Source organism: Polypterus senegalus, chromosome 17 (genome assembly GCF_016835505.1).
Source record: "Polypterus senegalus isolate Bchr_013 chromosome 17, ASM1683550v1, whole genome shotgun sequence".
In the NCBI taxonomy this organism is placed as follows: Eukaryota; Metazoa; Chordata; class Cladistia; order Polypteriformes; family Polypteridae; genus Polypterus; species Polypterus senegalus.
The window spans coordinates 50,759,725-50,903,903 of NC_053170.1; the positions used below are offsets into that span (position 1 = coordinate 50,759,725).

The window sequence follows — 144,179 nt, forward strand, 5'->3', positions numbered from 1 at the left end:
TTTTCTCGCGTCCACTTCAGATCTTCAGCTGTAGTCTGCACTAACTGTTCGTTACAATTCTAGCACAAAATTACACAAAACTAGAGCAAAAAATGTGAAAATATGCAAGCTATTACTACTCGTGATGGTCAGTTCTGCCCATTGGCCAGTCTCAGCAGCCCAGCCAGTAGTGTAGACTAGCAGGGGCAGCTCTAGGCTCATGGTGGCCCTGGGCAGAGAAAGAATCGGTGGCCCCTTCGCCCGCCAATGTCAATATGGTATCTTATGCACGGTGGATGACCACATTCGTTGCAGACACTGCATAGCTGCCTCGTGCTCATGACACGCTTCTATATGCGCGTGTCCGTAACTTGAAAACCAAGTGGCGGCCAATGATATTCTCATTACGGCAGAACGTTATAATACTACATATAGCTTACTGCTCCGACTCTAGCAACATTAGTAAATACAGCGTACTAATTAACAAGAAACACAATGTTATTCGGCAACATTGCCATCAGCTGTGTCGTTATTTTCTGTTTTATATTCAATATATATTGGCGTGGCGGCCCTGTGCAGGTGCACAGTTTGCAAATGCCTAAAGCCGCCCCTGCTGCCCGCTGCTGCAGCTTAGCACTTCAGTTGTGACGTTGCGGCTCATTAACTTTAGTCAAGGCTCGTAGCTATACTAGCAGATGACGTTTCCGGTACCGTAATGCCATGGGAAAACGCGCTTATGTCAGAAGGCAGAAGTAAAAAGAGTCAATAAGTAATGCCGAAGATGCAGAATGATTCAAGCACAAACGATAGTAATCATTTTGTGCAAGTTCGGTGCTAACAAGGATCTGTCATGCGGACCGCATGTTTGACATGCCTGCTCTTAAGTGAAGAGGAACTGGATAAACCTCTGGCACTATCAGAATTACTAGATGTTATAAACTCACTTCAGAGTGGGAAAGCAGCAGGTCCTGATGGCTGCCCTGCTGAATTTTATAAAATAATTGACCAATATGAAACTAAAGCTGTTTCCTGTCTTACCAATAAGCTCTGCCCGGTCTGTCTCCTCATAAATAGCACAACCAAAGTCTATCAGTTTCACTTGGTATGTCGTTTTCTGTATCAATATGTTTTCCAACTTGATGTCAGTGTGGAATATGCCACGAGACAGGCAGTGTATGATGGCTTCCACGATCTGCCTGAAGATAATCTTTGCAAGAGGCTCTTGAAGTTTCCCTTGACCTTCGTCATTCATAAACTCAAAGAGGGTTTTGCAGGGTTCTGGCCGCTCCATCACCAGCAGGTAATGGGAGGAAGTTTCAAAGTGGTCCAGGAGTTGGATCACATAGGGAGATGCTGGGGCTTTCTTCACCAGTTCAAGTAAGGCAATTTCTAAAGGTAAACACTCCTCCTCTTCTGGCTGAAGATAACAAAAGGTTGGCTTTGTTTAATTCCTCCATCCATGCATTACCAACCCACTCAATACATTCCAGGCTGAAAGGCCTAGCCCAGCAACAACAAACACAAGCCAATTGCCCACACACATACATATTTGGGGACCATTTAAAGTCACACATCAGCCTACATTCAACAACCCATAATGACAAAGTTTTCAGAAAGTTTTGAAAATGTGTTAAAATCAAAAACTGAAATCCCCCATTCATAAAAGCTTTCAGGCCCTTTGCTGTGCCATTCCAAATTGTGATCAGGTGCATCGCATCCTGTTTGCTTTAATTATTTTTGAGATTTATCTCGAACTTGAACGGAGTCCACCAATAGTGAACTGAGTTGATTGGACATCATTTGGAAAGGCACACACCTGCGTGTATGAGGTCCAACAATTCACACTGCATGTCAAGACAAAAACCAAGCCATGAAGTCCAAGGAACTCTCTGTAGACCTCCACAATCGCAGTGAGGCATAAATCAGGGCAAGGGGATTTCTAAATCTTTGAGTGTTTCCAGGAGTACAGTGGCTTCAAAGATTTTAGCATGCAAGGAGTATGGAACCACCAGGACTCTTTGCACAGCTGGCCATCTGGCCAAATTGAGTACCCAACCAAGAAGAGCCTTGGTCAGGAAGGTGATCAAGAACTCAATGGTCTCTGTAACAGAGCTTCACAAGTCCTTTGATGAGATGGGAGAACCTGTCAGAAGGACAACCGTCTCAGCAGCTCTCCATCAATCAGACATATTTATTAAGTGGACAGATGGATACCACTCTTGTGTAAAAGGCCTATGGTAGTTTAAAGGACTCTGAGAGCATGAGGAAAATATTCTCTGGTCGGAGGAGACAAAAATTGAACTCTTTCTGTAGAACTCCAAGCACTATGAGATTTCAGTTTTTGATTGTTTTCTATGAAGTTGTAATATAGCCTCACATGAAAAAGGGACCTACAAGTCCTTTATCTGGGAAGGAATTCTTAGGTATTTAATTTAAGAAATGGTCTGAAAATTTGACTGCTAATTTTCAAGTGACAGATACTAAAGTAATACTAAAGAATACTTAATGTAATTAAATACTTGCCAACTTGATCCTCTCCTCTATGTCAGATTTCTTAATAAATTTAATGGCTACCTAGAAGGGGAAAGATGTAAATGTCAAAAAATGAAGTGACAGATTGAACCCTGTTCATTATCTTATCACGTCCACTTGTCCAAATATACCAAAAGCATTTCTACCTATAACAGTAGCATTGGACACACCAAAGGAAAAAATACTGCATGAGATGCCTGCCTATAGAAAGACATCTAGAAAATAACTAGTAATAAATTTGTTACTGCCTTGATGATTTTGCCAGTCTGAACATAAGAAAAGTAGCTTTAAAGAGCTTAGGTAGTCTATCATCTGCAATCAGCAAAACATAATTGATAACAAATAACCAACTAAGAGGAATAAGTTCAGCCCATTGGGCCTGACTGACAAGTGACAAAATAATCATGAAAAGATGAATTCTGAAATGAACAGTGCAGACATTAAAACAGCCATTTAGAAATGTTCTGTTTAGCAAAGCTCCGTTCTCAAACCAAAATAAAATAATGACATTGTATTTCAAAATAATCAAATGATTTTTTTAAATTGTGCATTTATTTGAGAATTAAATTACTAATTTATATATATATACAGTATATATATACACTAGGGGGCTTTGCCCCCTGCTCTCTTCGCTCACCAACCCCCCTGGCCTGCACTACACGCCAGCCACTTCTCGTTTCTGCCGCTTGCATATGTGGATTTCACTTTCACCATACAACAAATCTTAATTCTCGCGGTACGCCTCTTCATTGGGAAGAAACACTACTTTTCCCTGATGGCAACACGAATTAAGACGATCTACACAAGTCCCCGACTTAAACTTTAAATCTCTTTTCGCTGTTCCGTTATTTCACCGACTAATAATTTCCATTTGTTTGCACTAATGCAATCTTTACTATCATTTTTTTGAGACTTTTGAATTTTAGTACTTTCATTATCTCCAACCTGCTCTGCATGTGTATCGTGCCAAAGTTTTTGAATTCTTTACGACGTTCTACTTTGTCATCTACTCTTTGTCTTTTATTTCCAGCCCCTTGTTGTGGTTAAATCTCTTGGCACAAAGTCCCATCCTGTGGGACATGAATGTATCACTCTGAAAAAGCCATGTCTTGTCCCAGGATTTTTTTTATAATAATAGAGATTAGAGAGAGAGAGAGAGAGAAAGATCACTGTACTTTTTCATGTAATTATTTCATTATTGTTATTTTATTTATTTCATTCTGACATAAATGACTGTATGGTCACTGGACGATAATGTGAAGTATAGTTACGAAAGTAAATCAAAAATCTGAAAATGATGGGGTAATCGCAATGGGCAGAAGCTGAGGCAGTACAACACATTTGCAATGGCTTATGGGTAGTTTGAACACGCACAGTGCAGACACTCTACTGTTAGTCTAGCTGAAGCCATAGTCAAATGAACACAGTGGCTCTGCTGTGGGATTGCACCACTGTTGAATAACGTGCCATAGTGAGATTTCTTTGGCAATTGAATTTGCTGAAATTCATCCAACTACCCATAAGCCATCACAAGTATGTTGTATTTACATCAGCTTCTGTTAATTGGGATTGTCACATTTTCAGATTGCCTTTTCTTTTTGATTTACCCTCATATGTCATCAGAAAGTGTATTCTTATTTGCTTGGTTGATTTCAGAACACAGAGACTGCTTTTATAAAATGACAACATCCAGTCAATTCTTTGTAGCCTTTAAGAATCCCCTGCAGCCCTGCCCTAGGAGAATGACTCCATCTGCCATGAAATATGGATGAACAGTCGACAAACACTACACTAAAACACTAAGACTTTAACTATAATACAGAGTGTCTAATCTGTTTAAATAAAGAAGTAAATGCTGCCTTTGAAAGCAAGTTAAAAAACTCCTTCATTTATACATTACTGTATATTTCTTTGGCTTAAAATGGATCATAACTTATTTCCAACAGCAGGGTTCATTCAAGAGCTTCAATGAAAGGAACACACTTTAGGTGTAGCATACATATTTTAATGCAAAGAATATGCTGCATGACACACACACACCAAGGACTGCTGTTGATGGGTGCATCACATTGTTTTTCATTTTAATTATTCTAACTCATTTGGATCTGAACAGGGTTGCAGGCATCTGATGGAGCCTCTCCCAGCTAGCACAGGGTGCGCAAAGCAGAAAAAAAACCCTGGACAGGGAGCCAGTCCATCACAGGGCAAATAAACACACACATCAGGGCCAATTTAGGACCACCAATTTATCTAACCTGGGAGGAAACTGGAGCGCCCAGAGAACATCTATGCAGACACAGGAGAAGCCGGGACATGAACCCTGGTCTCCTTCCTACAGTGCCACCATGCTGCTTTTATACAAAATATTTTTTTATTAATTACTTTTTACATATCCAAAAAACTGTAATTACAGTAAACAATAGGTGATGCTGACATTTGTCATATTTGAAGTACTAGGGTGTTGTACCGTGTTAGCCATTATACACCTCATTGCAAAATTTTCATCTTGTGATAATGGACCTGAACTGCAAAGAGCAATAAGGATCTGCTCAATTCTTGGAACTGAGGAAGGAGGCTGGAACGACTGGACCAGATATGTGTCTGACATTTTCATGGTGCTCTTGTAAACCTGACACGATGACGTAACGAGAGTGTGATTCGTCCTGGTAATCCTGCCTACCAACAGTCTGACAACCCTGCATCGCAAACTACAAAAAATGGAGACGTCCATAAAAAACAAAATGGTGTCGTGGCACGATGTACTTCAGAAAGAAACATTTTCAATAGCATTCTAAATCAGAAACCCCATCTGACCATTCATTTCTGTGACTTCTTAACCTCCTAAAATTAAATATACAGTACTGTACACCTTTTGTAGAGGTTTAGATTTTAAGAGGCCAAGAAAAAGCAGAAAAATATAAAATAAAGCCAAAATCATGACTGTTAGAAGTGCAGGCCAGGCTTATTCATTGGGTAATATTGCACTTCAAGTGATATCAACTAAAAGCTTACACAGAGAAACATATTAAATTTAATGCATAGTTAAAATTATTAAAACTAGGGATCGCTTCGCTCACCAAAAACCCGGGCCTGCACTACATGTTAGCCTCTTTGCAGTTCTGCCATCGCATATGGGGAATGTACAATTAAAACAGATTTTTATTTTCATGGGAATTGTTACATATGCATAATAGAACTAACTCTCCTGTTATGTTAAGAGTGATTCATTGAGTAATACGATTTCATTCTGTTTGGCTTTGAAATTAACACACAAATGCTTTTTAAACTTACACTTTTACTGTAAAACCTCAGTAAAAATAATTTCTGGAAATAAATTTTCATGAATATTCTGTGTTTGGACTTTCATCGTGACAACGCAACGTATAACTGCCCGTGACTGAATTTCGTTTCTTTATCTCTATTAAATAAAGCAACTTTTTTGAATGTTTGGCTCTGAGATTTGTTAATTGCCTTTGCAAAAGCTATCCTAACAAGAAACTGTTAACATTTTAATACGAATGGCATATCAAGATCTCCTTTTTGTCTTGTTTTTTGCGATGTTTTCCACAGAATATTTACTACATTACCTTTCTTGGATACATTCCTCTTTCTACAGTAATTTGTGCGGTGGAAGACTGGACAGTGTTAACGGTTGTAGATATTCTTTGGGATATTGTAAGTTGATGTTTTCATGTTCCGCATGAGCACCACCAATAATTTCAGCATAGTCTATTGATACACATTCAACCAACTTGCAGAGACTTCATCGTTTCTCTGTGCTAGGATTGCCCATGTAATCATTTTTTCTGTTGATAACCCTTCATGATTTTTTTTATATAATAGTGAGACTTAAATCTTTAAAAGAAAACTGTGTGAAACATTATCTTGTACTTGTGTAGTTCGAGATGCTTCAACAAGCAACAAGGTCAGTTCATCTGTGCAGTTCCACAGACCGGTGCAGAACAATCTAGAGATTCATGCTCGTATTTGTAAGAGCACATTCCACTTTTGTTCACAAGAACGTTTTCTGGAGGTAGTGTATTTAACAATATTTTAGTAAAAATACACACATTTGGAATGTTACAAGTATACGAATGGGAGACAAAACTGGATGATTTGGCATGTGGATTATGTAACACGAGTAACGTGAGATTTTTTCAGGCACGTTTTTGATATTGTTTGCTGTTGTGCAGCATTGCTCATCATAGGTGTCTGTTTTATCACAAACGTTGCTGTGTTCTTCATGAAAACATGAGATTAAAGAGTTTTTTTAACCATCATTCTATTCTACATTGGGTAAGTAAAAATGTAATTTTTGGTGGAGTATTCCTTTAAATTAATAAAAAATATACTAGCCAACCCGCGGCGTACCATACGCCGCATAATCAGACCGGTTTTTTAATGATTTTTAAGCACAGGGAGAAAATTAACATTTGAAAAATTGGTAATGGTAAATGGCCTGTATTTGATATAGCAACTAGGTTCAAGAACCCCCTAGCAAACACAACAGTCATTCACCCATTCACACGCTGGTGATGATAAGCTACTATGTAGCCACAGCTGCCCTGGGGCACACTGACAGAAGTGAGGCTGCCAACACGGCGCCACCAATCCTTCCCACCACCAGCAGGCAAGGTAGGTTAAGTGTCTTGCCCAAGGACACAACAGCTGCATTCTCATGCCGGGAGCCAGGATCGAACCTGCGACACTCCGATTGCTGGACCACCCGCTCTACCGACTGAGCTACTGCTGCCCTAATGTAATGTAATAAATCAGCAGGAAAAGCAACATTATAACAATGCACGGAACGAACCAACACAGTAAAACAGTTTGCTATGATGCACGCGGTCGTGCGTCGTAACCGAAAACTGTTTTTTTAAAGACTGCTTACTTAATTGTGTTTTAACTTCAGTTGTAAAGGATTGTTTTGAGGAGCCCATGGGATACCCCTCGCAAACCGTTTAACACGCTACATATGGCGATTCACCTCCACGAGAAACATGCCTCTATGAACAGTCAACGTGGTTTTAAGGTGCCAGGAGTTGGTGGGCGTGGCTCCTTCTGCGTGCGCCATAGGTGTCTTACTTGTCGGCAGCTCAGTGAGTCCACGCCCCTTCTGGCGTGCTTTTCATTGTTGTCTTGCCTTAGTGAATTATATATATAGATACTACTGTAGGCAAGGTCTTAGCATATTATCTTATAAACAGGCATGCACGTTCAAATATTTTAATGCAATTTATGACATTGTATAATAAATCTGCACTAGGCTATTGATGCTGTCAGATTTTCAGCCATGTCTACAGTCATGCCCCACAATTTGTGTAAGATTCTGATTGTTACATCACTTCATCATTTAGTAGGCTTGAATTCCCATACTTACTGGTAGATTGTCTCTTTTTCTGTAGCCTGCATAAACTTGCCCATATGATCCTTGGCCAATGAATGAATCGATAGAGTAATACCGAAGGGCATAATCATGATCTAAAAGAAAATTAAAAAAATAATGCTATAAAACTTTTTTCTTCATGGTCATTCATGGTCAGGATAATTAACATTGACACATAACAGTCTCAGTAGGTGACAAGGCTATTTTGGAGTTACTTTGGAGTACCAAAGTGTTTTATTCAGTTTGTTTTTGACCCAATACTTTTGTCTTATTATAACATGCACTCAGGGCCCTGGGAATATGGTTGTATATATTTACATATCATCTATTTTTTTCTGAAGACATAACACTTTCCTGTGTGGCTCGAATGGAGACTAGTGCACTTATTCTCAAGGCCTGCCAGTTTTAAAATGTTTTTTAAACAGCAAATAAACATTAAGATTTGTTTGGGAGAAACCTCAAGCTACTCTCAGACCAACATACATTTTTGTCAAATTCTCTTACAGTTGGTTCACAAGCATCAACAGCAGCTTTTATTGTTGTGACATTTTGTATGCTTGACATGGTGACTTTACATCTTTGTTTATTCACAAGTAACTGTAGTAAGGCTTAACCCTTGGGTATTGCTAGGTTGATTTTTCCCAGTAGGTCATCTGTGACACTCATTCAGACATGATTGTCACTGTGTCATTCAATGACAAATATGCAAAATAGTGTGTATGGATGAAAGGGACTAATGTTTATATCAAACGAAGCTGCTATTTTGTGATGTGTAATAAAGTGGGGGCCGACTTTAGGCAGACCATTTCCTGTTGGTTCATCAGTGATCAATATGTTAGTTTTCATCATTACTTGCCGACTTCCAGACTGCTCATAAAACACACCACCATTACCTGGATTGGCCTGAATCCTCCTGAGCTTCCACCAGGCTACAAACAAGCCAAATTGTTTTGCCAAAATTTCACACAACCTAGTCAGCTGCAGAATCCCTTTCTCTATCATGCAATGACAAAGAGTCTTCTCTTTCATTGTCTTGCACAAGTGCAGCACAGTGTTTGGTTCTTCAGGTTTGAGCTCACTTACTTTTTCTACAATAGAAAATAAGATGCTTATAAGCTGGGCCTTCTACATCACTACTAAAGATCAAGTGGATGCATGATGGGTAACAGTACAAACACAAGTATGAGACTCCTCAAGCTTTGCCAAAGCACGTCATCCAACCTACCTGCTGTTACAATTTTTTCTTTAATTTTGCTCTCTTCTTGGAGGCACGACTTCTTCGCTGCATGGAAAATACCTGCATCTAAGTCATCCTCCATTTTCCTTTTCCTTCCTGTTGGTGTTCTCTTAATTTCTCCTAAGGACAGGGATTTAAAATAACTTTTCAGGAAATGCAGTAGTTAGAACAGAGTATTTCATGGTGATTAATGTTCTAACACCCAGTATAATCGGCGAATTCCATTAATAAAACAGTTATTGTACACAGTACAGCACTGACTGTAAATAAAATGAATTGGAAGGTCATTTCCTGAATCAGATTAGGTCACTCTCCTCCATGTCATCAAAAGTCGATCACCTTTTGATATAGTGGTCTCATGTTGAGATGACAGGGCTAGTATTCTCTGCTGCTTTATAAATCTGGCAGAGAGCAATGATTATACAGTAAGAAGTCTGGAAAGTGGCTTCTAGTATGTGAGAATAACATTTTACCTTTGTGTAATATATAATGAGATAGGACTTTTACAAACAAATACATCAGAAAGACCAGAAAAGAGCAAATAGTAGCACAAGGGGGAAAGAGAAAATGACTACAGCCACAAAAGGAAGAAAACCCAGTGCAAGTACTTAGGCAGTATGGTGTAGTGCTTAAGGCTTAGGACTTCAAACCCTAAGGTTATGGGTTCAAAATCTGCTGTGAACATTGTGTTACCATGAGCAAGTCACTTGACCTGCCTGTGCTCCATTTGGAAAGCCAATAGAAACATAGCCATCTGTATCATAAATGTTATAAGTTGTCTGTATCATAAATGCAAAAAATCTCTAAACCCTGCTTTGTCCCTGGGTCTGTATAACCTCTCTGTCATGTTTGGTGGCTTGTCCACTTACCCAGCACCAAAACATGCCCCCTTTCTCACCTCCCAATTTCTAGCTCTACTGTCCTCCATCATTGCTCTCATAAGATTCTTTGAGCTTCTTAAAAGCGTCCATTGATGCATCCGTTGATATAAGAAGTGGTTTGAGATACCCACAGAATCTATCTAGCTCTATATATTGAATTGCTATCAATCCATCTAAAACAGATGTCACTTATCAGCCATCAGATAGAAGCATCAAGCCGATTAATTTTGAAATAAAATTCCAACTTGTTGACCCTATGAAAAATTAGATAAATGTCCATGTCTTTGAGCTCATTTTGTGTCTCTACCTAAATCATCGGTAGAAGTGCAAATTGGTTGTAGTCTAATTGTGTGACTGCCCCTAACATACTCTTAAAAAGACAGGCAGTTAGTGTTATGAGACACGTGTGTGTGTGTGTCTAACGATTGCTGGAAGACCAGGAGTTGATAAAAGCATATGTAACTGTAGTCAGGACTAGAAGGTAGTCATAGATAGGAGATCGAAAAATGTAAAGCAACTGTAGTACTAGTGTTGCGCAAAAATGATGGTGGCTGAGAGAAAAGGAGCCTAGCTGATGTCACCAGGGAGCACTCCACTCACAGTGCTCAGTCGCAATCTCTGTCATTAATGCATGGAGTTCTCCTACTAGGAGACCGTTTCTGAATTAGACATTGTAGATTTGTGACTGAACACCGACAGTTCATCACAGTGCAAATCCTGGACCTGAAATATTCCATGGTGTGAGACCCAAGCAATACACTTGGAAACAAGGGTGGGATTTGCACTGTAGACAATAGTCCTGTATTGGTGGTGTGGAAGGAGTTCTCTGAGGAAGACAGGAATAGTTCAATCAATCAGTCTTTATTCAGTCACAGATGAGTACATGGATTCTGTGTTGCAAGGCAGAAGAGCAAAGTTCCGCTTTTCAGTCGGCTTTTAATATTTTCTCCCTTCCCCTCCATTATAAAAAAGCATAATATCATTTACCTATGCGTTTCATTTTATATTTAACCATTTCAGTTTTGTGTACATGTCAGAGGGGCCCCAAAGAAGGACAGGTCATCTTTCCTGTGTCTAACAGATGCATTCCTAGAAAAGGAAGTTACCCATGGTCAGCTGGCCACCAAAGTCTGAGCAAATTGTTTTAATCTCGTTTTTAAATGATTATTTATTGACTTGCTTTAACCTCCACTTTTGCCCCATTTTGAAGGATTATTTATTAAAGTTTCTGCCTGCACTTTTGAGCACCTGTTTGTTTGACTTTTTACACTATTACACCTATCCCTTGCTATAGCTGTATGTGTCCTCACTTGCCAGGCTCATCTCAATTATAGTATCGAAGGAGACAGGTTCATGTGGCTCCCAAATGGAAATGGGAGCATGGAGCCGAACTGCACCACCACAGAGCCTCCTTGGTAAATAAGCTAATTACACTAGAGATTTCAAGACATTGCTCATCCACTGTGGGATGATGTACTCTGAAAAATATTTTCTTTACATCTTTGCTTTGTTCACAACTGAAGTCATGTGACGCATCCAGAAATCATTGTGCCAACAAAGACAAATGGGAATAAAAACTTTGTCAAAACAAACCTAAAAATAAATCTCAGAAATACAATCCTGATATTAAAAAAAAAATTAAACATAAGCCAAAATACTCATATAGAATGTATTACTTGTCACAGTTAGCAGTTCAGTAAAGACACCCATCTGGGTGCAACATGAATGCTATATCCAGTTTGGGAATAGCATCTGTGTAGCCTATTGGACACAGCATTGGACCTGAAATTTCAAGGATGCTTTGGGATTATTTGATGTGAACCTGCATACTTGTAAGAACTCCTTAGGATGATGTTAACTATAGTAGATCCAAGGCACATGGCTACCAGTTCCCATCCCCTTTGAACTTTTCCGGCCCTTACTCTAGCTGCACAACGTGCGGAAGCAGCAGAGCTGTAATTGTGTTCTTTTAAAGCCCTTGGAATGTCATTCACTACAGAAGCTGCCATCCACAAGTTTTTCCTCCAGCAGAGCTTACTTTACACAAAGTTATGGAAGCCAACACTAGTGTTCAGTCTCATTCTTATGTTGGGAATGTTTGATTTCTTTGTTTAATGTTAAAGGTTACTGCTGTGGGTGAAAACAAGTCAACAGGTGTGCAACTGAAAAATGTATGCTATCAGTCGGCGTCCTTGTGTGTGTGATGTTAGCAGCCATTTTATTCAAGCCCACGTCAGCTTTTTTGTGCCTTAATCCCTACTGTGAAGCCCCAGCACATACTGTACCTTCTTGATCTTTCTGGAGCTCTTTCTCCTCCTTCTCTATTAACAAGTCCTCCATCTGGGAGCTTGACGCACTCAGGGTGCTCTCTGAATCCCTTTTTCTTTTCTGACCTGACTGGGCTGTGTCTTAGGAAACAAAGTGAACACCATAAAATAATTCATACTTTGAATTTTAAAATCAGTTATTCAAAACCTATTAGTCTCTAAAACGTCTGTTAATTTCTCACTCTTCAGTTAATTCACCCTTTATGAATGATTAATATTAACAAAATCCCACAACACTCTAAAGGATAAGGACAGAACGTGTTTTCTCACATGGAGTCGCATGCTCCTCCAAACATATCTTCTTGTCTCCCATCATATCTGTGTTGTGGGTTGACTCTTCAGGCTCCTTCTGCCTCCTCAGACCTGGGGAACATCAAAAAAACTATAGTTGACAACTTTGGAAGATCCCTATAACACAAAATATATGTGTTGTTACATTTTCGAGTATCATATCAATTTATTAAGCTTTGTCTGATGGATTTGTAGGCCGAGGACCGATATCTACATGCTTGCTGAGTGTTTGACAAGAACAACAACAGCTTACATACACAATACCACCACAAAACCTCTGAATCTACAAACTAGTAATTGATGACATATCCTCTTATGTAAAGTCTTTCTGATTTTCCATATCCATGTTCACTTCCCTTTGGATGCTCCAGTTTCCTCCTACATCACTAAAAGGCATCCCTAAATTAGTGACCATGCACTAAAATTAAGTGAGTTAAGATGACGGCGGATAATCAAAAAGAACTTGATTGGAATTAATTGGATTAGAAAGTTACTCAAGAAAATATTGAAATAAAGCAATCATGATTCATAATCTTTTAAGTGCTCTTTTAAAAAGTGTGGTCACATAGTTAAACCCTTCATTTGGTTTAACTTCCAATAAAACACATTATCTATCTATCCATCCATCCATTTTTTATCCTATTTATCCAAGTCAGGTTTGTAAGTGGCCTGAACTTGCCCTAGAAGCATTGGCAATAACCTAAACTGAAACGGTTCCATTGTTATTCAGAAGCATTACAGAGAGACAGACTGACTGACAGACAAATCTATGGAAGAAGATCCTACTGTACGTTACAAGGTGCAGTGTAGCTGCAAGGGGTGTCCGAATATTGCAAAGAACAAGCAATACGCAAAGCAGACTTTATTGTTTAGGGAACAACTCCATGTTGAAATCCACAACAGTAATGTAATATCCAGTCTGTCCATTTTTCTAGCTTTCCTTTGTATCTCTTCATTTGTGATTAAACCTGCATTCAGATATCTTTTGGCAAATAGCAGCAATCCACAATGTGTCTTGTGGGGTACATTCATTCACTCTCCATGAGCACCGAATCTAAAGTCCATAAAAAGAAAATATTCATTCCCTTGAACATTTTCCCATTTTATTGTTATAGCACAGTGGATTTAATTTGCCTTTTTTAACAATGGTCAACAGAAGAAGACTCCTTATTGTCAAACTGAAAACAGAACAGTACAAAGTCATCCAAGTTAATTACAAATATCAAATACAAAATAATGAATCGCATGCACTAAGTATATTTTACCCCTTCATGTCAGTATTTAGTAGATGCACCTTTGGTAGCTATGACAGTCACGAGTCCAGCACCAAATTCACAATTGGATTGATATCTGGATGCTGGCGCAGTCACTCCACGAAATTATGCCTGAAGCTTTTCAGCCATCTATCTATCTATAGCTTTGACTTTATGCTTGGGGTTGCTTGTCTTGCTGGAAAACAAAACTTTTCCTAAGGTGTGGATTTCTTGTAGACTGCATCAAAATTTCACCCAGAATTTTCCTGTATTTTCTGCATGAACTTTCCCCTCTACCTTCATAAGCCTTCCAGGGCCTGCTGCAGGGAAGCATTCTCATAGAAGCCACCATCATCATGCTTCATGGTGTGGATGGTGTGTTTTTGATGATGTTGGCTTATGCCAGCGGTTCTCAAACTTTCGTATTTCGTGACCCGCCCCCCCACCCTCCCTTTTCTACCTGGAATAATTCTGCGCCCCCTGCATAATATAAGACAGATGAGAATAACCCATGATACAACTAACAAAGGTATGATACTCATGCGGTGTCGCGGTATCCTATCATTTTTACTTCCATAAGATCTGCATGTGTTCGGCTAACTTCGATGAAATATTTGCAATTTATGTTTTTAAAGTGCTTTAATAACTGTTAAAATGCCTTGTGTGGTTTTTGGTAGTAATTCTAATCCCAAAAACAAAGAATAGATTATTTATTCTTATTTAATTATTTTTTTATGTAAAGAAATGATTAAGTATGTTTTAATTTTTAAAAATCTCGTAAACGAGGACACCGATGTAATCAATCTACGCGAGACGAACGTATTTTCGTCCGACAAATATTGTACCGTTGTTAGTTGTATCATGAAAATAACCCAATACGCAGTAAATTATTTAACTCAATTTGGCACTATTGGCTACACTGCCAATGTGGTGCAGGCAGATACCGATATGTCTCGAATTTTCTGGATTGAAAATACGCAACTATAAAAGCAGCAGCTGCGGTGCCGCTCGTCAGTTAGTCATTAGATCTATGCCTTAGAAATGTTTTATTTTAGTTATGATGCATTCATTGTGATTATATGCTTGCAAATTTAAATTTGAAATAAAAATGTAAAAAATTAATTTTGATGTCTTGTACAGCTTCAGCGCCCCTACAGTTTGAGAACCGCTGGCTTACGCCAAATATGACAATTATTATGATGGCCCAAAAGTTTGATGTTGGTCTCATCAGACCAAAAAACCTTCTTTCAGCTGAGTTCAGTCTGCCATGTGCTTTTTGGCAAATTCAAGCTGAGATGCCAGTGTGTGTTTTTTTAACAGTGCAGTTCTCTTTTCAACAGTTGAATAGTAGTTGTATTCATAGTCTCTTCTAATTAATTCCATTGTAGTTTGTCACTCAATCTTCTCTAGGTGGCCTCCCTCACTAGTCTTCTGGCACAATCACGCAGTTTTTGTGGATATCCTGCTCTTGGCAGATTTACATCCATTACTTAATGACTGATTTAACTGGACTCCATGGGATACTCAGATACCACTATCACTATAATCCACTGAAAGCCCTCAATAGCACACAGATGATCTCCATCAAACTAATGACGTGACGTCTGAAAACAACTGCTCCCAACGCTGATTATTAAGGTGTGTCATATTAAAGGGGGTGAATTCTTAGGTGAACAATTACGTTGTATCTTATATTTGTGAATTATTTAGACTAGTTTGCAGTGATCTGTTTTCACTTTGATACTAAAGAGTCTTTTTCCGTTATCAGTGTCAAAAGAGCCTAACTGAATCCATTGTGACTCAATGACGTATAATAATAAAAAGTGAAAACTCCCAAGGAGTGAATACTTTTTATAGGCAATATACAACATACTTGGGAGATGTAGGAAGAAAACTAAAGGATCAATAAGAAAACCCAGTCGCAAACACAAAGAGAATATGCAGACCCCACACAGGAATTCACCAAGGTTGGGATGCAAGCAAAATGTTTCTAAGATGCGAAGCAGACATTCCAACTAGTGCACCATCATGCCAGCTCAATGTCAATATAACTGTGTGAAATTTTATCTCAACCGTGATGCACATCTGCCTCATGGCTCATTACCTGTTTTTAATTAGGCTTTATTACTACCAGAAAAGGTTAGTGGTGAGTTGGTAAATAACCTCAGATTTGCTGCTGGATCAGCTACAAGAACTCACAAGTGGACGCAACAAGCAGGAAATATGGATTGCTGATCAACAAATTGAAAACACAGACAATGATAACAAGCAAGTCCAAAAAGCAACAGCAGCTAAAAAATAAAGCTGAGAGTAGAAGATTTAGAACAGGTAAAGGAATTTGTCTTATCTGGGTGGCTTGCTAACACAGGACGGAAGCAGCACGGCAGATGAATGCTGGGGCCTGAGAAAAGAAGACAAATGCAGGATAGAAGTCTCAGAAATGAATTAGGCTACGAAAAATCCTGAAAGTAACCAGGCCTAGCAGAATACAGAATGACGATATACAAAACAGACGATATACTATAGCAGAAGGGAGGATTAAACGATCAAATTCGAAACCGACGACTCCTGTGGTTTGGACATGAAAAACGATCAAATTCGAAACCGACGACTCCTGTGGTTTGGACATGTTATCAGGATGAACAGAAGTAGGCCGCCACAAAGAGTTATATACTGTCACATTACAGGGAATAGAACAAGAGGAAGGCAACGGAAATGCTGGAAGGGTAACATTAGGGAAGACCTCGAACACAACCTTAGTGTTAGACAGGCAGTGGATCTGGTCACAGAAAAAACGGAGGTGAGACATTTTGTGGCCTCATCATCAGCAATAAACTGACAGAAAAGACAGAAAAGAAACAACAAAAACCCCCTGTGGGTATCACCAGGGCATAGGCAGGAATTAATTTCAGGGAGGGATGATCAGTAAGTCAGTATTTTAGGGGGTCTTCAAACTTGGAATCTCCCCCGGCTACAGTTATGAGTATCATCCAATACCATTTGGTTTCCAAATAATTTTTATATCCACAGCCAGGACTGAATGGGTCATCACACTGAAAATGCATGACAAACATACAAGCAGACAAGCATGCAACTTTTTACGTCAGAAACACTACAATGTGAAGCCATACAAGGATGACACTCTTACCATCTTTGCCCGTTAGCACAGGGTACTGGCACAAGAATCGGGTGGAGGCTGTGCTCCTTTTGAGGACGCTGAGTGCAGAATCTGAATGGAATCAAGAACACACAAAAAGAAGATTAATAGAAGAGACCGATTCTGCAGCTGGGACGTACAGTATCACTTCACATGCCTCCACACAATACACACCTTACCAGTGTGAATGTGCAGCAGCAATAAGACCACATACCTCCCAAGAAAGGCTGCTCTGTGCCATTGTTGTGCTGATTCGTTAATTGCTCCATAGTGACTTTGTGAGAGCCAGGTCAGGTACAAGCTCAGTGGCAAAGTGTCTGAACTACAGTGGCCCTCACACTAATGACCTCTGGCTTTAAGTGACAACTAAACGCCACATCTGAGGGACTTCATTACTGTCATGTTCTGCGGGGGGGGACTGGAGATCTCATGGAGAAGTGGGCTTGCACACCCTAATTGGGTGATGTCCCCAGTTGATTTGTGTCTTCAAATAAAACAGTTACTTTCTGTCAAAATACCAGTTATTGAAATAACAACATTATAAATGTATATTTTTTTCCCTTTTTTATTTTAGTATTGTCAGACAGGAAACAAATCAATGGAATGAGACACTTAACTCTTTCAAGACCTCAGTTTTTAGTAAAGCTGCTACTAACAATTACATTGTAGATTCTGTGCCGTGTCCTCTGCTATCACCCAGTAATCTTACAGACTCAAATCATGACAATTGACTGATGTGTTAGACAATCCTTTATAATAACAATCAAAATAATAATAATAAATACAATGAATAGATTCTGACAAATGTAAAAATATTCAAATCACTTTGTGATATTGACAAATATCTCATTAAAAAGATAAGAATAAGTTCAAAGTTAAGATTTTAAGGTGGCTCAAGATATTTTTCATTTTAACTTCACAGCTTCTGAACACGGCCTGTGTGGAGTTTGCATGTTCTCTTGATGTCTCAAAATGGTTTTTGACATTTTCAGTATGATACAGTGCTCAATTTATTTTGGTATTTATGGTACCGTTTATTTTCTTTTTTACTTTTGTCCTAGTATATCATTAAGTCACGGTTAATCTTTGTTTTTCTCAGTTAAAATTATGGATCCCATCGATTTGTGCCCGTGAGTGCAGTGCATTGCTGGACAACTTGATGCACATTTGTGTGGCATGTGATGTCAGCCTATAAAAGATAGAGGTGAGCATCTGCAATGCATCTGCTTGAGCAAACAAAGCGTTTCTAGTGCTTAAACGACAAAAAGAAAAACAAAAAAAAAACAAACAGAATTAGGGAAATAATTACTCGTATTGAACAGTGCTTCATTTTGTGTTAAAAGAGCTTGGTTTTGTCCTCATAACATGATAAAAGATAAAGGAAGATTTTTAGTGTCATGACGCTGAAAACTCGTAAGCCCAAAAACAAAGACAGTTGACATCTCCCATGTGTTCAGCCTTCAGATGGAGTGTTGGTAGACCACACGGGTAAGTAAAAGGGATCAGAAGATGAACTTCAGTCGTATAACTAGCAAGTGACAAAAACAGGAGATCAACTGAATAAACGTGAAGATCAAATTGTTAAACAAATTATAGCCTAGGAAAGCCTTTTCCAGATGTCAAAATACAAAACCTGCAGTGCTGGCACATGAGAGATCCCATGTGGGTGTTAATGTCTTAAATCTAGAATGTTGCATTGTGACGACAAAGCTGCAAAATGGCAGCAGGTAAGAAAAACAAGACACGGCAACAACAAAAAATAATGTTATTGAAAATCAGCTTTGCTCTGGCAGGACTATAAAGTAAAATAAACCAGAAAACTGGACCCTTTGTAGTCTAACACCCCCAATCAATTAGAAAAAATGTGTAAGTGTGTGAATAAATCATCAAAGTTACCTAGAATGTAACACAACACTTGATTAGATCTTTCTTTACTAGGACTGTTCATGTATCCTGCTGGACAGATCAGCTTTACAGGACCAAAAGGATCGTACTACACTAGCCGGAAATCTAAGTAACCAACATAGACCTCAGCATCAGCTCAATGCATATGTCTCGGTTATATGCCATTTGGTATGGGATTTATAAAAGCTGTGTTAATGTCTGTGATGCGCCATCTATTGGAATGACACAGACATAGCAACTGGACAGACCCACAGACACTTATCCTTTTATTATTCTTTTATTAAAGTGTATTTTCACAAATTGAATACTCCTGTGATTCATTTGTTTAGTTTTAGCATTACATTTATTGCAATCTATTAATTTTATTCTTGATTTTAAGGAATAACGTGTGCTTAGGGTGACTGAGCATCCCATTTTTTTCATCACAGTCCCATCTTTTAGGCAAAACTCCAACTCAATTTATTTCTTGTCTTCACAGTTCCGACCATTGGCTTGCTATTTTAATAACCCTGGATGATGCAGTGGCAGCCATTATTGTGCCAGTGTGCTCACCACACATTAGATATTAGGTGGTTAAGGGGTGAGAGAGATAACCAGTTAGAGACAGGATGGTTAAGTGATGAGAATGGACAAGTCCATGACGGGAAGTTTTTACTGGGCATTGGGAAAAACCTGCCTTTTTATTGAAAGATGCCCATGGAGTCAGGACCACAGAGACAACAAGGACGCAGTGTCCTTGTCACTGAACTTGAGCATTGGGATCCACACACAGACCATAAGGTACGCACCCCATGCTGGTTTCACCACTTCCAGCAGCAACCCATGCTTTTTCCTAGATGGTCTCCCAACAAAGTACTGGCCGGGCCCAAACATGCTTAGCTTCTGGTGGATGACCTGTTCTGAAGCACAGGTGGCATGGCTGCTGACTTTTTCTGTCACACAGTGCAGTCAGTACATGGGTAGGGTGACTTGCCCAATGGCCCGTCTCCACAAACTTCCTCTTTTTCACCTCCTATCTCTCTCTCTCTCTTTCTCTCTCTCTGATTCTGTCTTCCTCTCCTCAAATGAGAGAAGTTGAGAGCCCTCACTTCACATTTCCACAAACAGATACATCAATGTTTATATGTTGGTATCGATGACATGACATTTAATGCAACCCTGGAGAATTCTGGAACTCATTGACATGGCAACCATCTACAGCATTGTCAGAATATGGTGACTTCCACAAGAAAAACAAAATGTACAAATAAGTAACTTTCTCGGTTAAACTTGGATCACAAAATCAATGTGAAAAATGAATTTCTTGGGAATTAAAACTTCATCATCAATGGATAAACTGACCCAAACATTTCAAGCAGGCATTAGAAAAAAATAAACCAATTAAAAGCCATCAGTGTCTTTACAGTTTTGCCAGGGACATGAGGTCAGAACTCTCTGGTGGTTCCATCATAACCCATTCAGGTCTTTCAGAAGGCCTCTTAGGTGTCTGTTTTCAAAGGACAGCATGGTTCCTGTCCTTCTGCTCTGCTGCCACAAAGCGGACCTGTCTCCTGCCAGTCTGTTTCTCATATTCCTCTGTACATCCTCCAAGAACTTTTCTCACTTTCACAGGCTCACATGTCTCTAGTAGTTGCTGGGTTGCCTGCCCTCTGTTGTTTGAGGAGTGTTTGGCTCAATATGGATTTGCTCTTCTATCACTAGGCCTTGGTGAGATTTGGGTTCTGTCTCATGCTATATTTTCTCCCCAGTTTGTGTTCAATAAGTCAAGACACACACTTCTGTAGAAGTCAGTTTTGTAATTCAAAGGGATTAAGTAACATACCTGAACCAAATATATGAAAAGTGAATACACTTGTATTCTTCAACTGAAGCCAGTTGTGCTTTACCAACCATTAAGCGTTATACATGATTGAAAATGAAGACCAGAATGATTCACATATACATACTGATAATGTTAACTGTTTAAAATTTGCATAATAAGTAAAAGCACCTTTGTAAAATATTCAATCAAATGTGTTTCCAGTGGTTAGCATCAACATCCAGGTCTTTATTAAATTTATTGCATTCTAGCAGCCAGACTCTTAGTGTTGTGAGCCATTTTTGATCACAACAATGAAATGGTTCAGTCTGAGCAAAAGGTGCTTTTAGGTTCAAATGATTCACAAATAAATGTGAAATAGCTGATAATCTGGTTTTGTAAACTCTGGTTTTGATTCTGTTTGTCATATTTTTATAAATTTGGACTTGGGACAAAAATTTTGTAATCTTTTTTGTTCTTGACAAAGAAAGTGATTTCCCAATAAAAGATGCAGCCCACCCCTGCCAAAGTACAGCAATGAACGAGTCCTAAATGGCTGTCACCTGACAAGCTCTGAGTGGAAAGGCACATTTAAATGTGGCCCTCTATTGCTCGGATCACTTTGACTTGATGACTTCGACTGAGCTGCTGGCTGTCAGTGCCACATGTCTTTCAGGCTTTCACTGGCCGTCAGAGTCCAGCGATGGACCAGTTTATGAGTCCACTCGTCAGCCCTGCAGAGCACGTCATCTCTGGAGGTACGGCAGATAGTAGTGTCAGCTTCTATACAAGGAGCGCAAGCCGGTTCAATTTGGAATGAATCTTTCCACAGAATCGGAAGCACAAAATGTTCTTTTGCTGAGTGACTGAATTTTGTATTTTTATTTTTGTGGTGAGATGCATTTTCTTTTTAATCTTCTCCCATGCTCATTGTACTTTAGTTACACTAGCCGTGAACACAGCACAAAACCAAACAGGTTGTGTTGTGTTCCTTATTAATATCGGTGAACACGCCATCAGTTAAATCAATTATTGCATTGAGAAGTCTTTTACTTTTGAACACTTGCATTACAGCTCATTTTGCAGGTGTCATGTGTCGGGCTGCCAACTGTCTCTCTCTCTGGAAATGAGGACATTTGGGTCAAAAAATGAGGACTTTTGAGGTGCCTTTCCCTATGATGCCATAATATGGCCTTTATACTGGCTTAAGGTTTTTTAAAATGATATAAACCTTTAGTAGCAGATTATCACTATAATTATGAGATGATGGCTACAATCACAGTCACTGGGAAATTAATAACCCATTAAATATTTCGAATATGTCAAGCCTCTTAAATTAGCAGGCTTCATTCCTTTTATTCTTAATTGGATAGCTTAACTGTCGTAAGAATCGGAAATCCAAGAATGGCAATCACTTTCTGTTCTGTCCGATCTTTGGAGGGATGACAAATCATGGAGGGTGGGAGCATCCTGGGAAAGTTTTCTTTTAATTAAATAAATATATTTGTACTAAAATTAACCAATTTATTAAAACTAAAATTAAAATTTAATTGTTAACATCATTTAAGTCCAAAATGTCTTTGAGTTGCTGCACTCATAAGTAAAAAAAATATCGGAGTGCAAAGGTTTAAATGAAGTAAATTGGAAATAAAAAATTCATAAAACGGTAAATTCAAAAAAGTTAATCAAAAGTTTCCTTATAAACAACATTTTTGGTAAAGATGGTTTCCTGTCCTTGAATCAGCTCTGCCTTTTATGGAGTAGTTAAAACCTTAATTTTAGCGTCACACGAATGCCGAACTCTTGAAAAGGCAACATAAAGTTGTCCATGTCCAAATACAGGCTCAGATAGGTAAATCCCTACAGGTTGTGTTGTTTGGGAAGCTGCTGGGTTTGACTCTGGGGCACTCAGGTGCTGTGCGCTTTTAGCGCCACCTAGTTCCCTGATGGTGACAGTGGCAGATTCGCGTGCTGAACTGACCATGGAGGTGGATCCCGGCTTGGAAATCTGCATTACTAAACGAAGGTTGTATATGCGGTGGTGTGCGCGTTTGCTTTAGGGCGGTGGTTGCATTGTGCACGGCTTGCTTCTGGCGTCTGGCATCTGTGCATATATACAACCTTCATTTAGTAATATAGATAAGAATAATTTTACTCTTTTCATTTTAGTTTATTTGCATTTATCTACGTTCTTTTATATTTTTCCACTAAAGCTATTTTTCTCTGCAAATCTGGGTTCTTGGTTAATTATGTATAGAAATCTTTATATAGCATGCAACCTCAATTGAATCAGGATATTTGCTGTTCATGTAGTCTGTGAACTTGCACTTTCTTTTCGGCATAATGGGTATTGCTGAATTTATATAAATGAAAGAATTATGAAAATATTCTTAGATTACTTGAAGAGTAATTAGATAGTGATAATTAAAAAGATATTGCATTTATATGGAAGAATAAATGTTATTTTTTTAATTAACAAAAACTTTAATAGCTGACTCATTCATTTACAATTATAAATCCATTTTGGAACAACGGTGGTAATAACAATATTTTCCATTGAAATATTACAAAGCACTTCACACTTAAATACAGTTTGACGGCCTGTACCTGGATGTATGAAATTACTTGTGTAACCAAGCTGCTGAAAGAAAAATCAAAAATAAGATCTCACTTAGAAAATGTGAAATTGTATTTCAATTTTGAATAAATTCACTTAGTTATGGCGAATTAGGATTACAAATAATTAAGGAAAGGAATAACATTTATAATGAACTGTCTACTCGCCAAGAAGATAAAGCTGAATTTAAAAGATGAAGCGAAAAAGCCAAGTTGGACAGACAACTATTGGCTATTCTCGTCGATATCTGCGTTGTTTACTACTGGAACAGAAGTGGAGTTTCTGGGAAAAAAGTGAGCGCAATACTTCCTCAAATGCTGATTGATGTACGGCTTTCGATTTTTACCAATGATAAGGATATGGAGATTTTCAAATTTTAGGAGCCAAAATTTTATAAATTCCTCCCAGATAGGCCATGGTGCTTTAAAAATGAGGACATGTCCGGGAGAATGAGGACGGTTGGCAGTTCTAGTCATGTGTGTAAGCAAGATCCATAAACTTATTATTTCTTATTCGGCTAACTCCTTTATCCAAGGCAACATACACTATTTGAAGTGCACTTGATTACATTTCTTTTGTTTTTTTCTAGTTGCAACACAGGCTCATGCTTTGCACATGGTCACACAGTGTCAATAGTAGGATTTGAAGCCATAAAATAAGGTTTTAAAGCTTAACAAGTATGCCGAGCCACCTGCTTATTGACAGGGTACCCTAATTTGAGGTTTTTCAACTTAGAGGACCACAAAATAGTAGTGATGGATTAATACCACACCATTTTGTAAGCCTGCTTAGTCCTGCACAGTGTTGCTGCAGCCTACCCCAACAAGCATTGGGTGAAAGGCAGGAACAATCGCCAGAACAGGGCACCAGTCCATCACAGGGGATCACACTGGTGTGCTTATTAATAACAAACATGTCACCAGACCCACTAGGGCCAATTCAGCACCACCAATCCACCTAATCCATATGTCTTTGGAGGAAATCAGAACATCCAAAGGAAACCCACACAGACACGGGGAGAACATCTTGTAATTTCTGTTCCACCTCTGCTTTGGCTTCCCTTGCTTTCTCTTACCCTGTACTTCCATTTTGCCCACATATTCATTATATCTTCCCATCACATATCCATACCTCTTTGACCTACTTTCCTGTATTTTAACTTTGTTCATTCTGTTACAATGGTATTCCTCCTGTTAATGAATGTAAATTGCATAAGTGCCAAGAAAACCTCTGTCCATGGCCCACTATCAAAACGGCATACTATGCTCATGTGACAATACTGCTACAAGTGTTAATAACCTTCTTTAAAATCTCCTGGAGGTCGTCCTCACCTCACTTAATGTTAGTTACTGCTAATTCATTCTCTTTCCTGTCTGTCCTGTTATGGGGTCATCTTCAAACAAAGTGTTAGCTGCTTTTCTTCAGTCATTTATCAAGCATCATTTATCTCCATGACAGATATTGACCCTAACTTGTTCATATCAGAAGTGTTTTATTGCAATTGCTTACTTATTTGATGGTACGTTAACACACCAGTTAACTTCTGTTAACTCACAGCTCCCAGATTTGAATCCATGCTTGATCACTGTCTGTGTGGGGTTGGCATATTCGTCCTATGTCTGGGCAAAGTTTTCTTCCCACCGTGTGCAGTAATACTCCACATTTTCCCAGAGCAAGTCTGTCTTCTCGCCTTAAAATGTAATGAGGCCTGATCTACTGCTTGTTTCACTTTGTGCTCAGTGCTGCCAGGACTGGCTTTGGCTCCCTATGACCCTGAAGTGGATAAACAGGTTAAAATGGATGTACAGGTGGATGGATGATTCTCATTTTGATTACTGTAATTATATTTTTTAATGAACCATTCATACAACGGTAGCACTGCTGCCTCGCAGTTAGGAGACCCAGGTTTGCTTCCCGGGTCCTCCCTGCGTGGAGTTTGCATGTTCTCCCCTGTATCTGCGTGGGTTTCCTCCCACAGTCCAAAGACATGCAGTTTAGGTGCATTGGCAATTCTAAAATTGTCTCTAGTGTGTGCTTGTTGTGTGGGTGTGTGTGTGCACGCCCTGCGGTGTGCTGGCACCCTGCCTGGGGTTTGTTTCCTGCCTTGCGCCCTGTGTTGGCTGGGATTAACTCCAGCAGACCCCCGTGACCCTGAAGGTAGGATAAAACGGGTTGGATAATGGATGGACATTCATACAAAGTGTTCTTTAGAAGCTCAAAATGCTGCTCCAGTTCTTGTCCTAAAGATATTAAAAGCAGATTTAGAAGCATCATTGGCCTAATGGTCACCTGCCTGTGTTGACCTTTCAATTATGGCCATGTTTCCTTTACTTTTAGAGGTGTCTGTTTTGAAGCAACATTGCACACAATGAGTATGGGGATGAGATTTTCTGATGAAGTAAGTTCTTAATTTTTTGTTATTCTTAGGGGAGATGAACCAAATCCAAACTGGAAAAAAAAAGAAACTGGAGGATGCAGAGAGTGAATTGTCCAGTGAGTCTGTAGTGCAGCAACTACCGATTACAAAAGAAAGTTGTATGTATTCTATAGTTGTATGCATTATTATTTATTTTCTAATATGTTAAGGCTTATACGAAACTAGACAGAAATGTACCTTACAAACGACAAGTCACTGAAGAGAGCAATAACGTTTTTAATACCCCAGAATGACAAAGTGAAAAAAATCATTAAAAATATGGACTGAAATATTCTACTGACACAAGTATTCAGAACCTTTACCCAATACTTTATTGAAGCACTTTTGTCATTGACTACAGCTTAAAGTCTTCTTGGGTTTGCAAACCTGGATTTGGCAATTTTCTGCTATTCTTCGCTGAAATCATCTCAAGCTCTGTTAGGTTGGATGGAGACCACCAGTGGACCATTATTTTCGTGTCTCTCTAGAGATGTTTAACAGGGTCCAAGTCTGGGCTCTAGCTGGACCACTTAAGGACATTCCCAGAGTTGTCCTTACACCACTCTGTTTGTGTTGTCTTTGGTTTGTTCTTAGTCATTGTCCTGTTGGAAGGTGAAAGTTCAGCTCAATCTGGGGCATTTTTTTATTAAGAATATATCTGTACTTTGCTCCATTCAGTTCTCCTCGACCCTGTCTAGTTCACCAGTATCATGATGCCACCACCGTGCTTCACCACTGGAATGGTATTGTGCAAGTGATGAGTGGTGTCTGGGTTTCTTCAGACATCACACTATTCTTGATTTCATTTGACTGAATAGTCGTGTTTCTTACAGTATGACTGTACATTTGTTAAAGTCCATGCAGGCTTTCATTTTGTGTTTTTTACTGAGAAGAGGCTTCCATCTGGCCACTCTTCATAAAGCCAAGATCAGTGAGGCTTTATAGTGATAGCTATCCTTCTGGAAGTTTCTCTGTCTCAACACAGGTTCTCTGGAGCTCAGTCAGAGTCACCATTAAGTTCTTGGTCACCTCTGTCACCAAGGCCCTTCTCCACCAGTTGCCTAGTCTGGCCTGTAGCCAGCTCTAAGAAGAGTCATGATTGTTCTCAACTCCCACCGCTTAATAATTATGTGCTTTTGGGAACCCTCAATGCTGTAGGCATTTTTTGTAGCTTTCCCCAGACTTGTTCCTTGGCACGATCCACAATTAAGCAGGCAATTCCTTTGAGCTCTTTTTTTGTTGTGATGCACATTGTCAACTGTGGGACCTTTTATAGACAAGTGTGTACCATTCCTAATCATGACCAATCAATTGAAATGATCACAGTTGGATTCCAAACAAGGTGTAGAAACATCTCAATGATGAACAATATATTGGGATGCACCTGAGCCAAATTTCAAGTGTCATAGCCAAGGGTCTAAATAATTGTGTCAATGTGAGAGTTCTAACTCTTTGTTTTTAATTAATTTGTAAAACTTTCTAAAATCCTGTGTTTGCTTTGTCATTCTGGGGTACTGGGTGGTGTTTGAAAATGGAAAAACAAACAATGGAAATGATTTTATCATAAGGCTGCAATATAGCAAAATATCAAAAAAGTGAAGGTGTCTGAATACTTTTCAAATCCAAACAAAAGATTTCTTCTATCTTCACCTAAACTGTGGCCCAGCTTGAATCCTGTGACAAGTTGTGTACTTTTAAGTTGTTAACTTTCCTAGTTACTTTCTACAGTCTATAAGATTATTATCTACTTTCTATGACTATATAAACCTAGAAATGTGTCTTAATGATTAAAATGTTTCGAGAGTGAAAGGGAAGGTCTACAGGATGGTAGTGAGGCCGTCATATGGAGACAGTGTCACTGACAAAAAGACAGAGCTGGAGGTGGCAGAGTTAAAGATTGCTAAGATTTGCATTGGGTGTGATGAGGATGGACAGAACTAGAAATGAGTACGTTAGAGGGTCAGCTCAGGTTGGTAGGTTGGGAGACAAAGTCAGAGAGGCGAGATTGTGTTGGTTTGGACATGTGCAGAGGAGAGATGCTGGGTATATTGGGAAAATGATGTTAAAGACAGAGCTGCCAGAAAAGATGAAGGTCTAAGAGAAGGTTTCTGGATATTGTTAGAGAGGACATGCAGGTAATGGGTGTGACAAAACAAGATGCAGAGGACAGGAAGATATGGAAAAAGATGATCCACTGTGGCGACCCCTAACGGGAGCAGCCAAAAGATGATGAAGAAGAAGATTATACAGGGTGGAGCATTAAAAGAATCTCTGAACTTGATAAAGATGCCTGTCCTGGTTTTAACAGCAGCAAACATTGTCAGGTGATGCTAGCAGGAGGTCCATGTCCACATTTTGTGTTGTCTGTTGTTTAGCTAGAAAGCCTTTGATAGTGGCAAGTACTACTGTGCCACAGGTCAGGGTTCAATTCTAGGTTCCCGTAGAATTCCAGTAGAATAAGATAATACGAAAAAATATAATTATATCAGAATTATGGAGGCAGCTGTTTTCTTGGGAACTTTCAATGCTGCAGGAATTTTTGTAGCCTTCACCAGATCTGACCCTTGACACAACCCACAATTTCTAGCCACCTAGCTGCCCACATCTCTTCAGTCATCCCATATTATTTCTCAAAATATTGTTTTGCTGTTGCTGCAAGTCATTTGATAACAAATAGCTCGTCCATTGTACATCGTAGTCGATACCAGGCTGCAGTCTGAAGGTTTTTACTCCATCCAGTTTAAACAGTAGAAGTTAGTCACTGCTGTTATTGAGGCAAGGTTTATAAATATATGACAGATATGTCTGAAATTGTAGATTTTTTTGACGATATCAGTAAGGTGTTTCATGGACCAGTGCAGATTAACACTACTTGATCCTTCACTTATTTTCTTACTGTCTTTCTAAGAGCTTTAATGAAATTCATGGTGAACACACAAACAGTTATAAACTGATCAAATTAATTAGTGAACTGTCAGTTTCTTTGCTTTTTGGCAGCAGATTAAGCAAACAGCGAGTCAGTGGTAGGGATATAAATCTAAATAAGCAAGCATTAAGGTCTAAACATGTTTGCATTAGCAGCAGTAGTTCACTTCTAATTACACATTTGGCTGGGATGACAACTGGCAGGCAAGGAGGCCCAAAAGGAGGAGCACAAAGCACCTATAAATTAAAGATATCTATAGAGAAAAATATCTACAATACAGAAATGCAGAGTAGGTCAGTCAAGAGCTGCTAATTTAAACTTAGGGAATAGGGAGGGAGCAGACCAGTTTTAAAAATTCATATAGGTGAAAAGGCAGCATTATCTGTTACAAATAGCCAACAGTTAGAGTTTAGGTAATGAGGTAAAAGAAAAACAGCACTATAGTAAAGTCGTTTGCCTTAAGTCTAGAGGTATGAAAAATGAAACTGATGCTATTGAAATTATATGTCATTGCACATAAATATGCCATTACAGCAGTCACAGAAACCTGAAAATGTGATTCTTGTCACTCAAAAATGGCATAAAGGTAAGAAAGCCTTCAAAAACCATAAAACCAGACCTACCTCAGGTCTGCATCTTCTGAGTAGGCCTCACCCCAGACAGCCTAGCCTCAAACTTAAATGGTGTAGTTCTGATTGCACAGGCTCAAACTATAGACTTCAAACCACTTTTTGATGATATTTTGCAAACTTAAGTGAACTGGGACTGAATGGGTCTGTGCTGGTCTGAAAGACATGTTCTCGTCACAATTAAATAAGAGCTCCAAAAAAATGTAAAAAAAAAAAAAAAATGAAAGTTGACGTAATATTTTCTAAGGACTAAAAAGATCATTTGTATAACTGTCCCCAGGGGAGATAAAACAAACTGTTGCAGGAAGAAAAAGAAAAATCAATGAAGATGAGGATGCATGTAACATTAAGACAATTAAGAAAACATGCATTCGCGAAAGCCTTGGAAAACACTCTGCCAAACTGGTTCAAGGTAACTTAAGAAAATGTGGACACTGAATATCTGAGATGTGGTTAATTTTCTTACTGTTTGAAGTGAAATGTAAAATTGCAGATGTATTTAAAAAAACACGCCTTCTTTTCCAGAAAAATTAAATGAGCCTAAAATTTTACCTAAGGAATCTAAAGAAGAACTTGCTATTGAAAAAAACATAGAAGAAAAAAATCCTTATGATAACTGGATGCAGAAAGGATTTGTGAAATTGTTCAGACTGTGTGAAGTTTTTACCAAGCCCTTTTACCTGCTAGAAGCCTGGTGGAAAATCAAAAAGATTCGTGCCAGTCCAGGTAATGACAGTCTAGATACGGTCCTTTGAAAAAGTAAATACACCTCATGGAAAACTGTTGACTTTTTCTATATAACAGAACAAACAAACAGTAGATCTTCATGCAAACAGTACCTAAAAATATTGTGACATGCTTAAATATAAACTATGTTAATTTATTCAACAAACATATCAATGGATGTAATGGTTTACTTGGAAAAGCTAAGTACACTCTTAGCCTCAAAGGTTGGTATTGGCCCCATTATCAGAAATGACTTCTTGTCGGTATTTTGCATTACTGACATCTTCTTGGTGAAAGTATTGGCCTCTCCTACATGCAAAATTCCTTCAGTTGCAAGAGGTTTGTGGGTTTTCTTGCATATAAACAATTCAATAGGATTCAAATCAGAGCTTTGATTAGGTCAGTCCATAACCCTCAGAGTGATGTCTGAGTTTGTCATGGGATTTGTCTTGTGGTTTGTGAATAACAGAATTCATTAGTAACTGCGCTTCCACCACCGTTTGTGCCATTGTACTTACCTTTGCAGCACTGTGCGGATGCTCTCGCTGTAATTATAGATAGATAGATAGTACTTTAGCCTACTTTAGTACTTTCTTAATGTTTGTTGGTCAGGCTATTTAAAATAAAATCCTTTTGATTCATCAATGAGAATAGGCTACACAACAACTAAGGGCCTGTATTTACTACTAAGAAGGCATAGCTGTTCCCAATTCTCAAAGGAATATACCGTATTTTGCAAACACAATGCAGCTTTCCACGTCCAACAACTCTCTCTTAAAACTGAGAAAAATGGGGATAAGTTAAATTTTGTAATTTGCATGATGTTTTAAATTTAATTAGGGTCTTGAATGCTCCTGAATACAGAGTTGTAATTTATTTGCTACCATTGTACACTACTAATAGAAAATTACTACAGTAAAACTGTTAAAATTCAGAACCAATGAAGGAGAGTTAGCCATAAAGAAGTACCAAATTGTTTTGTTGTGGAAGGGTTTTGGGGAAATCTACCATAAACACAGATTCTTTTATTCTCGGGCCCAGATTCTTTGTTACATAGACCGAAGCACATACGCTCTGCCGCAAATATTAATTTATATCTCAGGCATCAGAATAAAGCAAATACTAAATGCAAGCAAGGGGAGCAGGCAAATAACATTTTATTTGATCATCATATTCTTTAACATTCTTCTTAATGGGCCAAAAACAGAATAAAAGCTATAACACAACCTGGGTACTTCAGGAGTTGTCATAAACAATGCTGGCCAACTCACCCAATATGTGTGGCATTCAGACTCATAAGGTTTAAGGTTACATTGCTGACTACCACAAAATGGGTCTTGTTAGTGACTATCTGTTGGGCTTCCCTTTTCTTTCTGTCCGTTGTTGACTTTAAACACTTGTCGGGTCCTAAGTGAATACTTCTAGCCCCTTTTATGTTTAATGCCATTTTGACAGATCATATCAGTACATGCTTATGAGGTGTGCATGCATGAAGATAATCAATGGTTTGAGGGCTTTGCTTTTTTACCAATTAAAGTAATGATCTTTCATCTTACTATGGTAAGTTTAATTTCTGCTGATTTTAAATTCTAATACCATCTGTCCGCTAGACATTTCCTATTTCTGTGGTTTACCTGAGTTTGTGTAGTTTGTGAATTTAATATTATTTATTCAGTTGTTTATCCTTTGGCATCCAGCATACTAATCGATAATTACACATGTGGTATGTCTAAATAACATGTTGGGTATTGCAACAAAATGGTTAACAACGGTCTCTTGCCACTTAAATGCTGGGCTTCAAATTCAGACCCTGGTCTCTGTCTGTGTGGGGTTTGTTCACCCTCTCTGTGTATGTTTTGTTTTTGCTGCATGTACTCCAGTTGTTCTCCTACATTCCAAGGACATTAATGATAGGTAAACTGGCGACTCTAAACCGTCATTCTGCAAGCGAGTCTAGGTATCTTAGTCTGAATGTGCCCTCCAATCCTGGTGGTGCCCCAGTTCCTGACTTGGCATACACACTGGCTCCCCAGGATGCAGCACACTAATGGTATATGGATAAATGACATTCATCATAATCAGAAAACATAATGAATGAAACAGACTACCATTTTTTAAGCCCAGATAATAAACTATTCAAATATGATATTTCACATATATACAAAACTTCCTGGAAATGGATCTATCATTATGACAACATATATACCCTAACACAAGTCCAGTGCATTTATGGATGAAAAGAAAGAAAATGGGAATGATCAAACAATGACCAGTTAATTAAAATCTAGCGGGAGTATTGTATGCTTAAAAATATTAGGCTTCAACCTTAATATAAACGCTGATCTTCTTGGGGCCTCTCTAATATTGGTAGGTTGTTCATTCTAGAATTTGGGAAATTATAGCTAAATACTCTGCAACTAGTACTGTATAACTGATTCTTAGAATTTAAAGAAGGCTGAATCTTGAGATCGCAATGTACTCCCTAAACTGGTAAGGTGACGGGTGCCTAAACTTTCTATAGTTTTATATGGAAGGAGTATTTTATAGCTTAATTTCAAGCCAGAGAATTGACTTAACTGTTGGAGTTATGAAGTTGAAATTCTTATTTCTAGTTAATGACTCTTGCTGCTGTGTTTTGAATCAACTGTAGAGCAGTAAGGACATAAACATCCTGTTGTCTGTTCTACTTAAAACAAATGAGCTGGCTATCCTTTCAAATACATTTATGTAGTGTTTTAATCAATTGAATACTTCTCTAAGTCCTACAATCTTTTTTGTATATATACTAGTGGGTTCACCCACTGCTCGCTTTGCTCGCCAACCCCCCAGGCCTGTGCTACGCGCCAGCCACTTCATGTCTCTGCTGATCGCGTTGTGAAAAGGGGGGCTGAACGCAAGACGTGGTCGCTCCTCCGAAACCCCCTCTTAAACGGTGATACATCCATCCATCCATCTATCCATCCATTTTCTAACCCGCTGAATCCGAACACAGGGTCACGGGGGTCTGCTGGAGCCAATCCCAGCCAACACAGGGCACAAGGCAGGAACCAATCCTGGGCAGGGTGCCAACCCACCGCAGGACACACACAAACACACCCACACACCAAGCACACACTAGGGCCAATTTAGAATCGCCAATCCACCTAACCGACGGTGATACAGTGGGAAACAAATAGTTTTTTTTTTACCTCCTCTTTGCTCGATCAGCTGCTGGCTTGCTGCTGCTGCCGTGTGATCATCTTGCACAGCACTTCAAACATTTAAAAGCCTGTACAGCAGCTGTCTAACTCTGTGTCTTTTATTTCTGGCCCCGGGTGTCATTAAATCTCTTGGCACAAAGTCTCCTCTTGCGCATGTGAGTTCTTGATATTTTTTACTTTATAATTTAAAAATAGAATAAGAATCTGAAAATCTAACCACATCTCATTCAAGTTCGATAAATTCTGAAAAAGAATGATACCAACCATTTATATATAGGTTTTAAAATAAGCTGGATTTAAAGTGTGACAAAAAAGTGACATAAAAACGACACTTAAAATTGCTGCACTATATATATATATATATTTTATATAGAGAGAGTAGATTTTCTTCACTGGTATCTTTTGGTCATTTTGGCACATGGATACTCCATTTCATTGAGCATGTTGGTGAAAAAGCCATTTGCCATCACAGGCCCCTGGTTGTGCATCCAGAATGCCCCTGTATTACTTCCTGGCCAAGCATTTGGATCATTTGGCTTAGACACTGAAAATTCTGCTGGCCTTTGCTTTTTTGAGTCTCATTAATACTTACTTGACTTGTCAATGTCAATACCAATTTATTTATATAGCACATTTAAAACAGCATCAGTAATGCGGTAGCCAAAGTGCTTTACATTAACATACAATAAAACATGAATAAAATAAATAGAATAAAATACAATAAAGCCCAATACAACCAGCAGTACATTGGAATCAAACAAATGACTTAAGACAAGGGAACCATCAGTATTACTGATGGTCAAGGAAAGCTAGAGAATAGAAATGCATCTTCATTCTAGTTTTAAACAGTTCAATTGAAGGTGACTCCCTAATGTAATAAGGTAAGGAATTACACAGACAAGGTGCAACAGCTGCAATAAGCCCTGTTCTCCATAGTTTTGCTCTTAGTACGAGGGATCTCAAGAGACAACTGAGCAGTCAATCTAAGCTTTCTGGACATCTGGTGTATAACACACAATTCAGATATAATATGTGAGACATGCACATGTAGTGATTTAAAAACGAGCAGCAACATTTTTAAATTTTATTCAAAAATTCTAAAAATAACAGGGAGCCAGTGTAAAGAGGCTAAAATTGGAGATACAGAGGCAGACAAAAAATGAGCAGCCATATTCTGAACCAACTGCAACCTGCATATCAGGGATTTACTTTTCCGTCTCAACACCATTATAATGCCTAAAGCCAGATTGGTAGATCTCAAATTATTGAAGTTAAGATGGTCAATTAATTGATTATTGATTCACGAGACATTGAAATAAAATCACCCTTATGAAGCAATCCTAGGAAAAAAATCTGTTGTTGCCCCCTTGTAGCCCATCATCATGTCATGACAACTATACTCCAAAATGGTGAAACACAAAAAATTCACAACTACTATATAATATCAAAGTTAATTGTTTTCTAGTGTCCACATTGTGCCAGCAATGCGATTGCATCGAGAAGACACCCCGCTAATGTGCATCACTCTTGTAGTGTAAGAGGGTTTGATTGTCAGTCACAGAGAACGTTCTTTAATCACTAACACTGTATGTGGTCGATTTGATCTACCCAATCACAAGTGAATTTACACAATTTTTTACATGGTCCACTTCTAGGATTGATCTGATTGACTAGTACTATGCACGTTGTGTTATGTGAACTTGTGTATGGATGTATGGATTAATTTTCATGCTAAGATTGCCAAGTTAACAGTGGAAATGTTTCTCACAATGCACAGTATTTCCTGTAGTTCTCAGTCCTCATGCAGACTACTCCAGGGTTTCTTTGGTACCACACCAACACAACTTGTTTCTAGATAGTCTCGGCACAGTTGCTTTGGTCTGCCACATAGTACAATTTGTGTGTTCACATCTACCTAAATGAACTGAATTACGGATGTAACCACTCCAAAGTTTGAAAAAGCTTCCCCAAACAAACTAGGTATGAAAATGATTTATGATTCTAAGTGTAATTCTAAACAAATATTAGAATATATCTCTTCACAAAGAGAACCATAGATACATTGAGTACATAGTGTCATAGACAGAAATTAGATGATATTATGAGAATTGGCAATGTTACATTGAAAAGATTGTTTTTGTCCAAACGTTTTTTGTGCTGTAAATTAACATTTGAGCCCTCTTTAATCTTCTAAGCTTCTTCTTTTTTTAATTTTATTGTAAACATTCCATACAAATAAATAAATTTTTACAAAAAAAAAAATAGGATGAAAACAACTTAACCCCTATCCCTGAGAAAGAGAGCATGACCAACGAAGTAAAACTTAAAGCTTGTAAACATACCTAAATTGATTACTTTAAAAGGGTATTAGAGATGAATGGAGAAGAAAAAAAAGAAATGCAAAAAGAATTAGTTCCTCGGTGCTTTAAGAGCTTTATCTAAAATATTATTGATTACATCCTGCCAGGTTTTGAAAAAAATCTGTACTGATCCTCTGACTGAGAATTAAATTTTTTCCAATTTCAAATAGTATAAAACATTGGTTTCCCACTGAATTAAAAGAGAAGAGTTAGGATTCTTCCAGTTTAGCAAAATAAGTCTGCGTGCCAATAGTGTAATAAATGCAATCACAGTTTGTTTGACCTTCTTCACTTTAAGTCCATCTGGAAGAACCCCAAACACAGCTGTTAATGGGTTAGGAGGTATTGTGACACCAAGGCTGTCTGAAAGGCACTTAAAAATTTTGTTCCAAAATGATGTTAATTTGGTGCAGGCCCAAAACATGTGACCCAGTGAAGCTGGGACTTGATTGCAGCGTTCGCAGGTTGGATCTTGACCTGGGAACATTTTGGACAGTTTTAAGTGAGACAGTGGTGCTCAATATATCATTTTGAGTTGAATGATTGTATGCTTTGCACATATGTATTGCTACCTTCCACTCCTTTTCTGATATATTGATTAAGAGATCTTTTTCCCATTGTCCTTTTGGATCTTTGAAAGGGAGGGACTGTAAAATGATTTTATATATTGCAGAGATGGTGTCTAAGTCATCGAAATTGAGCAATATTTTTTCCAGCCTGGAGGAGAGTGCGAGATGAGGAATATCGGGCAGGTTCTGTTTAACAAAGTTCCTAATTTGAAGATAGTGAAAGAAATGTGTAGCTGGAAAAGTTCAATTTGGATTGTAATTGTTCATAGGATGCAAAGATGTTGTCTATATAAAGATCTCTAAGCAATCTAATCCCAAATCTTTTCAAGATAGTAAAAACTGCATATGTTTGTGAGGGTTGAAAGAGGTGGTTCTTTTGCAGAGATGCCACAGATAAAAGATTCTCCATCCTAAAATGCTTTCTACCTTGGTTCCATATTCTGAGTGAGTGAAGCACTAATGGATTATTAGTAAAATGGCGATAACTTAGATTTGTTGGGGCACATAGCAGGGAATATAAAGAAGTACTGCAGGATTTTACTTCTATTGCGGACCAGGCCTGTCTATGTTCATCTGTTTGTGTCCAGGTTTTTATAGCTTGTATGTTTGCTGCACAGTAATAAAACTGAAAGTTAGGTAGAGCCATGCCACCTTCTGCCTTAGGTCTTTGTAGGGTCACTCTTTGGATACATGGATGTTTTGCGTTCCAAATAAATGAGGTTATTGTTGAATCTAATTGCTTAAAAAATGATTTATTAATGTATACTGGAATGTTTTGAAATAAAAAAAAGAAGCTTAGGAAGAATACTCATCTTAATAACGTTGATTCTTCCAGCTAGAGTGAGACGAAGGGTTGACCATCTATGCAAGTCTTGCTTAATTTTTTCCATACAGATGGCAAACTTTTGTTGATAAAGAGCTTTGTGTTTATTTGTGATGTTAACACCTAGGTATTTAAACTGATCTGCAATGATAATAGATAGATAAAAGGTAGGGTGTCTAATCTAATATTATATGCTTGAGAATTCACTGGAAAGAGTACACTTTTATTCAAATTAATTCTGAGACCAGAGATCTTTTGAAATTCTGTGAGTGCTGTTAAGACTGCAGGCACAGAATTTTGTGGGTCTGATATATACAGTACCATATCATCTACATATAGAGAAATTTTCTGTTCAAGTCCTTTTCTGATAATCCCCTTTATCTGATAAGCATTTTGACAGTGAACTGCTAGTGGTTCAATGGCGATTGCAAATAGCAGTGGTGACAAGGGGCATCCTTGTCTGGTATCATGTTCTAGTTTAAAGTAGTCTGAGCAAATGTTAATACAGACTGAAGCTTCTGGATTGGTATACAGTACCTTGATCCATGCACAAATGTTTGGGCCAAACCCAAACTTCTCTAATGTGGTGAGAAGGTATTTCCATTCAATCATGTCAAATGCTTTTTTCTGTGCCCAATGATAATGGTATTTCTGGGGTGTTTGACTTTACTGGTGGGTATATTACATTAAACAGGCGTCGAAGATTTGAAGATAAGTGTCGACCCTTGATAAATCCAGTTTGATCTTGTGATATTATCGAAGGCAGCACTTTCTCCGTCCTTCTAGCTATGATTTTTGAGAGGATTTTAACATCATTATTCAAAAGTGAAATTGGTCTGTACATGATGCACATTGTAATAAGTCCTTATTTTGTTTAGGAAAGATAGTGATTAATGCTTGGCGAAAAGTTTGAGGTAAAATTTGATTGTCTCTAGCTTCTGTAAATGTTGCTAATGAAAGGGGAGCTAGCTGAGTGGAGAATTTCTTATAAAATTCTACAGGGCAGCCATCAGGGCCTGCTGCTTTCCCGCCTTGAAGTGACTTTCTATTTGTGGTATCTGTAATGTACCCAGAAATGCATTAGATTGTGTGTTGTCTTCTTCTTCTAAGCTTCTTGCTATCCAAACTCTTTGTGAACAGCTTTCTGAACAATGATTTCAGTAAATGGCTTTACATAAGGGTTGAATTATTGTAAAACATCAACATTATAGCCTTCTTAATTAATAAAAAAGGAACAATGTTTATTACCCTAAAATCATTCTTTCTTATTTTCTTTTAGAGCATGACTATGTTCTGCGTCTTTACACTATTGATTCTTTTATTGGGCAAGGATCATTTGGCCAAGTATATGCAGGCTGTAGGATACAAGACAAATTGCCAGTAAGTAGGATTAACACAAATCAATTTTACAGTCTTTTATCAAACCCGATATTTCCTTATCAGTGTCGAGAACTGCCATAGCCAATTCCACCAGCAATATGCAGAAAGCAGCAAGCAGTATGCACTTGCACAACTGAACACTAGGCCAGTTTAGAAATAACCAATAATAAATGTAACTAGAATGTGTTTAGGATGTGGGAGGAAACTGGAGTACTCAGAGAAAAGCAATGTGGTTACTGATTGTATCACGGTCTTGGAACTGAACTCGTTTTGGCAATTTAATCAGAGGTGCTCTGTACTGTTTGTAGGACTGAAATCCCTGGATGGTCTATGCTGCATTCAGTTTTAGTAAAATTTGAATAATGTTGCTAGACTAATCAATTTCCGGCATTGTTTTTTATCTTCTCTCATACTGTCATATGTCTCCCAGGTGGCAATAAAATTTCTCAAGAAGGCTGAGCTTCACCAAAAGATGCACCTGGTAAGTAATTTTTTTTTCTGATATCAAAAAATAACAGTATTATAACTGTGTATTACATATTTATGTATTGCAAACTACAAAGAAATTCTGTTGCTCTTTTCTTCAGACCATTGTTAGTAATCTCGTTAAAAAAAGTGAAAAGGTCCCCCACAGAAAAATAAAGTAGTGTAAACCTCACTGATACTGAAGCCTCCCTTTCTCCCCTCAGCCTGAAAAGGATGAGTTTTTACCAATAGAAATTGCTTTACTGGAGTTGGTGAACCAGGCCCCTGCATCTCCCAGAGTGATCCAACTCTTGGATCATTTTGAAACGTCCTCCCATTACCTGCTGGTGATGGAGTGGCCAGAGCCTTGCAAGAGCCTGTTTGATTTTTTATATGATGAAGGTCAAGGGAGGCTTGATGAGCTCCTTGCAAAGGTCATCTTCAGGCAGCTTGTGGAAGCAGTTATGCACTGCCTGTCTCGTGGCATCTTCCATACAAACATCAAGCTGGAGAACATCATAATACAGACCACAACACACCAGGTGAAACTGATTGATCTTAGCGGTGGTGTTTGGGGTGAGACAGAGCATTCAGTGTTACTTGGTAAGTTAATGAAGGAATTATAGATCGAAAGACAAAAAATACTCACTTTGCTTAAAGATACTTCTCTTCTTTTTAAGGCAACAAAAGCTATTTTCCACCAGAGTTTTTTCTGGAAGAGGAGGAATTAGCTGCTGGGCCAGCCAATGTATGGGCACTGGGAGTCACACTCTTCCATATGGCGTGTGGTTATCTTCCCTTCCAGGACTTTGAACAGCTTATAGCAGGCAAGCTATCCATTGAAACAGGACTCTCGAGAGGTAAGAACATCAGGGTAGCAGAGCAAAGCTAAACCATATTGCAGTTCCCCGGATTATGCAGTGTAACTTAAACAAATGTGTATTCAATCCACAATTAAGAAACTAAGGTAAATAATGTATCTTATTCAACCAGTTTAATCATCATCATCATCGTCATCCTCATCATTATCCTCATTATCAAATTTGTACTAAAAGTTTATTTGTTGACAACTAAGGACACTGTACAAAGGTATATTGTATGACATTATGGTGTACTGCACTTAACCTGTGTACACCAAAGTAGGTCAGACATATTGGACTGTGTTGCTTACCCTCACAGAGGGCCTCTTAATCTCCATCTAGTTGATGAGATCTTTAATTGGTTAACTTGATTATTTTATCACACAGTTATCAAATTGACTGAGCTCATGACTCTTTATTTACTTTATTTCTTGTTTACTTAATTATTTTTTTATTGCTTACTCACATTTATGCATGCAATACACTTTGTTCACATATTTTCCTTTTGCTAGCATGGAGACATCATTTTTAAGAAAACAAGGATTTCACAGCACCAGTACATTGTTTCAAGAGTGTCTCTAAATCTTAAAAAGATTTCAGGCCACATGATCTATATAATGTTTGTAAAACAATCCACCCATCCATTCCATTGGATTGTAGACTGTGTGTGAAAAAATTCCTGTGGCACTCGGCAGTCATCCTTGTACTCAGTTGTTGGTTGAACACTGAAATGTTACTCGAGTACTGAAGAACATCCCATTAACGACACAAAGGAGAAGGCTACCAATTAGGATTTGCATAATATATGGATACTCAATCTCCTAGTATTTCTGAGCAGCATCATGCAAAACAGCCTTTTTTTGTGTAACCTGTGCACCTCTGTGCCATAGCAGTGCTGATGATCTCTTCAACAGCTGCTAAACCTTTGCTTGAAATTTCATTCTTTGGAACATTTTCATTATCCTGTTAGATTTTTTTTAAAAAATAAGCACATTTTAGAGTACAGCAATTTTATTTTTTTCTATTCCTTACTTTATTTTTGGAGCAGAGTTAGGCTAAATGAAATAATATTAATGCCACCCACCAGAAACTAGAGCTGCAGCTCTAGTCAGTTAAGAGATCAGGTGGCAGAAAGTGTCATTTCAAGGGTAAACCAGACTAAAATGAAAGTTAACAGCCTAATAACGATCTTCTGAATTTGCATTTTTGAGTATTTTTCTTTCAAACACACTAATTTAGAACACCATAACAAGGTCCATTTTTTTCCCCAGACAGGTCTCCCACTCTTTCAGACCTTGGTTATAGAATATATACAACATATTATTATGAATCCAATATACTGTATATTGCATTTTATGAGTGTCTTCCATATACTGTATGTGGAATTTAAAAGGAAATACAGAAGATTATCCACCCTTCTTCCAAAGCTGCTTATTCAGTGTAGGTTAGCGGAGAGGCTGGATGCTATCCCAGCAAGCCCTGGGCACAAGGCAGTAACAATCCTTGGACAGCTCATCACAGAGTGCAATAAATAAAGTTTGTTTAAAATATTGAAGTGCCACATCAGTTTTGCATGCATTAATATGTTTACTGACAAGGAGCCGTTCAGTATATGCATACATTCTGAATGGTTAATTATGGTTATTTCAGTGGTTATTTTAAAAATTCTAACTTTTGAATTTGAATAACTAAATTCTTTTTTTTATGTAAATATAACAGAATGTCAAAGCCTCATAAGGCAGTGCCTCGCATTCCGAGAAGAGGATCGTCCAGCGCTTGAAGAGATCCTACTGCAGCCCTGGCTGGCCTGAAATATCCTTGTATCTTTAAGTGTTGTAGTGATGATCACCAGGTGGATTTTCTAAATTAATTCTTTCATAGAGCCAGTTTTGGAGAATTCATACATTATTCTGACTTGAAAAACATTCAGACCATTATTCAGTGATTTACTTTTGAGTGTTGTGAAGTATGAACCGAAAGATGGCTAAGACATAAGAACTGTTAATGTGTCAATCTCATGATTTCCCATTTAATTATAGACAAAAACAAGAATTGGACTTTGTGGCACAAGAGAATGTAAATGACATGGCTCTCTGTATAGTATAGTTAGTTTCTACAAGAAGAGCTCCATTTCTTTCTCTCTATCTTGGGTCCAAATGACGACGTGATCTGTAATCACTCCCTTTATATCTACCTGCTCCCGGAAGAGGCGGTTGCTTCTAAAGCTTGGTGAGGGCAGGGTCAGTTATTGTCTCCATGCTGAAGAGGAAGCCAGAGGCATAGTTAGCTGCAGCACTCCCTCCTTCCCAGCAGTGGTAATGATGAGATAGATAGATAGATAGATAGATAGATAGATAGATAGATAGATAGATAGATAGATAGATAGATAGATAGATAGATAGATAGATAGATACTTTATTAATCCCAAGGGGAAATTCACATAATCCAGCAGCAGTATACTGAAACAAAAAAAAATAAATTACCTGAGCTCTTCCGGAGATGCCCGAATGTGTCTGCATGACACAAGACAGAGTGATGATGAGTTGATATTTTTTTGCAAAGGTCAAGCTTTGTGGCATCTTGGAAGTGCTTCTGCTCGTTAAGCTTTCCATTTTGAATTTTTGTAATTAAAACTTTTTCGCTATATTTCTGTGACACAAATTTTATAGTCTTGTCTACTCAGTCATACCTGCCCATTAATGATTTTGTAAGTAAAGAAAAAATATACTTGTTTGTATAAAAAACACCATCTATTTGTGAATTAACAAAAGAATGAAATAATTGATTTTTTTCTGATTGCCTCCTTTGTACTGGCTATGATTATGTTTTATACTGAGGTTAGTGAGTCCATGCTGGTGGTTATCTTAGCTTGTGCATATGTCCAGAGCTATACAGATAAGTGCCTGAAATCATGTACCATCTCAAAAAGTCAAAATCAAAGCCCATTGTGTCAAAAACTGTAAGATGAAGCCTACAAAAACAATAAGGAACCACTTATGAACATTTATGTTAGGTATAAAACTCCGTGGGATGTCTCCAGCAGGGGGCGCTTGCTCCCTGATATTGTGTTCTTTATTGAATGCAGAACAGAACAGACTTGAGCCTTATATGCATTCCTTTAGTAAACTTGGCAGAAATAATCAGGCGAGAGAAATATGGCAAAAAAAGATATATATTTTTAACTTTGTCAAAATGTAGCTTCCACTCCCAACATACAGTCATATATACAAATGTCTGTCCAGCCTGGAAGTGCGAGGCGATGCAGAATTGTGAGGCTACAGCATGAAGCTCAAAGAAATCAACTCTGTCGCCAAAGTGAAACTGCAGAAAAAAGAAAATACTTGCTTAGCCTCTATCCAACAAGCGAGGCGAGCACGTCACCAAAACGAAACATCTGAGGAAAGAGAACCTCGCTTAGCTGCTAATGCACAACCAATGTGATTGATTGGTTGAAGTGCCAGAATCCAAGGTTTGTAGGAGCCTGGGCTTTTTACAGGACAGGATTACACAGCTAGTGTAGTATAATCATTTATACATACATATCCAGACCTAAGGGAACCCATTGGAAAAGTACGTTCATCAATTTCTGTCCTCCCCAGCCATCATACCTTATGTTTTGTCTTGGTAGAGTAATATTTTACTCTACTTTCCCCTTTTGTATTACAGTATTAATAAGTAGCCTTTGTCAGAATGCCTCAATTCCCACAGACTTACTGCTGTTTATAAGGTATTAAATTAAAATAAATTAAGTGAATTTCCCCTTGGGATTAATTAAGTATCTATCTATCTATCTATCTATCTATCTATCTATCTATCTATCTATCTATCTATCTATCTATCTATCTATCTATCTATCTATTATAGTATATAACTTCTCCCCACCTTCCCTTCTACATCTATAACCTCAGGGAATTAGGTGTAGTAAAAGACAAGCAGGAGTTAAGTTACAATTTAAATAATGTATTATTGATAATATTCAGTAATAATAACAATATGCAAAGTACATTTGAATATTGGCAACCATACAACCTGATAAATGGTGATGTGTAGTTTCAGGCGGCACAAAGACTTGTTAGTTACTTAAAATGTCTCTAGCTAAGGCATTATTTGTTGGCAGCTTTCTTCAGAACAGGCCGCATGCCTGTCTCAATATGGCTGCCGAGCTATGCTCCTCATTTTGTTGTCCTTTTCAGTTCATGCATCAGTTTGGTAAGTGAGAGAGTGAGGTTAAGCAAGCAAATTTATAGGTTTTCTGTCCAACCCCTAGAGCCAATAGGACATCATGGTACTTAAAGGCTTCTGATACAAACCAGTTCCAAACAGCCATACTTAAGACCAATGGGGAAATAGAACTTCTTCACACCTGGCACCCCCCAAAACCATTTGTTGAGCTAAAGTTTGACAGTTAGGCAGCCTGATTTTCCTATGAGGGTTGACTGAGAGACTTCAGAGAAACATTAGCCAAACTTGTTTAAGGCACTTCCCCAAACCTCTGTCATAAAATTTAAAGAGACCCATTCCTAAAAGGCAGGAGTAAATATTAATGCTTCTCACTAATGTAACTCTAATATTACATTGCTTTGCCTAAATTACAAATAAAGACATAGAAAATATTTATCAACTTGTATGCAAAATTTCACATCACAACACCTTATTACTGAACTCTTGTAAAAAAACGATTCTATATGTAAGGAGACTAATGCTCTATTAATTATACACTGTATCTATCTTATATAAATCTGTGTTATTTGTTTATTGTAGGTTACTTATTCATTATTAATATCTTATTTTAATTTTTTTTTGTTGTAATAATTTTTTGACACTTATCACTTTGAGCTACATCCTTGGTATGAAAATGTGCTACAGAAACAAATGCTGTCATTGGATAGAACTCTCAATCTTAAGATTCCCATAGATTGTCAATAAAAGGCAGCTAACAAGTGGTAGGAGCAGGGCTTGTATTTGCCGCAAGAAGGCACTAAACAGAGTCAGACTGAATCATGTGTGTCAAGTTCATTCTAAACAAATTCTACCAAACAAATACTGAGGGCGCTTCATATAGTGTGAAATATATTTCATCTCTCTTTCATGCTGCTTTGTGTATATCCTGTGCCTGCTGTGGGACATGCATTGCTTATACATACACGTGTTGTCTGCTGGTATTGAGAATATACTTAATATATAGTATGGATTATTTAATTAAGATGTATTTAGTTATTGAGTAATGCATCATCATCAATGCTTTATTACAATAATCATTGGAACCAAAACCAGGATTAATCCGAGTTTGTATAGTAAAATCATACTGATTAGTGCCTGCCAACAAAAATACAAAAGCCTGACTTAACATTTGGTTTGGTCAACAGGTCTGTAATCAGGTGAATCAATCCAATAAAGTGGAGGATCTCCTAAAGCTAGAGGAGGACCAAATGCATGAGGCATGATTCCTGTAATGGACTAATTGTGAATGAAAGCTTCTTGAACCTTTGAGAGTCTAATGTTTAACCCAGTGGTTCTCAAACTGGGAGGCGCGAAGTAATAAAAAAGGGGCGCGAAGATGTGAAAAAAAGAAAACAAGAATCAAAAACATGAAAAATACATCTATTGAAACCAAAACAAATTAACTTAAACTTATTTCTAATACTAGAACAATAAATAAAAAGTTAGATAAATGTCGAAAAAAGTTAAGTCGGTATAATAAAATATGCATCTATGATATATCATTAATTAAAATAGTGGGCTCCTTTCAAAAAAACATTAGGGGGGCGTGATTAAAACTGTTATGAAAACACGGGTCACAAATACTTAAAGGTTGAGAAACGCTGGTTTAACCTTTGTTAAAATGTTTTTGGTGCTCTGATAATTTCATCTGCTTCCTTATCCACCCTCCCTCTTTCTCTTGCTTTTAACAGGTGCTTGGCCTATACATCCAGTGATAAAGAAAGTCAGACTCAGTGTAATGAAGTGATGCCCTTTGTCCTCCTCTGCATTGGGCTGAATTTAAGGCCACAACTAATGGATCCTCTGTATTCTCAGATGAAGTGTGGTGATAGATAATATTTTGGTTATACTATGTGATGACAGATTTTGAGAAAGGCGTTACCAAGAGAATTCTGCCTCACTGAAGGCTTGACTACTTCAACTGCTAACCAGAAGTGCATCTGCACAAGAAGTATCAAAGCTCACAGTGCATTTTGGGAAACAACACTCTTTCCTAGATCCTCCCTCACTTTTTGGTTGGTTACTTGGCCCAGCCAGGCGAATCTCTCTTCAAGGTGTTGCATGAGCCTACTCTTCATCTGACCGATGTGCACTTAGTTTCTCCATGACACTTTCTAATAACATCATTGTACACACAGACACATCTTATCAGCTTTGGCTGAAATTGGCATCCGGCACACTTGTGGTTCTCACAGTCATCTAACAAGAAAAGAATATGGACGTGTATTAAGATTTATTATTTGCTCTTTTTCTGGTTTCTCTGATTTTGATAATCCTCTGTACATTTATTAAGAACAACTACCTCACAATGAATTGGTCACCCACTTGCTCTTAGAGCAACCCTCAATCCATCAAACATGGACTGACAAAGTTTGAAAATGTAGCCCGAGGGAGATGACCACATTGACTCCCATGTGTTCCCTAGTTGATGCAAATGCTGGATTTCTAATTCACTTTGCTCATTCCATCTCATGCTAGAGAAGTTATGTTGAACTAACTTTTGGTGACTAGAGGGTCTCCTTCATGAAACAGAATTCCCAATTTGTGCCATTACGTTCCTGGCCTTTTCCAAGGAATGTTGTTCTACTGAAAGTGCCCACTTGCAAATGGGTGCAATGCTTTCACGTAGGCTTCACATATGATGGGCATTGATGTTAAGAAATTTGGAGCCATTCAAAAACACACTGCATGCCATGAAAGCTATTACATCACTGGTAGCCGACAGCAATGTTGACCTCCATCAAGACTGCTTCAAGTGATGTTTGCCTTATCCTGGTCGCCTGATTAGTCTGAGATACAAATGCATCACGTAGGCTCATATTTTTCCAGTTCAGCAGCATTAAAACATTCACATTCCATTCCTTAGCCGACTTTAGACATCTTTTATTTTTCACTGACTGATTTGGAATTAAGTTGCATCACTGGCTGATTTGGAATTAAGTTGCATCACTGGCTGCCATATTTTTCTTTGACAATTTATGGTCAGTGAGTTGTGTATCCTTATATGTCTTTTTAGTCAACATTGTTTTACTTGACTGACTGCAACCCTCCTGTTAGTTGTGTCACCTCTCTTGCATCTTTTATTTCTCACTTGATAAATTTTCAGGGGTGGCCTACTTTGGATACATCTGTGACAATATGGTGCACTTAAACCCCAGTTGTTGTGTTTTTACTTACAGTTAGGCTGGAATGTGTAGTGCCCATTGCCAAGGTGTGGTCAAAGCCACTTAAATTGTGCCAATTCTATTTTTCAATCATTCTGCCTGTCTGCTGTAGAAAATGGCCTCTATATATGAAGGTGTCGTTAAGAAACAGTGAATAACTTTAAAATAGCCACTTAGTGCATATTGCCATCCAAATGATGCCCGTGCTGCGTGATGGCCACTTTATGAAATCCCCTGACAGAAGTTCCAACAACTGATAAAAGCACAAAGGATTACTTTCCAAAACATGTGTGAAGCACTAAGATATGGACATGTTATGGTCCCCCAAGCTCTTGTCATTACTGATGTGCTAACTTTTTTCCCCTTGATATTACAATTCAACACTAAGGCTGCTGGCCCTGGATTCTCGGGTCATTAAGTCACTCAGATTCCATCCTGACAATGTCACTGACAGACTCATTCCATCAACTAAAATGTTCACAACAGGACAAGAAACTTGTTTAGTCCTGTGCTCATGAGACGCGTATGCCTTGATGCTGACAGTATGGTGTGCTGTCATATTGCTCCTGTGCTTCATGATGGTCTGTTAGCATTAAGAGGATGAAATGGTTTGTAAGGCCCCACAGAGCCTATAGCAAGGCTAGCATCACTTAGCAGGGTTTCATCAGTTCATTTTTTATTTTCCTTTCTTTCCCTTTTTGTCAGTTTTATTTACTGCAAGCATTCGTCTTGCCCCTAATGTCACTGCATATTGTGTCATTGAGTTGAATGAATCCGAAGCTTCGATGTTTTATCTGCTAACCTATTCTCACTTAGTATACAATTATGGAATCAAACAGAACCAAAACCTACCCCAGTATTAGAGACAAAGCAGAAACCAGTCCTAGAGAGGTCACCAAGCCATTTCAGGACACCCTAACACAAACACTTGACGATTGTGATCAAATTTCATCAATGAGAGTGATTTGTAGGAGTGCACTTCTTAGGGTTATTTGTATGGATTTGAAGAACGAAACAGAGGAGTAACCATTATGACTTAAAACTGTCATCATTTCCATCATCTAAGACTTTAAGATGGTGTTGACTGCTTCTCTGTTCTCGTTGTAACATTTGTACTGGTGTGTTTGAATCTTTGAAAGTGTGCATTGCAGCATGTGAGTGAATTGAAGTCAAACTGATAACTTTTCTGTTTCTCGATTTTTGTGTTCCTGAAGTGTCTCACTAAACCTTGCGGAGAACTCAAAATCACTGCTTTATGTAATACATAACTAAGTGATTTGAACAACAGGAGACAAATCTGTTCCATTTATTCTTTATTTATCTGACACTTCTCTTTGGAAATATACTGTACATTACTTCAAAAATACACATTGTACTGAACAAATGAATTTTAGTGGTATGTTAAATAACATGTATAGCACATTAATTTAGGCCATTTAAAACTTGAAATATTCCATTATTCTTTAATCATCCCAGTCTAAAAATAACTTTTGTTTGTGTTTTTATGAGATACAGCAACAACATAGTGCTTTAAATTATTATACGCAGCCCAGATCACAAAAGATTGCAAACCTAAGAAAACAAGGCAGCACAAAAATTAAAATGCTAGTTAGAATGTCACAAGATTCTAAGAGACCAATTTATGCTTTTATACAATATTGAATACTAAACACTTTTAATATCTATCTACCTTAATAACTCCAGGGTTTAACAAAATAGCAAATTATGACCTAAAGACGGCACACATCTATACAAAAATGAAAGGCCCCAGCATACTGAACTAAATTTGTTGTGGTCTGAGGGACTTTGTCCGCAAATCAGAACATTTTTGTAAATCTGTCTAAATTGATAAAATGAAAGTGCAAATTTAAAAAGTGCACCTGTGTCACAAAATGTTTTTATCTATGTAAGCTCATTTACAATTAATACCCCATTGTGAAGATTCTTTTAGAAAATGTGATTGCAGGTAGAAGCTGCCTAAACAAATCCAATTCAGAATCAATTTGTTTTATGGGATCAAAAGAGCAAGTGAACTCACTTGAATACCTCTGTTGGTTTGTATCTTTCCAAGGTTTTATGCAGATTTTTTTTCTGCAATGCTAGTCGATTGGTTTTCAAACAGCCCAAGGATCATTTCTCTATAAATATTTTGCCTTATGAAATTTTTGGTGATGCCCTTCTCAGTAATGATGACCATACCAACTTAACTAAATACAAATGGCATGGCATTATGTGCCTTGGATTGCTGTTTTTAATCATCATTTTAATCATTGCACTCATTCTAAGGGTTTGAAATAATACATTTTTTACAATTTTACCATTAGACTTAAATTATACATAAGATTTTTATTTAGGGTTGTTTTATTGTGTAAGGTCCTAAAGTAACTCTATTTTCTCCTTTAATGCTCTTTACTGTGTAGACCTTAATAAATGTCTAAATCCCATAACTGACCACTCTGTGGCCAATTACTTAGCACTCTCCCCACCCCTTCTTTCCCTTTCACATCTGTAACCTCAGGCAATTAGACAGAATAAAGAAACAAAAAGGAGTTAAGTTACACATTTAATTATGTATTATTGATAAAAATGCCCAAAAACTTTAAACGAAGCAGAATACTATGTGAATATTGGCAAACCCTACCATTACAACCTAAATAGCAGTGCATCTTGCATCCATTGGTCTATCTTGCTTTGTTCCCATATGGCCTTTGAATGGAGTATTGAAACAGGCCACATGCCTGTCTCAATATGGTTGCCGAGATAGAGTTGGTGAGAGATAGAAGTGAAGGCAACATGACCAACATTGTACCATTCTTACTACAAAACACAAATCAATGGGGCATCAGAGTACAGAATGACCTATGATTCCAAACCAATTATAAATGGCCGTACTTTAGACCAATAAAATTAGTTTTCAGTCCCTTCCTGGTCAGTTACCAATGAAAGCGATCAGGTACAAATCATCACTCATTTGATTTGTTTAGTCAGTTTATGGCCTTCCTGTAGTGGATGGCTTATAGGCTTGAAGTCCAAACACAGTCACCCTTATCAAGCTGGTCTGATGCACCATCCTGTTCCAACATGTTTCCTGAAACACTATCTGATATTACATTTGCTTTGTCTATTTTACCAATAAAGACTTACAAAATATTTATCAACATATACAATATGTTAAAAATCATTTCACCACAAGGCTGATGCTCTATACTGCAGGAGGGCTTATGTTAGCTTGCATTTATCCACAGTTTATATTTTGCTGAACACATTCAATTTTAGCTGAGGTTGGTCCTCCAAAAGACAGAGAAGAATACCTGACGTAAGACTTCTCTTGGATTGTTGTGAGGTGGCTGTTGTTGGTTTGTTGGTATCAGATCTGGGCTGGGACAATTTATGATTTGGTTTTGTCTTTGGAATGACCACAATTGTTATGCACTTCTTTGGTTTGTTCCCCTTATGGCTCTTAGAACAGATAACTCTTTTTCATGGTTCTTCACATGCCACTGTTTTAATTCATTAGTATCATCATGGGTCCCCTGGCGCCAATAATTCCCTTGGCCGTATATTCCAGCTTCAATTAGCACTTAAATGGCAATTAACTGGCCCAGTTGTTTTTTTTATAAATCTCTAGTTCAATATTATACAGATAATATATACATACAGTATATTTGGATTAAACAATTGAACAATAACCTGTACACAAGATAATCTAGTGGTTATACCAGTAGTATCAAACCCTTGGACTTTTGTGTTGAAGGGTCCTGTGTTTGAATGGGAAGGAGTATGTTTTCATGGGAATCAATTAAGTGAAGATAAGAAAATTGAAGCAAACCAGTTAATAGAGTGGTGAGTAAAGAAACCAAAATAAGTGTAACAGGTCTGTGAAACCACCACTGGAGGGTCAAGCCAACTTCCTTGACTCCTCCACTGATAAGCACCAAACCATTTTGTTCATTATCATCCATTAATGATATTTGCAGTCCATTCACTGTTTACTCTTTCCATATTTTTTCAGATATATTAAAGAACATTTCCGTTGAGTACACTAACCTGTGACACTATTTTGGAATATGTGCGGTCATAAATTAAAAGTTGGGTGGGTTATAGTATTGTCATTTCTACATCATTATTCCTTTTTGTCTACCCAGCTATCATTCTCCCAAGGTATATTCAGCAAAATGAATGTAATGTCAACACAAGATATTCACAGGCCTTCCATTACAGCATCATTTCTGCTTTTGAACCAATTTGACCTAGATTCAAACTAATTTTTAAAATCTTCATAAAAATTCTTTTAGCTCAATGACCACTCTTAATAGCCAAAAAAACAAGTTAGAGTTGAGGACTATTGGGTGAATATTTTAAGAATTTAAATAGTACTGTAGCTAACTGAGTGTTTGAAGAGGCAATGCTGCATTGTGATGTCAGAGCAACTAATGGCGATTGACTTTAGCATCTCTTTGTGATATCCGTTGTCTCCCATCTTTCCACCTCAAGAACTTATTCATGTGAATCCAAGAAACCTGTACGTATAGTTATATAATGATATTCTTTGAAAATGTAAGTGTGCAGCCATGTTGATTCATACTATGGATGAATTACATCAGAATGCACAGATTGTTGATGGGATTTCAACACCAGTATGGGTTTGGTGCTCCACATTGGCTGATAGCAAGCAATGTTACATTATACAAGCAGATACACACATAATCATAAACAGATGTTTTCATGACATCTCATATACACTTGTATGACATAATAATACACAATGTCAAACAAAAGATGCAAAAATGGCGCCCTTAGTGATATCACTAAGTCAAAAGCATCATATAAAACAGACCACATAAAATACCATTCTTTAATATTTGTAATTTCTTGTTTTGTCTCAAAATTAAAACATCCTGGATCCACAAGTATTATCTTTCTGCTGCATTATAGGTGTTGGTTCATCCATACATATAATTTGTAGATACTGTAAGTACAACCCCAATTCCAATGAAGTTGTGTAAAATGTAAATAAAAACAGGATACAATGATTTGCAAATTCTTTTCAACCTATATTTAATTGAATACACTACAAAGACAAGATATCGAATGTTGTTGTTTTGCAAATCTTCACTCATTTTGAATTTGATGCCTGCAACACGTTCCTAAAAAGCTGGGACAGGGGCATGTTTACCACTGTGGTATATAAACTTTCCTTTTCAATAAGCGTTTGGTAACTGAGGACACTAATTGTTGAAGCGGTGTTGGTGGAATTCTTTCCCATTCTTGCTTGATGTACAACTTCAGTTGCTCAGCAGTCCAGGGTCTCCATTGTCGTATTTTGCACTTCATAATGCGCCACACATTTTCAATGGGAGACAGGTCTGGACTGCAGGCAGGCCAGTCTAGTACCCGCACTCTCTTACTACGAAGCCACGCTGTTGTAACACATGGAGAATGTGACTTCGCATTGTCCTGCTGAAATAAGCAGGGACGTCCCTGAAAACAGACGTCGCTTGGATGGCAGCATACGTTGCTCCAGAACCTGTATGTACCTTTCAGCATTAATGATGTCTTCACAGATGTGCAAGTTACCCATGCCATTACCCAATATAATCACAGATGCTGGCTTTTGAACTTTGCGCCGATAACAATCCAAATGGTCCTTTTCCTATTTGGCCCGGAGGACGCGACGTCCATGATTGCCAAAAACAATTTGAAATGTGGACTCGTCAGACCACAGCACACTTTTCCACTTTGCATCAGTCCATCTCAGATGAGTTCGGGCTCAGAGAAGCCGGCGGCATTTCTGGGTGTTGTTGATATACAATATGGCTTTCGCTTTGCATGGTTTTAACTTGCACTTTTAAATGTAGCAACGAACTGTGTTAACTGACAATGGTTTTCTGAAATACTCCTGAGCCCACGTGGTAATATCCTTTACAGAATGATGTCAGTTTTTAATGCAGTGCTGCCTGAGGGATCAAAGATCACGGTCATCCAGTGTTGGTATTCAGCCTTGACGCTTTCTCCAGATCCTCTGAATCTTTTGATGATATTATGGACAGTAGATGATGAAATCCCTAGATTCCTTGCAATTGTACGTTGAGAAACGTTGTTCTTAAACTGCTGGACTATTTGCCCACGCAGTTGTTCACAAAGTGGTGAGCCTCACCCCATCCTTGCTTGTGAATGACTGAGCCTTTTGGGGATGCTCCTTTTATACCCAATCATGACAAACACCTGTTTACAATTAACCAGGTGTTTTTTGAACATTCCACAACTTTCCCAGTCTTTTGCTGCCCCATCCCAGCTTTTTTGGAACGTGTTGCAGGCATCAAATTCAAAATGAGTGCAAAACAACAATAAAGTTTATCAGTTTGAACATTAGATATCTTGTCTAGGATTTGCAAATCATTGTATTCTGTTTTTATTTACGTTTTACACAACATCCCAACTTCATTGGAATTGGGGTTGTACACAATTTTAGACCAACCATTTTCCCTAATCTTTTGTAGCCACTAGGGGGCATTCTGCCACCATAACCCAGACACAGACAGGCAAGAGACAAGTTTTGCCACACACCACATGTTTATTACAAATTTCTTACCAGTCGACAATACCCATAATCACAACGCAGCACCACTAAGACCTTTCACTCCCTTCTGCTGCCAGTCCTCCCTCCACTCCTCTTCAGGCTGTTTTCTCTTCTCCCGACTCTCTCCCTCTGGAGTGAAGCGGCTCCTTTTTATAAGGCACCTGGATGGAGTATGAGCTTCTTCCGGCCACACTTCCACCACACCCGGATAAGGCCCTGGAAAGGTCCATGCACCCCCAGGCAGTGGCCACGGGTTCCAACAGGGTTGAGAGCCTCCATGCTCATAACCCGTGGCCCCACTGAAGACCAAAGGGGCTGCCCTCTACTGGCCCATGGAAGAAACTGTTCTGACAATCCTCTTTTCCCTGGTCCTTCCCCACTTTAGACATCCTGGCCGACTGCCACACTTTCAACACATTAAAAGACACTATTAAACTCTAATGTCTCAATATGAACCAAAAGTCAAAATCAGTCATTCCTTTTTGATTTAATTAAAATTTTTTGTTACTTCGATACTTTGTCTCTAATGCAGGTCATCTTTTTTGTTTGGCCAAAATTCAGATTTCTGGATGTACATGTTGCCATCTTTTATACTGTAGCACACTTGTGCAAATGTCAGTTGCTTTACCTAAGTGCATCAATTAACCTGGCAATGAATTGCAAGGTAGTTGAATTTGTCCTAAGAAAATATTGGCTCTTGATTAAAAACTAAACATAAAATGTGATGGCGTCATCAGTAATAAGATAGTAAAAAATCAAGACTGAATAAAAACTAGCAGCAAAGTAAAACAAGAATGTCAATATAATTACAAACGTGTTCCTGACAGTGGAGTTCCATTGCCTCCCAAAAAATTCTTAACTGAAAAGGTGGGACCAAAAAAATAGATGCAATAGTCTACTTTCAAAGACATCCAAACAATTCACCAAATCATTTAAGACTCGGTTCAGCCATTTCCATTTCATTCAGCTCCTGCAGATCCTCACAATATAAACATCTTTCAAGCTATCTGAATCTGAGCAGAAGCCCACCGGAAGAATTGGTAGACACAGATAAATTACAAATATGTTTTCATAAAAGTGAATACAAGTGGCTTGTAGAAACCTACTAGGTGATAATTTTCATAAGTAAAAAACTAAAAGTAACACTAGGCTGAAATTAGAGTAGTCATAGACAACAATTCAACATAACAGGTGATAGATTACTGTGAACTAAACACACAACTAAGAAAAGTAAACTAGAACATCTGAAATTAAAGATTGTAACCATCCTGGAGGTGTGTGTGTAAAAAAGGAGGGCTGGAAAGAGTCCTCAAGCTGTACCACCTGAAGGAAGATGACAGCTTCTCTTATTTATCTGAGCAGCAAGAAGGGCTTTTTTACATTTTCCCAGCCTGAAGGTGACAGGTTTGGTGTCAAAAGCAGCGCCTCAGAGTGAACTCCTAGACTGAGACAAAGACCTCATGTAAGAGGGTGAAAGTGAACGCATAGTTGTGTGCTCCTTCAGTAAACCAATGAAGCATATTAGCATATTGTAACACTTGCAGTAATAGTTTCAAAATATTAAAAAACATCTTAGATCTTTAAAAAAATTGCATTGATATTGCACAATAAAGCCATCTTAAATGTCTGTAGATTAACAATATTAAAAATCATCACCTTTTATCTTTAAAATCATCAGCCTTGATAATACTGAATTCTAAAGATACTGTATCTTAAACTTCTGTACTAAGATCTGTTTCCTTGTGAACTGTTTTAAGCGTCTTGTCTACATGGAATTCCCTGGCTGAGCTGCAATGGGAAAACACACTTAGATCATAGCTGATACTATTTAGAAAGGACGAATGCAAAGAAGGTATGAAAACAAATCAATAATGTAAGTAGGAAAACTCTCCCAGTGCTTATCATATCTAAGATGGGCAATATATAAATTGAAATTTTGAAAAAGAGTTAAAGGATACCTGCCAATATATCTACACTTGTTTATAATGAACAAAAAACAACAGCTATTTATCCATCCACCTATTATCCAACCCGCTACATCCTAACTACAGGGTCTAGACCAGGGGTGGGCAAACGTTTTTGCTCAGGGGCCACATTGACTTTTAAAATTTGACAGACGGGCCGGGCCAGCACTAGACACATACATATCAAACATAAACATAAAAAAGGCATTACAGTGTTAATATTTACATTCACTTTTAGTAGGAACAGTGTTGTTGATCACCCTTTTTTGCCAGTGCATCGAAATGTGGTGTTAGTTTTGTTGTGGCAATTCTCAGAAAAGATCTGAGGTGTTCATTGCACAACTGGGATCTGTGGGGTGCTTTGTTGGTGTTCATCACACTAAAAGTCTGTTCACACACATACAGTACGTAGAGCCAAATAACACCAGCATCCTCTGTGCCATCTTCTGGATGTTTGGAAATTTGGCTGTGCTTAATGAAGCATAAAACTCATCCAGTTTAAGAGAGCTGAACTTCTCCTTTAAGACGGTGTCACATTGGAGATCAATCAGTTCCAACTGCAACTCCTATGGTGCCGTTTCAGGGTCTTGTGTGATGGGACATGACACCAGTTTAAGTTACTTGTGAATTTTTCCAAAATCAGAGAACCGACGGCAGAATTCTCAATGCAGTTCGTCCAGTGATTTCCTGTATTTTTTCACGTCAAGGGGCCTCTTTCAGCGTAGCCAGTGTGGGGAAATGAACGAATAAGTTGTTTGACATTTGCTTTGAGAATAAAGCTAGCTTGGTTTTGAAGGCTCTGATGTCTGTGTACATTTCATGCACAAACTGGTCTTTCCCTTGTAGCTTCACATGCTCATTCATATGTGTCAGTATGCGCTCAGCACAAAGCCAATCCGTGTCACTCAGCTCAGGAAAATTGTCAACTTTCTCAAGTAGCTCCAAAAATGAGATAATCTTCTGTTTGAGCTCCCACACTCGTCAACATACTTTCCCCAAACGTAACAAGCGGACATTGGAGTGGTAAAGCAAGTCCTGGTGATCAGCGTTAATTTCTTCAAGAAACTAATAAATTGACGATGCTGAAGTCCCCTCACTCGAATAAAGTTACAGAGTTTTACAACTGGCTTCACTACGTAGTCAAGCTGCAATACGGATTTACACAGTGCTTCCTGGTGGATTAGGCAGTGTAAGAAAATTACCTCCTGCTTAGGGTTGTCCTCCTTCTCTCCTGGATTCTTTTGAGCAACCCAACGTTTTTTCCAGTCAGATTTGCCGATCCATCTGTGGTAACAGTGGCGTACTCCAAGCTAGCTTGTGCCTATTGATGACCCCCGACACGCTGTCATTCAAGTCCTTTCCCTGCATTTTTCCCTTTAGGGATTCCATGGCCAAAAACTCTCAAAATTGTCATTAATCCCTCTGATAAAAATTAAAAGCTGAGCGGTGTCCTTTATGTCATTAGTTTTGTCCAGTGACAAGGAATATAATGTAAATGACTCCGCTTTTTTGTTTAACTTGCTAACAGTCTTCGTCAATTAGCTCAACACGGCGAGTCACTGTCCTGGGTGATAAGCTAATTTTTTAAAATTTGTTCTTGCTCTCAGGACACAAGATACCTGCTGTCTCTACCATTCACTCTTTGAGAAACTCCCCTTCAGAGAAAAGCTTGCTGGTCTTTGCTAATTTGAATGCCAGCACATAACTTGCCTTCATGCTTGATTCTTGGATGGCAGTTTGTTGGATAAAGGTGTTTTGCTGAGCCTGCAAACTAGCTGCCAACCTCTGAGCGGTAGCCGTCCATTCTTGCGTTGACTGGTTGTTAGCGTAATTAGCATGCTTGGTGGAAAAGTGATGGCTGATGTTGTATTTCTTTAAAACCGCAACGGTTTCTTGGCAAATAAGACATACAGCCTTTGACCGGACTTCAGTGAAAAAGTATTTAGTTGTCCATTCCTTATTAAACACTCGGCACTCGCTGTTGACTTTTCTTTTCTTTGGCCCACTCATTGCTGCAGATGGGTTCGGAGCAGTAGCAGAGTAATAACAGAGAGTAACCCGGGCTCTGCAAAATCAAGTCAATGTATCACTGCGCCTAATGTGCCACCTGGTGGAACGCCAGGCATTACAGGACAAGGTCAAATGAATGCAGTCATAATTATGATATGATTTGATTTGGGCAATTTTGTACCAGTCTTCGGCGGGCTGGATTAAAAAGACCAACGGGACGGATGTGGCCCGCAAGCCGTAGTTTTCCCACCCCTGATCTAGACTCATTAATACAGACAGTTAAAGCAATTATCTATATAGCTTTTTAATAGTATATTTAGTAGTCAATGACTTTGTAACATTACAGTCTCAAAATCATTTCATCCAAATTAAGGTCTCAGCTGAATGGAGCCTGTCCTGGCAGACCTGGTTACAAGGCAGAAAGCGGGCATTCACAGGGTGCCAGAGGGGTTGTAGGAGGAAAAATCCATGCAGACCTGGGGAGAATAAGCACACCTCATATGGACAATGCCATCATCATTTCCACATATTCAAATGGTTAACAAAAGAGCAACACCATGGGAATGTGCAAGTCTTTTCTCTTAGCCTTGATAATTAGGTAAAAGTGGGATTAAATAACTATATCATTTTTATGCATGGCTTGTCTTCCGACTTTGCTTAAAGGTAGACTGCACTAATGCAGTTTGTCCAGGATGTGGCACAATTGACTCACTTTGTGACTTTATCTATCAACTGCATGTACTGCAGCAGCTTTCTAGGACCTAAAATAAAATTATTCTCAGAACAGGCTTACCCTGAGATTGCCGTGAATGTACCGTATTGAAGAATTAAATATTGAATTTGTTTTTTCTGTACCCAACAAATCAATAGATGAACTACACAGCTCTCGGTGCATAAGGAAAGCAGAAAATATCTTAAAAGACTCCTCACACCCCGCTACCCCGCTCATGACATGTTCCAACTGTTGTCATCAGGCAAAAGATATAGGAGCATGAAAACAAAGACAGACTGAAAAACAGTTTCTACCCTGTTGCTATCAGGGCACTGATTGTCACCTAATCACTGCCAATGCAGTAGTGCAATAGATGACATCTTGCGCAATAGTGTTCATGTGCAATTAAGGTCTTATGTTGAATGTTAGTGTTCTACCTTATTTCTTCTTATCGTTTTGTAATTATATTTATTTATATTTTGACACTGAAGGTACTGCACCTAATTTTGTTGTATTACAATGACAATAAAGATATTCTGATTCTGATTCTGATTATAAAGAAAAAATAAATTTATTTTAAACTCAAATGTATTCTTATAAATGAAACTACAACTTTTACCAAGTTTGTTAAAACTAGCAGTGTCTGTCACTACAGTGTTTATAGGTAAAATGACAAATTATATTTCTAATTTTGACTGGCATTAGTTAATTTAGAAGATATTTTTCTACTTCTACTGTTTAGATTTTTTCCTACTGTCAGACTGAATTGTCAAATAACTGAATCAGCCACCAAGCAGGTAATTTTGTTTCTCCATTAAGGGAAACACTAATGTTATCAGATTAGCACTATAGGAATATTATTATTGAAGTATTATTCAATAAAACCATACTCCCTACTTCAAACACGTGGTCTTAAATGATCAAAATCTCCCAATAGTCAGGGGATAAAGAACAGATCAGTGAATGTAAGTACTAAGGGGCAGTCAAAATCCAAAACCACTAGTGCAAATAAATATAACGAGAATACCAAGATATACAGTAATTGAGAAAATGAGCATTTGAATTAACTCAAAATCTTGTTAATCATATATATATATTAGTTTATTGAGGGTCAGTGTTGTCACTTGCACAGGGCACTGTGAAAATCATACTTGCACGTTCTGAACATCGCCACTCGCTGACATCATGATTGATGAGTATAACTACCTCACCTCAACAAATTTTCCTTACATGAAATACCTCAAAACATGTTCACCACAGCAATTTAATTGAGACCAAAATTGCTGTCTGTCTTTTCGTTGCTTCAGATTTGTCCAAAAAGAAGGAAAGTTGCTTGTGGAAGGTGGACGTGGTAAATAAGAACCTAGGAGAACCAAAGAAAATTTTGGGACAACCCATTTAGTGCAATCGTCTAAAAAAAGGACAGAAAAAAGTATGCGATGGCGCAACTAAAAACAGGTGTAATATCTGCCCTTTCAGCTTCAGTGGCTTTTCTAAACAGTCAGTCCTCTCAAGCAGGTCTGCATTGGGAAGCTTGTGCAAGTGGGACAAAGTTCTGTCAGTTGAGATACTATACACCTTGAGTCCTCAGTATTAAGGGGCATGGCTGAGTTGCCCTTCATGGGGAGTTTCACTAAGCTAGGGAAGAGAAAAGAGAAGATACGGTTAGCTTTGGTACCCCCTCCTGCCCCGGTGGGTTATTGCATATCTAGTCCAAGCCTGGAAGGTGATCTTCAGGCGCCCATGCGTGACACGTGGTACACATTCCTTGCTATACCAGAGAGTGCCCACTCAGTCAAGGCCATGGCCAGATCACTTGTAATAAAATAAGACTCCATATACAGTAATCCCTCGCTATATCGCGCTTTGACTTTCGCGGTTTCACTCTATCGCGGATTTTAAATGTAAGCACATCTAAATATATATCACAGATTTTTCGCTGGTTCGCGGATTTCTGCAGACAGTGGGTCTTTTAATTTATGCTACACGCTTTCTCAGTTTTTTTGCCCTGTTGATTTCATACAAGGGACGCTATTGGCGGATGGCTTAGAAGCTACCCAATCAGAGCATGTATTACATATTAACTAAAACTCCTCAATGCTATAAGATATGCATCCCGCGCGGAGCTTGATTGTTTGCTTGTCTCTGCCTCTCTCTCACCCTCTCTGACATTCTCTGCGCCTGACGGAGGGGCTGTTTGCACAGAGGCTGTTTGCTTAAAAGATACTGACGCTCCTCTAAAAAAATGCCGCTTTATTGCGGTGCTCGGCATATTTAAAAGCGCAAAAGCACACGTATTGATTTTTTGATTGTTGCTTTAATCTCCCTCTCTCTCTCTGACGTTCTTTCTCTGCGCCTGACGGAGGAGAAGTGAGCAGAGGGGCTGTTTGCACAGAGGCTGTTTGCTTAGAAGATACTAACGCTCCTCTAAAAATGCCGCGGCAAACTTATGCTTTTCTTTGCGAGCACTCTCTCTCTCTCCCTCTGAAATTCTCTGCTCCTGAAGAGAAGAAGATCTATTTGCATTCTTTTAATTGTGAGAAAGAACTGTCATCTCTGTCTTGTCATGGAGGACAGTTTAAACTTTTGACTAAAGGGTGTTATTTCATGTCTAGAGGGCTCTAATAATGTTAACAGTGTGGCAGAGTTTATAAGGGCTTAAAATATATAAAAATAACTACACAAACATATGGTTTCTACTTCGCGGATTTTCATCTATCGCGGGGGGTTCTGGAACACAACCCCCGCGATCGAGGAGGGATTACTGTATACAGTACAGGCCAAACGTTTGGACACACCTCCTCATTCAATGTGTTTTCTTTATTTTCATGACCATTTACATTGGTAGATTCTCACTGAAGGCATCAAAACTATGAATGAACACATGTGGAGTTATGTACTTAACAAAAAAAGGGGAAATAACAGAAAACATGTTTTATATTCTAGTTTCTTCAAAATAGCCACCCTTTGCTCTGATTACTGCTTTGCACACTCTTGGCATTCTCTCGATGAGCTTCAACAGGTAGTCACCTGAAATGGTTTTCCAACAGTCTTGAAGGAATTCCCAGAGGTGTTTAGTACTTGTTGGCCCCTTTGCCTTCACTTTGTGGTCCTTCACTATTTTGAAGAAACTAGAATATAAAACATGTTTTCAGTTATTTCCCCTTACATAACTCTACATGTGTTCATTCATAGTTTTGATGCCTTCAGTGAGAGTCTAAAGAAAACATTGAATGAGGAGGTGTGTCCAAACTTTTGGCCTGTACTGTATATATATATATATATATATATATATATATATATATATATATATATATATATATGTGTGTCAGTTTCAGGTTTGCATATTCTTTTAAAATGAATAGCATCTTCAGACAAACTAATAAAATTTCACTCTTCATACTGACTGACTCGAGAGACTTCAGGTCAGCTTAGGAAATGTAGCAATGGCTATAGGTTTCCATTTCAGTTGATTTTTGTCCCCAATTTAAACTTAATTTTGACTTTGTCTGTTGGAAAATTCCTAATTGTCGTTTTCTACTGAAATTTTACTTATTTTACAGATGTAAAAGTAAAGTATGACAGTGTTTGCTGATAAGGGCTTCCATAAAATAATAAGCTGTCTTTACTATTTCTAAAATACAGACTCAACAGGATCCATGTACTTTGACTAAGCCTCGAGATTTAAGGCTGGTAGGCCTTTGGTTTGCAATCTCATGTCTTCCACTGATACAAAGTGTTTTTGTTTGCATAAACGTAACACTTGGGCTTGAACTACCCACTAGATTTGTACACGGGGCCACAAATGAAGTAGACACCATCTTGCTCTGGAAAGTAGGAGTAGATCTGAAGATGAAAATGGTTGTAGTCATACAGGAAGGGTTGGCAACTGCAGTTTTTTTTTCAAAGCATTTAGACAACACGGAAAAGCTCAATCACCATAAAAACAAACATCAGTAAGAAAATGTTTCTAAATGAGACATACGTCTTGTGTTCGTTTGAAGGAATGAGCGGAAGTGGAACGTTTCATTGGTGTCTGAAATAAAGAGGTGTTGTGTCTTTAGAATAAATAGGATTTTAAAATATTGACAAAATCTGCAAAAAGGGCAGAGAAAATGCCCCAGAATGACCAGAGTGTGTTTGTGCAAATTTTAATTAAGAAAGGGCATGCAAATTATTTTGTATTTTTTTTTATTTCTCTAGCTGAATATAAATACAATAAATTGCCCATGTACAGCATCATTCTTAGCATATCTGATGAGTACCAGATATCTGAGAAATCAGTGGAGCTGTTTTTATAATTAGGTTATGAACTAATAAGAAAAGCAATGTCCAAAACATTTATCTGCTCAGCTATAATAATTCATTTTAGCTTTCATAAATATTGCGTCATTATAGTATGAAAATGCTTTAAGCCTTGATAACATAATAGAAATATACACTCCATTGGAATGCAGTCTTTAGAGTATATGCAATTTCTCTTCACCATTTTTTCTGATATTTGTAAATTGTGATTATTGGTTAATCATATGTAATACAGCATTCTTCATTTCTGAAGTTCTTGTTTTTTTAGAAGGAGCAAGCTCAAGAAACAAAACAAAAAAATAATAAAGCAGATAAAACGTTATCTGTCTGCTCTTGGGTTTAAGGTATTGTGGTCAGACTATAACAGGGCTTTCCAGGTTCCATCATTTTCTTTCAGCCCGACAGCTTAATCAGAAGTTAATCCCTTTGATTTTTAAACTTTTTATTTGGCTTGTTAGTGTTCTCATTCTCCTATGTCTGGTCATTTTAAGATTGGAAATGTGGAAATGTGAAGTATCTGTTTTAACAAAATATTTTGAAAGAAGTGGAAGAAAAACAAAGAAAAATCAACAAATATTTTGTTAAAACAGATACTTCACAATGCACCCACACAACCGTAAATAAGTACCCAAGTTTCAAATAGTGAACTAATGGTTCTTCTGTCATTTATATCTCATTTAACTGGTAGCTGGTTAAAAAAACATAAAAGCAATAAAAATGAGTCATTGAAGCTGTTTAGGACTAGAAGAAACAATTAAGGGTTGAGAATCTAAACAAGTTACTTAACAAGAAATGAAGCACAAAAATATTTCTTGATTAATAATTTCTTCAGTCTTAATAATTAGCCTCTTATTATTACACTGGGCTGGATCAAGACCCTGCGGCTTTGGCAGCCCTCAGGACTCCTCAGGAGGAGATGCTAGCATTACAAATGCAATCCTTAGTCAACATCCAAGGCAGACATTGAATCTGATTTACTTCATCAATGAAGGTGGATTTCAATAAACCCTTGTCTGTGAACAATACCTGTACAGTATTTCATTTCCAGTAACAAAACAGAGTTGCTCTTTTTTTTCCCAACCTGATACAAACACACAGCTATATCGAGTCATAATTCAGAAAAATCAGATTCCTCCTTAAATAAAAGCTTCCTGTATAACTGCAGGATTACAACATCACAAGTTCACGTCATATTCACGCCCAGACATAATGCAAGCAGCCTCCCCTGAGCTTCTGTTTAACAGAAGGTGTCAGTGATCTTAACTAGTGTATCTTCTTTGGCTGTATTTCATTTGAATTCATCATTTTCTAGACTTCATTCAGGTACGCTTTACCCTGTTTTTCTCTGCCCCTGGTTTCTATGATACATTTATGTTTCTAAATTTTATTCAAAGTAGCTGTTAATTTTACAGTGTTAAACTGTTAAATAGCAAAGGTAAACAACTGTAAAATTTAAAATGGCAAAGTGCTGTTAAAGTAACAACGAAGTGCAAAGGGCTAGAAATTAGGGTTTTAAAGAAATGGACATTTTTGTATGTTGTTCTTAGGCAATAAAAAACATGCAAATAACAAATGTAAAAGCCAACAGATGACGAGGCAGCAGGTACCCCTTGTTTGAGACTGGGATGATAAGTGAAAAGGTACACTTCCTGAATGACTGTATTCCAGGTTATTGTTGATGGCTGCCTACAGGATGTTGATATGAGTATTAACCTGTCGCACAAAAGAGTCACCTGCCTTGAAGATCAAACTGCTTTGATTGGTATCTCTTCAACATACAGTATTGTGATAACGGAACTGTCTGCTTCTTAAAAAATGTTTGCATTTACTTAGTTTGAAAATGAATATGTTCTGGGGACATTGGTCTCTAGTCAGCATACAGTGGTATACGTACTTCAAGATAGTTGGCAACAATACTATTGTTTAACCGATGAAAATGTGTTTACGCTGTTGTTAAGCAAAGGAAATTCGTATGTACGATTGTTTAATCATTCGTTATGTTGATCTATGCAAAGACTGAAGCAGTTATATACCTCTGGGCAAATCAGAATAAAGGAGAGTATAGTCAGAGGTTCTTAACTGCTGCCTGCTTCTTTAATTCGTTTGGGACCTCCCTGCTACGGCTACACCTTGTAGCATCATTGGCTTGTACCTAACCCAGGTTTCCCAGGGCTTGACGCCGGTAACAGAAGCACTGAAATGAAATGTACAAAGCAATATAATATTTTTTGCATTTTCAATCCATAAAAAATATATTCTTTTTCTGTGAATAAAATGATAACCACAGCACTGAAAACGAGGTAATGCTTCCAGAAATGAAACTGTAAACTTTCATTTTACTGCACCAAGCTATTTAAGGAAGTTCCTGTTTGTTGATGCTCGTAAAATGGCTCTAATACACTATGACGTTGTGGCCAAGAATATATATTCTGTAACTTTAAACAGCTACTTTACATTAATTTAACTCAAAATGGTCATATGTACTGGCCTTATGTAGCTGTTTCTTCAATTAATGTGTGAAATAAGTTGGTGTGATTGCCATATAGAGTATTTTTCAGAATTTTTTCAACATTTTGTTTTCTTTTTTGGCAATGATTTCCGCATTTGCATATACAGTAGTTTTATTATTTGCATAAGAGAACATCCCCTTTTATCTTATTGTTCCTGGTGACCTGCACATCTTTGCACAGTGGGGAAGAAACATAAACAGAGTTAGCAAACATATTCTTCCCAGCATGTTGAAGGTTTTTTGAGGTTACTTAATATGGGTTGTTTTTTGATAAATTGGCAAACCTGTAGCATCCCATACACCTCAAAAGCAAAATTTTTCTTCTCCATCAGAGAACATGACACAACTTCATTAAATGTTGAATTCTTTAAAATGTATTAAATTTAATGGCTTAAATTTGATGATTTTTTTCAATTGTAAATTATTTGTTGGTGAAATTGCAATTAATTTAGGATTTGAACAAGAAAGGTATGTTTTTTCATATTTTGTAATGTGTTGTGAGGTTTTTGAACTCTTTTTGGACCCAGAAATGGGACGGCACACCAAAGGGTGCCTGGCGCGTTTGTGGAGGTCTGTTTCGAGAGCACCGCTGAAACAGCTACAAGTCGATTGAGATTGCGCTATATGTGGCTGTCACCAATGGGTGATGCAAAACACATTATAAAGGCAGGAAACATTTAACTTGGCCACTGACCTGGCCCTGACTATGTCTGTTTGATGTGTCTGTGTATAGAAGAGTGGTAGCTCCCACAGCAATAAATAACCCTGCTGTTCCTGTTTCAAGTTGAATAAAGCTGGTTTTGCTAAAGTACTGAGACTCAGCCTCGTGTTTTCGGGTGCAAGACAGGGATTCACACGTCACTGCTCTGTGCTTCTGGTAGCTTTTTTGATGGTTTAATCATTGGCAAATATTTTGCAGCATGCATTTGAGCTTACAGTAAAAACAGTTATTTGCAGTGTAATATACAGTGTTTCCAAACTTTTATTCTGTGGTGGTACACGTTTTGTAACCAAAAACATCCCAAGGCACTCCACTATTTTACTAACCACAAACACATTATATCTCATACACTTTCTCAACTGTCTGAAAGGACGGGGCTACCAGAGAAGCCGGTAAAAAAAGCAGCCCAGAGATCAGCATTCACAGACATTACAATTAATTAGCACTTCTGTGACATCTCCTTGCTGCTTTGTTCCTTTTCTCACCCTTCTCTGTCTCAGAGACAAATTGTACGCCCACCATCCACTAACCATGAGGCTCACTGGTCACCACATATCCAGGCAGATGGACTCCAGCAGCCACGAGACATGTCAGAAGTGCTCTTAAGTGCTGTGTGTACAACATAGCAATCACGAGGCTGCTTTTATGCCATCTTCTCCACGTAGTCTTGTGCTCCTCAGACAGGTCTCGACCACCAGAGAAGCTTGTCCCTCTGAGGTTCAGAGTCAGGTGCACTACACTGACATTTCCAAGGTCTACCTGGATTGTTCTCACTGGTGCACCACTGGGCCGCAGCACACTGCTTGAAAATGCTGATTAAACAGCTTCACAAAAAGTTATACCGTATGCCTACAAATATTGTCACTCTACTTCTATTGTAAATTTCTGGCAACCACAGCTGCTAGTTGTCTTACCAAAAATGTAGCATATATTTTTGTACAGTGTACTATTCACTGCCTGCACAGTTTCATAAGTGTTAGCCTTCAAATTTGACCTCATAGCACACCTTTTCCTTATTACATTATAAGTCAGCTAGCACATGCTCCATTGTATTTTATATCTACTATTCCCATTTTTACATTTATTTGGTTAGCAAACATTTTTATCCAAAGTGTCTGACAAAAGTAATAAACAATCGAGTAACATTAGGCTAAGGCCTGTTTGTTCAGCAGGTGTAATAGGACAGGTAACATAAGTTGATTGCCATAAGTGAAGATATAATAACTCATACATTTACAATCATAGATTACAATCAATACAGCAATTAAACTTAACCAAATAACCAAGAATATATAGTGTTGCAGCACAAAGTTTTTTTTCTTTCTCTTCTTTTCCATTACACAGATATTCACAAAACAGATGGGTCTTCAACTACTTCTTGCTGTATGGCTGGAGGTGGGCAGCCTGTTCCACCAACTCAAAACCACACAGGAAAAGACATTAAATTGAGACTTGATGGCACACAGAGGCAATCTTGGCAATTGCAGTCCTAAAGGTGAATCTGACAAAGTCAAGAAACTTCCCTTGTAGTGAACTTAATATATGTAAATCACTTAAATTCTTATACTCCATCCAGGAAGCTTCAGTTTATGTAAATTATGATTATTTTGTATTAAAGCATTGAGCTAGAAAATGGTACCCACTGTCATCAGGTTTATTATCAAGGTGAGATCAAATTGCTCCATCCAATTGCATATCCATATATCTGAGAAACAGTGGAAAAGGCACAACTCTTTATTCATAATACATAGTGCTTTACATTGTTATTTCATACTTATTACTTCTTTTCACTTAATTTAACAGAGACCTTCCACAGAATTTTCAAGTTCAAGACAAATCTGAGTAAGAGCAAGCTAATTCCAATATATCTTGTATGTTCGCTTAAATTTGTTCAGCATTTTGTCACTGTTTCATACAAGTTCACATATTTAGCATTCATAATTATACAACAATTTAAAGACCTACTTAAATTTAACTTTACTGACCTGGCAGTAAGTGTTAAATATGACAGCATGCCTTCTCCACTTTATATGTCATTGTCAAAAGATTCAGAATTTTGTCAGGGCAGGAGCTCTATCAAAGATGACAAAGGTCTGGCCAGCTTAAAACAATAACAACAAAAGTATATGCTGTTGTACTGGAATGAGTGATAAAGAAGAATTCGAAAATGATGACTTGCAAGATAACATTGACTATAAGGGATAGTTATGAGCTAGTTTCATCCATTCTTTATGAACAACAAGCAGTGGACCCAGGGTGGAAGATTTTAGATTTTGGCTCCATCTCAAAATTGCATAAAGTTACCCCTTCATGGTGAGCATCTTTGTATATAAGTGCCAATCCCAAAACTGCATACAAGGAAAACTACTCCAATGAAGTGTAGATCTGGTCACCAAATGACATTCCCTAAAGGGAAAGATTTCTGAATGAAACATATCCTATGGTCTTCCCCTGTAGAAATGGGGAATCTGTGAAAAATGTGGTGAACATAGAGTGGATTTCCATACTGAACAAGCACGCATTCAGCTGCATATACTAGACTAAATATGACATCTGTGTATGTTGAGTCCCTATAATGTTTAATCCTGAGATTCATATTAAGTGTTTCAAAAGACCCACATGATCAGCTCTACTCTGTGAAACTCTGGATTCCAAGAGATGTGTCCTCCATCCCAATTTCCAAGCTGGACCCTGTGTAACTGCAACTTATTTTTCCATCTGAAATAAATACATCACACTACATTAATGATGAAGATCTCAAAGTAGATACAGAAGAGTGATTCCACAAGTAAGACAGAACATTTTATTTCTGTGGCATGAAAAGGGCTTCATAAATGTAATAACAAGTGTATTGGTGTTTATTGGGATTGATGATTCATTTAGAAGGTTAGGCTCACAATCCTTTGACCACCCTTTATAGAACAGACACTTGAAAGATGCTTACTGTTAAAACAGTCCACTTTTAACTTTCATTGTTACTGTAATTAGTTTATTTGTATTGTTTTATTTGTGTGTTTCTTGGTTCCCCATGGCCACCTATCTTCAAGCCTGTTTGGAAATCATCTTTAAAAGGGACTATAAAATATAAAGAAAACAGTAAGAGAGAGAGGACTAAACCAACAAATTCATAGTTTCTTTAATAAAATTAGAGTATCTATGTTCCTGAATTGGCACTATTGAGTTTTTTTTTTAATGTATGTGTAGCAAAGAGTCATACATTAGAACATGACGAGAACAGGCCATTCGGCCCAACAAAGCTCACCAGTCCTAGCCACTTAATTCTTCTAAAATAACACCGTCTAGTTTTGAAACTCTATAAAGTCCTACTGTCTACCACACTACTTGTTAACTTACTGCAAGTGTCTCTGGTTCTCTGTGTGAAGAAAAACTTCTGAATGTTTGTGTGAAATTTACAGTTAATAATTTAATTAATTTATAATTTACTGTGTCCCCATGTTCTTGTTCAACTTATTTTAAACTAGCAAAATACCCGCGCTTCGCAGCGGAGAAGTAGTGTATTAAAGAAGTAATGAAAAAGAAAAGGAAACATTTTGAAAATAACGTAACATGATTGTGAATGTAATTGTTTTGTGTTGCTGTCATATATAATATACAGTATATATACATATACACATACATATACATATATATATATATATATATATATATATATATATATATATATATATATATATATACATATATACAGTGCATCCAGAAAGTATTCACAGCGCATCACTTTTTCCACGTTTTGTTATGTTACAGCCTTATTCCAAAATGGATTAAATTCATTTCTTTCCTCAGAATTCTACACACAACACCCCATAATGACAACGTGAAAAAAGTTTACTTGAGGTTTTTGCAAATTTATTAAAAATAAAAAAACTGAGAAATCACATGTACATAAGTATTCACAGCCTTTGCTCAATACTTTGTTGATGCACCTTTGGCAGCAATTACAGCCTCAAGTCTTTTTGAATATGATGCCACAAGCTTGGCACACCTATCCTTGGCCAGTTTCGCCCATTCCTCTTTGCAGCACCTCTCAAGCTCCATCAGGTTGGATGGGAAGTGTCGGTGCGCAGCCATTTTAAGATCTCTCCAGAGATGTTCAATTGGATTCAAGTCTGGGCTCTGGCTGGGCCACTCAAGGACATTCACAGAGTTGTCCTGAAGTCGCTCCTTTGATATCTTGGCTGTGTGCTTAGGGTCGTTGTCCTGCTGAAAGATGAACCGTCGCCCCAGTCTGAGGTCAAGAGCGCAGGTTTTCATCCAGGATGTCTCTGTTCATTGCTGCAGTCATCTTTCCCTTTATCCTGACTAGTCTCCCAGTTCCTGCCACTGAAAAACATCCCCACAGCATGATGCTGCCACCATCATGCTTCACTGTAGGGATGGCATTGGCATGGTGATGAGCGGTGCCTGGTTTCCTCTATACGTGACGCCTGGCATTCACACCAAAGAGTTCAATCTTTGTCTCATCAGACCAGAGAATTTTGTTTCTCATGATCTGAGAGTCCTTCAGGTACTTTTTGCAAACTTGGCGGGCTGCCATGTGCCTTTTACTAAGGAGTGGCTTCCGTCTGGCCACTCTACCATACAGGCCTGATTGGTGGATTGCTGCAGAGATGGTTGTCCTTCTAGAAGGTTCTCCTCTCTCCACAGAGGACCTGTGGAGCTCTGACAGAGTGACCATCGGGTTCTTGGTCACCTCCCTGACTAAGGCACTTCTCCCCCCGATTGCTCAGTTTAGATGGCCGGCCAGCTCTAGGAAGAGTCCTGGTGGGTTCGAACTTCTTCCACTTACGGATGATGGAGGCCACTGTGCTCATTGGGACCTTCAAAGCAGCAGACATTTTTCTGTAACCTTCCCCAGATTTGTGCCTCGAGACAATCCTGTCTCGGAGGTCTACAGACAATTCCTTTGACTTCATGCTTGGTTTTTGCTCTGACATGAACTGTCAGCTGTGGGACCTTATATAGACAGGTGTGTGCCTTTCCAAATCATGTCCAATCAACTGAATTTACCACAGGTGGACTCCAATTAAGCTGCAGAAACATCTCAAGGATGATCGGGGTAACAGGATGCACCTGAGCTCAATTATAAGCTTCATGGCAAAGGCTGTGAATACCTATGTACATGTGCTTTCTCAGTTTTTTTATTTTTAATAAATTTAAAAAAAAACTCAAGTAAACTTTTTTCACGTTGTCATTATGGGTGTTGTGTGTAGAATTCTGAGGAAAAAAAATGAATTGAATCCATTTTGGAATAAGGCTGTAACATAACAAAATGTGGAAAAAGTGATGCGCTGTAAATACTTTCCAGATGCACTGTATACACATACACAAACATATACATATATACACATACAGTACATATACATACACACACACATACGTACATATATACATACATATACACACATATATATATATATATATATATATATATATATATATATATATATATATACCCTTTGGGGTGCGAGCAGCTGTTACTGGGGGTGCCAGAATCCATCGAGGAAGAAAAATGAAAAACGTTATTTGTACAAAATCTTAATTTATCTATCCATTCCTAAATAATTAAATGGGCAGGCTGTGTCGTTTCAGTGCAACACTCTGCTTGTTAAAACGGATGACTCCTGCTCTTACGTGCAGTTGGTATTGCTGCGTGGGTATTATGAACTATCGAATCTGTTCAAGTTCTATTTAAATTTTAAATATAAGTAATTTTTATTTAGTCGACAGAAATATGTTTGGTAGGAATGTAAGTTAAATGTAATCATCATTGCATACATTTTTCTTCACCATAGAAATTTAAAGACTAAATTCAACTTACATTCATAGAACCTACTTTTATCCAAAAAGAACTTGAAAAGATATATTTTTTTGAATCTGATGGCGCATTTCAGATCGACTTGACGCACATTACATCGAGCCTGCGAGCTATTGAGCTGTCGCCTGCCTGCTTCAATAATTCACCCTCGCTTCGCTCCTACTTTTTTACCGTTCATTTAATCATGGCTAGTCGCGAAAAAAATTAGAAAATGGGAGGAAGATTACACTGAGTATGGCTTTACCAAAACAATTATTGATGGCGAATAAAATATCCAATATTCATAAAGCTTCAATTGGTGATCTGTTTTTCTGCGTTGACCTCATATTTTTTCATACTTCTTCACAAACTAAGGGGTTGCGAGGGTAAAATGAATCCAGGAAGCGCTGATTTATATATATTGAATATATTGAAATAGTTTTACTGTCAAATAATGCAAACAGTACGCGGCACGTGTTTCGCCCTAATTCTGGGCTCATCAGGCGTACACACTCACCGCGCCCCCTGTCGGGAATCGAACCTCGGACATCAGCGCTAGAGGCGAAGTTTATTTGACAGTATGTAGATCGGGAGATATATATATATACAGTATAAGATAACTCCTGTAGCCACAATAAATGCCTTTATTGAATAGACAAAGCGGGGTGAACAAGTTCCTTTCTACTGCAGCCACAGCCGTGACATCACATAAAAAACATCAATAATAACTTCTAAACTTGCAATATTATTTATGAAAATCGCAACATTTTACTCACCAAAAATTCGGATTATTTGTAAACAAAATCCATCCTCCTCTCTTTCCTCAAAAACAGTTCAATTACCCTGTCGTACGGAATATCAGTGCACTTCAGTTCCATCAAAATGTCCCTTTCTATCGCCATCGAAGCTAATGCCAAAAGACGAACCCGCCCTATGGTATTTCTGGCATAAGTTTGAATTCGCTTTAGGGCTGAAAATGTCCGCTCGACAGAAGCAGTGTACACGGGAATGCTATCCGCCAAATATACCAAAGTGAACAGCTGCCCCATGCTCCCATTCAGATTTTTCTGATGAAGGAAGTCAAGGAGAACAGTGGGAGATTTTCCTAAAAAATCATCCATGGCATACATTACAGTCAGTTTTGTTTTTAGCCGAGACAGATCAAAAGCGCTCCGTGGCTCTTGTGTTAAACTGGAGAAGGCTGCATGCGTGAAATTTTTCTTGTATTCCCGAAACTTCTGGGGCTCGAGGAGCTTGACAAACATCAGGTTTTTGTGGTTTTTGAAATCTGGTCTGTGTCTGGCAAATAATATTGTCCAGAATCCTGCCATGGAGTTGGCCGTAGTGCGAGTGACGATCTTCCGCTTGGAGCGTTTGCGGTGCGTTCACTGGCCTCGTAGAGTTCCTCATATCCAATCAATGGGTCTGAACACGGCGACGTTGCCACACACCTGCTAGAGGGCCCTACTGACACCAACTCAAAATCTGATTGGTTGAAGCAACAGGTTAATCAACATTTATTCTGTGCTAGAGTGCCTACACAATGGATTGTGAAAGCCTCTCTGCCTGAAAACAAATGATGGCTGAAATGTGATTGGTTAAATGCTTTAATATGAAACTCCGCCTCCCACGGCTATCGAGCTGCAGTCTATTCTCTCTGCCTGGCAACAAATGATGGATGAAATGTGATTGGTTAAATGGTTTAATACGAAACTCCACCTCCCACAGCTATCGAGCTGCAGTCTATTACAATACTGTATATGGACGAAAATACGTTCCAGTTATGACCATTACGCGTAGAATTTCGAAATGAAACCTGCCCAACTTTTGTAAGTAAGCTGTAAGTATTGAGCCTGCCAAATTTCAGCCTTCTACCTACACTTGGAAGTTGGAGAATTAGTGATGAGTGAGTGAGTGAGTGAGTGAGTCAGTCAGTCAGTCAGTCAGTGAAGGCTTTGCCTTTTATTAGTATAGATTAACAGGCTCAATTCACGGTAACAATTCCCTTCATAATTTTGAACACTTAAATCACCTCTTAATCTTCTTTTGCTTAAACTACAAAGGCTCAGCTCTTTTAAATTTTTCCTACTAATTCATCCCCTGTAGCCCTGGAATAAGCCTAGTCGCTTCTCTCTGGAAATCAGCTTAGTCGCTCTTCTCTGGCATTCACCCTCATCCATCCTCATACAGAAGATAGTCCAGCCAGTGATACAGGAAGAAAGCAAGGTCTTTAAAAAAGATACATTTAGAAAGAACTTTCTTGAGTTGCAATACCCTCAGACAAAGCATGTAAGGCCTTTTACAATAGTTTGCATTTTAAAACACACTACCAGGGAAGGTTTGACTGTCATACAGTTTTGTGAAACTGGCACTGAAAAAAATACTGTATGTTTCACTGGAGATTTCAGAATTACAAAACTCACTGAAAAGAGTTTTTTTTTTTAATTGTTTTTGCTATTTAACAATGTCATTCATACTAGTGAGGAGGAGCACGTTGTTAAATCATTTAATATTGTGCATATTTTCCACACAAAGACACACATTAAAATGATGTACATTTACATTTACATGACTGTCTTTTCTTCACGGTAAAAAATTCACTACAAGGAAAGTTTCTTGTCTTTGCCTGATTCAACTTTAGGATTGTAATTGTAAAGGTTGTCATCATAATTGGCAAAGTGGTGATCATACCACACGCCTGGAGGCTCAACAAAATTTCTACACATGAAAGGAAATGAGTGCAGTTATTTTTCTTTTTTTTACCAGTGTTCTTTATTTAAATAGTAAATGACAGGTACACACACATGAATTAATGCATATAAAAGGAACATAACACCTTTCCACTTGTGTCAATGGAGCGAACTTTGCACCAAGTGAAACACAATTCTTTTTGCAAAATGAAACAGTTTTTCTGGAAATACAATTTTTCTTAAATCATTTCTCTCATCACTAAACACGTATCTTTGCACACATTTTTTACATTCAGCTATACATGTTAAACTGCTCATTGTCTGTCATTGTTTATTAACAAATGTATTTGTGATAAGCCGTGTCTGCAGACAATTGAAAAGTAGCAGTTATTACAGCTATTTATGGCTTATCATGTTTTTCAGCTCTCCAGTAAGAGAGAACGTGGTGCTGGTGGGACATTGCCACCCTGAGAGCCTGCGAGAGGGACTGAACTGACACTACACTGAGGCACGTGACCAAAGTCATTATATTATCCATTGGTGCCATTTACTCAAAGTTATTGTCTGCTTTTTTTATTTTTATTTTTTCTTTTTTTTTTTTTCATTTTTATTACTATTTAATTTAATATTGTTTCTTTGTATCAGTATACTGCTGCTGGATTATGTGAATTTCCCCTTGGGATTAATAAAGTATCTATCTATCTATCTATCTATCTATCTAAAGTTGAAGTGGCCTGAGTACAAAGCTTGTGCCCAAAGCCACTGCACAAAGGAAAGGGCAGAGCACTGTGATTAAAAGACTGTTGACAGAAAGAGAAAGAGAGTTGCTGAAAGTTCAGTGCTTAACTGACCCGTAGAGGTGAACTAGCAGCTGGCGTGATATGGTAACAAACATGTTTGCACGAAAGGAAAAGAATGCTTAAAATAGTGAGGCGTTCCCCACGTTGTTTGCTATTGGGGTCCCTAGATGATGTAAAAAGTAATTGGCTAGTCAGAGGCACTAGAAGTATTAAACCGAAGTTCAGACTGCCCGCGGTCATCGTTTGACAGGTCTTCAGGCCCACAGAAACTTCTTTACTGTTGAGCAGGTAGAGCAGAGAGAAGAGCATTTAAGTTTGTATAGTGAGCACAGTTTATTTCCGATTTGTATATAGTTTTGGGTGGAAGTAATTTGTGTTTGTGTGTGCTCATTTTTTTATCATTGCCTTTGGATGAATTTTCTGTCTGTCCTTTGTGAACTGCCTAAAGAAGAGGAGGAAGAAAATGCTTTTTGTTTAAGATGGATTTTTTCTCCTCACTTTTTGCTTTGGAATCTTTGTAATTATTCTATATAGCACCTGCACTTATTTTTCTTGTTTTTGTTAATGTTCTTACATTGAACTGTGTATATTTACAAGACATTACTACAAATAGTTATTGGCACATTGGGAATAAATCAGAATTGGAACAATTGAAAAAAGGTATTGTGTGATGAAAGAATTGCGGCAAAGGTTAAAGGTAAGGTTAAAGGTAAGACAATTGTAAGACCAGAAATAATGTTTGGAGCCGAGCACAGGAGAAGAAGTTAAATGTGGTAGAAATGGGAATGATGAAAGACCAGAATGAGAAAAGAGACAACCAGAGGTACAAAAAAGTGGGAGAGATATCTGTGAAAGTACAGGAAAGTAAATTGAAGTGGTATGGACATGTGATGAGGAGAGACAAGGAATATGTGGGCAAAAGACTGGTGGGAATGGAAGTGCAGAGGAAGAGAAAGTGAGGGAGGCCAAAGCAGAGGTGGATGGATAAAGTAAAAGAAGTATGGAAAAGGTTGATCAAACACATCAATCCTACATATAAGTGGAAACCAATGAAAAGGAAGAAGTTGTTATAAATGACTTTACATATTATTTTCTGCATTCACGGCCTAAATTTAAAAAATTAATATAATAATATTCTTTATATTGCATGAGAACTGTATCTCATTAACCCAGTTTTACTCTATGTGTTTTACAGATATACATTGTATAAAGGATGGATCAATTTGCACAAGACTCCTGCATTCCACGCTTTGAAGATCCAAGACCCTCAAGCCATGCTACTGGTAGCACAAGTCAAGTTTATGTAAAACATCCACAATTCTTACATGTGGTGGCAAAGCCTCCTCAGAAATATTCAACTGTGGAGCTAGGAGTGCACAACTGTACCTCAAAATGTGAACTATGTAAGAAACATCTGAAAAATATCAAAATCTTTAAGAGTACAACTAAACAAAAAAGTCACGAGATAAAAAGTATTTTAACCTGCAAGTCATCTAGTGTCATTTATGTAATAGAATGCCAGAAGCCTGACTGCAAGAAACAATATGTGGGGAAGACAAGAAATTCATTAAAAAGCAGGTTTAGCACTCACAAGTCAGCCATTTCACGTAAAAACCATCTGCCACTTTATGAGCATTTCAACAACATTGGCCACAGTTTTGAAGATTTAAAAATGTTTCCAATTGAACAACATGATGATTTAGTAATGTTGGATAAAAGGGAAATTTTTTGGATAAAAACTCTTGGCACACAATATCCTGATGGACTCAATTCAGAAACGTATGAATCAGGTAATTAGATATTAAATCTGTTTCAATCAGCTTTTATAGGTAAATCAGATGTAATCTTTATTTTCTTATTTATTACATGCAGCTTTTTAATCACCATTGTAAGTTTCATTATTAGGGTATGTAATGTGCAATCCTGGAATACAAGCTCAATGAACAGACCTAGAAACAAAATAACGTATACAGTTTTAGGATGTCTACATGACTGAAAAATCCAGGAAGAAAAATTGAAAATAATTATCATTTGTTAAGATGTTGAATTTAAAAATGCTAGAAATTACGTTTTTCAGCTCTAGTTTAGTTTTTGTTTTCCTCAGATTGTTATTCCCCTAATGTAACAACAAGTTTTCACCACTCGTGTCCTTTTCCTTAGGGTTGTTACTGTAGAACTTGGCACTGGGGTTCCGCTGGTTGCAAAGTAAATTTTTTCCTATTTCTCCCACCTACATGGTCATCATGGTCCTCTGAATGCATGTATTTTGTTCCCATTGCAATCCTAGTGACTGAATCAATGATTAGTGTCATACCAATAGGAGAGAATTTATTTTTATATGTGGAGTTTATGTACCTTCTCAGTTTCTTTGTGGATTTTTGTTTGGTTATTCTGGTCTTCCCCTACATGTTAAAGATTTATGTTGTGAGGTTTCTAAACTCTTTTGGGACTCCACCCAATGGGACAACACACTGAAGAGCGTCCCAAAGCACCATCGCTGCGTCTGTGGAAGACTGTTTATCCATTGCTGGGGCAACTGCAGGCTACCGGTGCTCTAGCAACATGCCATGGAAACAAATCCGACCCAACCGGGGTCGTGCTATAAGCGCTTGTCATCGATGGGTGATGCAAGGAACATTATAAATGCAGGGAACGGGATTACTTGGCCAATAACCTGGCCATGATCCTGCCTGACTGCTGTGTCTGTGTATAGAGGAGTGGTAAATCCCGCTGCAATAAATAATTCTGCTGTTCCTGTTTCAAGTTAAATAAAGCTGGTTTTGCTAAAGTACTGAGACTCAGCATTGTGTTTTGGGTGCAAGACAGGGACTCACGTGTCACAATATGTAAAGTTAATCAGTGATGTAAAATTGGCTCAGTGAGAATGAATTTAGTGTGTGTAAGAGTGCGCCTTGTCATGGACTGGTGCCTATTCAGAGCTGGTTGTCACCTTATTCCTAGTACTCTCACTATAGACACCAGCTCCCAGCAGCCCTAAACTGGATATTATTATAATTTGAGCCAGTTTAATTTTTTTTAATGCAGAATTTTTTCTACTGCTTTATTGTGAATCTTTGGATGGCTTTAACTTCAGGGAATATTAATACATGACTTATTTGTAATGTAGCTATGAACCAGTGGAACTTCTCTTATGATGTCATTTTAAGTGTTATGTTGCCATTTTATAGCTTCAACATTTTATGAATGTTTTGCTAGGACATTCTGCCCTGTTGCTTGTGTCTATCTCTCAGAAGGCAAAATTTTGCTTTGTAGCCCTGTGCCACATTCAATGCAGTGTCTAAAATTTTGGATCCAACAATCAAACAATGTCAGAGTGAACCCTCCTGAGAAAACACCCTTTGATTTTTGATGTACATTAATTAAGTCTAGATTTTTTAGAAACCTTGTCTTTAGGTTATTGTACAGTTTCAAATCTACAAATTGGCAACATCTGCCTTTCAGTCATTGTTCAGTGTCAAGTCTATATTTTAGTGATAGTTGAACTTCAGGTAATTGCATTCTTGCTTTTGGCTCTAGACTTTTGTGACTGCTTAGTTATCGTATGGTTTGAAGTCTTGATTTTGGCAGCACTTTGTTTGTCAACTTCTGGCAATTCTCATTTCAGTAGTAATCACAATTTTTCATACTATTATTGACTACAACTTCTATGGTCTGAGAATTCAACCCTTCTACAGCTTCAGTGAGTGTATTCATAACATTTAAGGTCATTTGGTTTTCGACTCATAACAGTTCTGCTTTTGTCTCTGTTAACAGTTTGCATGTAGTTTTGATGACAGCAAGCCTTTTGACATTGACTAATGTGGTAAAAATAAGGCAGTAGGCAAGAAAAAGGTTTGGTGATGGCCTCCCCGTATACTGAAAAATCAGCAAAACAAAAGAAGCATGTCTTTACAGATTGGAGTTCACAACTGAACTGAACTAACAGGATGCATCTGTTCTATAAATATGGTGGCCAGCAGGAAGAGGTGGAGTTAGGAGAGCTGGAACAGGAGCTGATGTGGCAGGAAGGTGAATTCTGGGTGCCGGAAGTGAAGTCATTAGGGTTGGCCAGAAATTGTCAAAGTCAAAGTGAACTTTAAAGTGAACTTTATTGTCATCTCAACCATATACAAGTATACAGATAGACGAAATTGCGAAGCTCAGGGTCCACAGTGTAACAACATGACGTGCAAATAATAAATTAAAAATACAATTAAAATTTAAAAATTAAAGATTAAAACACAAACAAGACAAGACATTGTGTAAAGATAGGACAAAGAAGTAACAGCAATATTGATGTGTAAGATATGTAATATAATCAATAAATAATAGATATAGATAATACCGAAATTATCAGTGTATGATAATAGTTGTTTAAGACGTGTGTAAACAATGACAGGTCAGAATGTTTCACAGCAGAAGGATAAAGAGTGACAAAATCCTTAAAGGTCAGTATGAGATTTTCAGTTCTTTTTACATGCACACTCATCTTTGCAGGACAGTGGTTTTCATGTATAAAAGTTCTGTTTTTAGAGGTGGTTGAGGCTGTGTGGAAGATCCCAGGGGGCAGCCTGGTGTTAAGGAGTCTAACAGGTTTGGAAGTGATGTCTCTGAGAGGCAGGGCCTTCAGCTGAACTGCAGGGAAACAAGAAGAGAAAGGATCCAGTTGTGTGTGGCAACTCCCAGTCTGGCAGATAAATAAGACTATTAGAGCCTATAAGCTGTTCTCCAATGACTGATGTTCTAACTTTATTGTCAGTTTTGTGTTCTGGTATAGTGCTTGTTTCCTTGATAACCAACATTTGCATATTCAGCTTGTGGCTACACCCACAGCTTTACACTTCGGTTTTGAAAATAGTCTCTCTGACTTCTGTTCTCTACCACCGCTACAGTTTCCTGAATAAGCGGTTATCTCTCTAACATCTCTCTTTTGTTAACATGCAATTCAAGGTGGAGAGATTTCAGGTAGAACTAAAAAAGGCAGGTAGGTATTGCAGCAAGCTACCCTGGATAACTCAGAGTAGATATTCAGGTTAGAACATAAATGAATGCATTTTTTTATGTTTTATACAGTTTTGTGATAAAATGTAATACTTTTACACTTGTAAACTGAATAATGCATTCTGAGAATCAACACTAAAACTTGTATCACATAAAAATGTTTCAGTTGATCAATTAGCCATGGCTCCACTGTGAAGTTAATTGGGAGCACATTGTTCCTTTGAGTGGAGATAACAAATGATTGTGGTAGTAATGACCATCACTCCTAGGTGAACTAAAGAGAAAACAGGCAGGAGGAAGTTTAAATTATAAATCATTTATTCTCTACAAAACAGGAGCATTCCTACCACATGACACTGTGACTAGACACGCACAGCATTCTGTAACAAGATGCACACCTCTTTTCAGCTAGTTGAGGTCTTTTTATACACAAGTAAAACTTACAAAATTAGATTACTTACATCATACAAAGTTTCTTATCATCATTGGCTGCTTCCAGTTACTAGCCAGACACAGGGCAAAATGAACCATACTAAATTATAAGTAAGCATGGCCAGCAAAAACACGTAGATCATTAACGTCCAGCACCGTGTGTTTGCTTTACCATTTTCAGCTCCTTTCTTTATTAGCGCAGAAGTTGAAGGCAACTGCCTTTCTCATAATGTAAATTAACATATAGTTTCCTGCTGATAGTCTTCTTGTCAGCTTCCTTAGGTTAATTGGAAATGCTTTTACGTAACATAGTAAACCTTGCTAAATGTGCTTAATTACTTTAAGATATAATATTTATACTTCAAAACTATTAAAATATCATAACAAGACAAATTAATTACCACATGATCTCTCCAGGATCCAAATACACACCTTCTCCATAGTCAAGAGAGGACAGAAGTGACTGCACTTCCTGCTGCGCATGAGGAGGGTTAATGTCCCCCCTCCCAACTTTTAACACTTTCTACAGTGTGCAGCATAGAGTGTATTGGCCGCCTGCATCTCTGTCTGGTATTGGTACTGTAATGGCACAGACCAGATTCCCCTGCACAGAATAGTGAGTGTGGCTGAAAAAATCACCAGGACATCTCTCCTTCCCATTCAAGAACTCTACAACAAATGCTGCCAGAAGGGAGCCACCAACATTATCAGAGACAACACTCAACCCTACAATGGGCTGTTTGCCCTTCTGCATTCTCGCAAGTAAAATATGTTGTGCAGAACTGCCAGATTTCATAAACTTTTTGTGCCACAAGCCACCAGACTCTTTAACAATGCAGTTTACAACTTTTTTTTGGAATATTAGCTTTGCAACAGCCAAACCTATTAAGTTAATGTTAATGTTAAATTCATGTTTACTTAATTTGAATAGCAGTTTCACATAGTCACTTAGAGAATGGCATAGTCATTTAACCCCTGCAAGGTAACATGTAATAGAACTTTGTCATCTATATCATTAATAACAAAATATTAATTAGTCAGTTAGGACAGAGTCTTTCTGTTAGAAGCATGGACTGCTAGATTAGCTTACAAACAAAACAATGGCAGACAGTTTTCTGATTCAATGACCAAATGAACAAATGCCCTGACTTATGTCCTGTAAGTATAGGATAGATAGGAGCTTAAACAGAATAATTTTATTATAAGAACTTTCCTTTTTTATTGTATTGATCTTTCTCATTATTTATTTATTATGTCAGTTGTTTATGGTTTGAATTTTACTAAAACCTTTAAAACAAAGATACTTGGACTGTGGAATAATCTGCATAAACATCAAGTTCATTGCTTGAATTGTTCCATGAAATCAGCTGAAGGTGCAGAATTTTGGAAACCCTTGACAAGGACAGCTACACGAACATTAAAATAATATCTTCATTCCACATATGTGGAATATTTTGACAGTATTTTTTCTTAATATTTCTGGTGCAAGATTTTACAATACAACCAACATATGTCCTGTTCAATAAACAGTAATATTTTCTGTAATTATCTTTTAAGTAAAATTTATTTGGTAGATTGTATGGCATTGTAACGTTTATGTATGTATAATGAGTATGGTGATGATTTTCTGTTGATTAAGTTGTTATTCTTGTTTATTTTTATTGTCTATACTTGCACATAATTGGGCAGGGTGATCCAGTTTCATTCTCCTGTGCACTTTATTTGAATGACAAATAAAGTTAACCTTGAACCTTGGAAAGTCTAATGACATCTCTTTAAAAAGGATGTAACTAAGTTTCTGTTGCAGTGTTAAAACTAATTTTTGCATTCTTAGGTATTCTATAACTGATATGAATTGTTCCACCTGGACATTTTAATTTAGCCTGCATACAGTTTAGTACAGCTTAGCCTTTGTAGTCAGAGATCATTGGTCCTTCTTCAAATTTTTGTTGACTCAGAAGATCTCAAGGACTGTGATGAGAGATGTCCATGACAGTGAGAGTTTTGTTTAAATTGGTGCACTCACGCTTAGAGGGGCATAGGTGTATGTAGTGGAAAAGCCCCGGAGCTGTTGATGGGGATAGAACTGACATGCCTGCATTCAGGTGCAGATTTGTACAGTACGGCCAGTTTCCTCATTAGAGCTCTCAGATGTGTAATTAAAGCTCCTGTGTCCCTATCAGTTTCTAGAGGATCCTGAGCAGAGAGCAATGGAGGACTGGAATCAGACTGGAAAAGAAGCAAAGCCAGATTCATGGAGGTATGAGTCAGCATCATGGGCAGAATGCAGAGCGGTTGATGGCCCTGCGAGGGCGCAAAAAGGAACAATGGGCGCTCACACTGAGCACCATGGAAGTGTGAGGAGTAATTCAGTACTCCTAAGGATCCCACAGGCAGAGGGAAGATGAGAGGTTAGCCGAGATGAATGAGGCAGCCGAGCAGAGAGCCAGTAGTGTCGAACCACAGCTGTAGGCATCTCCACCCAGATGCAAGACCTGCCTAGAAACTCTATGCCTGTGCAGCTTCACTGTTGGATTTCATGGAATTTATTTGTTGTTGATTATATCCTCAGGGACACACTGTTTTTATGGAATATTTATTATATATATACAGGTATATATATAATATATATTAATTATTTATTTACTTATTAAAAGGCATTGCACTATTTGCACTTTAGGTTTTTTGAACTTTTGATTTTTAATTAAAAACACTGTGCAATTTTACACCATCTCTTACTTGTTATGTGCCCTCATTACCTGGCTCAATATCGGTTATGACAATCAACTATTGGTTGCTACAGCCAACATGGGCTATCGAAGGGACCTTAAACACTCTAAGAGCAGCAGTATGAGATAAGATGTCCATTTCCAGCCTTGAATTTTATGGACCAATGCTAACCCAAACTTAACTTCAACAACTTTGTAACTGATTCTTATCGGTAATAGCTTTCACAAACCACACCTACTTTTAATCACTAGGGTGGGAAACAATGACTGACACAATGTGACAAAGCATCATTGTCACATTAGTCAGAGTGAACGAGACAAACTAATGATATAACTGTCTGACATCTCTCAATTTGTATTATATTTCAGATTCTCCAATCCCTTTCAAGAGACGGAAAGAACCAAGTCTACCAGTAGAAGCTCAAGAGAAACTGGATAAATGTAATGTAGAATGTATTTACTGTAGTGTAATATGAGTGATTTTTCTTTATTTACGACCATCACAGATTAAAAGTAAATGCTTCGATAGAGTTTGAAACCCGTTAGTAGCTGCACAAATTAACAGGTTTTATTTCAGAATAAGCAAAAACTTTATTTAGTAACAACTTTGGTCAGATGTGGTACAACTTTCAATACATCTTTAAGAAAAAAAGCCTGGTTTTTGTATTGAGCTCCTTTGCAATTTCCTTCTACTGTCTGCTTTATCTGAGGCTTCTTTATACTAAAATAACTCACTGCGATTATAACTGCCAAGACATTAGTTTTCTTTCTTTTTAGTTTTCAACCTTTTAATCATTCTGGTGTATATTTAAGAGGGGTTTGTTTGTCATTATGTAATATTTATTTATTATTAAGCTTCTGTAAAATGCCAAACTTTTCCAAGGGACAAATAGTTCTAGCCATCAGATAACTTAGAAACTGCAAACATAAATGATTAAAGAGAAAACACAGGCAATTGTGTTGTAATAGCAGTGAGTTGAATGCCATGACTTTATTTATGCAATTCTTATTTCTCTCCCCCTGCTTTTACAATCTTTCTGTTTTGTGTCAGTTTTCACTAAATGAATAGATAGATAGATAGATAGATAGATAGATAGATAGATAGATAGATAGATAGATAGATAGATAGATAGATAGATAGATAGATAGATAGATAGATAGATAGATAGATAGATAGATAGATAGATAGATAGATAGATAGATATTTTATTAATCCTAAGGGGAAATTCACAAAATACCATCAGTAATAAAATGGCTAATAACAAGGGATGTAGTGGGTAGTTAACTTTCAAAAGCTTTCATGTTTGTGTTAGGTTGCCTGTTCTGTTTTAATTATGTCTTGTGTAACACACTAAGGTTTTTACTTAAGGTGGTTACTTATTGGCTACCATCAATAAATGTAGTGCAGTCATCTAAAGGACTTCATTCAGACCTAATAAAAGCCTGAACAGTGTGTTATGTCCATACTTTGTGATTGAGCTTGCTTTTTCCCAAGGTCTTCTTCTTCTTACTTTGATTCTGCAATTTTGTTATGTACCTTTTCTAGTAAGTGCTGTTATTATTTTTACTTTTTTGTTCATGGTCATGGTTAAAGTTTGATTGTTCCTGTTTGTGTTAATGGTTCAAGGATTCTTATTCCCTTTCTCCACTCTGGTCTCTCTGAACTTATTCCATAGTCATCAGTAGTTTTTAATTTGATGCAAAACCTTTTTTACAAGGCAATTTTGAGATGGTGAGTCGAAAGTCAGGTAGCGTAGTGGGTCGTTGTTGATAATCTGTTCCTCTTTCAAAATTTCCTAAATCTGTTTTTTTTTATTTTGTAATTACTAAATTTTTAAATGAAAAATGTTGATCACAAAAAAACAAAGTACAGCTCCCTAACACTAAATCAAACCAATCTGTTATAGTAACATAAATAAATAAAAAAGTACAATATAAATTTTTTCCAATTCAGTGTTGAAATGTAAACTAAATAAAGTGAGTCGTCTGATAAGCTGTATGTACAGTCTTGGCCAAAAGTACATACATTTGATACTTTTCCTTATTATTATTATTATGGTTATGATTACTATTATTACTATTATTTACTCAGTTTGTAATATTATTTGGTAGATTATGAATCAAAAGAAGAAGCAAGATTTACTATATCAACAGTGTATGAAAAACTAAAAAAGCTGTCTTGCCCTGGGAATGATCAAGAGTTTCTGAACCAACTGAGGTAACTTTAAATATTTATTCCTGTACCTTTGCCTTTTCCATACTATGCATTTATTATTTTTGTAGTGTTACTGGTTGTGTTGTGAACAACCTGTCTGATGAATATTACATTCTGTACAGGAGCTGTTCTATTTATTAATCAGTGTTCTTCAATGCTTAAAAATCCCATTTTATCTGTCATGTCCATAATATGAATCAGGTTTTAGTCCTGTCTTGCATTCATTATTACCACAGAGGTATGCCACCTATTACTATTACTAGCATGTTAAATAGGTTTCTTAAACTAAACTACACATTATATCCATCTTTAAACTATTGCTCTTGGGGAGTTGGTCTCGTCCGATGCGAGAGATGAATGTCTGAAGTGGAGCTCCGCTGGCAGCGGTGTTATTTTTCATATTATTTGCTTATTATCTTGAGATATCCTGTATTTATTCAACCCGAGAGGGACTGCTACAGTATATGTAAGCACATATAAACACGGCCAACAAGAAGGGGGGTCCGAAACAATTGAAAACTAAAGCTACACCCAAGCTAAGATCAGCAAGCCCTAGTTCAAGATATGGCCTTTCAACAACAACAACAACATTTATTTATATAGCACATTTTCATACAAGAAAAAATGTAGCTCAAAGTGCTTTACAAAATGAAGAATAGAAAAATAGAAGACACAATAAAAAATAAAAATAAGTCAACATTAATTAAGATAGAATAAGTAAGGTCCGATGGCCAGGGTGGACAGAAAAAACAAAAAAAACTCCAGAAAGAAAAGAAGTACAATTCAGTCACCAATTTACCTACATTAATTTCTTAAGAGAGGTGGCAGGAAAATTAGGGTAGTAAAATCTATAAGAACATTTGGAGAAGGTGCATACTTAACACAGTAAGAAAGCAGACTGGGAATCAAGTCCAGTCAGAAGCAGCCAAAAGGCAATGCCACAAAGCAGTATTCTTTAATGGTGTTTACTAATTAAAAACACACACACACACACAAAATCACAATGACAAAATGTCTGGTTATTTAAGTTTTTCTCTAATTATTTATAAACTTTTTCCACTGATTCTGATTTCACCTAAGGTTTATTTTTTTTTTAATTAAGCATACTAATACTATTTTCATAATTCTGCATTGTTGAGTAATCAAATATATTTTAATGTGAAGACAATAACTTGACTACTAGCTTATCTGGAAGAAAAATATAAAAAGAGAAACTGAAGCAATATAATAAACAACTTACTTTCAGAGACAGACCTGGATCAGATGGGCGAAAGTACAGACTCCTCTGGACCACAGTCCGCTACATCGTCGCCGGCTGAAAGCAAAAAGGGGAGCGAAGGTGCGATCGTGAGTGCAGATCTGGATACCTCGCCGATCGGAGAAGATCACCTGAAACTGGAAAGAGCCTTGCAGTCTGCGGCTTCAATTACGCAATTACGTGAGCCGGGAGCAGCGAGGACACCGGCTTCAGCAAAGTCTGCTGCTTCATCTACGGTACAAGAAAGCACAATTGAACTGTCTGAACTGAAGGTGTTGCTCGCTGAGCTCATGCAAGATATAAAGAAAAGCGAGAAGGCTAATGAGAAAACAAGGGTAAAGGCAAGTGAAAAAATGAGACAGGAGTTGAAGCAGGCAAATGAATGGCTGCGACAGGAATTCCAACAGGCAAATGAAAGGCTGCATCAAGAGGTGCAACTTGAGCTTGACAGGTGCTGGGTAAAATTGAAGAGCGCATTCAGGAAAACTCGGTTAAACTGAGCACGCTTACTGATCAATTGGAGGATCTCAAGGAGACATTCACGAATCGGATTGAAATGGCCGAACATTTAGCTGCCAGTGCAGAGGAAAAAGCAGTAAATATCAGCTCTGAATGCAAAAAAACTCGGAGAAAACTCAGAGACAGACTGGCTCTTTGGAAGATGGGAGTAGAAGGTATAATGTCAGAATTGAAGGTCTGCCTGAGAATCGAGAAAGTTCAAACCCTGTGAAATTCTCAGCTGAACTTTTTTCTAAAATAATCGGGGACAACTTTAAAGCAGAATCTGAGATAGCAGCGGCTTACCGCATACACGGATCAAACACCGTTAGACCCAGACCAAGATCTTTTATAGTTCGTTTTGAACGATTATCATTTAAGCTAGAGGTGATGGCACTCCTCAGAAACAAGGAAGATATTATATATGAAAATAACCACATTCGTATCTTCCCTGACTTCTCTCCAGCAACAGCTACTAAACACGCAGCCTTCTACAACATTAAACAGCGGTTACGGAAAGCCAGTGTCAAATACAGCCTCTTGTATCCGGCAAAACTGAAAGTGGAATGGCAGGGTCAATTCTATGTCTTCTCTAGCAAGGAAGAAGCAGAAAAGGAATTAAGAAAGCTGATCCCGGGACTATTCTGATACATAATAGTGAGTCATGGCGGTTAATGATAAAGCAAGGATTAATAATCTACTGTCTGATCTATTTGTTTTAAAATACGGGTTTTTATCAGCATATATTCTCATATATTCTTATTATTACTTAGTATTACTAGGGCGCTAAATGTTTATGTTTTATTGTGCTTAATTATTCTTTTTTCACTTTTTTTTTTTCTTTTCTAATTATTTCATCTCTACCCTAAACAAGACTGTTCAATATCATACCCTTGGTTTATTGTTATTGCTATTACTGCATTAAGACTTGTTATGCTTATTCTGGACACATTTTTAACACCATCCCCCGGGTTTATTATCTGGGTGTATCATCTTAATGCACTAAAATTGCTGAAGACTATATATATATATTTTAAGTGCAAAACTCTTTTTTTTTTTTAAGACTATATTGGTAAGAGATATCTCTATCTTTTAACCCTAAAGCGCCGCTGCATTGGGGCTTGTTTTGCTTTGGACGTGTTCTGTCTCTGGGTATGTCAGAGGACTGGGACTGCGTGAAGTGGGTTTTAGCCTCACTTGGGGAGGCAAAAAGGGATGGTGGGGGTTAAGGGGGGGAGAGAAAGAGAGCAGGCGTGATCTATACCTAATCTATCCTCTCAATCTTTATAATTATAACTACCAACGTAATAATAAGCTGCATGGCAACAACTCTAGGGCAAATAGGAAATTATGACCGAAGCTGTCTCACTTCCAGTTAAGACTATAAAATGACATCAAAAAAATTAAACTATTGCTGTTAGCATTTGTTTTTTGCAAAAGGTATAATGGCATCCGTATTTTTGCATTTTTCAGAAAAATTACTTCTAAGTTAATGTCCAAGAAGATTCACGAAAACATTTATATTGGAATATTTGGAAAGACTGGGGCTGGAAAAAGTTCATTGATAAACGCTCTTCTGAATGAAGTTAATTTGTTGCCCACATCAGACAGTAAAGGCCTGTACGTCCTGCATCGTGAAAGTAAAAGCTCATGAAGATTTAAATGAAAAATACAAAGCAAAAATTACGTTTATCAGCAAAGAGGTACTCTTCATCTTTATTTGTCTATGTTACCTGAAAATCAGCCCAGTAGATGCATAGTGCAAGTAAAACACGTAATAAAACTAATAAAAGAATAAAGGTCATTTAATGGGGGCCAATTACATCAGTAAAGCCTGTTGACTGCTTCCCAAGTGCATATATGTGACTATATACATTTACAGTATATATATATAGTATATATAGTATATATATATATATATATATATATATATATATATATATATATATATATATATATATATATATATATATATATATATATATATATATATATATATATATATATATATATATATATATATATATATATATATATATATATATATATATATATATATATATATATATATATATATATATATATATATATATATATATAGTATATATATATATATATACTATAGCATGAATTATATATAAAATATATATATATAGCATGAATTAAGTTTCAAAACAGTGCAAGTCAACAGCTCAACCAGCCTTATGAAATATTTTTTTTTTTAATATTGGGGGATAAAAAACAAGTAAAAATTATAAAATGGCCCCATGATATAACAAGCAGTCTAGGTCTTGCAGTCCATAAACCAAGCTGTACATGTTTCTCAATATATTTCAGGAGTGGATCAAAGATCTAAAGACTCTTGTTGAAAACTGTCAGAGTGACAATGACCAGAGCATGTCAGATTCTGATGATGAAGAAGATCAAGATGGGGAGGACAGTGAAGGTGAAATGGCAAAAGAAAAACTAACAGCAGTGTATGGAGAAGAAGGGCCAAGCAAAAGTTATGATGAATTACTAAACATTAAACTGGAAATGCTTAATTCTCCAAAGAAGACAATTTCAGCAGAATCAGTAAGTTTTCATTTTTAAAATTCAGAGTCGGTAGTGATTTATTTGAACTTGGGACTGGTGGCTGGTGACACTACCAGGGAGGTTTTTATGTTTGTATATTTTTATAAAAAACATGGAGAATGTGGATATTTTGTATGATGTTTTTTTCTATGAGTAGCATGGTGATACAGTAGTTATTGCTCTTGCCTGACAGACCCAGATCCCTGGTCTCACATCCCATGCCAATTGCTTTTCTGTGGAGACTCTGAACATTTTCCCCATGCCCATGTTTTTCCCTTATGCGCTCCAGTTTTCCATCCACATTGCCAAAGCAATGCATTCTGGGTTAAATGGCTACACTAGCGCCTAGTCCATGGATGTTGCCTACCTTGGGCCCAGTGACACTTAGATAGGCTTTGCGCCCTGCAACACAATTTAAACAGAATATTGTGTTATGATATTGTTTATGCAATAATAATGCCATTTTACTTTCCAAATGGTTGTTAAGCAGATTGAAATACGATATGTATGCCTGTGTACATGAAAAAAACAATGATTGCTGGCAAATAGTAAACATTTCACTGAGAACCTCTGACTGTTTACACAGCAATGTAAGCTTGACATTCTGAAAATGGGCCCCACTGCCAGAGGTCTGTTACTAGTGTGCGTGGAAGCTTTAAACATTCTGCACAGTCACCTTTTCTCACGAGTCCAGTCTTAACCTGGTGTTATCCTGGTTGTAACTGGGAGTATTATGACAGATTCACAGCTCCTCCCAGGCCCACGTTCAGTGTTATATCATGATCATCCTTATTTCTCCACAAGGTGTGGCATCCTGCTGGGTCCTTTCTCATTGCTTTACTGCCTACTTCATTTTAGTTTGGTTCAAAAGCTGCACTCCAGACCCAAAGCAAACCTCTGATTTATGTGATTCCACAAGAACAGGAAAAACAGGATACTTACACTTCATAAGTCCACTAAGCCTTAAGAAAGTGAGAAGTGTAGCAATTTCCTGATGTCCAAATCCATGTTTGTGGTTGATTCAGAACTATTAGCAGCCGGCAGCTCAGAGTTGCTCTCAGTAATTTTTACCATAATCTGAATCAGTGGGGTCTTGTGTTCAGTCCTGAGGGTCTACTAAGGCAGCAGGATTTCATATCAAATAATTTCTTCTTTTTAATATATTCCTACCTTAAATAAGAAGGTTGCTGTTTCCCATTTTCTATGTTTTTTTGGATCAATCCAGAAGAATTCATTCAATTTGCTATTAATATGGATATTTAAACCATTACTTGTGCTTAAGTGGCTAACACTGATACAGCCACCCTTTAGCATTCACAATGGCTTGTCCTGGTGTTTGCTGTTTTCATCATTAACAGTCTGATACAAACTCCACATAAAAGTAAATTAAAGAAAAGTTAAAAAAAAACATATTTAGGCATTTAAAGACATGCCAAAATTTACAAATACTTCTTAATCTAAATAAATAAAATTGTAACACCTACTATATGTCTTTGGGCTTTCGTTTGGCATCTTTTGATTGTATTTATCCATTTTGTCCGCTAAGGGCCTCATTGCAACCTTCTAATGACATCTTGTTTATTTATTTGTTTAGGTTAAGGAACTGTCTAAAAATATAAATCAATACATCCGGAGTGATATGGATGAAGAAACTAAGAGCTACTGGCCTCTGGTAAAGTCTGTTACAGTGTATTTACCAAGAAGTCAGAATCTTCTCGATAATGTAGTACTGATTGATTTTCCTGGAACTGGAGATACCAATAAGGACAGGAATGAAATGTGGAAAAGGGTATTCAACCATTCCATTTGATTTTACTTTATTTAAAAAATTCACACATGCTATTTACCTTTTTTGTATTTTTTTGTAACCTCAAACAGTATTTAAACAAATGCACCTCTGTCTGGATTGTTAGTGAGATCACACGGGCAGAATCTGACCAAAATGCATCGAAAATCCTAAGGAGTGTTTTAAAGCATATTGCAGGTGGAGGACAATGTGAAAATATTACCATCATCTGCACCAAGACAGATATTGTTGGCATTGAAAGGTAGAACTCATCTTGCATTTTTTTTAAATTGACTACAGTACTGTATATCGCCTTATAAATTGAGCAATAGTGTTATTATGTTTTTCAGTGATGATGTGGGAAATGAACACCATGGAGAATCTGTGAGTAGTACTTAAAAATTATTCACAGAAACAAGTAGTTTGGCTATCTTAATTCACTTACCATGTAAAATACAAAACAATTTAACCAAAAGAGTTATATAATAATTTAATCTAATTTAAAATTGAGGAATGGGTGTTCAGAGACAGCTTTGAAAGACTACATTAAATGTTTGGTTTCATGACACAAATATAACTATAAATACAGTACATCCTGACATATTTCTGTACAGTATGTAGCTGAGAACATGTGAAAGGCCAATTTGCTTTCTTTTGTCTGCAGAGTGAAAACAGCGAAAATGACAGGAAGCGAGAAAAAATACTAAAAAAAAATAAGAAGGTGAAAACAAATCTAACACGAAGTTGTGAGGACACAGCAAAGGTAACCTTTCATAATCTGATAATTTCATGCTCACTATTTGGCCGGCTGACAAGATTATTGTGATGGGGCTGAGACCCCGGCACATGTCTCCACACTTGCAGTGACTCACTGCAAACTGTAGAAACATATCTGTGAAATAAACAGTGCAACAAGACTCAAAATGTTTAGTCAATGCAGATATAAACATGTACAATATACAAATGCTCTGCATCTTGAATTGGCTCCTTGTTGCACCCAGCGCTCTTAAGATAGACTTCTAGTCTTTACGACCTTCAAGACTGGATTGGGATTGGAAGGAAAATAAATAACATGGCACCATCTGCTGTTAAGGTTTCATTTTCCTTTATATTACCATTTAATACTTTGTGCCATCTGTGAACGGCAGAAATAAAACAATACGATTTAACTCTTTGATCTAAAAGCATAGGTAAGGGAAAGCATTTTGCTACAAACAGCCTATTTACCAGTATACAGCCTTTGGCCTTAGACGTTCCCTTAGACACTGATCTTATTGAATTAGCTGGTATTTATTTTTCTTTTATTCTACATTCAGAAAAGCACAGCAGCATGATTTTTACTTTCATAAGACATTTAGGAATATTTCTGCTTTTGCTATAGATTTAAATGCTTAACTCTCTTTTGTTGATTTCATTATATTTTGCCCTTTCTCTGTGCAGTTTTCCCCCTTCGTTGTATCTAATTAATGACAATTGAAAATGAGCATAGCAGACACGCAGGCAAACAACACTGAATAATCAAAGGCTGCAACTACTTTAGCATCAGACTCCCTAATTAGTAAATAATGGATTAATTAAACAATTAGAACACCTAGAAAAGTAGAATGAAAATCAAGGTGAAAATATTGTTAAAAGGAGAAAAATACAGTTTTCGCATATATAACTGCTTGGTTATTTTATATATATATATATATATATATATATATATATATATATATATATATATATATATATATATATATATATATATATATATATATATGTGTGTGTGTGTGTCCTGTGGTGGGTTGGCACCTGCCGGATTGGTTCCTGCCTTGTGCCCTGTGTTGGCTGGTATTGGCTCCAGCAGACCCTGTGTTCGATTCAGCGGGTTGGAAAATGAATGGATGGATATATATATATATATATATATATATATATATATGTGTGTGTGTCCTGTGGTGGGTTGGCCAGAACCCCGTGACCCTATTCGGGTTCAGCGGGTTAGACAATGGATGGATGGATGGATGGATATATATATATATATATATATATATATATATATATATATATATATATATATAAATATATATATATATATATTTTACCAACACAGAACTTGGGAAATAACACATCACTTATTTGGCCCAGAAGTCCAATTAAAAACAGAAGCTGGTTCTAACAAAAACCTGCAGCCAAAAAGGGGGTCCACAGGACCAAGTTTGGGAAACACTGCTCTAGACTACAGTCAATCCTCGTTTATCGTGGTTAATCCATTCCAGACTCTGCAGTTAGAGCATAGAAAACCTGTTTACGACCTTCTAAATACAGTATAAAGAAACATCTCAGAATACTGATTATAGATTACAGTTTAGCATTTAACACTACTGTACCTGATCTGTTCTTAACTAAATTTCTACAAACTGAACTGAATGCGGAGTTTGCATGTTCTCCCCGTGTCTGCGTGGGTTTCCTCCGGATACTCCGGTTTCCTCCCACAGTCCAAAGACATGCAGGTTAGGTGCATTGGCGATCCTGAATTGTCCCTAGTGTGTACTTGGTGTGTGTGTGTGTGTGCCCTGCGGTGGGCTGGCGCCCTGCCCATAGTTTGTTTCCTGCCTTGCGCCCTGTGTTGGCTGGGATTGGCTCCGGCGGACCCCCGTAGCCCTGTGGTTGGGATACAGCGGTTGGATAATGGATGAACTGAATGCTTCAATTTGTAAATCAGATTATAATTTCTTGATAAACAGGAAACAGTATGTTTGAATGGCCTCTCACCTCTCAGATTGTCTCCATATTAGCACAGTGCTCCTCAGGATTATGCACTGTCCCCTTTCTCTATTTTCTGTCCACCAATGAATGTAGGCCCATTGACCTTTCAGTAAAAATAATTAAGTTTGCAGATGACACCACCATTACTGGACTAATTACTAATGGAAAGGAAGCAGCATTTAGAAACAAGGAGGTTTGCCTTTTGTCTCACTACGCTACTAATAACCTGGTACTCAATACCACCAAGACAGTGGAAATGATAAGTGCCATTAACACCACTTCTATTACTAAGAAGACTCAGCAGCAAATGTATTTTCTTCCTAGTAGAGCTGTACAAAGCCATAAGTGAATGTGTGATTATATTCTCCATTGTTGTCTGCTTTGGTTCACAGACAGTCCACTTGAAAAGCAGATTATTGTGAGGTCTGCTGAGAAGATAAATTGGCTGCTCTCATTTATCTGTTGCAGCCCTGTATGCATGTAGTGCCATAAACTAAGTGAAAAGGATCATCACTAACTCATCTCACTCATTTATCTCCCCTCTGGTAAATGCATTAGGTCAACTGAAACTAAAAGGAATAGGCCATAGCCATCATAAAACAGTAATTTAGCCAGTCTCCCTCGCTAATTTGTGTATTCTTTTATGTATGAAGTCATGTGTGCCTCTATGTATGAAAGTGTATGTGTGTGCATGTACAATATATGCACATGTACAGTGTTGTGAAAAAGTAGGTAGGCACCATGGAATTTATTGACTTTTCAACATATTTGAACGGGCAAATATTAGACATTTATGCAAACAATGTTTTACAGATAAGGGTGATATATTTGAATAAAAACACAAGGGGAAATGTGCATTTTCAATCATTTATTGGAAAAAAAAGGTCTGCTGGGGCAAAAGTAAGTAGACTCTTCACCTCAGAAGCACCATTTATCAGAAATGACATCTTGATATTCAATTTGCATAACTTCCGACCAGCCTCTGACATTGACATGAACATAATGACCACTCCTGCACCCAAAATTCCTTAAGTTGCAAGAGGTTGTAGTTGTCGGTTTTCTTGCATGTACTGCCAGTTTGAAATATTTCAATGGGTTAAAATAAAACCTCTGCGGTGGGTTGGCCCCCTGCCCAGGATTGGTTCCTGCCTTGTGCCCTGTGTTGGCTGGGATTGGCTCCAGCAGACCCCCGTGACCCTGTATTCGGATTCAGCGGGTTAGAAAATGGATGGATGGATGGATGAAATCAAACCTTTGACTAATCCAGTCCATAACCCTCTATTTCTTCTTTTCAACCTTTTCTTGGTGGGTTTGTTACTGTACTACAGATTGTTATAGTATTGAAATGTCCATTTCCAGTTCAGCTTCAAATTTCAGATAAATGGCCTCACAATCCCCTCAAGTACATTTGATGTGAGGCACAATTCATAGTTCACTTGTTAAATGTAAGCTGCTCTGGCCCCGAGACAGCAAAGCAACCCTAAAATATAACATTTCCACCACTCTCCCTCACTGTCTTCAGTTTACGCCAAACATGTCTGCTGTTATTGAGACCAAACAAGTTCGTCTTTGATGCATCTGTCCAGAGCACATTTTTCCTGAAGGTTTATTTTTTTTGTCTGTATGTTCAATGGCAAACTGTAATCTTGCTCTAGTGTCCTCTTTTGGACAGCAAAGGGGTTTTCACATCCACATGTAGGTCAAATTTGAGCAAATCATTGTCTGATTGTAGATCCATGCATTTTGACACCAAGTTGTGCAAGAGTTACCTGCAGATCCCACAATAAATTTTGGGATTCTTAGAGACTTCTTTTACTATCAAACGGTTGAATTTGCTTGGCAGGAAAAATTAGCAGTTATTTGAAATCTACGCCATTTGTAGATGATTTTCCTTATAGTGGATTAATTGATTTAAAAAACTTTGCCCATATATGTAAATCCCTTGTCAGGCATCCATAAGCTTCATAAGTATCCTTAAGCACCAACAGAGAGATTTTTGGTCTTCGATTCCAATAGCAAACAGAGAATCTAATCCTAGATATCTGCAGATTGAATAAGAAAGGATCCACCTGCATAGTCCTTAAGGAGGTTCTAATAACTGGCACTTATGGATCTGAAGTGGTGGTATATTTAGGGTTTCACCTGTTTTTTCCATGTGACAAATATTTTTTTTTTGTTATTTTAGATTATTACAATGAATACTATGTCAGTTTTGTATGTCATATGTCAATTGTGTCATCTGTATCTGTAGGTACTGTTTGCATGTAGATCTACTGTTTGTCTATTCAAATATATTGAAAAAGTCGACTAATTCCGTAACCATCAGAAGTAACTCCACTCCTTTGGACCTTTGAGCAAGGTCAAGCAATTGCTTCATCCTGGGTATGACATTAGTCTGCTTCCGGCCCTGCAAGCAGGTCCTCCAACTTGCAGGGAGAACTCTGGGGTTGGTGTCAGTTCCGCTTCATTCGAAGTAGTGTAATGCTGAGGTGTTGCCCATTGTATGTAATTTCATTGGGTCTTCTTAATTTTTCTCATGACTGTAGGTATGTGAGGCACACAATATATACACACACAAACATCATTTGCACATCTCTTTTATAATTGCACTATTCTGCAACTGTTTATAATGTATGTTGTTTAATTTATGTCATTTGTGTTATTTGTATGTGATGTTTATTTCTGATATAAGCAACATCAATGCCACCAACTTAAATTCTTGTACATTAAGTCCTGGTGAATAAAAAATAATTCTGATTTAATTCTGAAACTAGCTAGTACACATGTATGGCTCTGCTGTCAAACATTTGAATTTAGAATTTGCAGTTGATGAGTAAACCCGTACTTTTTATACAACCCAAGTGCTGCTTTCTTCATTGGGGGGAAAAAAAAAAAAAACGTCAGACTAAAATATAGTGAACTCTTTTAAAATGTACTTTACATTACAGATACCACAAATAGACACTTTTAGTGTGGAGGAACTTGATAAACCTCTGGTGTTGTTAGAATTACTAGATGCTATAAAGTCACTCCAAGGTGGAAAAGCAGCAGGCCCTGATGGCTACCCTGCAGAGTTTTACAAGAAATTCTCCGCTCAGCTAGCTCCCCTCCTATTAGCAACATTTACAGAAGCCAGAGATAACCAATTTCTTCCACAAACCTTTCGCGAAGCATTAATCACTGTCTTTCCAAAACAAAATAAGGACTTATTGCAATGTGCATCATACAGACCAATTTCACTTCTGAATAACGATATTAAAATACTCTCTAAAATCATAGCTAGAAGGATGGAGAAAGTGCTCCCTCGTAATATCACAAGACCAAACTGGATTTATTAGGGGCCGACACTTATCTTCAAATCTTCGACGCCTGTTTAATGTAATATACTCACCAACTAAATCAAACACCCCAGAAATATTATTATCATTGGATGCAGAAAAAGCATTCAACATGATTGAATGGAAATACCTTTTTACTACATTGGAGAAGTTTGGGTTTGGTCCGAACATTTGTGCATGGATTAAATTACTGTATACTAACCCAGAAGCTTCAGTTTGCATCAATAACATTTGCTCAGACTACTTTAAACTAGAACGTGGCACTAGACAAGGATGCCTCTTGTCACCGCTGCTGTTTGCGATTGCCATTGAACCACTGGCAATACATTGTCGAAATACTGATCAGATAAAGGGGATTAGCAGAGAAGGACTGGAACAGAAAATCTCATTATATGCAGATGATATGGTACTGTATATATCGGACCCAGAAAATTCTGTGCCTGCAGTCTTAGCAGCACTCACAGAATTTCAAAAGATCTCTGGTCTCAGAATTAATCTGAATAAAAGTGTACTCTTTCCAGTGAATTCTCAAGCATATAATATTAGATTAGACACCCTACCTTTTATCATTGCAGAACAGTTTAAATACCTAGGGTAAACATCACAAGTCTATATCAACAAAATTTCGCGTCTGCATGGAAAAAATTAAACAAGACTTGCATAGATGGTCAACCCTTCATCTCACACTAGCTGGAAGAATTAACACTGTTAAGATGAATATTCTTCCTAAGCTCCTTTTTTTATTTCAAAACATCCCAATATACATTAATAAATCATTCTTTAAGCAATTAGATTCAACAATAACCTCATTTATTTGGAATTCAAAACATCCACGCATCAAAAGAGCGACCCTACAAAGACAAAAGGCAGAAGGTGGCATGGCTCTACCTAACTTCCAGTTTTATTACTGGGCAGCAAATATACAGGCGATAAGAACCTGGACACAAATAGAAGAACATACACAGGCATGGACCGCAATAGAAGTAAAATCCTGCAGTACTTCTTTGTATTCCCTGCTCTGTGCTCCAATAAACACACGTTATCGGCAATACACTAATAACCCAATTGTGCTCCACTCTGGAACCAATGTAGAAAGCATTTTAAGATGGAGAAGCTTCTATCTGTGGCACCCCTGCAAGAGAACCACCTCTTTCAACCTCACAAACATATGCAGTTTTAATATCTGGAAAAATTTGGAATTAACTTGCTTAGAGATCTTTATATAGACAACGTCTTTGCATCCTATGAACAATTACATTCCAAATTTAACATTCCAGCTACACATTTCTTTCACTATCTTCAAATCAGGAACTTTGTTAAACAGAACCTTCCAGATTTTCCTCATCTTGCACCCTCATCCATGCTGGAAAAATATTGCTCAATCTCAAGGAATTAGACTCCATCTCTACAATATATAAAATCATTTTACAATCCCTTCCTTTCAAAGATCCAAGAGGACACTGGGAAAAAGATCTCTCAATTAATATATCAGAAAAGGAGTGGAAAGTAGCAATGCAGAGAATTCACTCGAGCTCCATATGCAAAGCATACAATTATACAACTCAAAATTATATATCGAGCACATCTGTCTCGACTAAAACTCTCAAAATGTTTCCAGGGCATGATCCAACCTGCAAACGTTGCAACCAAGCCCCAGCCTCACTAGGTCACATGTTCTGGGCCTGCACCAAATTAACATTATTCTGGACAAAAATTTTAATTACCTCTCAGACAGCCTTGGACTCACAATCCCTCCTAACCCATTAACAGCTGTGTTTGGGGTTCTTCCAGAGGGGTTTAAAGTGGAGAAAGACAAACAAATTGTGATTGCATTCACTACACTTTGGCACGCAGACTTATTCTGATAAACTGGAAGAACCCAAACTCTCCTCTTTAAGTCAGTGGGAAACTGATGTGTTATATTATTTGAAATTGGAAAAATCAAATACTCAGTTAGAGGATCTGTACAGACTTTTTCAAAACATGGCAGGATCTAATCAGTAATATTTTAAAATAAGTTCATAAAGCACAGAGAATTTATTAATTTAGGTATGTTTACAAGCCTTAAATTTTACGCCGTTTGGCTTGCTCTCTCTCTCAGGGTGGGGATCGATCTGTTCTTAACTCAATTTTTCTTTTTGTAAAAACTTGATTGCTTTGTATGGATTGTAATAAAATTAATAAAAATTAAAAAAAAAATTAATTAAAAAAATAATGTACTTTATTTTATTGCTGCCACTAAAATTAGATTTTAAAATTTCTTTAAAATTTTGCATTTTTCTTTAAACATTTATTCTGCACTTTTTTTTTTCAGAAAATGCTAGGCAATGAAGTGACAGATCATAAGGATTTCATTAAAGTGTTCACAGTGAGTTCAGAGCAATTCAGAAATAAGAGAAATCCATTCCTGAGTGAAGAAGAAACAGGTATGACTGCCTGAAGCTTAAAGAAAAGACATATAGTTTTAACGTGACTGTCATATTAACTTATATTTCATAAAATAGTATATACAAGCAAACTATTTTGGTAAGATGAATATTAAGTTCTAAGCAATATTCTTAAAATACAGCAAGTAATCTCAGATTTGTAGTTTATATCTTTCAGCAGTAGTTTAAATTGGGCGATATATCTGCATTATGTAAAAATTGTTATTAACAATTCTATTTTTTATCAGTGTTGAACTGAAACTTATATTGTTTATTAATCTTTCTCCAAACATAATATTTGGGTAAGATATACAATCTTAAAAATTCTGGCCATTTAATGGCACTATATGGTTATTTAGTGGGCTGTGTAATTCCTCCTAGCTCCATTGCTTGACCAAGCACCATTTCATTCTGGGAAGAGTTCTTTGCATTTGTTGTGTGTTCTTTGTTCCTTGAAAAAATTTCTAATACATAGAAAAAACAAACCAAACAAAATCTTTAATGTATGGTGTACTGCAGGGCACTAACAGATTAAGAAAACCTGGACTTAGAAAATCTGTTACTATCTATTCATGGTTATTAATTGTATAGTTCCTGTTACAGATCTAAATAAATACCTTGATGTGAATCAGTCTTTTGGGAACTAAAAATGGTTCCCCTATGTCATCGACCCAAAAAACCCCTCTGGCTCCTTTATTTTTAAAAGTGTATGTTGAAAATAGATTTTCAGATTCTTAACAAATTGTATTTTTAATAAAATACTAATATAAACATGCAATACAACATTGTACTTACTAGCTTAAGTATACCTTTTACTGTGTTGTAAGCATACTTTCACTAAGTATGTTTTCATATTTTATTCTTTAAAGAATTTCCAGGCTTGGAAAAACATCTGTTGGAGTTTTATGTTAACCAAATAAAGAAAGATGTAGAAAACTATGTTACTGAAGTATCAGGAATCACATCCTTTCTTAATGTCCCACAGAAAAACGCCAAACAAGAGGTACAGTCGTTCTATAAAAATATCTTGACATTGTCTCTATGAACTGCAACCCACTTGTTCCATTTCAGATGTTTCTCAATTCCATTATCAAATAAAGTTTTTAGCTGCTGGTCATTCCAAACTTGCACAGGATCAATGACTTCATTATTGGTAGTTACTGTATTTGTACCAAGTTAAAACTTGTATTAATATACCGTGTATAGATAGATAGATAGGTTTAGATTCCTAAATATGTTTCCTGAAAGCGATAAATATTGTTACAATTTGTAAATGTAAAATGTTAAATAGATGCAGCTGAATAACTCTGACTAATTGCATTATTTGCAGGCTGTAATTAATACGGTTTTCACTGAACTGTCTGGATTTCTCAATAAAGATCTGCAGAAAGTGGAAGATTTTTTTGTTAAATATTCTGATAAGCTTCAAGTCGAACTGAATAAAGGTGTAAAGACAGCAGCTAAACAGTGTCTGCAGAATGCTGAAAATATTTTAAAGCCTGTAAGTGACCATTTCTTTATCTTTCTGCCTGAAAGTATGATTTTTTAGATCTGTCGCAAAAGAATTTGTATTGCGGTGGTGTGAAAGTCATTGGAGCCACTGTGACACTAAAGGTAGCACTGGACATAGGCTTCTGGACACAGAGAGGTCTAGTTATCAATTGCATAGCACAAAATAAATACATGGTTATCTCTTACAAAGGACAAAATATATATGTCTGCCTAAAAACACGAACTGGAGGTTAGCTATGAGAATTTAACTGTAACATTAACAAAAAATGTAAAATAGTAAAACTTATTAGATACACTTCATTCTCGTCAAATAAATTGTTGAGAATGTGACAATGAGATGCAAGGGTACAGCCTAGTGGTAAAATTGGTTAGTGCTACTGCCTGGAATTTTTATTAAATGTATATAATCTTTACAAATTATTAGAAGTATATACTTATAAGAGGTTATGATAATGGATTAATTAAAACATAAGGAAAATGACTGAAGGTAAGTAAGCGGTTAACTAAATATGGCTTAAAGCTTGAGCATGTGAGGCTTTGCCTTATCTTAAAGGAGCCACCAAAGTAGTTATTAAGGTTAAAATAAGGTAAATGAGTAATGAATGCCCCTCTAGAAAGGAAAGATGAACTAATGGGAATGACCAAAGACCCCTCCTAGGAAGCAACACTAAGTCAATAGTAAAGTCTGCAGGTCTCCCCTTTCAATGAGGTGGCATTCAGGAAAATGGGTGAATCTAAAGGAGTCTGAAAATACTGGTGCCTGTAGTTGATTGGTTAAGATGACAGAATTCTGCATATTAAGAGTCAGACTCCATGATGTATTAGATAAGGTGATTGTAATAGAAAAGTGTAAAAGAGAATGATTAATTAATGGCTCACTCCATGGACTGAGACATTTTTGCATATCTATGTGCAGATAAAAAATTGTTCCGCATTTGCATATGACTCCGTGATTGGCTTCTTTGAAAATGGAAGAAAGTGTTTTCCAAAATAGTACCTATCAAACCACATTCCCAGTTCCCCTTTCTTTGAAGGCCAATATCAATCAGCAGACCTAATGACAATAATAGTATTTCTCTTTAATATTATAACACCTTCTCTGTTATAGTTTATGATTCTGAAATGATTTATGATTCTAAAAATTAGAAAAAAAGGCAAGAAATGCTGACATATGATGGACCCTTTTTCTTTGCAAACTGAATTTACATTAAGGAGCAATGTTGTCCCATAATAGGGATAGCTATTATAAATATTATCAACCTTTCTGGGAAGGAATGTAACTGCCATAGAAAGCAACAGGAAGGCTCAAGTCCTAAGCACATATTTTTTTCCCCAAATCACATCAAAAGATATTGAAGTAGTTTTTAAATGGTACTACTTAGTTTCTTTCAAAACAGCTTTTGTCAGAGACATCGTCAATATTTTTGACACCACTGCTGCAAATGCAGGACATAATAAGCAGACAAAACAATTCCAACTCTTTCTTATATTGCAGATTGCCTGAGTTTTCCGTATTATATTTAGAAAGGAAAGTAACCTTTCCATTAAGCAAATTGGAGCCATAATTTGGGACACTCAAAATAAGCATACGACAAGAAACGCCTGTGAGTTCTGCCCTGCCGCGATGGGTTACATCCAAACAATCCTTGGCAGGGAGTTTAGGACAGCTTTAGAACTGTACATGAAGAATGTAGTAATGAAGTAATGTAAATTCTAACCCAAAGTTTAAGTGCAAAAGTAAACGAGTAACACATTAAAATAACTTATCTTAATGCTAGGAGAATCAAAAATAAAATAAGAGTGTTGGAGTCGTATGTTGCTGAGCACAGATATGATATTACTGCAATAACAGAAACCTGGCTAAATAGAAAAGATGGGGATGAGTATAACATAGAGGGATACACATTTTTAAGAGGGATAGGCAGAACAGAAAAGGAGGTGGGGTTGCTGTTTATGTCAAACAGAATTGAAATGCCAGTCCTCTTCAATTGGATGATAAGTTCCATCTTAGTGAGTACATCTGGCCTTGTCTGGAAAGCATTAGGGAAGGAGGGTTTTTTTTGGAGTGTGGTATAGACCACCCAATGCAGGCAGTAATTTCAATGCACATCTTTTTAGTAGTATTAAAAAGACAAGTTTACATGGCGATATTACAGTCGTGGGGGATTTTCACTACCCCCAATATTAATGGCAAACCTTGCGAATAGTGGAGCACTAGAGTAGGAGTTTTTAGATGTAGTCAGTGACTGCATTTTAACACAGTCTGTTAAAGCACCAACATGGGGGGAAGCTTGTCCGGAGTTAGTATTTTGGAATAATTGGGACAGAATTGAGGTTGTAGAGGTGATTGAACCACTAAGGTTAAGTGACCATAATATAAGACAATTCTCAATGTTTTGGGAGAGTACAGATGCAAAGGCGAAAATCTGTTAAGTTTGACTTTGGTAGGGCAAATTTTGAGAAGATGTGGCAAAGCCTAAGGAAGATAGACTGGGATAAGCTTTTAAGTGTGGAGAAAAGTCAAGAAGCAGTGGAATAGGTTTAAAAACGTTTTACATATAATGCAGGACAGATACATCCCAAAATGTGGAATTAGTATGAAATTAAAAAAAACAAAACTCTGCAGTGGGTTAATAAAGAGTTGAAAACGAAGCTGTGCAGGGAAAAATAGCTGAATAAGGTGTATACAATTAATAATTCCAGTGTGAATCATAGGGTGTATGAGAACATGAGGGCAACCATTAAGAAGGATGTTACGAAGGATGTTACAAAGGATATTACAAAAACTGAAAGGCAGTTGTAGAGGAATATAGCAGATAAGGCAAAAGTAATTTAGTAGTAAGAGAACGGCCAATGAAGTGGTGAAGTGCATCAGGAATTGCATACAGGGTTGGACAGATTTAGGCAATATGAAGTTTAATGTAATGAAGTTGAATAAGTAAATGTAACACATTACAAGGAAGAAGTAAAAATGTTAAGTTTGAATACACAAAGGGAGGTCTGAAAATCGAAAGTACACCTAATGAGAAGGATTTAGGATTCATTGTGGACTTGACATTGTCAACAGTGTTCAGAAACCATTAGGAAAGCTAACAGAATGTTAGGTTATATTGCACAATGTGTAGAGTACAAGTCCAAGGAGGTTATGTTGAAGCTTTACAACATACCAGATATACCTCACCTGGAGTACTGTGTACATTTTTGGTCTCCAGGCTACAAAACGAACATAACAGCACTGGAAAAAGTCTAGAGAAGAGTGGCTAAGCTTATTCCAGAGGATGAATTATGAGGAAAGATTAAAAGAGCTGAACATTTTCAGTTTAAGCAAAAGATTAAGAGGAGACATGATTGAGGTTTTTAAAATTATGAAGGGAATTACTACAGTGGATCAAGACTATTACTTTAAAATGAGTTAATCAAGAACACGGGGACATATCTGGTTGCACAAATAGTAAGAAGAATTTCTTCACAGAGAGAACCATAGGCACATGGAACAAGTTACTAAGTATTGTTTTAGACAGGAATAGGGACTTTCAAAATGAGACTTTGTTATTTTGGAAGAATTAAGTGGATAGAACTGGCAAGCTTTATGGGTTTGAATGGTATGTTTTCATTTAGATTGTTATATTGACAGCTTCTCAAGTAGATAAAAAAACAATACTAGTACTGCTTGATTTTTTTAAAATTGCAGGTGATTATTAAGGTGGAATCCCCTACTTAATTTCATGGTAGCAGACTAATGATGCCTGTTATGTCATTTTTAAGTCATGTGTAGTCAGCAGTGAAACACAGTAATGTATACCATTGATTGGAAACACAACATAAGCCATTGATTTAAGAAATATGACAAAGGCTCAGTTAAGGAGAAATGAGTATAATTCTTTTTAAGGCATTTCATTAAAATGGACTATACATTTATTTTTTAACAGAAAAACAAAAAAGATTATCGTGGTTACCATAAAACAGTAAAAGCTTTGGTCAGAAATGATGGGATTTACAGGACAAAAAAAGGAGAAATTCATGACCTAAACAATAAGTTGGCATCACCCCTCTATAAGTCTGTGGACATGATTATTATTAGCACTTTCCGGTAAGTTCCTCATTTTCCTTAATATATACTATAATGTGTTTTCTTATATATATATATATATATATATATATATATATATATATATATATATATATATATATATATATATATATATATATATACATACTGTAATGAAACAGACAAAGCAAGAGAAAGGTTTGGGGATCCACCCCGTATTTTATAAATACTGCTGTGAAGCAAACCACAATGATGCCGCATAGTCTCAAAAGACTGAGTCCAAAACAGGATTGCTGTGTCTGGAAAGCTGGAGGTTTTTATAGCTGGGAGGATGGAACAGGCGGGGCTTTGGAGCTGTAACAAGAAGCGACATCAGGATCTAGGTTGTGACCAGAAGTACACAAGTATTATCTGTGGAGGAACTGGAGGACAGAGTAGACAGGTTTGTGTTTCTGTAAGGAGAGCAGAAAAGTTGTTTGTACGCTCTGATAACCCCGTATTCAGTACAGTATGTTTGATTATATACTATAATGTGTTGCCTTATTTCTGCTAATAAAAAAGCTTAAAGAGGTCTGTTTTGTATGTTAGAACATATGAAATGTGAAATTGTGTACTGTAGGTTTTTCTTAAATATGGGAATTCTTGTATCAAAATCTTAAAGAAAAAGAGAGCAAAATGAAAAGATAGAAAACTGGCCCAGAGTGTTCATTGCTTACATTTCAATTTTATAATTATTAAATACTTTATTCTTTTGTCCATAACAGAATGCAACAAGCCACAAGGAATACTATTAAAGGGGCTCTGAATTCACTTCAGATTAATGTCTTTGCTGAATGTGACAAACATCAGAACAAAATTGCTCCATTACGTCTTGTCTTTATTAAATCTCAGGTAGTAAATTCATCCTTTTTCCATAAGGTTTTACTAGACTTACAAGTCAAATCATTATTAATAAAACATATTTACTAATATTATGAAATATAAAGAATTGGGTACTCTTAGAAATTTAGTAGTTTGGTCCAAATAAAAACCAAATATTCTGAAGTGGTTTATTGCACTGTATTATAGCAACATGGGTTTTCCATATTTAAACACTCGTTTAAGTACCAAGCATTAATTTGAAATGTTCATATTTCTTTATGTTTGTCATAACATAACACTTGGATTCTATGAACATAAAAATAAGGATTAGTTTAATTCAATATGCGATAGCAGTTAATATTTAAGTCGGTCAGCATTGTTTGTGGCCACAAAAATGACCTAGACAATTACTATTAATTCTAGCTCATTTAATAACTATTAATTTATCAAAAAAAGAAAGAAAGCAACAAGGTTGCAGGATAAAATTTTACCAGAACCTTAACTGCTGTACCTGTAGTGAAACTGTAAGTACTTGTATGCCTTCCTGTTAAAAACATTTAGGTTGATGCTCACAAGTTTAGATCTCATCTTTAGCTTACTGTTCAAGCATTTTGCATATACCATGTTATTTTTCTTGAATCAAAAGCAGCCAAATATTCTACAGTGCATGAGGTAAAGATGAGTTAATTGACCAGTTTAAACAAATCCAGATAGATAGATAGATACAGTAGATGGATAGAACTTTATTTGTCCTCAGGAGGAAATTTTGCTTTTTACGGAAGCTCTTTAAATAAATAAATACATAAATAGGTAGATAAGTAAATAAATAAATATACATACACACTTTTTTCTGAATACACACTGGAATTACTATAAAGCAAGAAAAATTCAAAAGAAAGAAAACATTCTGACTTGGCTGTCACTGTAATATTCTTTATTCGCTCTAGAAGGTTCCGTAAATGATTCAGTGCAAGGCAGAAGGTTAACTCCGAAAATCTTTTGATTTATTAAAGCACTTGAAGCAGAACTTTACAAAAGACACCCATCTCCATTACTCTCTGTTGCTAACCCCTCCCCTTATTTATTCATATATTTATCTTGGTTAACTGATTCCTAATGACTTTATTTAAAATGTTAATTCACAATATACTACAGTCACAGTAGTCATTATGCAAGCGTATTGCTGTTGGTATGCAGGAGCGCCAGCAGCATTTCTTGAAACACTTCTGTTGAATAATTTGTTTCCTGAAAGTACTCAGTGTTACATGTAGCTTTAAAAAAATACTCTGTGTTTTACTATTAGCTTAAAGGTGTAGTTGCATCTTTGGAAAAAGGAATAATTGATGGAAAGAAACGCTTATACAATTCACTTGACTTATCCATTCAGAAAGAACTGTCTCCTGTTTACATAGGTAAGTAAAAGTTTATCTAGTGAAAATGGACAAATGCAATGATTGATATTTCTATTTGTGATAAAAATGAGTGAGGTGCCTTTCCTTAGTGCTTTATGTTGAGAACAGTATGCACAAGTTTAGCTGACTTTTCATAAATTCAAACTGTAAGCTATCTTGCTTCAAATCTGGCATGTCTTTTCTGCAGCTTGTGAGTGTTTGCATTTCATATTCAGATTTAAGCTTATCTCTCTATTATATAAAAAATCTAAGAACGAGACAAGATTTTTTTCAGAGAGACGAGACAAGACCTTTTCAGAAAGATAATTTCAAGTCCCGCGTGACAAGACTTTGTGTCAAGAGATGAACTGAAAACATGCAAAGAAGGTTACAGTTTATGAAAGTACTACAATTCGAAAGTCTCAAACAATTGATAGTAAAGATAGTATTAGCGATAACAAACGGAAATATTACTTGGTGAAATAACTGAACAGCCAAAAGAGATCAAATATATGGACACAGGTGATATGACAGAAAGATTTGTTATTTGGTGAAAGTGAAATCCACAACCACTACCAGGAAAATATCCAAATCTACAATAATCTGTTTGCGCTCACATCATTCAATGCTCAAAATGTAGATTTACATGATTCAGGACCATACGCTATGAGAATCTGTGGTCCCACAGCAATTAAAGCTACTACAAGTTTAATTTCAAAGAAACTACAATTCAGTCAGGTTTATATTTATGATCACAGGTAAGCGATGCAACATAGAATTGAAAGAGTTTAATGATCGGACATATTACAAATTCTACAGCCAATAATGGATACAAATCCATATGTCCAAAAGTATCGCAGCTCACATGAAATTTATCTGAAAAACACAGACAAAGAAGAAGTTTTCTTGGATTTCTAAATGAATCCAAAAGATCACGCTCGCATATATAATAAACCAACATGTGATAACAGTTTCGAAGGACAGAGATATCAAAGACAGAGTTGGTATATGTGTTTATCCAAAAGCAGAGCACAATTTGTCGCAGATCCAGGAAATGACTAGTGCATAGGGCCCGCACGAGGGTTGGCAAGCGAACTGAGCAGGGTGCAGTGCCCCTTGGTTTACTTAGATTTTCAAAGTGTCTGCAACCGCTTTGTCACCGCGTGTCTCTTTTGTCATTCAGAATATGTGTGAAATGTCAATATTTTGGCCAGTGCAATTTCATAGTTATTTCTTTGTTTTCTTATCTTAAATATGTTATCCATCTATCCATCCATCTATTTTAAACCTGCTCCATATTTTATCAATCAATTGTTGACTTCCTGATTGTTAATGCAAATGTGAGACTGACAATTCCACTTAGACCTTACTATAAAGTATGAAGGCTGATTAAAACATTTTGAGACACTGCTCTGCATGTATCCCTGTTTATTGCAGCTACATAGAATAATTGTGAGGAAGCCATGTTCAACAACATGTACCTCTTGTGCATATGCAAAATAATTGCTAGTCCTGTATGTAGTACAAGAATAATTAAATGGCAGCACAGCACAAGAAACGTATTTGCAGAAAGATCTGAAAACAGGGTCTACAGTAGCAATACTACAAATGATCATATTTGTCAATCTGAAAAAAACTTTCAAATTAACAAGCTATGATTAAATAACTTATTCCATAGCTCAGGAATGCCCTCCATCAGTTTCTCAAAATTGTTTTTACATGTCTCATTTAGTGGAAAATTCAGCTATTTTTGTTTTTCAGCTGCCAGCAGTATAACAGGTCCCAAATTTTTGATGAGGGTACAAACAATGTTCACAGAAAGATTGGACAAACTGAAAAATCAAATGTTTCAAAATGCACAGAAAGAAATGCTTCTTGAGCTTACAAAGTTGAAGGTTTGTGGATGATTTTTCTTATAATTGTTGCTCTAAACTAATAAATAACATCATATGATGACTATATTGTTGATAATCAGGGTAGGGCTGTAAATGATTTAAAAGGACTGGTATTGTTAGTTGAAAAATCTGTGCATAGTATACCTAAATTTATATCTCTCCAAAATATGAAAACAACAGGCTGAGTATTTCTTCAGAGCAGACAGTATGCAAGGTAGTACACTCTCTTTTTGCTAATCATGTACCTACAATGTATTATGACACCATCTAGTATGGAACACTGCAAATATGTGCATACATTTACTGTACTGTATAGAATCCGGAAAAATACACTGACCACTAGGAGTTGCACAAATAATTCTATATAACTGGCTTGGGCCGCTGAGCTGACCTGTTCAGCTTTGTACTTTGGTTCTTTTACTGCCCTAGATGGACTACAAATAGCATGCTCTACTTTCTAGAATTAACTACTCAATGACTGTATAATCACACTTTTCTCATTCAGGGTGGAAATTTTGTAATGCTGTGATAAAATATTAGAATGACCACCATTTCCAGCAAGAGGCCCATGCTCCCTGGGAATTTGTTCTTTAAAAATGACGCTCATAGTCAAGACATTACGACTCTCCCAGCAACCACACAGAAATATTAAAATAAGAACATTGTGATATAGACAGAAAAATATATTTAACTAGCTTTGAAATGTTGCATTTACTTCTAGAAATAACAGCTGAGGAAACCTGTAGGACATTGCAATTGTCTTATAATGTTTCAGTGGTGACTTTGGCAAGCAGATGTCCATTTTTTGGAGACAGAGGCATTGTGCCAGGCACAGTCAGCTGGATGCATCTTCCATCTGTCCATTCAAAGGCATTCATGAGTGACTGAGCAGCATGCTACTTCATACCCTTACTTGTTAGCGTTACATCATCCTCCACTAAGATATTGCCTGTTATTAACCATTTCTGATCTCCAGTTACTAATTAGTATTAGCTTTTCCCATTGACTATATTGACCAGGAGCTTTTATTAACTATTTACAGAAAACAAACCCATCACTTTTTTGTTTTTATCATTTGGTTGACCCTGCATTAAGCCCAGTTAACCTTTAGAGTTAATTTCTTGCTGACCATCTACTTTTTAATCCTCCATTTACAATGGACATTCTACAATCTACAGGTCACTGCCTACAGCCTCCTTATGTATTAAAGTAAAATGTAATCTTGTATGTTAACTGAACCTGTTTGCTTTAAGTCACAGTGATATTTGATCTTTGGACACACTTTAGTTTCTTGAAGGAAAAAGTCGCCCTGTTTGTAGCCTAGAAGGTTTATGTATTAAACTATACTATAGAATTAAAGTATAATTGCAGCATGTGTATGTAAAATAAAAGGCTCACAGATCAAAATAACACATTGATTATAAGATAGTGTATATCTCTGACTACAACAGCTTTGAGATTGTTAGGTATATGTATCATGTTTTACTTAAAGCTTCTCCTTTTTACAGCAGTGTTTTAACCCTTTATATGTGTGCTGCGTAGTGTTCTGTAAAAATAATTCATATTAATATAATCATAGGTCCACAACTAATCACAAATATGGGTATAAATACACCACAATAATGCCGCCATTCTGTGCAAGCTTGTTGGACTGGGCTCTGAAATACACATCCCTGCTGACCTACATTAAGCTAATTTGAATATATAGGGATAAATATTTTAATAATAAGTACTGAACATTTTTATAAAATCACTTAATTCAGCTAAATCTGTGTTGTGGTCATCAGTCTTCTCTTTATTGTTTTAAAGTAAAAAACGAAAGATATCATTCTTGAAAAAGCATTACTGACAATTACTTATGAAATTATTGTATTTGACCTTTTTAAATTCAGCATGTGATTTGGTTTTGCAATACCACCATTCTCTTCTAAATGTAATGTTTTTGTTTGGTTGATTTTTTTTGTTTTATACTGAACAATTTGATTTAGGGCTATGTCATAAATACTGTTGAACATGAAATGGAACAACATTTAAAGCTGGCACTTTCTCAGTTTCCAGAAGGTCTTGATTTGCCAGGTAAAGTAAAGATCATAATTGACATTTTTACACCTTATGATAATTTATTTTTAGCTATGTTAAAGAAAGAAATATAATTTGCTGAATTACGTGTGATATACAGTATATTTACAGTATTTAGCAATTTTAATAGATAATTCAATCTCAGTTCTCTCAATTATAATTAATTTTGGAAGATTAATAAATATTTAGTTTTCTTTATGGGTGTAATACTTTAACAATTACCTAAAATCAAAATATGAAAATATGTTGAAAGTTAACTTACATAAATATTTGCTAAGTTTAACTAGTTTGTCCTTCATTTTTTATAATTTACACATCTTCTTCCTATCCTTCATATAGATTTCCAGGAAGAATTAAAGAAGGTGAAGATCATCTGCGATGATTTAGAGCTCAGGCTCTTCTACCAAAAACCCTAAATACTGTGAACGATATTTTTACACTATCAAAAATATGCTGCAATGCGTGTTTTGGAATTTTAAGTATGCACTGTATGTTGGCAGCTGTGTATTTCATGTACTGTGCTAAAAAAAAAAAAGAAAAGGCTAAATTTCCCTCTGGGGACAAATGAAGTTCTATCTATCTATCTATCTATCTATCTATCTATCTATCTATCTATCTATCTATCTAATATTTATTTTTATATCAGAAACCATTTATGTACTCAAAACAATTTTTTTATTGATAAATTGTTGTCTGATGATGGAAAGCATAATGAAGATGATTTAAATAAATGTTCAAATTCACAATATTGAACTATGAGTTAACAATATTTTATGAGTATGAAATTTAAAGACACTTAAAGCAATTTAAAACCGAACTGTTTGGCTTAGGCGGCTACCATAAAGCTAATGCTGATTATCAGTGCATTTTAATTAAATTAACTCTTTTATGGGCACCCCACAATTTTACTTTTAGCCACATATGACCATACCAACAAAATCTTAGTACAAGAGAAAAAATATTTTTACTTTTTTACTGTATTTTTGAATAAAATCCTCTCACTTAAAAATCTTTTTTTATATATTTTTTAGCCACTCTAATGCCACACTGTCCAGGCATGTTACAAAAACTTTGACTAGGGTGGGAAGGTGGTTTGTCAGAAATGACATTAGCGACAGAGTAGAGTCAAACTTAACAATCTTAAAGTGAAATGTAACATTCATTCATGTTCATTTATCATCTGAAAAAATCCTAAACATGAGTGAAACCTTACACATGTGAACTACTGGAAATGTGCGTTTTGTCTATTGGAGAATCAAACCTTCAATCGTTCTTAGAAAAGTCCAACGCTTTATCCACTGAGCCAATATCTCCAAATCACTGAAAGGAGTATTTTGCCAAATTTCTATATAAATGCTGAAAAATTGGTAAAATTAAAAAAAAACATTGGTCTCGAACCTTTGACCATTTGATTGAACGTCCAACACACTAACCACTTGAATGCTGCTTAATTGTCAAGTAATTTGACAAAACCTCAGTATCAAATAATCAGAGTGATCTTTTTTTATTAATTTGTCTACATTGGTCTTGAACCTTAAACCGTTTGATCGAAAGTCCAACATGCTAACCACTTGACCAACACCGCTAATTCATATATATGTATGTTGGCAAAAAGCACTATATGTATATAAATTTGCTAAAAAGAATAATATAAGGAAATGAGAAATTTAACTTTGACGTAATAACGTACAGATCTCGGGTCAAAATTGATGAAATATGGCATTGTCACCGAAGATCAGCATGCATGCAAAGTTTGAAGGAAATGGGCTCGGTAAAACTGGGTAAAAAATTGATTGCAAAATTTGACCCTGACAAACAGAGATGGCAAATTGTGTAAAAATAAAAAATCCAATTAATTGTTAGCAGATAAAATTATGTTAAAAATAAACTATATTACTTACGCTTAACTCTTGGTTAAGATAACTTTGTATGTTAACCTGTAAACAATCAGAATTGTTAAGCCCAATGACTAGGTTGAATTTTTAAACTTATTAAACAATGGTTTATTTTTTGCCTCGGGTCAGGTCAGTTTGGGGAGCATGCATTGGCACAGCACATTGCTGCACCCATCACATGATGAAATAGCTCAGGATTCTGGGTAGCAACCCCGCAGGCAGACATATGGTCCAGTTCCATACTCCGGAAATAGCCATCTATCTGCCACATGTGTTACGTGGGTGTCTTCTTGGCCTGGTACAGCCATTTGGGTCCTCAACAATAAGGATCTTGCGAGCTGGATCACCCTCACGGAATCTCGCCACATGGCTGCAGTTCTATAACTGATGCAGGTAACAAGCCTCATTTGGTACTCCATGAGCAACAGCTCGCTCAACACACAGTCTAATCAGTGGTACCCAAGGATTCTCCGAAGATAAACAGTACCAAAGGAGTCCAGTTTTTGTCTCAGGTCACTGGATAGTGTCCATATCTCACAACCATATAGCAAAACAGGGAACACAGGGACTCCAAAGACACCTTCATCTTTTTGCAGTGATATCAGGAGCACCACACACACCCCTTTCCAGCGACCTCATGACCCCTCATGCTCTCCCAATCGATCTGCTGAATTCATAGGACACCAGAGACAAGCCGAGGTAAGTAAACCTCTTGATGCAGTCGACACTCTCTACGCATACAGACACACAGCTGATGACTATACCCAAGACGTCATTAAAGGTCATTTTTAGAATTATTAAACAATGGTTTATTTTTTGCTTACCTCTTAAGTTATTTATACATTGTCTAATGTAACCTAGAAACATGAAGGGAACTACACGGCCTGCTGACCCTTAGAGACACCATATTTAGTTTGATTTTCTTAGTTAGCCACAAATGTTCATGGTGCTATAACTAAAGTTGCTCCATTGTGTCACAGGCAGGGGATACACCAATGGATGCTTGAAATTAAAACATATTAAAATGCAGTACATTATCCTGTACTTATTTTAAAATAATGGTATAATCTAAACAATATGTGTAATGAAATAATTAAATGCAGGGTCATGTCGCACAGCTGCAAGGTTTGATTCACAGAGTAGTCGATCTGTCCATGTGAGTTTTCTTCCATGTCTTAAAAAAATTGGTGCTAATTACCAATTCCAGCTATTGGTCTTGTATCAGTGAGGATGGGTGTGGGACTAGAATTTGAAGCTGACCTCCAGTACCTTAACAAAGGCATGTTGCATACTGCTGGGATCAAACTTTTTTCAAGAGTTCCACTCTTGCATTGGCTATGTTAGGTCTAATCTCCAAGAACAATGAGCAGGCTTACCTGGATGAAGTGGAGCATCTGCCACACTGTTGTCGAACAATAGACCACTTTCACACTTCTGGTTCATAAACTCAGAAGCATTCATTTGCTGGGATCTGGAATATCCAGTTATATCACAACAATGTCTGAAACCAAGTTGAAGTGTTTCTATAGTGTTCCTTTTCATTCTACCTCAAAACAAAAACAACCATATCTGAGTTTTCACAACTTCCTGGTAGATAAAGGTGAAAAGAATAAATGGACTCAAGTAATAAGACGTGTAGAAGGTTCAGTGTTTTACCGAGAATGACTACCTTCCATCTGTACATCGTAAGTATATGAACATTGGCGCTGTCTCATCTCACTTTAAGCGGAACAGCTGGAGAGATAGGAAACAAGGACGACATTCTGTATATGATTGAGCAGAGAGCTGTGTGGGAGATGATTTTCAGCATGTTGTTTCTGCTGTGCCACTCAAAATGCAAGAGACTGACACAGAAATAGTGTGTGACACTGATATGTTGACAGACTATTATTATGCCCCTCCTCCTTTATCAGGTACGCTCACTTGTTTTAATGTAATGAGTTTTTAAAAAAAATCTTTATTAAAACTCCACTGTAACACTTACACTGTGTGACTAACAAAGAAGCAGCAATAGAGCAAATGTAAACCTGGTAATAATAATCAATACTTGTACTCAGTAACAGAATATTATTTTTTTAATGCATTAACTGTGTGCAGCTGTACTATTTAATATTTGAACAACTTGGCAAGTTTCATCACAAATTTTTATACAGATAGGCAATATCTATGTATTATAAAAAGAAATCCTGGAAAGCAAAAGCAAGGCGACGATACATGATCTTCTCGGAAGTTCTCGGTAGACATTTAAAAGACCCGCAAAACAAAAGAGACTTGCCATGGAGCGTCTTGCGGGGACCATAAACATGTCAGTCGCAGTAAAAGCACGTAGTGCACACAGATCATGTGCTCTCAGCACATATAAAGCGTATAAGGTCAATATGGAGAATAGAGACCCAAAGGCGTTGGAGAGAAAAAAAGGCAGATAAGAGATTATGAAAGCAGTGGAATTCAAAAGGCTCAAACAAACGATGGCGCGATACACATGCAGAGAAAGGTACAGAATATGAAAGCTGTAAAATTAGAAAGTATTGTAGTGTCCCAGCCAGGTTGAGGCCTTTTTGGTTTTAAGTGGCTGTTCGGTCCGATTGAGGGAGGGCGGAGTACAGCACGGAAGACTGATAGTGGGGTATTGATTGATGTGGTAAGGGGGGTGGTGCGAGACGCGGGGGATGAGGGATTGGAGAGGGTGCTAGAAATTTGTGTTTGGGGTTACGAAGTCAGCGATTGTTCAAGTAAAACTTTTATGACACTTTATCATGTCAGTCGGTACAGTATCAAAGAAAAGATTGCATTACCGAAAAACAAAAGGTGATCATTCATCAGAACCAGGTGTAACTGAAAAAAGGGCAGGACAAATCAAGGTCAGAAATAAAAGGCAAAGAGTAGACAACAAAGTCATTTCGCATTCGCATCATTCAATGCACAAAACGTGGATTTACACAATAATAGACCATACGCTATGAGAATCTATGGTCCTGGAGCAGTTAAAGCAACGACAAGTTGAATTCCAAAGAATACACAATTCGGTCAGGTGTATATTTATGATCATGGAGAAGCGATGCAAATTTTAACAGGCAAAAAGAAAGGTAATGTATATATTCCGTGAATAACATAACACATCAAAGGAGATCGTGATATGCCATTCGTATTAAAATGTTTACAGTTTACCGTAAGAATAGCTTTTGCTATAACAATCAATAAATCATAGGGACAAACATTAGAGAAAGTTGGATTATTTATTAGAGAAACAGAAACAATATTCACTCACGGGCAGTTATATACGTTGCGTTGTCACAATGTGTCTCCAAAAAATATTGTTTTTAATGAAGCTTTTAAATAAAAGTTCAAATAATGAAATTGAAACAATTCCAAAGAAAAAAAAATTCAAATTGTATATCCGATTAACCAAACACATGGGTTGGCGAGCGAAGCGAGCAGGGGGCAAAGCCCCCTAGTACCTTTATAATATTAAGAATAGTGAATATACTGATCCTGACTTTAAATTATATAATGAAGTTTTCGTTGGAAGTTTTTTGATTGGTATGTGTGGGTTCATTTTCAATATGTAGAATTTTTGTATTTAATAGGTGCACTAGATGCAATTTCCCTTAAAGTACAGGTAACACATTAACATGACATAATTCAGAGTACTACTCTAAAACTGCTGGTTCAAGTTCAAGGCCTCTTTTCATTCCTTCATTCTGCCATGTTCCTTTCATTCTTCTTCGTACATGGCACACTTCTTGAAATCTACTTGATGTTACCCTTGGTCTTCGAATTTCTGACCACTCAGTGCATTGAGACTGTTGTTTTGTTCTCTCTTCTATTAAAGCTGACATCTCAATTCTAAACTGTCCAACAAGAGTAGCTGATGGAAGTTGGGAACAAAGTTCAATTTGCTGTCAAGTTTCATTCCGGGCACAGGGAGTTCTTGAAATTCTGGAGCACTTATGTGTTGTGTGTACCTTCCGGTTGTAACAGGTGGGCACTGGTATGAAAGCACTGAGCCATGAGGCACTGATCCAAACCTTGAATTAGCTAGAGACAGTTATGATAGTCCATGCAAAACAGTGTAGATCATGAGCTGTGGAGTAATGCCTCTTAATGATTCAGCAGCAGACACCACTGCTAAGTCAGGGAGGGGTCTTGAAATAAGGAACTTATATTAACCTCCAGACAGAGTAATACATGAGAATTTTAAAAAGCTTCAACCTTTAGATATAAAAAAGTTGTTTTCATGTGAAATGCATATTAGGCAATGAGAAAGATATAAAACACTACTAAAATTAGCAAAGACAAATGACAATGTTATTACCTGTGTATGCTTCATACAGTGTTGATTTAGAGATACTCTTGCCATACACTTATGGTTTCCTGGCTACCATCTGGTCAAGAGGCTCTGACTGAATACCCTATCATAAAAACTGAATGATTGCATTACACAAATTTGACAGTTAAATTAAGTGAACATACTTTATATTTATAAATATATAAACATATGCAAATTAACTGAGTCATTGGCTGATGCCAGGTCTGCAGAGAGATAGTACATAGGACAGGTGATGGGTCTGTCTTCATTTTCATCATACTAGAATGTGCACACTGGAAAAGCAAGGTGACCAGGTGGTTGACCAGCACCTTCCTTGCAGCACTTAGGCATGACATGCTGTTAACTTCACAGGCTCATCAATTTGCAAAGTGACCAACAGGGTGGACAGAGAAGTGTTTGATACTACAATGCACAGAATGAAATGTTTGTTATAATAAATAATTGATGATGACGTTAATGAATGAACATTGGCCTTCTGAGCAAAACTTTATGGAAAACCAAGAACAATATGACACTAAGGCAATCATCCACTACAGTCCTCTACCTCTCATATTATACTGTATTTGTATAATATAAGCAAAGCAAAGCAAAATAAGATTACCCTTAAGGTGTAGCAAGTTATAATACCTTTAAATATAGGTGGCATCTATTGTCACAAATAACTAGAAAGCTGACTGTTTTAAGCACATTACACACTATTCACTTTGTGTTTGCAGCTCTTGCCATGCCATAAACACAGAAACACTGGAGATGTGCGGAGTTGATTTGGGGTGGAGATAACCAGTACCGAAACTTTCAGTACAGTAATCCCTCCTCGATCACGGGGGTTGCGTTCCAGACTCCCCCGCGATAGGTGAAAATCCGCGAAGTAGAAACCATATGGTTGTATGGTTATTTTTATATATTTTAAGCCCTTATAAACTCTCCCACACTGTTAACATTATTAGAGACCACTAGACATGAAATAACACCCTTTAGTCAAAAGTTTAAACTGTGCTCCATGACAAGACAGAGATGGCAGTTCTTTCTCACAATTAAAAGAATGCAAACATATCTTCTCTTCAAAGGAGCGCCGTCAGGAGCAGAGAATGTCAAAGAGAGAGAGCGCTCGCTAAGAAAAGCAAACAATCAAAAAATCAATACGTGCTTTTAAGTATGCCGAAGCACCGCCATAAAGCGGCATTTTGTAGAGGAGCGTCTGTATCCTCTGTGCAAACAGCCCCTCCGTCAGGCACAGAGAATGTCAGAGAGGGTGAGAGACCAAGAAAAGCAAGCAATCAAGCACCGCGTGGGAAGCATATCATTGAGGAGTTTTAGTTAATATGTAATACATGCTCTGATTGGGTAGCTTCTAAGCCATCCGCCAATAGCGTCCCTTGTATGAAATCAACTGGGCAAACAAACTGAGGAAGCGTGTAGCATAAATTAAAAGACCCATTGTCCGCAGAAATCCGCGAACCAGCGAAAAATCTGTGATATATATTTAGATATGCTTACACATATGCACAACAGAACACTTACCTTTTGTTTTGTCTTGGTAGAGTATTATATTACTCTACTTTCCCCTTTTGTATTATTAATGTGTAGCCTTTGTCAGAATGCCTCAAACCTCACAGACTTACCACTGTTTATAACGTATTGTACCATATAACTTCTCCCCACCTTCCCTTCTACATGTATAACCTCAGGCAATTAGGTGTAATAAGTTATAATTTAAACAATGTATTATTGATAATATTCATAAATAATAACAATATGCAAAGTACATTTGAATATTGGCAACAATACAACCTGATAAATGGTGCTGTGTAGTTGCAGGCAGCACACAGACTTATTAGCTACTTAAAATGTCTCTAGTTAAGGCATCATTTGTGGTCAGCTTTCTTCAGAACAGGCTAGATGCCTGTCTCAATATGGCTGCCAAGCTTTGCTTTTCATTGTGTTGTCCTTTTCAGTTCATCGTGTGTGAGATGGTCTTTCATCAGTTTGGTCAAAGAGAAAGAATGAGGTAAAGCAGAGAAATTTATAGGTTTTCTGTCCAACCTTTACAGCCAATAGGGCGTTATAGTACCTAAAGGCTTCTGATACAAGCCAGTTCCAAACAGCCATACTTCAGAACAATGGGGGGGTAGAACACCTTCACACCTGTCCCCCAAACCATATGTAAAGGTAAAGCTTGGTAGTTAGACAGCCTGGCTTTCCTGTGGGGGTTGACTGAGAGAGTTCAGCAGCGAAATATTGGTCAGACTTGTTTGAGGCACTTCTTCCAACCCTGTCGTAAAATTACAAAGAGACTCATTCCTAAAAGGGGGGAAAGGGTTCTGAAACCATCAAGCAATTGCTGTTATTATCAATAATGATTTACTAATATTACATTGCTTTGTCTAAGTTACAAATAAAAACATATAAAATATTTATCAACTTTATGCAAAATTTCACATCACAACACCTTTGCAGTTCAAAAGATAATTTTCATGAAAATATTTAGATCCCTTTTAAAGCTTTTTAGATGACATGTTGCGCTCCACTAATTGTGTAACATATGCTATGGTCAGTTTAGGCAGAATTTTAAGACAACAGCTGAATGACAGTCCCAACTGCTCCATTGTGTTTGGTGACCACTATTCAACAGGAAGTTGATTATCCCAGCAAGAAAATGGCAGGAAGTTGGCATAAATACCCATGATAATGGTGTATAGTCTTTTCCTGAATTGAACTGAATGCCAGAAAGACAAAGGAGTTGATTGTCGAGTTTGGGAGAAAACAGCAGAGGCAGAGCCACCCCTTGGAAATAACAGCTCATTTAGGGAGAGTGGACAGTTTTAGATACCTTGCTGTCCATATCACAGAGGACCCGACCTGATCCAAGCACATTGATAATAAACAAATCAGGGTTTGATAATCTTAGATTACAATTGAGAATGCAAGGGGCATCCCAAAATATAAGAAGGAGCATGATTTGGACACTGTATCAAAGGGCCTAGAAGGTCATATGCATAGATGACGCTAAAGCCCTGCATTGTCTTCCAAGCTGTGGTAGATCAATATAGTTTAGCCTAATGGGATCATGCAGATTGAAAATAACAGTGGTCCCAGAGTAGATCACTTGTGTCACCCTAAATACAATATCATGGTTTCCCAAACTACGATCTCAATGACTGCCAGAGAGACCCACCTATTGGCTAAGATGATTTATGAGAATACTATGGTCTGTGGTGTCAAATGATAGACTCAAGACTAAGAGAACAAGAACAGGCATACTGTCCATGTGAGTATTAGCATGCAAGGTATTTACTATTTGAACCAGCACATTTGGTTTAAAACCTGACTGAAACTTATCAAGAGTAGAATGCTTATTGAAAGGTTGCATTAGCTGTTAAAACATTAGTTTTCTACAATTTCACTTGAAAAAGCAGGTTACAGATAGGTCTAAGATGATCGAAAACAGAAGCTTCTAGTTTATTTTTCTTGAGACAGGGTTTAACTACTGCATTCTTTAGAGAATTTGGGAAGACCCAGATCCATCCATCCATCCATTATTCAACCCGCTACTGTATATCCTAACTACAGGGTCACAGGGGTCTGCTGGAGCCAATCCCAGCCAATACAGGGCGCAAGGCAGGAAACAAACCCCAGGCAAGGTGCCAGCCCACCACAGGGTGCACACACACACACACTAGGGACAATTTAGGATCGCCAATGCACCTAACCTGCATGTCATTGGACTGTGGGAGGAAACAGGAAGACTCAGATAATCTACAAAATTCAGATTATCCTGTTTTAGTGATGGAATCTAATTCATATTACAGACCATGCTTAGTTTTCACAGGCAGGTCTTTTGATTATATTATATTACATAAAGGTTGGGAGCATGCGCGGATTACAGGGCGTTGCTGCACCCACCACATGGCATAATATTGTTTATTGTATGTTTAAAAACAAAAGCTTCACGTGTTTAACTTTAAGTATTTATTAGGTATACCATTGGGTTTTGAAGACAATGTTTTAAAATAAAAACCTTTGATTCCCAGAATTACCAGTAACGATTTTACAAACATAGGACTGCCTCTCATGATGGACTAATGCATTATTATTAATTTTATATGCCTTTATTTTTTCATAGCGGACTGTTAATTTGGTTTTCCACCATTTATGGGCAGCTTTCTGACATTTGTTTTATGCTCAGACGCTCAGAGTGTCTCAGAGTTTCCCTTGGTATGTTTGTACTAGAAAAGCTGCAGCTCTAAACCTGGCAAAAATTCTTTTTTACCTTACTGGTTATTTCTGGCTTTATTAGGAAAACAACTAAATTAAGACTTATTATGATTATTATCAAGCCTAGCTGTTGCTGTGGTGTCAAAATGACGTTACTTACCAAGGTGTTGCTCTGTCGTTCTAGTCAGCAGTTTCTCGGAATCAAATAAAATGCAAAACTGATCAGCTATAACAATATCCATGACTGGCATCATATTCATTTTTAATCTATTTGAAATTATTAACTTCTCGTGTGTTCTCCAAAATGTGTAGGCTGCTTGATATGCTGACTATGATCAAAAGAATGCAGAAAGTTGATAAATTCTCTTTTTTGGGGGTTTCACTGGCTATCTAAATGAAATTGAATACTATTTCAAACCTGTTACAATTTGCTATTATTGTAGATAATATATCTGAGAATTCCTCTGACACATTATATTTTTGAGGTTGACAAAGGGTTAATATAAGAGAGTGCGAAACTCCTTGAAAAGATTTGGCAAGATACTCAAAAGACGTGAAAGTACCAAAACTGGCATCTCCCAGTTTAAACAGTTTGGGTAAATGGTTTTTAAACCAACACCTATTTTACATTACCTTCATATTGCTGATTCAATTACCATGCAGCGCTGTCACAGCTCATCCACTTTTCACTAAGTTTTACAAAGTTTATTTTACTATAAATGATAAGATCATTAAAATAAAAGACCTTACTGCTTGATGCTCTGATATTAATTATGGCTGTATTGTGGTAAAAGTAGAAAAAAGAGTCCACAGTAAAATTTCTTATAATAAAACTATAATTAACTGCTTCATTTTTTATTTCCTCCATGCATTAAAAATGCAAGGCTTTTTTAAGTTTTGCTACGTTTAAATATTAAAATGGAGACAGTAAATTTTAACTTCTATGTAAACTTTTTTAAATAACTATGTATGAGTATTTAAATTGCTTTTGATACAGTAGGAGCCCAGCACTGTAAAAAAAAACTTATTACACTCTTATTCATTTTTTACTGGTGATGTGAATATAAAATGAGGAAACTGCAAAATGCTGAACACTTTTCAGATGCTTTTAAAAACAAGTTCTCTTATATATGAATGCTATTTCCCCTTGGGATTAATAAAGTATCTATCTATCTATCTATTAGAAATCAATCAATGCATTTAATCTGCATGACAAAAAGGCTAGTTAATTGTCTCTTTCACCATATTTTTTCACGTATTTACATTATCTTTAAAAATACATTATTTTGTTATACAATAAGCCACATCACACGTTTAATATCTACAGTATTATATTTCATGATTGGTGGGTTTTTTTCCCTTTTTTTTTTTGCATATCTTCTTTTCAAGTTATCACTGACATAAGTCCAAATTATATAAAATAAAATAAAATGGAGCCAGGACGTGCTTTTTTTAAACTACAGGATGGTGGTGGTTTAGTTCCCAAGTCCGACTTGCTGCCCATTACTGAGAAATTAATTGACTTATCTGAGCTCCCGTTGTACAAAAATCAATGTTACACTTGTATTACACCATTGTACTTGTAACATGCCTTGAAATTGTGTTTGCTATGCAATGTTGCTGTGTAAAATAGAGATTTGTTAAATGGCCAATATGGCAACTATTAGAATAATTTGGTGAGTAACAATAAAATATATGAACAGAGTCTAACACTTAGACTGGGGGGAGCCTGAAGAACTGTAAAAAATAATTTTTTTTACAGCCACAACTGTATTGCTATATCATTTTCTAAATATTTTTTTAAAACAAAGAGACAATATAAAATAAAGCTCACTTAAATGAACAACTCTTAAGTTAAAATTTCAAAATAATGAAAAAGCACACAAGTATCATTGACAATATTTAAAGGTCAGAACGTATTTTTTTGTGTGTATTTTTATTGTTATTCTGGCGAAATAAACACTTTTACATTTTTTGAACATGTTAGACAATATATGCATGGTGTAGTAGACAGGTGCATTCTGGGATTGGGGTAACTGTTTTGGAAGTTCAAGTATTGTTAATTTTTGTATTCACTGTCACGTATGTGCACATGGCAGGCATTTTAAGGACTTGGGTGATGGTACTTCTCCACCAATCCAGGGGATGGCATTGTTTGATAACGTTCTCTCTTTTCCTACCTCTGCATGATCAGAAGATTGACTGCCCTCCTCCACCAGTGTCACTTCCGGTGTCCATCCAACCAGGACCCACCTTTGCCTCCCCGGCTGTCATACAACCAGAAGACCTTCTATCTTGTGCGGTCACAGTAGGAATCCGGTCTTAGAAGACTTGATTTTGCATTTTTGCATGCTTTATTTTGATATATATTATTTTCAGTTACACAGGGTTTGCCCAAACTCTGTTTCTGTTGATCTTATTACATCACAGATGTAATAAGATCAACAGAGGTAGATATCACATTTTTATTTGTTAAACATTCTGTAACTGGGTGCATGTGCCATGTGATTGAGAACTGGTCATCAGCTGCACAGATGTTTGTACATGCAATACATTCAGGCAACAGCCCTCACAACTGTGCTACTGTTTCAGTAGCTTGTACTGTTTATTATTATTTGAGATTATTTTATTAACTTAGTGTCTCCTTAAGGGTGGTCCAGGCCCCTCCACCACCTCATTAACTTCTCCCATGAGTAAATACTATGATTGACTGTTGCATATTCATTCACACAAACTGTTGCCAACATTCACATCTTTGGGATGTTGGAGAGAAAGTAGAGTGCCTGCAGAAAACCCAGACAGACATGGGGGAGAATGAGAACTCCACTGAAACAGTTCAAACTCAAAAGTCTCTTGGAGCTGTGAGCCAACAGTGACAACTTCATTAAGCTGAATACAGTATGTGGTCAGGGAAGAAGAATCAAAATGCACATTCTGAAAAATGTTATCTATAGAATAATTTCTTTAGCAATTTAATTTTCCAATTGAACTGCACTCTTAAAATAATACTTTTTTAATAGTAATATATGGTTCTTAACTTGGTAGTGTGGTCATTCATAGAGCTATTGCTTAACAAAGCACCACTTCATTCTGGGAAGGGTTCTTTGCATATGAAGTTTGTTCTTTGTGCTTTGAAAAACATCCTAATATGTAGGGAAAAAAAATGAAATTTTGAATGTATAGTGGGCTGCAGGACACTGACAGATTAAGAAACCCCAAACTTAGCCTTTGTTACTGGACATATGTAGCAAGAGTCCTTTTAAAATCATGACTCACTGATATTTCACAAATCTGTTACCATCTATTCCTGGTTATTAACACTATGGAGTCTATTACATGTCTAAATAAATAAATAGTTCTTTCTGAAACCTTCATGTGAATGGGTCTCCTTTGAACCAAAAATGGTCCTCCTATGGTGTCTCTCTGAAGGACCACTCTAGCGCCTTTATTTTTAATAAAGGTGAGTAAGAATTCTTCCCAACCATAAAGATGAGATTACATGTTAGTGGTATAATGTCCTTTATCATTACAGATTACTCATTACGTGGTAACGCCCCATCAGGTGCTTTTCCAATTTAATCTTTTAAGCAGCTTACATCTTTCATGTCCTTGCACAGAAACAAGTTACTATATCAACCCAGGACAGTCCAACCACATTTTAAATGTTGTGCATGAGGAGGTCTAAAACACAAATGGAAAATTCAGAGGATAAAGTTGCAAGGGTGAGGTAGGGATTTGCAGTCCCATATTTGTACTGTAACTCTGCAGCAGCCTTTTAAACAATAAACAAAATTTAAAAAAATAATGGTATTTGTACATTTGCAAGTCAAAACATTGTTCAATGCACATTTCTATAATTAACCTGGACATCATGTCTCTATTCTCTAAAGAAATTGCAATGGAACATAATGTTTCTCATTTCTACTAGAACTGCTTGTTTTTCAACATGTATGATCTTGCCTGACAAGGGCAAGGACGTCCTTATACTGTATATAAATCAGTCTCTTTATATAGAGGCCTCAGGCAAAGGGTTGTATGTTGTATTTAAAAGTCCTGTCTATTTGACTGAGGCAACATTGAATAAAAGTATTACTTTTTTAAAACACTCCACTAGAATTTTTAATTTTAGTAGGGATCTCAGAATAAATTACTTGATGAATTGAGTAAGTAAGGGTTTTGCAAGGCATGAAAATGTCTCTTGGCCTGTAGAGAGCAGCTCGTGATTCATAGACAGGGCATTAAGTTTATTTTTATTTATTTATTTATTTATAAAATGATGATTAATTGGCAGCATTATTTGTTTTGAAAGTCTCTATCCTTGTTTTTTATGTTTCTGCTGCTGTATGCATCTGAATTTCCCCATGGGATTAATATGATTTATCTAACCTAATCTATTAAAACTAAAATGTACAAGATTGGTGCCACATGGCAAGCACTATATTTCAGTTTTGAAATATACAGAATTACCATTTTTGTGAAATATCACCACAACATGGGTCCACTATGTGGACAGTTTTTGCACTGTGGATTCACCAGAGCTGAGGTTTACCAGGCTTTCACTTTTAAGTATTTGCAAGGACTGCTCACCGCACAGAAGTTGGCTTTCTCAATATTTTCTGTAGATTTTTCATTCCTGTCATTTCTTTCTTCTGGTGACATAATGCAATGTTACTTTTTTCATTCCATTCAGGGAACCTGATATTGTTCTTGATTTAAACTACTTCATCAGATATCATTCTATCATTTTTAAGGTGTTTCATAACTACTTTCATAATTTAGAAAAAAAAGCTCCTATTGTAGAAACATACAGAACATCCTAAAAATGTTGAAATAAACAGTAATTTGAGGGACACGATGTTGCTTTTCACAGGATGTATGTCATTCTAGATCTTTACTTTTGAAGATGTCCCTGAATCATGACGGGACTCACAATTTTATGATAGCCTAAGTTATTTCTTTTTTATATAAACAATAGTATATACTGCATGGAATACATTTATGGACTGACTATTGTTCTGTATCTGAAAATGTAAGCTTAGTGACCTAAAGCTTTTTACTTATTGTTTCAGACTTTCGTGCCTACTTCTCTCCATGTGACGTAGCTCGCAGGCATTCATCCTATTAAATGCATTAGTTTAGATTGAACAGATCTGGTTGTAATTTAGTCAGAATCTAATTTACTCATCTTGGTAATTTGCATAAAGATGCAGGTTGCTTTAAGTTATCTCAATATTCAGTCTGTACTATATTGTATTACTGCTTAATGGTTAATTGCATAAAAAAACTGGTAATTTATCGATATGTTACACTACCCAAAGTACCTGGAGTTGCCAGGCAAATTTGTATAATGAGTTAAGGTAAGAAAGTAAATATTTATGTGTTTTTTAAATATTGTCATCGCTGACTGAAATGTTAATGTCCCATCAGGTAATGTTATCAATGCTACATCTCTGATGACTGCACAATTGTCTACTCTCATGAGAGTGTGTTCTTTTTTCAATATAATTGGATTTCATAACTGCACTAATTTTATGCTGGGTTTGAAATGTGATTACTACTTCTGTGTATTTGCTGGTTTAGTTCAGTTTAATGAATGAACGCTTAATTCCATATCAGTAAACTAGATTGCTTGTTGAATGACTGAATCCATAGACCGTGGAAAGCAAGGAGTAGGAGCACTGAGGGGAATGGGGTTCACACACATTGATACAGGTCTGACAGTTATTACAGGAGACAGACCCACTGGCAGTATACAATAATGTTATAAAGATGACTCATAATTGATTCACTCAACTATGATGGAAAACTATTACAAATCACAGTGCTGTATTGGAAGCAAAGCCTAAAGATGTAAGTGCCTCATCATAAAATAGACATGAACAAATGTTACCATCAAGAAACAGTAAAACTTACTAATGGTGCCCTCAGTCATTCTTTTACCGACAATCTGATCAGCAACTGAACAGGTGCTAACAATCTCATTTCAATCTCTTTCATCATTGTTTACCACTGTCACACTTATTAAAGTAACAAAGGTGTACAATAGCACTGACTAATTCCAAAATGTAAGCTTTTGTGGTGTCACCAGTTCATTTCAGGGTTATTTTCATATGTATGCAGTGACATAAATTCCTATCTGCAGGTTTCATCAACACTGTTCTTGTCCATCAGCCTGAATCTCAGTCCATTGATTGTGTGTAATGTCCATCCATTAATAACAGGTACTGGTGTGCGAAACGGCAGAGTTCCTTTATTATACAGTTTCACAAAAGTTTTCTCTTCATGTTCATAGTAATAATGTCTTAAAAATGACTTGTTTTGTTTTTTTAGTTGTCAAGAGGCTGAGTTCTGAATGCAGTGCCTGTCTTTTCCTATGAAATGCCCCTTTTGATGTTCTTGATCTATTCTGGTAATTTTACTGATTAGCTCTGATACCTACTTGGTTTCCAATTTATTTTTGTGTGAAAGATATGAGATAATCTGTCCTCTTAAGAAAGCCTTCAGAGTTTCCCAGAGTATTCCTGCAGAGACCTCTGAGGCTGTATTTGTCTCTAGCAAAAGTTAATTTGTTGGGATATAAATTCTGTACAGTTCTAATCTGCTAATAAAAGTGGGTTAAGACGCCAGCTGTGAGATGAGTATGTGGGGCCTAATGATTTGAGCTCCATGATCAAAGGGGGGTGGTCGGAGATAACAATAGCATCGCACCTACAAGATTTCATCGTAGGAAAAAAAAATAGTTATCTATAAAGAAATAATCAATTCTCGGGTAGCAGTGATGCACTGGTGAGTAGAAGGAATACGTTCTTGAGTTTGGTTTTAGAAATCTTCAGAAATCTCTGTAATTTATTTTGCGGTATTAGATTTCACTGCCCCTATGGCAGGAGACCTAACTAGGTCTGGATTTAAAACACAATTAAAGTCCCCAGCCATTATAATTCTATGATGTTCACAGTGGGAATGGATGCAGATACGTTTTGGATGTAGTCAAATGTACAATCCACATTGGTTGCATCGATATTTATCAGAATCACTTTACAGTTAAATATATTCTTGATGACGATCACATATCTCCCTTCATGATCAGATACTACATCTGATACTACAAATGAGATTGTTCTATTTATACAAATTCCCACATCTCTAGTTTTCTTTGTAAAGCTGGAATGGAATATGTGGCCAGTCCAGACTGGGTCTCCTGTAAAAATACTATTTTAGCGTTTAGACCTATTAGGTGAGAGAATATTTTCTTTCTCTTTTTCATGATTTATACCTTTAACATTCCAGCTCACAAAGTTATCTGTTTGGTTACAGAGACATTGCTTCTGAACTTTTATTGTCATTTCGTAGTCTTAATTTAAGACAAGACAGCTTTGACCTTAATTTCCAATTTTCCCAGGAGTTATTGCCATGAAGCCTATCATTGTGTTAGCACTTATAATTATAAGGATTAAAAGGATAGATTAGAAATAGCTTGCTCTCCCCCCCCCTTGAGTCCCCCTGCCCCATTTTCACTCCTCACGTGAGGTCAGACCACACTTTACAAAGTCCCAGTCCTCTGACATACCTAGAGAAACAACATGTCCAAAACAAAACAAGCCCCCCAGCAGCGGCGTATAAGAATTAAAACAGAAATATCTATTGACGATACAGTCCAAATGCTATAAGCATAAAATGTAATACAATACAATACAATTTATTTTATATAGCCCAAAATTACACAAGAAGTGCTGCAATGAGCTTTAACAGGCCCTGCCGTTTGACAGCTCCCCAGCCTTGACTCTCAAAGAAGGCAAAGAAAAACTCCCAAAAAAACCCTTATAGGGATAAAAAATAGAAGAAACCTTGGGAAAGGCAGTTCAAGGAGAGACCCTTTCTAGGTAGGTTGTGCCATGCAGTGGTTGTCAAAAAAAGAGGGTAAATACAATACAACACAACACAAGTAATCCTCAATACAATACAATAGTACAATAAAAATATTAGAAGTACAGAGCAGAATTCAACATTAGATGATATCACATAAAAGGATTTGGATTTGTTCAGAGTCCTGGAGACATTAGCCATCAAGCTGCCACCCCTATTGGCCATTCCACAGCTGTGTCGGTGCTGGGCCAGCCAATCCAATGAAAGAACCCTTCTACCCGATGATTCCTGCGATCCTCCATCAAAGATGACTTTACCTTGGGTAGGCAAAACATCTCTGCAGCTGGGCAGTGGCACCAAGTTCCACATTTAAGTACAGAGAAGAGAAACAGAATAGGTAAGGGTTATTAACAAATTATAACTATCATATTACTTATGACTTAATGACTAACAACAGAGATACAGTCTGCACAGTTAATCAGCAGCTCTAGTCAGGATATGCTAAACTGAAGTAGTGAGTCTTCGGCCGGGATTTGAAACCTGAGACCGAAGGGGCATCTCTTATAGTAGCAGGCAGACCATTCCACAGTTTACAGGCCCTGTAACTAAAAGCTCGACCTCCCACTGTTATTTTATTAATCCTTGGAATCATAAGAAGACTGGCATCTTGAAATCTTAATGTATGTTCTGGTTTGTAAGTCATAATAAGTTCAGGCAAGCAAGCCGGACCTTGGCCATTTAAACCTTTATAAGTTAAAAGGAGGATTTTGAAATCTGCCCTAAACTTGACTGAGAGCCAGTGTAAGTACTTGAGAACTGGAGTTATAAGTTTGTATTTTCTTGTTCTTGTAATAAATCTTGCAGCAGCATTTTGGATAAACTGGAAGCTGTATAATGAACAGTTTCAACATCCAGTGAACACTGCATTGTAGTAGTCAATCCTACTAGAAATAAATGCATGAATTAATTTCTCAAAATCACGCTTATTTAGAAAATACCTTAATTTCCCAACATTTTTAAGATGGAAGAAACATGATTTGGACAAGTTTGTAATGTGCGCATTAAATGACATGCTAGAGTCAAAGATATCTCCTAGATTGTGGGCTGATTCAGTAAAATTAACGGTGATTCCAAGTTAAATGATGAGTTAAATGATAACAAAATATTGTTGTGTTCAGCATCATTCCCTCCAATAATTAACATGACTCTGTTATATCAGTGTTTAAAGACAAGTAGTTCTCATCCATCCACTCCTTTAACTCACTAACACAACTAATTAAAGACAACATCAAAGAAACTTAATTTGGTCTAAAAGAAAGGTATAACTGAGTATCATCTGCGTTCGAGTGAAAATGAACATTATGTTTTCTAATGAAAGATCCCAGTGGAAGCATGTAAAGTGAAAACAGTAAAGGTCTCAGTACAGAGCCCTGTGGGACAACATAGCTCACTTCCGTGTATAATGATGGAGTACTGTCAGCACATTTCTGTACATATTGCAATCGATTTGATAAAGAACAACTAAACCAGGGAAGGACAGTGCCTGTAAGCCCAACATCATTTTCCAGCCTGTGCAGTAAAATAGAATGGTCAATGGTGTTAAACTCTGCACTTAAGTCTAACAACATAATTACAGTGGGGTTTCTTTCATCAGAAGATATCACCATATTGTTTAAAACACGTGTTAGTGCCATTTCTATACTATGACCATGACTATGATGCTGAGATCTGGGATCTTATATTTTAATTTTCTCATTAAAGAAGTTCATAAAGTCTGTAATGCTAATAACTGTTTGTATTTTGCACTGTAGATCTGAATTCCCTTTTGTTAAATTAGCCACTGTTCTAAAAAGTACCCAAGGATTTTTATTATTGCTCTCTTTTATTTTAGAATAGTAATCTGAGCTAGCTTTAAAGAGAGCTTTTTTATATTTTTTAACACTCTCTGTCCATGCAATTTGAAAGACATACAGCTTTGTTGTTCTCTATCTACACTCCAGTTTTCAACATTCTATTTAAGAGCTTGACTGCGCTCATTAAACCAAAGTGCTTTGATCACTTTGTTTTAAGGGAGCCACTGCATCTAGAGCATCTCTCAAGGTCACATTATAAAGTGATATTAGATGATCTAAATTGTTTTCTATGTTTACATTCGATGTTGACTGATCTAAATGGTTTTCCACAATTACACTTAACTTAGTATCTATAAATTTTGAATTAGAATTACAGTCTAGATGTCGCACTGTCTTCGTTTTAATCTGTGAGTGTATTGGTAAGAGAAGAACCAAATCAAATGTAATTAAGTAGTGATTAGAAATAATTTAATGGAGTAATGTTTAAATTTAGAATTTCAACTTTTTAAGTTATAATTAAATCTAATGTGTGCTTATGATTATGAGTTGGACCTTTGACAATCAAGTTCTATATAATCTTGGTAAGGGGCCAGATACAACTAAATTCCGAAAATTTGTTTTAGCTTTGGTGCATAGAGAGATAATCTTAAACAGTCTTGAGAGAGTAAACCTAGAGAATGATGTTCAACAGTAGCTCTGGATGAGAATAGTAAGCCCTAATACAATAATCCAGGGGTATGATGTTAAACATTCCACTAAAAAAAAAAAAAACTACACATACATACATACATGCATATAATTGTAATTAAAACATAAACAAGAAGTGGCCAAGGAGAAAATAGGATGTCTAATTATGGTACCAGTATCATTGCAAGCCGATCAAACAGCAGGTAAGATCTTCTTTGCCATGCGAGAACCGGATGCCACTCACGATTGTATTTCCAAAAAAGTGTTGGGATCAGGTTTCGTAGCTATTTTTCTGCTTCCTCTGTAAAAGAAAAAATGTACGGCTTGCCTTGAAGGTCCACTTTCAGTTTGAAGTTTGGCCCTGGGTGGTTGGCTGGTTATCCTCAGACATGCTTGCATGGCAAGTTATAAATGAGAACTAAGTAACCATTCTACCCCAATAACGCAGCATTTTGGAGGGGAGGGTGTCCATGCCAAACTTGAAATTATACCATTGGTCTTATTTCCAATGGTAAACCTCCTTACACTTTTCTTCTGATTCTACCATTGTGGACCCACCGCATCTTTTATAGCATTGCAGCTAAAATTCTCTGCCTCCAATCATCTATGCTGCTTTTATAGATTTGCTCTGGTTGTTGGCTCTTCTCTCTTTCTCTTGGGTGGGGTTTGTATTTTGGTTTAAGTTTGACTTGATTGTACGGAAAGTTGTTTGATTCAAATTAAAACCAATAAAAAAATACATTATATATATATATATATATATATATATATGTATAAAACTACTTAATGGATTTTGATCGGGTTTTCTTCTCATTGCGCTATGTATCATAGTTCACTTGTGGTACCGATTTATTAGCACGAATTTTGAGAAAGACTCATCGAGCTGTGCTGAGGGGGGCGGGGCCCTCCTCACTCACAGATCTGCCTCGGGGCGTAACCTTAACTCCGCTTAGTTAGCAAACGAGAAAACTACTTAATAAATTTTTATATTTTTTTCTATAATTTGCTTGAACATTCTGGTTGATTTTGTGACTTCTCTCATTGCGCTAAGAACTGTAGTTTGCTTGCAGAAGCAATATATCCGTGCTAATCCGAGACAGAGGCTGTGGGCCGAGGGGCGGGGGAAGAGTAACGTCAGGAGTAGAGAGCTGGGCGGGGCTCTCCTCACTGTCCTGTTTCACTAATACGTGGGTGAAGCCGTGGGGTGGCTAGTATATATATATATATATATATATATATATATATATATATATATATATATATATATATATATATATATATATATATATATATTATACTAATAAAAGGCAAAGCCCTCACTCACTCACTCACTGACTCATCACTAATTATCCAACTTCCCGTGTAGGTAGAAGGCTGAAATTTGGCAGGCGTATTCCTTACAGCTTACTTACAAAAGTTAAGCAGGTTTCATTTCGAAATTCTACACGTAACGGTCATAACGGTTGATAACAGTCGACAACGTCCGCCATGTTGAACTTTCTTATTTATGGCCCCATCTTCACGAAATTTGGTAGGTGGCTTCCCTGCGCTAACCGAAACCAATGTACGTACTTATTTTGTTGGTATGACACCACTGTCAGCCTCCATATTGAACTTTCCAACGTCACTAATTCTCCAAATTCCCGTGTAGGTAGAAGGCTGAAATTTGGTACTTATTTTGGTGGTATGATGCCACTGTCGGCATTGAACTTTTCAACAGTCTTTGTTACTTATGGGCCCATCTTCAAGAAATTTGGTACACGGGTTCCCAACGCTAACTGAATCCTACTTACGTACATATATACGTCCATAGCCTGCAGCTGTCACCGTGTGAGGCGGTATTGGGTCCCCCATCCCAACGCCTCCCACGATGTTGGCTGCCTGCCTATATAAGGCTGTCCGTCGCTCTAGGCTCTACATTCCCTTCCTTGCTTCGCCACGGGATTCACGTCTCCCTGCTGATAACTACAGCCTTTTTATTTAATCCACGGCTTCTCCACTGTTTTATTGTTCATTTATTACGATTATAGTTATTGTGTAGGTATTTTAGACTTACTTTACATTGTTCAGGTACCCATTTCCTTTATCATTCCAACCGTACCTGCATTAACATGTCTATCGAGGTGATCACCATCGATCAAAGAACTGTCACTTACCGAGTGGTTTCCATGCCCGGAGATGGCACCTGCCTTTTCCATTCTCTTTGTTACATATTGCACGGCCATATCAGGCTCACTCTTGATATCCGGAGGAACATTGTGTCTTATGTATTGAATGACTGGGTATATATATATATATATATATATATATATAATATGTGTGTGTGTGTATGTATGTACAGTATGTATGTGTATATATATAGAGAGAGAGATAGATATAGATATTAAATATATATACAGTATATATAATGTGTGTGTGTATGTATGTATGCGTATATATATATATTGTCACAGATGTACGGAGACACTGTCGGCCGGGACGCCTGGACTGTCCCCAACTGGGACAATACTTCTCCTCGGCCACGAGAGGGCAGCCGCCCGGGTCTATTTGGGGGCCACAGAGATGGAGCTGGGATGCCCGTGAGAGGCGTGGCCACCGCCAGGGCACCCGGACAGTTGGAGAATCCTGGATGGCAGCACTTCCGCCACACCAGGAAGTGCTGCCGGAAATAATTCCAAGAAGACCCGGAGTGCTTCCAGGGGCTTTCCTGACACTTCCGCCACACCAGGAAGTGACGTCAAGGGGAGCACCTGGGACTCATCCGGGTCCTGATAAAAGGGACCGCCTCCTTCCAGACAATGAGCCACAGTTGGGAGGAAGGAGACGAAGCTTGTGAGGAGGAGGAAGGAGGTCGAGAGAGAGAGAAAGAGAAAAGAAGAAGAAGAAGACGACATTGGAGAGAGTTGGTGTGTGAACATTGTGGTGCAGTGGAAAAAGAAATAAACAAGTGTGTTTTGGACATCCTGGTGTCAGTCTGTCTGTGTCTGGGGGTACGGTTTCCACTATATATATATATATATATGTATATATATATACAGTAGATATATATATATGACAGCAACACTCATAACAGTGACAAAACAATTACATTAATGATCATGTTACGTTATTTTCAAGATGTTTCCTTTTCTTTTTCATTACTTCTTTAACACACTACTTCTCCACTGCATGAAGCGTGGGTATTTTGCTAGTATATATATATATATATATATATATATACACATATATATATATATATATATACTGTATACTAGCAAAATACCCGCGCTTCGCAGCGGAAAAGTACTGCCTTAAATTTTTTATTAAGAAGAAAATTATACCTTTTTAAACTGAGGGAAAATATACCAATAATTATTTGTTAAGGATCTCTTTGTATACCACATTGTCATTTCGGCCCTCCAGTTGTAATATGACCAAGCTGTGCGCTGAGCTTACTCTTGAGCATGCAACGTACAGTTGGCCATGTGAAAAGTAATCTTGTTTCAATATCACAGCTTGGACTGCTGCTGTCATAATCGGTTTGAGTTTCATGGTTTGTTTCAATTATGACAGTATTTGCAGGACATGTGTTGAAGTGACATTCGGCATCTGTCAAGCATAAGCATACAACCGGTTTCATCGATAACTTCACATACAGCTTTTGAGAGTTTAAACATTCATAAACATCAAAGTGTCCACTACTGAACTTGTCACCTGTGAATCTAAGATGTTTAAGAGGCATTGGCGGTTGTCCAAAGGTGTAAAATATTTGCCTATTTCGGTACACTTGAAAGCGACAACCGAACAATTCAGCTGCAGGCATCAACTCACATAAAGAACCATAGGTGAAGGGCTTAAGCATTTCACTCTTATAGTGATCCTGTGTAGTATAATTATCTCCTGTACCGTCATCAGTCCACACCTTGAACCTGTCCCAGTCATTCAATACATAAGACACGATGTTCCTCCGGATATCAAGAGTGAGCCTGATATGGCCGTGCAATATGTAACAAAGAGAATGAAAAAGGCAGGTGCCATCTCCGGGCATGGAAACCACTCGATAAGTGACAGTTCTTTGATCGATGGTGATCACCTCGATAGACATGTTAATGCGGGTACGGTTGGAATGATAAAGGAAATGGGTGCCTGAACAATGTAAAGTAAGTCTAAAATACCTACACAATTACTATAATCGTAATAGTTGAACAATAAAACAGTGGAGAATCCGTGGATTAAATAAAAAGGCTGTAGTTATCAGCAGGGAGACGTGAATCCCGTGGCGAAGCAAGGAAGGGAATGTAGAGCCTGGAGCGACGGACGGCCTTATATAGGCAGGCAGCCAAAAACGTGGGAGGCGTTGGGATGGGGGACCCAATGCCGCCTCACACGGTGACTGAGCTGCAGGCTATGGACGTATATATGTACGTAAGTAGGATTCAGTTAGCGTTGGGAATTCGCGTACCAAATTTCTTGAAGATGGGCCCATAAGTAACAAAGACTGTTGAAAAGTTCAATATGGTGGCCGACAGTGGCATCATACCACCGAAATAAGTACCAAATTTCAGCCTTCTACCTACACGGGAATTTGGAGAATTAGTAACGTTGGAAAGTTCAATATGGCGGCCGACAGTGGCGTCATACCATCGAAATAAGTACGTACATCGGTTTTGGTTAGTGCAGGGAAGCCGCCTACCAAATTTCATGAAGATGGGGCCATAAATAAGAAAGTTCAACATGGCGGACGTTGTCAACTGTTATCAACCGTTATGACCGTTACGTGTAGAATTTCGAAATAAAACCTGCTTAACTTTTGTAAGTAAGCTGTAAGGAATACACCTGCCAAATTTCAGCCTTCTACCTACACGGGAAGTTGGAGAATTAGTGATGAGTGAGTGAGTGAGTGAGTGAGGGCTTTGCCTTTTATTAGTATACTAGCAAAATACCCGCGCTTCGCAGCGGAGAAGTAGTGTGTTAAAGAAGCAATGAAAAAGAAAAGGAAACATTTTGAAAATAACGTAACATGATTGTCAATGTAATTGTTTTGTCACTGTTGTGAGTGATGAGTGTTGTTGTATATATACATACATATATATATCTACATATATACACATACATACACATACACACATACATACATACACACACATATATACACACAAATACATATATATATATATATATACATACACACACATATATAAACATATACATACATATCTACATATATACACACACAGCTATTTCAGATCAGTGCAATACGCTGCTTGTTAAAACGGATAACTCCCGCTCTTACGTGCAAGTCTGCGTGGATATTATGAACTATCATATTTGTTCAAGTTCTATTTAAATTTTAAATAGAAGGAATTTTTATTTAGTCGACAGAAATATCTTTGGTAGGAATGGTAAAAACAGACAGGAATGTTATTCATGAATAAATCAACTCAAACCTTAAACAACTTATAATATTTTGCTCTCCATAAAAATATATCCTGTCTAAATTATACAAGTTAGAAATAAAGTAAACGTTAAAAGAACAAACATTCAAATTTCTTTACTCTTATGTAATTTTATATAAAAATAAACTTAGATTTTAAATATCCCAAAAGATTTTGCTCTCCATAAAAATATATCCTGTCAAAATTATACAAATTCAAATATGAACATGCTGCATAACAAAACCTTTCAGCAATAACAAATCAAATCATTCAGTTGTCTTTGCTCATATGTCATTGTAGAGCTGGACGCCTGGCATCTTTTTGGCAACAGGTTCGTTTCTGTTTGGTGTGAGGTTCTGTGTTGTGGAGATTCTCAGGATGGATTGCAGGTGCTCATCAGTGAGGCGACTCCTGTGTGCTGTTTTGTTAGTCTTTATCACTGAGAAGAGCTTCTCACACAGATATGTGCTACCAAACATGCACAAGGTTCGAGCCGCATGTAGACGGACTTTTTGTTCTTCAAAGTCACCAAAGCGCCGTGCAAACTCAGTGCGCCAGTTTATCAGCAAAGTGCGTATTTGGGAACACCGTAGTGACGACTTGGTTTAACATTACTTGGCAACAGGGAAAGTGGGGTGGTGCATTTGTGTCTCCCATAAAAGCAGCTTCACTTGAAATCACTTTGTGATTGTGCACGGGTAAAACGTCCGCTGAAGTGTCAGATTCTTATTTAATTATTCTGCTTTCTGTATCTTCTGCATTGCATTCAGGTTACCCTGATGTTTTGTCTCATAGTGCCGTCTTAGATTAAATTCTGTAATTACAGCCACATTAGCTCCACAAATGAGACACACGGGTTCAGTAAACATATACTCAGCCTCCCATCGGTTTTAAAGGCTCTATTTTCAGAATCAACTTTTCTCTTCAGCATCGTGAGCTAGCTTCGCAATAACTTGCAGCATCATAAGCTAGACTTGATTAACGCGTAAGTGTTGGCAAGGCAGCTGAAGCGCTGCATTATGGGATCTGTAGTTTATTGTGTTACCAGCGCTTCATATACCCGGGCCATTAATAACAATAATACAGTATATAAAATGATCTCGCGGGCGGATGTGGCCCGTGGCCCTTGAGTTTGACACATATGGACTAAATAGAACTTGAAAAGATATATTTTTCAAATGTGATCGCAATTCAGATAGAGTTGACGCAAGACTACAGCCTGCATGCCTCAATAAGTCATCCTCCCTCGCTCTTACTTTTTACCGCTCATCTAATGAATACACTGAGTATGGCTTTACCAAAACAATCATTGATGGCTAATAAAGTATCCATTATTCGAGTATGTAGATCGGGATATATATATACATATATATATACCCGCGTATCGCAGCGAGAAGTAGTGTGTTAAAAAGCTAGAAAAGAAAAGGGAACATTTTAAAAATAACGTAACATGACTGTCAATATACAGTATTTGTTTTGTGAGTGTTACTGAGTGTTGCTGTCATCAAGGATTTGATTATCATTATTTCTTTCAATCAGGTTGTATTTGTAGGATGTGTTGTGTTCAAGTTACATTCCGTGTTTGTCAATCGCTGTAAAGATGACAGGTTTCATTCATCGATTCGTTTCTTACTGCATCAATAAACAGCTCGTCTTCTTCTTTATCTGAGACCTGACACACTGCATGCACGGGTTTTTTACACTGTCTTCCTTTAGGGGACATTGACTTTTTCCAACGTGTGCTTTGTTTCCGCAGTAGCTGGATTTATGAATATGCTTGTATGTATCAGACGCTTCATATTTTTTGCTGCCTTTTCAATTGTGTAATTCGGTTTTGTTCAGCCTTTGGAACTGTTGCTTTTATCTGTGCACTGCGCCAGTTCACGTGAGCTCGCCGTGTACATGCATCGAAGGTTCCCAGCTGTGCTGGTGCCATCTCGCTATGTCCATGGCTGTATTTAATGTTACCTTAGTCCTGGCACTTAAAACTTTCTCTCGCAGTTTCGCTGAGTTTGTGTCAAACACCACCCTGACCATCTCATCTTCCTCTCCATAAGCACAGTCCTTCACCCGTGAATATTTAGTGGAGTTTGCTATTGGATTGCCGCTGACGGACGGCCTTATATGGGCAGGCACTAAATTACAAACGCCAGCGCAGCCTGTCTATGAACTTAATTTAAAGTGTAGGTTTACATCGTGCTTTGTTTCCAAGTAGCAGAACTCATGAATATGGTTGTATATGTCACTCGCCGCTTCTTATTGTTTCGCTGCCTTCTCAATTATATAATGCATGTTTTCTTCAGCGCTTTTGGAGGTCTTCCTGGTTTTCTATGTACTGCGTGATTACGGGGAGGCGTGATGATGTCACACAAAACTCCGCCCCACGGCTTTCAAGCTCATCTCCATTACAGTAAATGGAAGAAAACAGCTTCCAGTTATGACCATTACGCGTAGAATTTCGATATAAAACCTGCCCAACTTTTGTAAGGAAGCTGTAAGGAATGAACCTGCCAAATTTCAGCCTTCCACCCACACGGGAAGTTGGAGAATTAGTGATGAGTCAGTGAGTGAGTGAGTGAGTGAGTGAGTGAGGGCTTTGCCTTTTATTAGTATAGATATATATATATATATATATATATATATATATATATATATATATATATATATATAAAGTAACTGTCATTTAATTGTTTCCATTTTAGCCCAATTGGTATTCCATAATTTAAGCCTAAAGATTTAATTTAGAATTTATAAGGCTATTTCTTTTTGGCACTCTTCATATGATGAGGTGTTCCATTGTTCATTTCACAGCATCTTTGAGAAAAGCATCTAAGATGGGTTCAAATCTACAAAATCAATGTAGACCTCAGTGTATTCAGCGTTAACGTTTGCATTGGAATCTATTTTTTAATGCAGTGTAGCAATAAAATACTCGGCAAATTTCATTCCAACAGATGCTGGGTCACAAACATTAGCACTGCTTTTACGAACCCCATACCAAATGGTATATAACAGACACATTTCACCTGGACGAAGACACAGATACAAGGACACACACACACAGACACTTGTCCTCTTTTTAAGATTGATATTTTCCTCATTTCTGTTACTTGTGCAGTATTTATGCAGTTTGAGCAACAAAAACATTATAAAACTAAACCTATGGGCAGGTAATTTTTTTGTGTATTACTGGGAAAGAAATCCTGGACAGATTATCTTTTTCCTTTCAGTTGGTGTCTTTATTACTTATGGGGACATTTGTATTGTTTTACTCTATCTAGATAAAGAAAACCATTGCAAAATGTTTTAACATAAGAATCTATATGCATCATTCATATTCAATCATCAAAATGAAGAAAAAAACTGTGTTACTTTCGATTTCTGTGAAACAAAGAAATGAGTTTCAATTTTCTCAGCTGATGCTTTGACGAACTGGATCGGCTAGTGTGTAATACATTAAGCCTCATAGGAGGAGATAAAATTCACAAGATCATGTTACAGGAAAAAAAAAAAATCTATGTCTATTTAACAAGAGCATTTTGGACTGTGAATCATTTTTCTTGTGAATAGATATACTTAGTTAAAAACAATGATTCTGCTTTACTGGGGTTAGAAAGAGTTTTTTGAATACATTTTCTTGAAGACTGTGGTTTGGCATTTTTTTCAAACATTACTATAAAAAAAGAAAAGAAAATTGGCATTGAACTATATCCGTGGTAAGAAAGTGTTATGTACTTGAAGCTACATTAGTAAATATTGCGACTTTTGTGATTGTTTTTCTTAATATTGTACTGATTTCATTCATTTCATTTCATTTTGTTGTAAGGAGTTTGCATTTCTGGTTGATAATCAAACATTTCATGTTATGTTTTAAATTAAACAAAGTCTATATTTTTTCAGGTTCTCACAATGGTTTATTTGTATTCTTTACGATATAGGCTGTTTATACTTTACTTTGTGTGTTTTTTAGACAACCGTTATGTTAATGTGTCTGTTCAAAATCTTCTGTACATTTGCACATTTGTGTATACTACAGCAACAATGTGTCTAGTTAATTTGTTATGCTTCTAAATGTTTTAAAAATAGTTTTTTAGAGAATTACATCAACATTTACATTGTGGTGTTCTTGCACATTACATATCTGAAATTTTTTTTTAGATGTTGCGCCTGTCCTGCTTGTGGCTGGGAAGTGACTTAATCTGTCTGAAATAACTTCATGCTTGATCTTCCCTATAAAGAACAGCCATAACACATAAATCTCTTTCAACTAAGTAATGTGCAAATACACGACAATTTAATAATTATTATAAAGTTAAATAATAATGACCTTGGGCTCAGTGTGACTATAGGTGTGTGTGAGTGTGCCGTGTAATAAACCAACATGCCATGAAGGTTTGGTTCCGGTCTTGTGCCTAACAACTGAGACCGACCCTGCCTTTCTATGACTGCGTACTGGACAAAGATATTCGTTAATCAAAATTGATATCATAATAGTGAGTGGCATTTTAAATTTGTGTACAAGTTAGTAACAATTTCCAACTTTGTTTTCCAGCTTTATGATTATTCGGATTAAAGAGAACCCTACTACTAGCTATAATGTATATGAATTTGACAACTGTTAAACTAAAGTAGTATATTTACTTTTGCACATGGAGTAAATATACAGTAATGAATATTTGCTTATTTTACAAATTTTATTTCGACTTTTCCTTATATAAATATTGTATGTAAATAAAAAGATCTCTAATGTATAAGACAAATGTTGCTCTATTAGCAGCTTAGGAGAAGCAAGATTATAATGAACATGTTAAAATGAACCACCAAAGAACTGGTTTACATTAAGAATATTTATTACTTGAAAATAATTCTTTCTACTTTTTATATGTTCAGATTTAGATTTTGTAGCTGTGAAGATTTATTTGTGTCAGCTAATTTACAATTTTACGTTCTGGATCTCAGGAGTCTTTAGAAGTGGTGCCAGAGTTTCTAGCACAATGGATCAAAATAACCTAAAGAACTTTTTACAACTGTTGATCAGGAAACAACAGGAGGAGACAGCACGACAGAAGGCTAGAGATTCCATTCAAATGAAAGAAATTGAAAAGATAACTTGTCTGTTACAATCGACTTTGCCTGTAACTCAAGAGTCAAGCTCTATTCCTCTGACTAAGATGACTCCTCAAGATGACCCTGCTGCCTTTCTGAAAACATTTGAGCGATTAGCAAGACATAATCATTGGCCTGAGGAGACGTGGGCGCTAAGGTTAGCCCCACTTCTGTGCGGTGAAGCCCAGTTGGCCTATGCTGGTTTGGCTGACACAGATGCACTGACCTATGCTAAAGTCAAAGAAACCATTCTACGCCACTTCAAAACGGCTTCTGATTTATATCGGCAGGAATTTCGTTCACTAAAGATGCTACCTGGGGCTTGCCCTCGCTTTGTTGCTCAGAGGCTAAATGATTTAGCAAATCTGTGGCTTAAGCCAGTGGAAACAGAAAAAATGAAATTATTTGACAAAGTTGTATTGGAACAATTTCTGAATATTTTACCAAAAGAAACACAGGAATGGGTGAAAATGTTACAGCCTGAAGACCTTGAATCAGCAGTTATATACACTGAGTCATTTGCTGAAGGCACAGAAAGTGTTTCTGAATCAACAGGACAAGTGGCCAGTGAGCCCAGGATGAGCCCAGCATCTTCACATATGGCTGGATATGTTTTGCCTGCTGCAAAAATAGCATCTAGCATTGGAACTGCTCCACCCAGACAGCGAGAGCAAATAGTTCCTCCATATCTTTGTGATGAGAATATAAACACAGTTAGAGCTGGTGCAGATGGTGTCCAGATGAATCTCTCATTACAATGGAAAGGTAAGAGCAAAATTTACAAATGTATTATGTACTGTACCAGTAACGGCAC

General features: G+C 37.1%; 2 protein-coding genes across 3 annotated transcripts in view; both read left to right on the forward strand.

The window, feature by feature from the left end:
• The first annotated feature begins 63,904 nt into the window (after positions 1-63,904).
• LOC120517548 (nuclear GTPase SLIP-GC-like) lies at positions 63,905-112,593 on the forward strand. 2 transcript variants are annotated; one of them, XM_039739943.1, is made up of 19 exons: positions 63,905-63,996; positions 76,404-76,998; positions 83,740-83,811; positions 85,483-85,588; positions 88,815-89,044; positions 89,679-89,915; positions 91,510-91,704; positions 91,794-91,963; positions 92,052-92,085; positions 92,366-92,464; positions 100,105-100,216; positions 101,086-101,219; positions 101,547-101,717; positions 105,658-105,818; positions 106,541-106,667; positions 107,941-108,049; positions 109,790-109,923; positions 111,912-111,999; positions 112,342-112,593. In XM_039739943.1, exons 5-19 carry the CDS (start codon positions 88,922-88,924, stop codon positions 112,416-112,418), a joined length of 1,971 nt encoding a protein of 656 aa, XP_039595877.1. In that variant the 5' UTR covers positions 63,905-63,996; positions 76,404-76,998; positions 83,740-83,811; positions 85,483-85,588; positions 88,815-88,921; the 3' UTR covers positions 112,419-112,593. The 2 variants fall into 2 exon arrangements, with proteins under 2 accessions (XP_039595877.1, XP_039595878.1); XM_039739944.1 differs by having other exon boundaries at positions 76,404-76,611.
• A 29,231-nt stretch (positions 112,594-141,824) lies between these two features.
• Positions 141,825-144,179, forward strand: part of LOC120517196 — a 26,805-nt gene continuing 24,450 nt past the window's right edge. Inside the window, exons 1-2 of the mRNA XM_039739367.1 lie at positions 141,825-141,975; positions 143,150-144,130. Coding sequence (XP_039595301.1) covers positions 143,254-144,130 — 877 coding nt within the window. The 5' untranslated portion in view covers positions 141,825-141,975; positions 143,150-143,253. The remainder of the gene's footprint in view (positions 141,976-143,149; positions 144,131-144,179) is intronic.

Bases quoted from the DNA above. Each gene is read 5' to 3' on its own strand.
- LOC120517548 (XM_039739943.1), top strand. From the start codon at position 88,922: ATGAAGTTAATTTGTTGCCCACATCAGACAGTAAAGGCCTGTACGTCC. The intron at 100,217-101,085 runs GTATGACTGCCT...TATTCTTTAAAG, and splicing joins CCTGAGTGAAGAAGAAACAG to AATTTCCAGGCTTGGAAAAA. The intron at 101,718-105,657 runs GTAAGTGACCAT...ATTTTTTAACAG, and splicing joins CTGAAAATATTTTAAAGCCT to AAAAACAAAAAAGATTATCG.